Below are 125,129 nucleotides of genomic sequence, written 5' to 3' on the forward strand. Positions count from 1 at the left end.
TTTTTCTAGTGTGAACCCCAAACTACTATCCCTGTTCCTCAAGGATCCCAAACTGACCTGGGAAATCTTTTCTGGCCCTTGTACACCAACGCAGTTCCAGCTGATAGGATCTGGGAAATTGAATAGGGCCAAAAGCCTCTTTAATGCCCCCACGCCAGAAAATCTATCAAAGCCCTCAAGACAAGGAGTCTCCCTCTAATGAGCCATTAAAGTGATCTTCCTTATTCCCTAAGCCTCCTGCTTTGGAACGAAAGCTCTGGTGAGTGCTGCCATGCTCCTGCTGACAACTTATCTGTAACTTGTATAAAATAAGGTCTTCCTCACTCAGTTCCCTTAATCACAGCCCTTTGATTTTCCTGCTTCTAGGATAGCAGAGCAGTGACCTTGCCCTTTTGCAAAGGAACACTGGGTGGAGGGACGGACCGCTCAGAGCCTATGGTTAGCTCTGACTTTTAAGTCAGTGTTTCTCATCAGTTCATCCAAGGGTCAAAAATCACATTGATTCACAGTCAGATTTTGTTTCACACTCCTGTTGCAATCTTCACCTGCTTGCTAGTTCCAAGATGAAATGGGCGGTCTTCTTCCTAAGTTCTAGGAAGAACGTTTAATTTTATTTTTATTCAGTTTTCTTTATTTTTTAAAATTTTTTGATTGGGCGATTGATTTGGTCCTAACTCTTTCATCCATTCACATGATAACCTCACAAGATAAAGCATATTACCAACTTGGTATATGTCCATTCATATTTTTCTCCCTAATCACAGCCTATTACAGATTACATGAGCGATGGTGCATGTGTGTGTCCATACATATGCAGAATTTTAAGAAATCATTGTTCATCTTTGAAGTTAGGATCATATCATGGGCACTTTTCTATGCCAGTCTTTTTTTTTTTTCTCTTTCTAATACTGTATGGGGTATTTTTCTAAGCCATCTGTTACAGCTCTAATTCACACTTTTTGGTACCTGCAAAACATCTCACGGAAGGGATGGAATAATTTTCCAGTTCTCTAACAAAGAGCATCCATTCTACCCTCAGTTTTTTGCCACTTTGAACAACACAGAAATAAACTTCTTTATGCAATATATAGAAACATGCTTGTATTTTTATTTCTGTAAGATAGATACCCATGAATAAAATTGCTACATCAAACAGTATATATCTTTTTTCTTTAATAAGAAAACCTGGGGACACTTTATCATCAACATTATCATCACGATTTAAATTAACAGATGATAAATTCACAAAAGGAAATGTTTTTTCTTTCTTTTTTTTTTTTAAGATTTTATTTATTTATTTGACAGAGAGAGAGACAGCCAGAGAGAGAGGGAACACAAGCAGGGGGAGTGGGAGAGGAAGAAGCAGGCTCCCAGCGGAGGAGCCTAATGTGGGGCTCGATCCCAGGACTCTGGGATCAGCCCTGAGCCAAAGGCAGACGCTTAACGACTGAGCCACCCAGGCGCCCCCAGGAAATGTTTTATATAATTTTACGTCACTGATCCAGGACCCAGAGATATGTAACACAGAAGACACATGAAAAATATGTCTTGGGAAATGAACACAACACTCCTGTGGATATGAAAGTTAACATATTGAATACTTCTTAAGTTTGTAGCAGAAAGTGCAATGGACCGTCTCAGCCTAACTTAGCAGTGCCTGGCAAGGTGTCTCTCTTGAGACGTTAGCTTCAGAATGTGCACACTACAGAGGCTGCAGCTTCGGAGTGTTCCGCGGGAGCACTGGGGATCTGGTCAGAATTTTCAAAGGCCATTGTCATTTCATACAAACCCTCCAGCCATTAAGAATTGCCAGACAGGACAACAGAGCGTCACAAAAGTTATCCATCCCATCTCTTGTAAGTCAATTAGAAGACAAAACCAAAACCTAAACATCTTCAAACTACAGAGCACATCATCTTTTCCCCTAGAAAGGGTTAGGGAGGTTGATGGGATCAGATATGCATCATTTTTACCAAATGGCAGATGCAGATTTGATCTGCAAATCTAGTGGAGTAGACACTGCTCTCACTACCCCTGCTGACCTGCAGCAAGTTACAGCTACCGGCGAGCCAGCCACGCCAGTCTGCACTCTCTCCACAGCACCATTGCAGAAGACTTGAACACATGAATACGTAAGCCACAGTATTTTTCAACAGTGCACTCTAGCGTCATCACCCAAGTAACAATGTGCAACCTCACTCAGTAGGAAAAGTGTGTAGAATAACTTCACACAATCTGACATGCTTACACAATCCTACCTGCTCTCAGCAAACGAGATGTTTTAGCTTGGATCTGTTTCATCCTGCTCTTGGCTACTACTCCAAGACTTCCTACATCAAAACAACAAAGCATAATATGATGACCTCTGAGCCAATGCTTATTCTGGATTCTAGTAGCAGGCCTTTTAAAATTAACATGAATTGGAGATCAGCCCATTGAGCATAACTTAATTATTATTGGCCAAACAGAATTGATCTACATTTTCTTCTTATCCTGGTGATTATATCACTTACAAGCGTAACTGAATGTAATCTTCTTAAATTATGAGTCGTTATAGTGTATTTATTACTCTTTCAAACCAGAAACGGAGACAAATTTCTCCCTGGGACCATCAGGGAAGGAGCCCTCAGCTCCACCATCAGCACCCAGGGCTGAAATTCTACTTAAACTCTTCCTTATATTGTTATAGGTAAATAAGAATCCCTTATTGTCATATGCTAACTCAATATTGAGGAAAAAAAATAAAAAATTAACCCACTATGTACATCATGCATTATGTGATCCACTACATACTATTTTATTAGTATATATTCGTTTAATTATACATAATACTATACACAGTTGTACATTAAACTATTTGCCCCGTTCACATAAGCATGTACATTAAACTATTCATCTTACTTAATACATATGATGGTGTATTACACATAAAACCCAGACCACATGAATAGTATATTCCACATATCACCATTAATATCACATAGGACATCACATTACTGATTATCCATAGCACAAGTTGGTCAAATTAATCCTTGTCACTATGTTTATCATAGCCATTATCTTTCCTTAATCACCAAGCTTTGAGAAACTAGCAACCTTCTCAGGTTATACACTTCTTTCCTCTCCGCCCCATAATATGTGGGGGGTTTTAATGAGAAACTATACCTGGCATCCGGTTCTTACTTCAGGACCATCCCACCTAAAATTGTCCATCTATTCCCTTAAATAAGACATTCCAATGGACTCATGACTAATCAGCTCATGGTCACACATAACTGTGGTGCCACACATGTGGTATTATTTAATTTGGGGGGATGCTGTCACCACCAAAGGCCTTAACATAGTCAAGCGACTTGTAGCTGAGCTTAAACTGAATATTATTTACCAACATTATAAGCATAAGGTATTAATTGGTCAATGCTCGTAGGACATATAAAAACTTTATTATAAATCTGTACACATATTATCATCAAACAAAATTAGCTTAGCAAACCTCCTCACCTCCCAATAGACTTTTAGCTAGTGTATAATATATATTTATCTTGCCAACCCTCCAAGATAAGACTCTATAACAACATACAAGACCTAAAAAATCCTAATTATATCATAGTTTATATATTTTCTCCCATTACAGTTTCAACCAAAACATATTCTAGCCCAAATTCTAATTAAATAAAATTTAAAAGAACTAATTTTTTTTCCAAATACCAGGCTTAGTGGGCTAGAAATTTTTTTACTCTTTATTAAGTTTAATTTCACCCCTTTCAAAACTGACATAGCACTTAATATTTGGAGATTTTTATGGAAAGGAATTTCTCTAGATCTGATTTAGTTAATGTAGCTTAACAATTAAAGCAAAGCACTGAAAATGCCTAGATGAGTTTACAAAACTCCATAGACTCATAGGCTTGGTCCCACTCCTTCTATTAATTTTGTATCAAATTACACGTGCAAGGGGCGCCTGGGTGGCACAGTGGATAAGCGTCTGCCTTCGGCTCAGGGCGTGATCCTGGCGTTATGGGATCGAGCCCCACATCAGGCTCCTCTGCTATGAGCCTGCTTCTTCCTCTCCCACTCCCCCTGCTTGTGTTCCCTCTCTCGCTGGCTGTCTCTATCTCTGTCAAATAAATAAATAAAATCTTAAAAAAAAAAATTACACATGCAAGTATATGCATCCCAATGAGAACACCTTCTCCATCAGTCAAGATAAAAGGAGCAGGTCTCAAACTCAATACGAAGTACTTCATTATGCCTTGCCACTCCCTCACAGGAGACAGCAGTGATAGAAATGGTTCTAAATGAAAGTTTGACTAAGGTATACTAACTTATTATTAGAGTTAGTAAATTTTGCACCAGCTGCCGCAGTCATGCAGTTAACCCAAATTAATAAAATTTTGGTGTAAAGCAAGTTTAAGATAATTTAATAATAAAGTTAATTTTTAATTAAACTAGAAGAAGCTAACTAAAACCAAAACAACCTACAAAAGTGACTTTAATATTTCTGGTTACACACTAACTAAGAGCCAACCTGGGGTTAGATACCCCATTATGTTCAACCCTACACCCAGATAATTAATATAACAAATTATTTGCCAGAGTACTACAAGCAATAGCTTAAAACTCAAACCTCTAGGCAGCCTGTTCTAGGATTGATACTCCTACCTCTTGCTAATCTGGACTATCTACCACCATCTTCAGCAAACCCTAAAAGGGAATTATAACAAGCATAAAGATCAGCATAAAAATATTAGGTCAAGGTATAGCTTATGAGATGGAAAGAAATGGGCCACTTATTCTACTTTGAGAACATAAATATCATGCAAAAGCCTTCATGAAACTGAAGACTAAGGAAGAGTTAGTAGTAATTTAGGAACAGAGAGCTTCATTTCATTAGGCTGAGGCACACACACACTGTCCATCACCCTTCTCAAATATTAACTTCATATTTAAGACTACTTATAATTACAATTATCTAACACGTGAGAGGAGACAAGTGTGCCTGGACAAACCAAGGTGTAAATAAAGCACCTCATTTACATTCCGGAGACTTCGTCTTAAATGATCTTAAAATGACCACTTTTTTTTTTTAAGACTTATTTATTTATTTATTTATTTGAGAGAGAGAGCACACAAGCAAGGGGAGGGACAGAGGGGGAGGGAGAGAGAGAATCTCAAGCAGACTCTGCACCGAGCTCAGAGCCTGAGGCGGGGCGCCATCTCCTAATCCTGAGATCATGACCTGAACCAAAACCAAGAGTCAGACGCCCAACCCACTGAGCCACCCAGGCGTCCCCCAAAGTGACTACTTTGAACTAAAGCCAGCCAAAACTTAACTACACCTAACAATTATATTAAATGAAATAAGACCTTTATTTACAAAGACGAATATAGGGGGTAGAAATCTTAATGAGTGCTATGGAGAAAATACTGCAAGAGAATGGTGAAATAAGTATTTAAAGGACAAAGTTTACCCTTTTACCTTTTGCATGATGAATTAACTAGAACAATTTCACAAAGAGAACTCAAGTCAAATATCCCAAAACCAGATAAGTTATTTTCAGACACGTTAAGGAACAAATTCATGTATTTGGAAAAATAGTGAGAAGGTCTATAAATACAGGTGAAAACCTGATGAGCTGGGGGATAGCTGACTCTCCAGGAGAGACTTTCAGTTCAACTTTAAAATTAACTAAAAAGGATCCCATTCTAGAGTTCATATCAACAATAAGGTTTATAAAACCTCAATGTTGGATCAGGACATCCCAATGTTGTAACCACTATTAGTGGTCCTTTCATTCAATGATTAAAGTTTTACATGATCTGAGTTCAGACTAGAGTGATCCAGGTCAATTTCTCTTTTCTATTTTCCCCATAGGAAAAAAAAAAAAAGAGAAAATTGCCTTACCTAAAACATGATATAATTTTAATCTAATTAATTTCTATCAGCCCAGACCAAGACCAGGGATCGTTTAAGTGGAAGTCCAGTAACTGCATAAAACTTGAAACTTTATAAGTAAGGGTTCAAATCCTCTTCTTAACACTATATTCATAATTAATCTTCTGTTAATTATTCTTACTTTACTCGTTGTATCACTTCTTGTATTATTTGAATGAAAAGTACTAGGTTGTATAGAACTTCATAAAGGACCAAATATTTAACCATCACCAATGCCCTCAAATTCTTTATCAAAAAATCTTTACAATCATTAACATCATCAATATCTATATCATAGCATCAGTCCTAGCCCTTACACTAGTCTTAACAATATGTATTTCACTATCCACACTATATCCACTAGTCAACATAAATCTAGGTGTACTATTCATATCAGCTGTAGCAAGTTTAGCTGTTTATTCTATTCCCTGATCAGAATGAGCTTCAAATTCAAAATATGCCCTAATTGATGTATGCCAAGCCATAGCACAATTTCATAGAAGTAACATAGCAATTATTCTATTATCAGTACTACTAGTAAATGGATCATTTACATAATCAACCCTAATTACTACTTGAGTATTTATGATCAATTTTTTCATCATGACCACTAGCCATAATATGATTCATTTCAACCGCAGCAGAAACCGACTGAGCCCCTTTTGACTTAACAGCCGGAGAATCGGAATTTGTCTCTGGTGTTAGTGTCAAATACGCTGCAGGCCCATTTGCTCTATCTTTTTCTAGCAGAAAGTTGCCAACACTATCATAACAAATATTTTAACAATTCTTTTCCTAGAATCTCACAATACTTACCTACCAGAAATGTATACAGTTAACTTCATGATTAAAACCCTTCTTTTATTTTCTTTTTATGAACCCAAGCATCATATCCGCAATGCTGATATGACCATTTTACACATCGCTTATGAAAAAATTTATCACTAATGCTAACATTATGTATATGATATGTATCAATTCCCGTTACTAAAGCAAGTATCCTGCCACAAACATTAAAACTATATCTGATAAAAGAATTACTTTGATAGAATAAATAACAGAGGCTTAAGCCCTCTTATTTCTAGAATTATAGGGATTAAACCTAATCCTAAGAATTCAAAAATCTCCATGTTACCATATCACACCATGGTAAGGTCAGCTAAATAAACTATTGGGCCAATACCCCTAAAATGGTATTATTCTTCCCATACTAATAAATCCTCTTATCTTCATTATTATGTCACTTACCATTATTACAAGCACCATAATCATTACGTTAAACTCACACTAATTAATAATCTGAATTGGTTTCAAGATAAATATAATAAACCATATTCTAGTTCTAATTAAAAATTGTAATCCATGACCCATAGAAGTATCCATTAAATGTTTCTCCACTACATCTGTACTTTTAATAACAGCTGTCATTTTTAAATTAATATATTCTGGTCAATGAACAATAACTAAAATTTTTAATCCAACAACACCCTTTATTATTATGGTAGCTTTTATTATAAAACCTGAATTTTCCCCATTTTATTTTTGAGTACCAGAAGTTATACAAGTTGTTCCATTAATGATCAGAGAGTTTTACTGACATGACAAAAACTTACATATCATTTTTATATCAAATTTCACCATCAGTTTTATATCAAATTTTAACATTAGTTTTATATCGTTTCACCATCAGTTAACCTAAATATATTAATTATTGCTATAGTATCAGTTATAGGTAGGAGAATGAGGAGGGCTTAACCAAACACAACTATAAAAATTCTAGCCTAGGGGCGCCTGGGTGGCACAGCTGTTAAGCGTCTGCCTTCGGCTCAGGGCGTGATCCCGGCGTTATGGGATCGAGCCCCACATCAGGCTCCTCCGCTAGGAGCCTGCTTCTTCCTCTCCCACTCCTCCTGCTTGTGTTCCCTCTCTCGCTGGCTGTCTCTATCTCTGTCGAATAAATAAATAAAATCTTTAAAAAAAAAATTCTAGCCTATTCATCAATTGCCCATTTAGGCTGACTAGAGCTATCGTGATTTATAAACCAAGCATCATAGCTCTAAATCTATTCATTTACATTATATTAATATTTACTACGGTTGTACTATTTATTTACAGTCATCCACCACAAGACTTCCACACACATGAAATAGGATACCTTTAATTACTACTATGATTTTTCTGACTATATTATCCCTAGGAAGCCCACCACTCACAGGTTTGTTTCTGTTTTTTTTTTTAAGTGAATAGTTTTCCAAAACTAGCAACATTATTATACCAACATTAAAAGCTATCCCAGCCCTACTTAATCTATAGTTCCACATACAATTAAGTTATTCTACCTCACTACCATTTCCATCAATAAATAACAGAAATACAATAACAATTTGCAAACATAAGCCAAGTAATTTTTTTACGTCCATTCATTATTGTATCAACATCAGTCCTTCCCCTAACACCCAAAGTATCAGTGCTGGACTAGGAATTTAAGTTAACTTAGACAAAACACCTTTAGAGCTCTATGCATGTATTATCTTTGTTCCTGAAATACAGATTGCGGACTATCTTACAACTAAATGCAAATCAAACACTTGAATAAGCTAAATCCTCACTAACTATTCCAGTCAACTGGCTTTGGTCTTCTCCAGGGCTTAGGGGAGAAAGATGGGGCTAGCCTAAGACAATCAAAGCTCTTTTTTTGAATTTGCAGTTCAATCTGTTATTCACCACAGGGTTTGGTAAACACAGGGTTCAAACTCCGTCTTTAGGTTGAGTCTAATGCTTACTCAGCCGCTTTACCTATTTTCATAAAACCACCTACTATTAACAAACCATAAAGATATTGGGACACCATGTTTATGGTTTGATGCTTGAACCAGAATTGTAGGAACCTCCTTAAGTCTTCTTATTCATGCTGAATTAGGTCAACCTGGAACTTTATTAAGAAATGATAAAATTTACTCAAAGAAATAAATAAAATCTCTTTTAAAAAAAGAAATGGTAAAATTTATAACATAATCGTTACTGTTCACATGTTCATAATAATCTTTCCAATAGTAATATCTGTTATAAATCAGGGCTTTGGCAATTGAGTCATAACATTAATAACTATAACCTCTGATACAGCATTTCTTCAAATACGCAATATAAACTTTTACTTCTTCTACCATCATTCTTATGTCTACTTGCCTCATCAATAATTGAAGAGGTGCTGGAACAGAATCAAGAGTGTGTCTGCCCTTAGCCAGTAATTTAGCCCACACGGAGCTTCTGTATATTTGACTTTCTTTTCATTACATTTAGCAGGTGCCTCATTGATTTTAGGTGCAATCAATTTTATTACTACAATTATCAATATAAAACCACCAACTATGTCTCAATACCAAACACCACTATTTGTCTGATGTGTTCTAATTACAAAGGTAATATTATTACTTACATTCCCAGTATTAGCAACTAGTATTGCTATATTATTAACAGATCATAAGTAGCACTTCCTTTGATCCTGAAGGCGGGGACGACCATCTGTTCTGATTCTTCAGCCACACAGAAGAATATATTCTTATTTATGGGTTTGGAATAATTTCATATATTGTTTTATATTATTTATATTATATTATTCAGGAAAAAAGGCTTTTAGATATATAGGAATAATATAAGTCATATTATATTGGAGAGTTAAAAATTACTCACAGATTTTCAACTGCACAAGGGGTCATCGCCTCTGACCCCCACAATGTTCAAAAGTTAACTATACTTGCAACACTGGTGTTACACCTGGTGTATTTTTTTTTTTAAAGATTTTATTTATTTATTTGACAGAGATAGAAACATCCAGTGAGAGAGGGAACACAAGCAGGGGGAGTGGGAGAGGAAGAAGCAGGCTCCTAGCGGAGGAGCCTGATGTGGGGCTCGATCCCGTAACGCTGGAATCACGCCCTGAGCCGAAGGCAGACGCTCAACCGCTGTGCCACCCAGGCGCCCTACACCTGGTGTATTTTAACCAGAACAGTACACTCAAGTATCACACACAAATTAACCAACATGTAGACATTTTATTCAGCAGTATTAATTCCCAAGAACTTTGCCCTTTGCTCATTTTATGTTTCTGTTTCATTTACATCTAGCTCCAAATCCTTGATGTTTCTTCTGTTGGGACCCCCTTCCTGCCTTTTGGATTGGTGGCTCATCTTGGCTTTGTTGTATTCGTCTTTATTAATTCTCTTCACCTCTTGACACATCAAGTAGGATACTCTTCCTTGGTTCCGACCTCTTGTGACTGCAAACCCATTTGGGCCAAGTGCTAGGCATACGCCACCGTGGTTTCTTCCTCAGATAACTTACTGTCTGTGAGATGTGCTTTTCTGTGTAGGTAAAGTGTCAAACATTTACCTATTTAAGAAAAAAAATTTTCCGCATTTATTTTCAACAACACTCCGACTCCAACTCTAAACATATCTGGAGACATAAAGTTTCCTTTCTTCTTCAATTAATTCACATTTTTTAAAAGTTTTTATACATTTATTTGAGAGCGAGCAAGCTAGCACGAGTGGGGGGAGGGGCAGAGGGAGAAGCAGAATTCCCACTGAGCAGGGAGCCTGACTGGGCTCAGTTCCAGGACCCCAAGATCATGACCTGAGCCAAAGAAAGGTACTTAACAGACTGAGACACCCAGGCGCCCCTAATTCACACATGTTTAAATAAGAATACCTAGTGTTAGAAATCAACGATCTCTTGTGAAGTAGGATTCAGTTTTCTTGAAACGATTTGATATAGCAGTGGGACTTGTTAGTTAAGGACTTGTTTGACTTGGACTTGTCTTTATTCTGTTGGACTTTTAAACTTTGATTTTACATCATTCTTCGTCATCGTTGCACCTCATTGGGATGATCTCTGCATGCGAGCAGATAAGAAAACAGATGGAACTGATAACTGATAAGCTTTTTATTAAGATCACCTCACAGAAGCCCTGCAGTACTCGCCACAATGGTTCACTAGAACAATGTAATTTCTCCAAAGTAGGGGTAAACCTGTGGCCAAATCTGGTCCCATTTGTTTTTGTATGACTTACGAGCCAAGAATGGTTTTTACAGTTTCAAATGGTTTGGGGGGGAAAAAATCAAAAGAAGATTAATATTTCATAACATGTGAAAATTATATGAAATTCAAATTTCAGGGTCTCTAAATAAGGTTCATTAGAACACATCCTTGCCCATTGATTTACGTATTGTCTACAGCTGTTTTCAGCTACAGTGGCAGAGTGAAGTAGTTGCAACAGAGATTGTGTGGTACACAAAGCTGAAATACCAGCTAGCTGGCCCTTTGCAGAAGAAGTTTGTCAACTCCAACTCTAGGCTTATTCGAGAGGAGAGGAGGCACCAGGCATCGAATCTCTCTGGGTACATACAAAATGATGCTGTCTTTACAAGCTTGTGTGGGTACCTCTTCTCTGCAGTTATGGGGACTGAACAAGTCAAGGGATAGAGAAAAAAGAGAGTGGGCTGGTACAGTCTCGGTGCTTAACTCAAACATTCCTTCAGGAAGTCTCAGTTGTCAGTCCTCTTCACTGAAGCACTCACATTCACACTGCTGCTGGGAAACTTGAAGCTGCAGGGTGTAGAACAGCAGTCAAAGATAGGGCGTGAGGAATGTGGCCAAAAATTAAGAGGAAGCTTGGGACCCACCTGATCTGCCTCCGAGGAGCGCCATACTCTTTGATCTAAACTGCTGTACCAGATGTTCTCTCTAACTGGCCCCAATCCAGAGAACAGGAAGGAAACTGCATAAAAGGTTTGGAAAAGAGGGGGCAATGAAGCAGGGAGTGGCCACTGCCCCAACCAAGTCTGGGCAGTTGAGATTCTGAAGATGAAAGTTACAGCAAGCAAAAACTAGGCCGAGATGCCCAAGAGAGAGACTGGGGTCAGTAAATGTGTCCACCACAGATGGAATATACTTCTGAAAAGGGCAAAGGGGTTCACCCGCTGGAAAGAGAAAACAACATCAGAGGCCAAAATGGAATTGGGTGTGTCCTGCCCCTCCTTACATGAACAAGGCTACAGGAATGTTCCTGAGGAAGAGATCCTCAGGATTAGCATTAAAACTAAAAAGAGCTCTATGAAAAATGAGAGGATATAAAATCATGTGGTCTGAATTGGAGCCCTAGAAAATTTAGTGAACCCTGTGATTTAAAAAAAAAAAAAAAACGAACTTACCTACACCCCGTGTTTACCATTTGGTAATTGCTACCTGCGTGCCATGTGTGTATAGATGTATAAATATAAGCATACATATACACATACATATCCTATAATCCTTGCCATAACTGAACAAGACAGATGGTAGTAGCGTAGTATCCCTATTTCATTAATGAAGGAACCAAGAATTGGAGAGGATAAATGACTTGCTCAAGGCCAAGCAGCTGACAAAATGAAGATCTGAAGTCTGTCTGTTCACTTAACTACATTTAGTTTACAGAGGAGTACTACCATCTTCAAAAGACATAAAAAAGCAGTTCTTCAAAAATTAAATATATGCCGGTTTAAGCTAAGTATCACCTGCTTAATGAAGGGATTAACTGGGTAGAATAATTGAGGTGTCATAATTTTAAGTGATGTAAGAATATGCTTGATAGGGAATCGATTTTTCGAAATTTCACTGTATTTCAGGAGTGGGAGTTAGATGCAGCTTGTTTAGTCTTATCACGAGCATAATTTTACCTGGTACTAATGGATCCATTTATTAAATTTGATCTTTTCCGTGATGGCACACTGTCCCCAAAATCAAAGAAATACCAATTTGAGAAATCCAGGACTTTGACCAAAAAGTCAAAAGAGAGGACAGGAGGAAGGAACATAGAAAACCCATTTTCACTGCTGGAATATGTCAATTAATCAATTAGGTTTCTACAGTATTAGGGGGGCTACTAGGAGATACCTTCCCCCAAAGAATTAGGACTGAGTAAAATAAGGTAAACTTCAAAATAACACACGATAAAATAGAGCAGAAAATCAAAGTCATCTGGGAAAAACTGCCTGACTCCCAGGCCAAGTATCCAGAAGTGTAACCAGTGCATCATGTTTACCTAGACTAAAGGGAAAGCAGGCACCAGGTAGCCAGGAGACTGGGCAGAGCCCAGCCTATCTGGGGAACTGGTGGTGTGGGCTCACTTGTGAGACCAGGAAGTGAGTTCCCCTTTAAAAGCAGTTCCTCCCCCAAAATAAAAAAAATTAATAAGTAAAAGCAGTTCCTCCCATTTTCCAAAAGTTTCCATGGAGTGTTTGTTCAGGGAAAACATTTTTCCTTCCCAACTGCCCAAACGACTTGGACAGGACTTAAACATACAGAAGAGAAGATATAGAAAAAGGTAGAAAAGGGGGAAAGGATCATATTACAATGGGTTGGGGGGAATGGGTAAATGGAAGGGAATCTATAGTTCATACCAAATGTGGTCAGAATGACAATGACATATAATTCAGGTAGATTTTTTTTTCCTGAGAAGTAAGATCTAATTTTTTAAAAAGAGAATGGAGGTGGGGTAGCAGCTAGTGGAAAGAAGTTTTTAGATAAGAGACCTGAGTTCTCTTTCTAATTAAGAAGGCGAAGAACATTGTAGGAGAGGAATGGGGTGATTGCCTGATATACTGAAATGTAGACATATCCTAACCTTGCTCCTCATTGAGTCTTATGTCAAAGAGAAAGAAGAAATAAATGTGTGTGTGCACATGCATATTTGTTTCTTCGTTCACACATACATATACATTTGTGGGTATTGGTGTGTGCATATGTGTTTTAGTTGTGAATCTCCTTTTCTTTCTCATGTTCACTCTCTCTGGTGGAAAAGCAACAGCAAAAGGCCAAAAGCAAAAAAGGTAAATACCTTAGCTAGACCATCAGTCTCTTAATTTGGGGGCTTGACTAAAAACAAAGTGCTTTTTTTTTTTTTAGGAACAAAACATTCTCTTTAGACATCAGAGAGAAATGCAAAATGTAGTTATATTAGTAAAAAGAATGCTGATCTATATTTTTAATATATTGCTTTCTTGGTGCAAAAATAAAGTTTTTTTTTAAATTTATTTATTTATGGGGGGGGACGAATTCCAGTGGGGGGAGGGGCAGAGGAAGAGGGAGAGAGAGAACCTCAAGCAAACTGCCCTCTGAGCACGGAGCTCAATCCCAAACCCAGGAGATCATGACCTGAGCCAAAATCACGAGCTGGACATTTAACCAACTGAGCCACCCAGGTGCCCCCAAAGTTTTAATTAAGCCAAAGAATGATACCAAAAAAAAAAAAATTTCAGCAATACCAGTGCTAGAAATGTTCTCTGGGCTTTTGCACAGGCAACCATGGGGAAGAGAGTGGCCATCGTTGGAGCTGGCATCAGTGGCTTGGCCTCCATCAGAAGCTGTCTGGAAGAGGGGCTGGAGCCCACCTGCTTTGAGAAGAGTGATGACATTGGGGGCCTTTGGAAATTCTCAGTGAGTGGGACATCACTGCTGCAGACCAGGAAGTGAGGTGTGAAGTATGTGAGAACACATTGCTGGAGCACAGCCTCCAAATCAGCTTCCATGAAGTTATAACCCCTCCTAGGATAGAATCTACAAAACACAGCATCGAGAGCAGGTTGGAAAGTAAGTTTCTTGCCCACTTCAGAAGTAAATGAGATAGTGGGCTAGCTTCGAAGGTCTCTGTGTACATAATTCACCCCTGGTAAACCATTAATAGTTAAGCCACTTCTGGGAACAAAGTCCAAGGGCAAGTATTGATTAGGTTCATGTAATGTAACTACATGAGTTACTCATTTAAAAAACAGGGTTGTTGGGGCGCCTGGGTGGCACAGTGGTTAAGCGTCTGCCTTCGGCTCAGGGCGTGATCCTGGCGTTGTGGGATCGAGCCCCACATCAGGCTCCTCTGCTATGAGCCTGCTTCTTCCTCTCCCACTCCCCCTGCTTGTGTTCCCTCTCTCGCTGGCTGTCTCTATCTCTGTCGAATAAATAAATAAAATCTTTAAAAAAAAAAAAAACCAGGGTTGTTCCCATTCTTTTGTTGAGGTTACCAAAGGTCTACTTAATGATTCAGACCACAGGTTTTAAGGCTTCAGGTGCTGTTTGGCCTTGGAAAAACCATATAATTAATGAGACCGCTACGGGAGGAACCAAGAACAAGGTGCACTAATTCAAAGTTCTTCAATGCCCTTTTGTCTCTGTGCATTCATAATAAGAACTCTGTCAGCAAACATGCCTCTATGCAACCACTAAATCACTTCCTCTGTTGCCTGACAACCACATCAGCAGCTGTGAGGGCTTTCCTGCACCCCAGCTGCCTCGTCGTCTCCAACCTTAGGAACACTGCATGGCTAAGCCCACTCCATCTGTCGTCGTCGTCTTCTTCTTCTTCCTCTTCCTCCTCCTCCTCTTCTTCTTCTTCTTCTTCTTCTTCTTCTTCTTCTTCTTCTTCTTCTTCTGATAGACCATTCATATATGCAAATTTAGAAGCAATAACCCTTTCTCAGCTACTATTTCCTCCTCAAGTGCAAAATTAGTATTAGGTTTTATACCCCAATAAAAAGATTGCATTTAAGGAGACAGTGTCTCTGGCAACTCTTTCAATATTATAAAGATATGAGAATTATTCTTATTAATATAGCTATTTTCTGGACTCCAAAGAATTCTTGAAATGCTCAGCATCTTGTATGATGTTACAGAGCCTAGAATACATTGCTGAAATGTGCTGACAGGGCTTCCGACGAGCACCCTGTTGATTCTTAGGGCTATTCTAGTGAGCACTTTCTATATACCTAACACTTTTTCCCATGTAATTAAATCTTTACAATAATCCTATAAGGTAGGTATGAGTTTTTCCCTTTTATAAATGAATCTGAAGCTTAAAAAGAAAAGGGAAAAATGGTAAATAGTTGGTAAATGATAAAGACAAGATCTTGATTCAAGCTGGCCTGTTTCTCCAGCCTGAATGCTTACCCGCTTGGTAAACTGCTGGGTGCCATTGCAATAAGTGGCTTATTGAACTGGCAGGATTTCCACAGGAATCTTAACCAGTCTTCGTATTCAAACTTACTTTACGAAACATTGCTGAAGATAGGCACTGCCAGTACAGCTTTGAGAACAGCTACATCCTTGCTGCTCAGGGAAGACTTTGACATTTGAACCTGGCATCATAGAATTGATGATGTCCTCACCTGCACACATATGCTTCTCTTCGAGAAAAAGATGGAATACTCCAGAGGATGGAACTGCAGGCCCAGAGGCTGAAGCCTTGAGATACAGAAGATTATTCCTAGGCCTGGAAACCTAATGATATTTACCCTACTGGATTTCAAAATTGGGACTGTTAACTCCTTTCTTCCTTCCATTCTCTCCCTTTTGGAATGGGAACATCTGTAACTGGTACCCAATGCCTGTCTCATTGCTGTACTTTAGTAGAAGAGAATTTGTTTTCTTCACAGGTCCACAGGTGGAGAGGCATTTTGGCCCAGACAGATCATACCTGGAGTCTCATCCGTACCTGATTTAGATCTTTAGGTGATACAATTTGGGACTTCTGAGATGATGATGTATAGATGAGATTCAGGACTTGATCTGATGCTGCAATGGATTGAGACTTTGGGGTGATGAGATGGGGTGAATGTATTTTGCATGTGGGAAAGATGTGAATACGGGCCAGTGACTGTGGTAGGCTGAACAATTGAACAATGGTCCCCCCAAAGGTACCAGGTCCTAATCCCTGGAACTTGCAAATGTTTCTAATAAGTAAGCTAAGATATGATTAAGTTAAGAATCTTGAGATGGTGAAATTATTCTGGATTATCTGGGTGGGCTAAAAATGCTATAGCATATATGCTTATAAGAAGGAAGCAAAGGGAGACTTGACACCCACAGATAGAAGGGGAAAGATAATGTGATCACTTCAGCAGAAAGAGAGATTCGAAGATGCTATGCTTTGACCTCCATCTTCAAGATGGAGGAAGAGGCCATTAGCCAAGGAATGCAGGTGGGCTCTGGGCACTGAAAAGGCCAAGGAATGCTGGCATCCACCAGAAGCTGGAAGGGACAGGAATGAATTTTCCCCTAGACCCTCTGGAATGAACACAGCCCTGAGAACACCTTGATTTCAGCCCAGTGATACTGATTTCCGACTACTGGCCTCTGGAATTCTTAGAGAATAGATTCCTGCTGTTTTAAGCCATCAAGTGTTGGTAACTTACTACAGTACACAGGAAACTAATACACTGGTTGGTTATTCAGAGTTTCCTAATTACCTTCCTCTGTGAGAGGGTCCACACTGCAGGTTGTGGCATCACTTCCTGTGTTTCTCAAATACTAGCAGGAACCTACCGCTGTGTGCCTAGAATTTACATTATAGGATTATATTATGAAATCCTGTTAATTTTGTATTTTCATTACCTTTGGTTTCAAAGGTCAGCATTTTACGTTCTCTCAGCATTTTCCACCTTTAAGAGGTTATCCAAACTTTTCTTAAGTATGAAAAAATAAAGGTGCAGCTCATTCAAGTTTTTGTGGCTGTTTCCTGTAGCACCTCCCTATGCCCTTCTAGTTCTCATTTGTAACACTGATCTGAAGCCAGAGTGATGTATTTCTCTCACCTGCCTTGATCACTGAGAAAATAAAGTATTTTAGGACTAGGTCACAGGCCAAAGAGAAATGTCTTTCTTTCTCAGGAGATCCCTGAACAATACATCAGTAAATTGTCTGGATTTGGGCCTGAAATTTCATGAATAAAGGCTCTTTTTTCTGGGCACACAACCCTTTGTTCACTTCCCCTGATTTTATTCCATTCTTTGGATCAATGTTTTTTAACGTGTAGTCCCTACCAACCTTTCTAACCTCACCAAAAGCTACAAATCACAAAATTACTAGACAAAAGTCAATCGTTTTTATATATTTTAGAGTTAGCAAACTGGCTCTTTTTATACTGCAGCTAATCTATTTTATCTATACAGTTTTTAAGATTTTAATCTAATATTTTAAAACGATGATATTTTACATAAAAATCTAGAGATCTGTCTTCTTTTGAAAAATCAGAAAATCAGGCAACACTGGATCTCCCCGTACAGTAATAACTGGCCTCTTTTAAACTAAATTTAAATTCCCTGTTTCACTGTATTCATTTTTGGCCTGCTTCACTCATTTCTTGTAACTTCCTCTGCACCTATAGAATTTGTTTTGACTGATGCTGTGTACAAACTGCAATCCCTTAAATTATATGGAACAAAAGTCACAACCATTTGCAAAATTTTTCATCTCCTTCTTCATATAGTTTTATGATCTTTTTTGTTTGAACAAACCTTCACATTTATATTATTATAACCAAGTAAATACTGGTCACTGCTGAGCCACTTAGTGGATTCGATTACATTTTCTTCCTTGAACAACTTTTGTTTTCACTGGAGTTAATAATTGCCTTGTATCCTTTGTTTAACCTTACAAATACTATCTCTAATTCATCCCCCAGGCTCTCCCACGGAATTATGATTCTCTTCTCAATATGTTTAAACATATTGGCTGGTCCATCAGCTTAATTCTTCTTTAAACTGTCTCTTAAAAATAGTTCTTCTGCTTGTCTTCCTTCTCTAGTCAAGGCTGCATCACTGTTGCCTGGATAACCCTGTTTTCTGGAGCCTTTATTGTCCTGCTGTTTAGTTTATTCTCTCCTTCTAGTAGTGTACCTCCTCCAGTGGTTCTCTGAGAAGTTATACATGTGAAATACAAGACTGTAGACCTTGAACATCTTGTGATATCATTATCGGATTCCCATTTGATTAGACTAAGGCTTAGCTTTGGGCTTTCTTAGGTCTGTTATGTTAGTTGTCAGTCATCTATGTTCAATCTTCTAATATGTTTTTTTGTTTATTTATTCTTACTTTTTCCTCTTTTTTTTTCCTTGTGGGTTCATACCTCTGATACTTTTACAGTCGTTTTAGTAACGTTTTGGGTGAAAAAGAGTTAAATGCGTCTACATAATTGGTCATATTTAATCAGAAGCTTGGATTACTTTTGTAATCAGAAAAGAATAAATCTACTTCCATAAATAAGCAGGGTTTGGCTCTTTGTTGACCACTCCCTCCAAAAAATTATATTTAAAATGCAAGTATTGACTCCATAGCCATGCTTTTATGAACTCTCTACCTGACCAACTTAGAAGAGTCAGTCTATAAACATAGCCTCTGAGATGCACTATATAACACTGAGTAGGAAGAGTAAGATGTCCCCGATTAAGTTTAAAAAAAAAAAAAAGAGCTGGTCACAAATGATGTATTTAATTATGCTGCAACTCCTTTCTCAGTAATCACGGCCTTTTGGGGGACTAAGAAAAACTGAAGACCAATCAGCTCAACATTTCTAGGGAGACTGATTATCCTGGAGCAGCCAAAGTTGCAAAACTACCTCAAACCTGTCTCAAAGGTTTGCATCATTTTTACTTTATGAAACTCCTCCCTTGGTGTAATATTACATAATTTTCCCCAACTTGGCTGCTCTAATACCTCACCTTTGCCCTTGTATTAGTTTTCTATTGCTGCGTAACTAATCACTGCAAACTTACCAACTCATAACCACACCCATTTATCATTCTCAGTCACGTAGGTCAGAAGCACAGCGTAGTTCAGTGGGTTTCTCTGCGTAGGGCCGGGCTCTTATCTAGAGGCCTTGGAGAAGAATCTGCTTCCAAGTTCATACAGGGTGGTGGCTGAATGCAGTTTCTTGCTGATGTTAGGCTAAGGTCTTTGTTTCCTTGCTGGCTATAAACTGGGGATTCCTGTCTCATCTTCTTTCATCTTCTCCTTAGGAGTTCTTGATATTTCATTATGCTTTTTATCCATAAATACATACTAGACTACTAATGCTCAGGTCAATCTTTTATGTCTAGCACAAATAGGACAACAGATAAATATCCAAAATTACATGGGGAGAAGCCTAAAAGCATTCCAAGACAAGAGAAGTACCCCCAGTTGGCACAGCTTAATCTCCAAGTCTCTTTTGGATCAATGCTCAGTCTTTCAGATCCCCCCAACCCCTGAATTTTTCCAAGATTGTATCTGAACTTATGGAGAAAAAGTACTGAAGTGACCTTAGAGTTTCTCAAATTCAAACACAGATCCTGGGAATGTTCTCTGGCACCTCTAGTCTTTTGGTGTCCCCGTTTTGTTTGGTTATCATTCATGCTCATCCTTTAGGAATCTTTTTTTAATATATTTAAATGTTTTTTAATTATATTATGTTAGTCACCATACAGTACATCCCTGGTTTCTGATGTAAAGTTCGATGATTCATTAGTTGCGTATAACACCCAGTGCACCATGCAATACGTGCCCTCCTTACTACCCATCACCGGTCTATCCCATTCCCCCAACCCCCTCCCCTCTGAAGCCCTCAGTTTGTTTCTCATAGTCCATAGTCTCTCATGCTTCATTCCCCCTTCTGATTACCCCCCCTTCTTTATCCCTTTCTTCCCCTACCGATCTTCCTAGTTCTTATGTTCCATAGATGAGAGAAATCATATGATAATTGTCTTTCTCTGCTTGACTTATTTCACTTAGCATTATCTCCTCCAGTGCCGTCTATGTTGCAGCAAATGTTGAGAACTCGTTCTTTCTGATAGCTGAGTAATATTCCATTGTATATATGGACCACAACTTCTTAATCCAGTCATCTGTTAAGGGCATCTCGGTTCCTTTCATGATTTAGCTATTGTGGACAATGCTGCTATGAACATTGGGGTGCATATGGCCCTTCTCTTCACTATGTCTGTATCTTTGGGGTAAATACCCAGTAGTGCAATGGCTGGGTCATAGGGTAGCTCAATTTTTAACTTTTTAAGGGACCTCCACACTGTTTTCCAGAGTGGCTGTACCAACTTGCATTCCCACCAACAATGTAGGAGGGATCCCCTTTCTCCACATCCTCTCCAACAATTGTTGTTTCTTGCCTTGTCTATTTTTGCCATTCTAACTGGCGTTAAGGTGGTATCTCAGTGTGGTTTTGATTTGAATTTCCTTGATGGCTAATGATTTTGAACATTTTTTCATGTGTCTGTTAGCCATTTGTATGTCTTCATTGGAAAAGTGTCTGTTCATATCTTCTGCCCATTTTTTGATTTGTTTATTTGTTTCTCGTGTATTGAGTTTGAGAAGTTCTTTGTAGATCTTGGATACCAGTTCTTTATCTGTAGTGTCATTTGCAAATATCTTCTCCCATTCCGTGGGCTGCCTCTTAGTTTTTTTGGCTGTTTCCTTGGCTGTGCAGAAACTTTTAATCTTGATGAAGTCCCATAAATTCATTTTATCTTTTGTTTCTCTTGCCTTTGGAGATGTGTCATGAAAAAGGTTGCTTTGGCCGATGTCGTAGAGGTTGCTGCCTATGTTCTCCTCTAGGATTTTGATGGATTCCTGTCTCACATCGAGGTCTTTCATCCATTTGGAGTTTATCTTTGTGTATGGTGTGAGAGAGTGGTCAAGTTTCATTCTTTTGCATGTAGCTGTCCAATTTTCCCAGCACCATTTATTGAAGAGACTGTCTTTTTCCCACCGGATGTTTTTTCCTGCTTTATCAAAGATTAGTTGCCCAAAGAGCCGAGGGTCCATTTCTGGGTTCTCTATTCTGTTCCATTGGTCTATGTGCCTGTTTTTGTGCCAGTACCATGCTGTCTTTGTGATCACAGCTTTGTAGTACAGCTCGAAATCCGGCATTGTGATGCCCCCAGCTTTGTTTTCCCTTTTCAACAGTTTTCCGATCCATGAGCATGGAATATTTTTCCATCTTTTTGTGTCTTCCTCAATGTCTTTCGAGAGTGATTCATAGTTTCTAGAATATAGATCCTTTAGGAATCTTAAATTGAAGACAGCAATTGATGAACTTGGAGACTGTCCTCTCTTAGCTTAGTTAAAGGCCAATGGACCTTGACAGTTAGACCCCATTTGCCTCCCATGAGCATATCAGATGAACCTCCCCAAGATCCAGTTTTCCCATGGAGTTCCTGAACCAAGTAGCCTACTTCACAGCTCTCTCCTAAAATGCCTCTTAGCCCCCTCCATGGCAACTCTCTGGTAGACTACCTGCTATGAGTCTCAGATAATTTCTGCATCCCTGTTGGGAGCAAATGGGAACTCCTTGCTTTGCTCAAGCTGAATGGGTTCAAGAGAGCTAAACTAAGATCCTACTTCTTCCTAATCACTGTTACTTGACTTTTCTGTGTCAGCCTCCCCTACCTAGTTTGGTCCACCGGGAGTCTTTCAGGTAAGTGATATCTTACCAAAATCTCAAATGTAAAAAAGAAGCCCCTCTGCCCTCAGTGTTCCCCTCAATTTTACATGAGGTATGTTAATCTTGAAATTCCAGCCCAAAGAATAAGCTTTAAGACGTAGATGATTTACCACCACCCTCTTTCCTCCCTCTATTCCCCTTTCTCCTACCCAACACTCCAAACTTCAACCTTCCATTTCCTTTAAACCACTGCATTTCAGACTAAAAATTGTGACCTATTAGTGTGCTATGAAATAAATTAATGAATCAATCTGCATTTTTAAATGGAATGGATAGAAAATATCAGAATGCAACTCAAGTAGTTAGATATGATTTATTCATAATACTTTTGTTGTGTGTGTGTGTACTGTGTTACAATATAAAATATATTACTAGCTATAGGTTGTGGTCAAAACTTTTGAAAAACACTATTATAAACATAATCTAAGTTGTCTCTGCTTTAAGTACATAAGAAAATATTATGGTCTAATTCACCAGAACTACCTCATGATGTGTTAAAGGAGTTTTTTTTTTTTTTATTGTGGTAAATACACCACAGTAAATGTTTACACCACAGTAAAACACTATTATAAACATAATCTAAGTTGTCTCTGCTTTAAGTACATAAGAAAATATTATGGTCTAATTCACCAGAACTACCTCATGATGTGTTAAAGGAGTTTTTTTTTTTTTTATTGTGGTAAATACACCACAGTAAACATTTACCATTTAACCTTCTTAAAGTGTACAGTTCTGTGGCATTAAGTTTATGCACATTGTTGTACAATTATACCATCATCCATGGTCAGAACATTTTTCAATCTTCCCAAACTAAAACTCTGCCAATTAGACAATAACTCCCCTTCCTCCTTCTTCTCAGCCCCAGGCAACCACCATTCTTTCTGTCTCTATGAATTTGATAACTCTGGGTTTCTCATATAAGTGGAATCATACAGTATTTGTCCTTTTGTGACTGGCTCATTTCACTTAGCATAATGTCCTAAAAGTTAATCCATATCATAAAGAAGGAATTTTCTTTCTTTAATTCTATTTATATATTCCTAAAAAGGCATGATGAAATTCAAAATTTGTTTCCCTTAGAAACGATGTTAAGGAAGATACATTCTTCCATGTTCTAAGTTCCTTTGATCAGCATCAAATTGTTTAATTAAAGTTAATTTATTCTTCATCTTACTGAATTTCCTTATGGATAAAGGTGAGTGATAATTATTTGGAACTGGCACTGACCATGGTAAGTGTACCCATTTACAAACTTTCTTCCACTTGAAATTGTAAATTTACAGGACCATGCAGAGGAAGGCAGAGCTAGCATTTACCAGTCTGTCTTTACCAACTCTTCCAAAGAGATGATGTGTTTCCCAGACTTCCCATATCCTGATGACTTCCCCAATTTTATGCACAACAGCAAGCTCCAGGAATATATCACTGTATTTTCCAAAGAAAAGAAGCTCCTGAAATACATACAATTTAAGGTAAGATGCTATCAAAAGATTAGTTTTAGGCATAACTGTGAGGAATTTTATATTTATTAGCAAATTCTTATTTGTTCCTTTCAGTATTTCTTCTTTATTTGTCAACATTTTTAACAGTGTGGTCTCCCTGACCCTAGATTTAGAGAATACGTTGGAAATTTACAAAATACCACCTACAGTTCTTTGACCAAAATGCCACTAACTTAGAAATCAATAAAAAATAAATAAATGTAAAACAGCCATAAATTCAAAACTCTTTTTTTCTGAGCAATTTATGGCTCAAAGAAGAAATTGCAATGGAAATTTCGATATTTAGATCTGAATGATAACTTAAATTCTACATATCAATACTTGTGGGAAGCATAAAGACCAAAATTTTCATGAAAATTATAAGCTTAAATACTTATTTAGAAAAATAAGAGAGTTTCAAAAACTAATAAGATAAAGAAATTAGGAAAAGAAAAGCAGAATAAACCTAAGGAACATAGAATGAACCAGAAACCCAAAGAACATAGAATGAACAAGATAATAAAAAGAAATTAGAAATAAAAAAAATCATATTAAGAAGATAGAAAGTTCATCCTTTGAAAAGGAAAAATTAGGCAAATAGCTGAAAGTTTGAGGAAAAAGGAACAAAGATACAAATAAATAATATTAGAAATGAAAAAATGGATAAAACTTATGTGGATGAAACAGGAAATGTAACAAGAATGCTATAAAACTGTTTGCCAAATAATATTTAAATTGGTTAAATTTAAAATCTTTTTTTAAACTTGCCAAAATTCACACAAAAAGAAGTAAAATGCCTGAATAGTCCTTTGATAACTTAGAGTTCTTTTGACTCGGAAACTAAAATTTTTCCCATTAAGAAAAGATCCCATAGGGGCGCCTGGGTGGCACAGTGGTTAAGCATCTGCCTTCGGCTCAGGGCATGATCCTGGCATTATGGGATCGAGCCCCACATCAGGCTCCTCTGCTATGAGCCTGCTTCTTCCTCTCCCACTCCCCCTGCTTGTGTTCCCTCTCTCGCTGGCTGTCTCTATCTCTGTCAAATAAATAAATAAAATCTTTAATAAAAAAGAAAAGAAAAGATCCCAAAGGTAATTCCAAATTTGCAAAAAACAAATTATTTCAATATTTTATAAACTCCAGATACTAAAAAATAAAGTATGACTTCCAAACTTATTTTATGACATTATAACCTTGACATCAAAAGCAAGCAAAAATAATAGGAAATAGGAAAATTACAGACATATTTCCCTCATGAAAATTAGTGAGAAAAACTTCAAAAATAAATCCAACAAAATATTTTTAAAAATTAACTATCTTCATTGAGGCTAAGGATACAGAATATCTCAATATTATGAATTATAAATATGTAAGTCAGTGCAAAACCCTGTCACAGGAAGCAAACAATACATTTACCAAATTCTGAAAAGGCATTAAATAAAATTTAACATCCATTTCTACCTAAAAGAAAGACAAAAGAAAAGAAAAAAAGAAAATAAATTCTCAAGAAAGGAATTTTCTTGATCTATAGAAACATATAAATATTATCTTAAATCTGCACTGCTCAATACGGTAGCCACTAGCCAAAAATTGAGATGTGCTGTAAGCATAAAGTATACACTGCATCTCAAAGTCTTATTATAAAAAAGAATATAGTATATTTATTAATAATTTTTATTTTGGTTACTTGTTAAAACAATGATATATCAGATACATTATGTTAAATTATACTTCTTTTTCTATTTTTATTTTTATTTTTTTTTTTAAGATTTTATTTATTTGACAGAGATAGAGACAGCCAGCGAGAGAGGGAACACAAGCAGGGGGAGTGGGAGAGGAAGAAGCAGGCTCATAGCTGAAGAGCCTGATGTGGGCCCGATCCCAGAACGCCGGGATCACGCCCCTGAGCCAAAGGCAGGCGCTAACCGCTTACCACCCAGGGCCCCCTCTTTTTCTATTTTTAATGTGACTACTAGAAAATTTTAAATTATATATGTCGCCTCTATTATATTGTTATGATAGTACTGCACTAAAGGTGCAGAGTTAGAGTCATTTCCTTTAAAATCCAGAACAAGACAAGGATTCCTATTATTACTGCTTCTTTTCAATAATCTCAAGACATTTAAGAGACAGGATGGTAAGTAAAGAAAAATAAATAAAAGGAATGAAAACAAACAAACAAAAGTAACATTCATCACAGAATATGACTTCTACATGGAAAACCCAAAAGAATCTAGAGACAAATTAACTAGATTTAATAACAACATAAAAACATTAGGACAAGGTGGTGGTATATAAGATCAAGATATAAAAATCCAAATGCATTTCTGTAAGCCAGCAGCAAAAACAGAAACTATAGCTCAAAAGGAACCACTTACCATAGCATAAATAAATGAATAATCCCAGAGTTATTCTAAATAAATGATATGCAAGATTATGGATTCATCAGTGCTTGTTTTACTATATTTCATAAGTAACAGGCATTATACAGATATGTGTACATGTATTGTTTAATAAGTATGAAATGCTATTCGTAATAAAGTTTATAAGAACAATTCTTACCAGATAGAGGTCCTCTTCCCAACACAATCAGAAAAATTGAAAAAATATTTTTGATGAGGGAGCATACCAATCAACAGGCAGCTGTTTGGCTGTGAATAAATACTTATTGATAATCTAATCCAGTGCTACTCAGCATATGGGCCAAATAGCATCAATATCTCCTGGGAGCTCATTAGAAATTCAGATTTTCATGTCCTATGCCAGATCTACTGACTCAACATCTGGGACTGTGGCCTGGGAATCTATACTTCTACAGGCTTTCCAGGTAATCCTTATGCACACTAAATTTGAGAACTCATTCTCTGAATACAGACAATATCTTTCATTTTAAGACAATAATATTAAAAAATAAAATAGCTAAAAAGATACGTTAGCAAGTAGTTATTACTACAAAAATGATATGCCACCAGATTACTTAGTAGATGTGGTATATGCCGCCTGTAAGCTATGCTTGAATTCCGTGAGCTGAAGGCAGATGCTTAAGTGACTGAGCCACCCAGGTGCCCTCATTATATGTAGCTTAATCATGGACTAAGTATTTTTCCTAAGCCACTGTTAGGGATTTTTTCCTGTACTATTTGATCAAGTTGGTGCCAAATCTACCTGTTAGCATAAAAAAGGCTATCATTCTGTGTTTCTTTTAGACACTTGTATCTGGTATAAATAAACGTCCTGATTTCTCAGTCACCAGCCAATGGGATGTTACCATTGAAAGGGATGGTAAAAAAGAATCAGTTGTTTTCGATGCTGTATTGATTTGTTCTGGACACCACGTATACCCCAACCTACCAAAAGAGTCTTTTCCAGGTAAGGCTGAAATTTAGTCTGCTATCCACACATCTGGCATGAATGAATATCTTGATAATGTCTTTTTTAATATATATAAAAGTACAGATTGAATTAAAATATGCTTCTATCATATATAATATATGTGGAGTATTAAAGTTCCATGTTATTGTGACTGCATTCACCCACAAGTCTTTTACAGCAGTTTTTTAAAATGGAAACCAAATGATTCCTATGTTTTCCACTCTTCGCTCAGGACTAAAACTATTTAAAGGTAAATGCTTCCACAGCCGGGAGTATAAGGAACCAGGAATATTCAAGGGGAAGCGAGTCCTGGTGATTGGTCTGGGGAATTCAGGCTGTGATATTGCCACAGAATTCAGCCACACAGCTGAACAGGTACCGTGTCTCGGGTACTCAGGAACTACCTTTAAAGGAACAGAGACAGTTACCATTTGAAAGGTGTGGTAAGAAACTAGGGAGGGGGTAATGGTGCACAGGGTTCTTGATGGGAAGACTAAGCAGTGTTTCATACATTTCAGGTTCTCTCCACAGCAGGTAAGAATTTTTTCTTTTTATATTTGTTTATTTGCGAGGGAGTGAGGGGAGGGGCAGAGGGAGAGGTAGAGAATATCAAGCAGAATCCCTGCTGAGCGGGTGCCGCACATGGGGCTGGATCCCACAACCCTGAGATCATGACCTGAGCCAAAATCAAGAGTCCAACTGGCTGAACCACCCAGGCACCCCAAAAGGTGAGGTTTTAAATAGTTTGGTATGACAAAGGCGGAATATCAGCAAGGAGTGATGTCAATCTTTTTCAGGACATTTGGTGTCTAATGTGTCTGATCAATTCCTCCGAAACTAGTGTGGATTTAGGGTTAAGATTATGACTCTGGCACTCTTGAGTTGAATCTGTTAATCCCTCTGAATGTCAGTTTTCTCATAACGATAAATAAAACAGTCAAAAATAGAACCTACTTTTTGAGCTTGGTAAGGAGTCAAAGCATTTAAATATGATTTCAGCAACATAGAGTTTTATATTCACTCATTCATCCATTTGGTCATCCCATAGTTATTTGTTGAGAGTCTATTATGTGCCAAGCACTGGCTTGGGTGCTGGAGAGAAAGTGGAGAACAAAACAGACATGATGTCCACCCCGAATCCAGAGTCTAGTGTAGCAAATGGGTATCAAATAAGTCAATGAACAAATAAAATTGAAAATTGTGGAAAGTGCTAGTGAAAAAAAAGAAAAAGCATGCTGTAAGAGTAGATAATAAGAGTGACCTGCCTCAGACAAGGAAGTGGGGAAGGCCCTTTCCAGCTGATGACATTTAAGCTGAGAGCTTCAAGTTGAGAAAAGGGTTCAGTGTCAGAAGAGGACTCCAGGAAGAAGGTCTTGAAGCAGGAAGAAGCTGAGGGTCTCAAGAAACTGAGAAAAGACCGCTTTGCTGCAACACATTGGGTCTGAAAAAGAATGGTATGAGGAGGGATTGGAGAGGAAATGGAGAAGAGGTGAAACAGGGCCCATAAGGAGATGGGAAGGAGTTTGAACAAACATTACCTACTAGCTTTGGAAGATTCCTTAGGGACTGACTGCCCAGAAGCCCACAGACAGGAATTGTATCTCTAGAGGCTATGCCTACTGATGTCGCACTGGGCATCCCCAGTATAGGTCCATTTTAAGTGATGGTTTTACAATCAGTGAAGCAAGGAGATCATGAAAGGACAAATGGCATAAAAATACAGTCCTGTTTACCTGTTCACAGCACTATACTAGACAGCATGGAGACACAACTCAACTCTGTGCCCCCCCCTTCAAGGAATTTAAAATCTACTTGGGAAAATAACACATTGATATGATATAAATTAAACATAACCTCCAGAGCTAAGTACAAAGTCTAACAATAGTACAAGAGCTGCCATCGGCACAAAGGATGCACAGGTGATTCGGGAACTAATGTCTGATGATGAAACTGCGGGCCTCACAAAGGGGTAGACCTGAACCAGTCCTTGAAGGATATTTATGAATCATATGGTGAAGAGAATGGCATACACGAAGGTGCGGAGACAGGAGTGAGAACGGCATATTCACTATTGTGGTTCATCTTGCTGGCACAGAGATATGTAACAATAACGGTTTGTGTAACGCATTATGGTACTCCGGTGCCTGCATGTAAATGTGCTCCTTTGAAGGTGGAAAGAAAGTAGACTGGGTTTTATTATGCCCATTTTACGGAAAAGATAACTGGGGACTAGAGATGTCAATTGTCTTCTTGAAAGTCATAGAGGAAATTAATGGAGTGTTAGAGATCTGGTTCCAAGGAACAGAGTAACTATAGGAATTGAGAGAGGAAAGAAAGATTGGAATCAGGTTATGTCATATCCTTTAAGGAATTGAACGACAGGCTAAAGAATTTGAATTTCTTTATAAATACTGGTAAACCATTTCAGCTTCTTGAGCGAACGAAAGATATGATGAAGCCACAGTTTTTAAGAGATTCATCCATTAGTTGTATATATGATAAATTAGAGGAAAGAAAGACCAATTTCAGAGGCTCTCAACAGATTGATCCTCCAGTCTCTCCTTCTTTGCTTGGCTTCCCTTATAAAACATGCTTTGAAATGGCATTATATATAAAAATTATTTTTAAAAAGTTCCTGAAAACCTATACCATTAGGGAGTATCATGATAGAAAGGGAGGAAAGGAACACATTCTCCATGACAGGCAATGGTGGTCCTACTGCATCGTAAGTACACTGCATTAAATCTCACACAGATTTGAAGTGGCGGGTACGTATTATCTCCATCTTACCAATAAGGGAATTGAATATTAGAGAAGTTAAAAGAATTTTCCTTAAATCACATAATTAGTAAGTAGCAGAGCCAGGATTTGAAACTATGGTTCTCTGATGCCAAATTTCTTGCCTTCTTTTGGGATGGGGAAAGGCATTTTAAGTCAAAATGCCTTTTTGGGGGGTCATAATTGCTTGATGATAAACAATGATCATTACATTAGCACTAGAGGAAATGTGATGAGACTTCAGTTATTGGTCACCTCCACCAGAGAAGATGACAGGATGGTTGGTCCTAAGATGCAGACTGGGGTGCAGGAAGTTTATTTGGGAGTGCTCTCTGGATGAATACCTCTGAGGCAAGGGAAGGAAGTTTCCCTCTACTCTACTCTGAAGCTATCCTTCTGGATTGTCCCAAGGTGGAGTGAGAGATCGGACCTTAATATCCCTGCATCAAACAGACCCTGAAAACAGGGAATCCAGAAAGAGAAAAAGACTTGGGGTAAGACGCCCCCTTTCAACCAAAGCAACTCTCAAAGAGGGCTAACAGCTGGGGGCTGCCTTCTGGCAACACTCCCAGTAGCCGGTGTAATCCATTCCAAAAGTCAGATCTGAAGGACATACCACAGCCCCCACTACAAATGGTCACTACTTTAATGGTTAAATTGATTTTTTTTTTTAAGGTCATCATCAGTTCCAGAAGTGGCTCCTGGGTGATGAGCAGGGTCTGGGATGATGGCTATCCATGGGACATGGTGTTTGTCACTCGATTTGAATCCTTCCTCAAGAACAACTTGCCGACAGCCACCTCTGACTGGTGATACATGAAACAAATGAATAAAGGTTCAAACATGAGAACTATGGCTTGATGCCTTTAAATGGGTAATGCAGAGTTCAATATGATATGCCTGCTAGCTTTGGTTTCAGTGTCAACAACTCACAATGTGTGTTGTAACTCCCAAACCATCTGAAATAATATTAGTGAAATAACCACACCTCACATTTCAGAGGATGAAGAGCTGCCAAAAATCAGAGTGATTTCCTGTTTCACAAGACTCTTTACCAGATTGTACAGCTGGAAAGTCATATAATAAATCAGAAATTAGTCCCTCAAGCAAAGATAATAATAGGTAACATGTTTTAAGCACTTAGTGTGACTCGGCAAGGCTCTGAAATGCATCATCTCATTTTATCTTCACAACAACTATGAGGAGGTCTCTATTCTAATCCCCATTTTAAAGATGAGAAAACTGAGATTCAATGTAGTGAATAACTTTACCAAAGTCCCATAGCCAGAAAGTAGAAGCAATATTCAAAATGAGCCCGGATCTTCTGACTCCAGAGCCCCCCACTCTTAACCACTTTGCTCTACTGCCTCTCATTCCATGGCAAAGTTCAGTTAAGGAAAACAGGACTTGCCCCGTGCTACGTTCTCATCACCCGCCATTAACCGAAATGTGGCCACCTGCATCTTCAGCCGCCTCCTCACTCTCTGTTATAATATCCCCCTAGACGTATCCCTCAGACACATAACAAATTACTTTGACGTGTGGTGAAAAATCCAAATTATAAACGTTTACATCAAAGTTAACTTATTCAACAAATATTCATGAAGCATTATTATGTGTTAGGTCCTATGTTAAGCCCCGTGAATACAGTTGTGAAGAAAACACACAAAATCCCTGTCCTCATGAGCTTACTTTCTAGTAGTGGAAACAGGAGACAAATGGCAGAAGATCATTTGCTGATGTGTACAATGGAGAAAAGAACAAAGCAGACAGAGGTAATGGGGAGTGCTGCTAGCATCCCCAGAGGAGGCCTTACTGAGAGGGAGACTTTTAAGCAAATTCCTAAAGGAGCTGAGGAAATGAGCCAGGAAGATGTCTGGGGGAAAGTATCCAAGAGGAAACATTAGGACATTGCCTCTTCAGGGCTATGACTGGAATGTTCAATGGCCTTCTCTCCCTGGAGAAAAGGGGTTGGAGAGAATAGCAGGAGATGAAACAAAAAGACATTAAAATGGCCAGATGGCATTGAGCCTTGTAAGCCATCGTAAGGACTCTGACTTCTACTTTGAATGCAATGGGAAGCCAGAGTAAGCATCTGAGCAAGCCAGGGACAAGATCCAAGTTAATCTGAAGAAATCACTCTGGCACTGTGGTCATCATTCAGTGTATAGGTCAAGGAAGGAAGTGAAAAGACTAGTTAAGGGGCTATTGTCAAAAACCCAGATGACAGAAGTTGGTGGCCTGGACTAGGATTTGTTAGCAGCAAGTGCTCAGAAGTGGTCAGATTTGGAATATATTTTAAAGGTAAACCCAAATAGGATTTTCTGTTAGATTGGATAACAGATGTGAGAACAAGAAAGAAGTCAGAGATGCCTTCCAGAATTTTGATGTGAGCAAGGTTGCAAGGATGGAGGTGACAGTTACTGGGATGTGGAAGACCACAGGAGGAGCGAAGTTTAGTTTTAAATATATCAAAGTTGAAATACCAATTAGTCATCACTGTAGAAGAATGTTGAGCAGCCCAAGGATACACAAGACAGAAGGGAGATTGAAACCATAGGTTAAAAATATGGATTCACCAGAATGTAGGTAATACTTTAACAAATGAAACCAGATGACCTCTCTTAAAGAATGAATGTAGATGAAAACAAAGGTCTGAGGGCTGAAGTCCTGGGGTATGTCATTGTTCAGACGTCAGGAAGAGGAGGAGAATTCAGCAGGAGACACTGAAAAAGAATAGCAGGTGGGTAGGAAAGGAATCCAGAGAGAGAGAGGTGATGACCTGGAAGCAAAATGAAGACGATATTTTAAGAAGGAGGAAACCATCAACTGTGTTAAACACTGCTGGTTAGTTGAGTAAAATGAGAAGTGACAGTGGATCATTGGATCTGGCAATTTGTGGATCCTGGTGGCCTTAACAAGAGCAGTTTCAAGGTGGCAGTGGGGCCAAAAGCCTAATGGCAGAGGGTTTAAGATAAATGGCAGGTAATTCTCACAGTTGAATCCAGACATTTTCCAACCAGGATTCCAACCCATCTCATTGTCTGACTCGGTTTCATCCCTGGTAGATTCTCCCTGTGGCTTTCGCTCACAGCTCCCATAAGGAACATAAGAGCAAAGCCTTTTCCTTCAGTGTTATTCACATTCACCCCAAAGTTCAGATTTATCTGCGCTCACTAGGGATACTGCTGAACAAAAAATAATCAAAAGCTCTGCTTTTCAGACTTGCACCAACTGAAGATTCAAACTGGCCGCGCCTCCGACTTCTGGCCTGTATAAATTCCTGGCACTCCCTCCCTCACCTGACTTGTGCCTTTGTCTGCAAGGGGCTCACACCCCACCCCTATCAGAGAGCTCAACCCAGTATTACTTCGGTCTCCCAATGACCCAAGAAGGGCATAACAGTTATTGTCACTCCAGATGAGAAAGATGATGCAAGAGAAATTAAGAAATCTTAATTTAATCAAGGTTCACAGTTAATAAGAATTGAAGGGAAAAAAAAATCCAAATGCCCAGGTACTCTGATTTAGGATCTTTTCTGATACAGCTTTAACAAGGGATAGGGTCTGGGTGCTGATTCTGGGATTTGGAGCTCTGTGAAAGAGAAGAGAAAGATCACAGGAAATAGAGAAAGCATCAGCAAAAGGCAACTTGTCTGACTTCACAATATCACCTTACTTCAGTTTTGTTCTTCAACCATATTGGTGACACTCCATGGCACAAGTGAAAAAGCTTGGGTAGTTTTCTCCTTCCTTATTAATTGGTTATTAATTAATTATTATGGAGCAATAAAACAAAGAGGAAATATTACTGTTCTAGTAGTTGTCTCTATTTTCCATACAGAGCCCTGAGGAAAGAACCTGTGTTTAATGATGAACTCCCAGCTTGCATTCTATGTGGCATCGTGTCCATTAGGCCTAATGTGAGAGAATTCACTGAGACTTCAGCCATTTTTGAGGATGGGACGGTGTTTGAGGCCATCGATTATGTCATTTTTGCAACAGTCTATAGTTATGACTACCCCTTCCTTGATGAGTCCATCATTAAGAACAAAAACAATGAGGTCACCTTGTTTAAAGGCATTTTCCCTCCCAAACTGGAGAAGCCAACCATGGCAGTGATTGGTTTTGTCCAGTCCCTTGGGGCTGCCATTCCCACAGCTGACCTGCAAGCCCGCTGGGCAGTACAAGTAATAAAAGGTAAGCAGACTGAGAAGGTCATTGAAGGGGTAGAGGGATGCCAATAAGAATGCCTTTGAGTCTTTGTGAAAACGATAATCCTAATAACGAGGGGAAAATCCTAGGTCCCATCCAGTTTTGAATCTATGACTCTGTATTTTTGGCACTATTTTTTATAAGCATTTAAACATATCATGTTGGATTGTCATATGCAATAGCACAAGATATTATTCAAGAAGTATTTTGTGATTTATCACTCCTTAGAGCTGTCAACTTTTATTAAACTTGAGAACACTACAGCTTCTGGTCTTAAATGCATGACAATTTTAGAAAAGTATGATTTCAAAACTCAGTAGAATGACTTTGTTTGAAAGGTTAAGAAGAGAGTATGTTTCCGACCCAATATCCAGCCAACTTTAAATATTCAGTCATGGAAAAAAATTATGATTGCTGGAAAGGCAGTGTCATTTCTGTTCTATCTTCTTCCCTGTCATGTGTCAGATAAGAACAAGCAGTGGATTATTAGAAGCAGAATGTACTAGGAGTAGTAGATGATCAGTCTTTAAGGTAAAAGAATACTGAGTTCCTGTATGAAAAATAAATAACAACAACAACAAACTCGATTGGGGTCAGGCGAGGAAAATGGGCAGCATCCTCCAACAGAAGTTATGAGGCTCAGATTCATATTAAGGTTCGAACGCAGTTGTGTGAAGTTTCAGATCATAAGACCAAAAGTCCATGGTTATAGAAAAAAAAAAAAGGTGTCAAAGTTTAATGTGCAAAGTTTGTTTGGTCCTAGTGGTATAAAACTTCTGGAAAAGGGAGCTTAGCAGGTCTACTTCCTTTGAAGACATATGTAAGGCTTCCCCCGTCCTACCTGACTTACTGGGATTTAAATGTTCTTTTATATGGGAGGTTGGAAACTGCCACTATGTATACTGAGATACCTTTCATCACCAGGCTGTCATCAGCATCATGACAGTAGCATACATCAGTGATCCCTTTCAATCTCCTTCACTCTTTCTTCCAACACAGAGATGTGTTGCACCATGGAGCAACAGCCAGGCAGATGGTGGCATGAAACCACTCAGAAAGAAGTGAACTTAGGTTTCAGGCTCAGGGACACTGGCATTAGAGGGTCGCACACCTACTCTGTTAGGATAAGTTGTAACCTGGGCTCTGACTATAGGAAACAATGCAGAGACCCAATCAATAGAGAATTGATAGGCAAGGCAAAGACTCAGCCTTAGGGGAAATGAGTGATAAGGCAAATAATCCAATTTGGGGAATCCAAATACCAGGACAGAGGGGCCAGTTACAGGCAATCCAATGGTAGTAGCTGGTGGACTAGTGAGCATAATCACGTCCTTCTTGATCTCTCTTTCTGCCCAGGGACAGGGCAAGTTCCAAGGCTTAGAACAAGGCCATGACTACAAAGGTTGTTCAAGTGACCCTGCCTGCAAAGATTGCAGGAACAAGGAGTTAGGCAATCATTGTATGTCTTGAGCAATCGGATCTGGGATTTCTAGTCTTGTTCAAGGTGATCCCAAAATTGCCAAAGAAACCACCCTAAATGTTAAGTATCTCTGGGCTCAAAGGCATGTTTGGCATGGATTTCAGAGAAGTCTGTAAATCTATTCCAGAATGAGCCTGCAATCCTGGACAGTCCCAACCTGGATCTGGTCTCTTGGAGCTCCCCCGAGTCCTCAGTGACCTGTTCATGGTTCATATTTTCAGTCCCATCCAGAAAATGTTGGCTCTTCAGAGAGAAAATTGGGACTTTAGACTAGACTCTACAGCTTACGCATTGGAAATTCCTTTTCCTGACAAAGCAGGATAATTTAATATGAAGGTTTTTTCCTTAAATCTAAAAAAAGAGATGCTGATGTACCTTTGGCTATAAACTATTAGATAACATTTTAAAAACATAGCTGAGAGACTAGAATATAATCCTTAAAACTGATTTTAAACATTCGCTAACTGATTTAAGAGCAAAGATACAAATATAAAGAGCTATTTGCTTCCTGGTTTTTAATTATGTCGCATTTCAATTCTGAGAAAACTGGAAATGACTTGTACGTCTGTCTCAATATGATCACCTGTAGATTTGCTCAAGATTTTACTTTGCTAGGCAATGACCCGAAAAAAATGGAAATACTAATGTGATACATAAATAGTTATTAAGAAGGAAAAATTGCAGGCTGATCTTATGCCAGACTAATTTAACTATTATCATGTCTTCCCTCCCACCCTCCTTTTTTTTTTAGGAACTTGCACTTTGCCTTCTGTAACAGACATGATGAATGACATTGATAAGAAAAGGGGGAAAAAGCTCAAATGGTAAGAGCACCTATTGTAAAGAGGGTCTAGGGTTTCCATAGAAAAATCAGAATCCGTGAATACTTGTACTATTTTAGTCTTAAATGGTCCAGAGTGGGGTCATTAGGGTGACAGCTATGAGCTAAATTCATCCATTCAACAAGTATTTGTGGAGGATTTACTTTGCATCTGACACAGCGCTCAGTCCTGTTTCACCCCCCATGGCTCCTGCAATGTAATACAGAAAGAAGACCCACGAAGGACTGGAAATCAGAGGAGTTTGGCAGTGCATGAATGGGGACTTCTATTTTCCAGCCCATAAATCCTCTAAGATACAGACGATGCCTGCAAACATGCTCCAACGAGCATGACTCAGCAAATGAGAATGGTCAGAACAGAGCTCTAGTCCTACCTCTGTCACTGATTAGCTCAGTGGCCATGAACAAACTTCTTGAGTAAGAGACAATTTCCACCTGTGAATGGGGTTGCAAATGCCTTACTCAGCTGCCATGCAGTATTGGGGAATGTCCAGATGAGATCAGTATGCAGGTCTCTTGGAAAAAGCTACAAAGTGCAGAATACATAGTCCCTTACCAACACAAGGGATTGGCGTTGATTCCCTCTGATAAAAAGCTGTGAGGCATTTTCCCTGTTCTTGTTCCTGTAAGACATGTGCACAGAGCTTCGGTATCCACAGTGCTGTTTCCTCTCCCAACTCTAGGTTTGGCACCAGCGAGACCGTACAGACGGATTATATTACTTATATGAATGAACTTGCCTCCTTCATTGGGGCAAAGCCCAACATCCCATGGCTGTTTCTCACAGATCCCAAATTGGCTGTGGAGGTTTTCTTTGGCCCTTGCAGCCCATATCAGTTTAGGCTGGTGGGCCCAGGGAAGTGGCCAGGAGCCAGAAATGCCATCCTGACCCAGTGGGACCGGACCCTGAAACCCATGAAGACAAGAGCTGTCGGGAACCCTCAGAAGCCTTGCTTGCTTTGCGGTTGGGTCAGGCTGTTCATTCTCCCTGTTCTGTTCATTGCTGTTTTCTTTGCATTGATCTAATTATCATTCTCCCCAGGCTTCTGAAAGTTACTGACAATACCCAGGAAGGAACTTTTCTATTTAAAAATTAAGAATCTCACACCTCCTACTTTCCAATTCAGCAGGCATTAGTCAGTAAAACTACTATTCCCAGGCTTTTAAATAAGCCTTTTTAAGAATCATGTGATGATCTGAAGAGAGCACTAATCATTTCTCTTTAGGTTTCCACTAACATTTCATCATCAGAATTATGCTCTTCACTTCCAACCTCAATTGTCTCCTAAAACATTTTGACATGATTCCTTTCTCCTTCAGTCAAGGTTTGAAATACATACTTCAAATCTAAAGAAAGAGCAAATTCAACAGAATAGTTATATATTCTCTGGCCACCTCTCCAAACCTTTTGCAGGAGGATCAAGTAGAGAATTTGGCTATTAAATCTATTTTTGTTTTATACCAAATCCTCCAGGCAATGAGTCCTGATCCCTGGCCAAAAAAGTCTAGCATGGAGTCCTGGTCTATAAGGAAAGTTAACAGGAAGTAACTCATCGTATCTATATTCTCAATAAGGACACAAACTTTTCAACATGTAGTAGCAAAATAATGTCAACAACGATGAGTAGAACACTAAATATACATTTTAGCTGAACGGAATGTCTTTAAAAAAATAAACATTTAACCAAAGCCAGGACCAAAATCGAATGTTACCTTTATTACATGAACTTCTGGGGTACCAGCATAAATCTAAAGTTTTATTTTTGAAAGTATTATCACATTGTATAGTTAAAATTTTGATAGTTACCATTTTTAAAGTTTGGCATTATAGAGCAGATAAAATAATCTGTCCATGTCATCAGTCATCAGAGGGCTCTATAGGTGGTTACTTCATGTATTTCTTATTACACCAGCAAGATACATATATGGGAAGGGGCAGAAGATGACATTTTTCTGTAATACTTTCTTCTTCTTCTTTTTAATTCTCTTTATATTTTTGTCTTTGGAGCTAAGATCTACCATGGATGTTGTTGTACACAATTTTAAATATTTCCCTTTCCCTAATTGTTTAATGTAGCAAAGTAACATTCTGCTTCTAAGGTCTTCTCACAGGATGTGAAATATTCCCAAATGTTCTCAAGTGAAACAGAATTTTTCTTGAAACTCCGTGTCCTCGATGGAATCAAATAATGAAAAATTAGTGACGGCCCATAGAGTTTATTGTTTGATGTTATCAATCCTAGTACATGAAATAAACTGCAGATAAAATTGATATAATCCGATTTCTGTTGTTTTTCCTCATATGATTATTTAAGTTTTTGTAACATTAATCCTAAATGATATCATATTCTTCCTAAACTAATGTAGTTAACACATTCTCTTAATGGTCCTATTAATGTCAATCTATTTCCATGCTAAATTGAACTATTGCCAATGTCTTAATTACTCCTGCACATAGCAGGAATGATTTTCAAACATTCATTTTTGCATGTTTTGCTGGTAAAATTAAATGTATATTTATACCTCAACAGACATATAATTTGAACATATGAAGCACAGAATATCTTTTCACTCCCAATTTCATCTCATAATTCTTATCAGGACTTAAAAGTATATAGTCAGATATTAAAAATACAACCAAATAAAAATTGTCGTGCTCGCTTCGGCAGCACATATACTAAAATTGGAACAATACAGAGAAGATTAGCATGGCCCCTGCGCAAGGATGACACGCAAATTCGTGAAGCGTTCCATACTTTTGGAACGGGATAGGCTGGTGATGGGTAGTAGGGTGGGCGCGTGTTGCATGGTGCACTGAGTGCTATGTGCAAGTAATGAGTCAGGGAACTTTACATCAAGAACTAGGGATGTACTGTATGGTGACTAACATAATATAATAAAAAATATTATTATTAAAAAAATTGTCTTTGTGCAGTGGACACAGCTACGCTGATTAGATCCAAAGCAGACCTGCATGCACGGAGTTGTTGACTGCACCCTGTTTCCAGGATGGGAAGCAGGAGCTTGAAGCAGGAAGTGAGAGACTCTAAGTTCCTTCGTTGAACTTTTGTTCATCCTGGTAATGAGACTTCTAAATGTACAGTTGCTCAAGCCGGACACCCAGGCATAATCCTTGATCTCTTTCTTTGCCTCGTGTGTTAGTTTGCCAGCAGTGCTGTAACGGAATACCCCAGCCTGAGCGCCCTCAACAACAGAAAAGTATTTTCTCACAATTCTGGAGGCTGCAGGCCCAGTATGTAGGTGTGAGCAGGGTTGTTTTCTTCTTGTCAATGATGACTTTTTCCTCCCTGTGTCTTCACATGGTCCTTCCTCTGTGTGTGGCTGTGTTCAAATTCCCTCTCCTTATAAGGACACCAGTCCTATTCGACTGGGCCTACCCTAAGACCTCATTTTAATGTAATCATCTCTTTGAAGGCCTGATTTCCAAATACAGTCACAATATGAGGTATGGGGCTTAGAACGTCAACATTGGAAACCGGGGAGGACACAGTGCAGCCCCTGACACCTCACCGCCTGCCTCTCCAGAATGTCCGCGAAGGTTTTCACTTCCCTCTACCTCCACAGCCTCTACCCTGGTCCAGGCACCATGAATTCCCCACCGTGGTTCTCAGAGCCTCCTGTGTCCAGTCTCTGCTTCGGTTCCTGCATCTTCTACTTTCTATGCAGCAGCAGGAGTGATCTTTCTCAAGCATGAACGGGATCTTGTCCCTGCCAGGCCTCAACCCTTACAATGGTTAACCATTGCAATTAATATGAACCCCAAGTCCCATCATGACCGCCAAGATCCCACTCTACCTTCAACCACATTTGATACCTTTCTCCTCCTTTTCTATATTCCCATGAGACTGGCCTTCTTTCACACCGCGGTCATTCCCAGTTGAGAGCATTCGTTCTCTCTCTCTGCCTGAAATGCTTTATCCCGAGATCTCTGCATAACTAGCACTTTTTTATATCCAGATTTCAATTCGCATAGGATAATCCCAAAAATGAGATGCCTTCCCTGGCCACCCGGTTTGCATCAGCACAACCCTCTTTCAAATCATCCTATTTTGTGTCCTTCTTGGCACTTTTATTTCTGAAATCATCTCATTCGTTTTTTTTTTTTTTTTTACTTGTTTGGTTTTTTCCTCTTTTTTAAATTTAAATTCAATTAATTAACATACAGTGTATCATTACTTTCAGAGGTAGAGTTCAATGATTCATCATTTGTATATAATACCCAGTGCTCATTACATCACGTGCCCTCCTTAATGCCCATCACCCAGTTACCCCATCCCCCCACCCACCTCCCCTCCAGCAACCCTCAGTTTGTTTCCTATAGTTAAGAATCTCTTACGGTTCGTCCCCCTCTCTGGTTTTGTCTTGTTTTATTTTTCCTTCCCTTCCCCTATGATCCCCTGTTTTGCTTCTTAAAATCCACGTATGAGTGAGACCATATGATAACTGTCTTTCTCTGATTGACTTATTTTGCTTAGCATAACTATCTATCATTCCCTTTCTCACTTGCAACTAGGATCTAAACATAAATATCGCTGGCTCTATTCTTCGCAATATCCTCAGTGCCTTCAATGTGCCTTGCAGGTAGTAGACAGTGAATAATTATTAAAGTAATCAATAAATCTGCATATACATTGACTACACACATTTAATGTACATTCATAATACATATTAATTTAAATAAAATTATTTAATATGTTCCTTTTAAAGTCATTTTTATTTGGTAAAATAAATAATATTGTTCATTACTTAGCCTCAAATTGTCATATATTCATTACATAAAATGATACATCCATTGACATTTGGGTAATACAGTATAAATTTACATTTATTGCTCCTAAGTATTACAGTTGTCTTTCTTCAAGGAGACTAGTATCAAAATCAACCCATCATAACAAATTATGTCAATAATTAATATTAAATCAATAAATCTTATGCATTTTTTTAAGTATCTTCTCCTAATATCCAATCTACTATCCTTGAAAAGAGGTTTGAAACATGTAAAGTGATAGACCAGGCTGAAGTCAAATTTGCACTCTGTTTGATACGCTCACATTTATAAAAGTAATTGGGAATACTTAAAAGACGTAAGAAATTATATTCTTGAAAATAGTCCCTTTTCTTTACAGTTATTCCAACTGAAGACATTACTCATTTTTGAAACTATTTGAGGGTTAAAAGTCCACTAATGAAAAGAAACCCATGTTACTAAGTCATGTGGCAGGTCGGCTTGCTGCATGAAGTCCAGAGCTACGTGGTTAACCTGCTTCACTATTCGCACCATCGCTAACAGATAACATTACCGTTCTCCAAGTGCCTTCATGTTGACTGTTGTCTTTTTTTAACAAGAGAATGTGAGCTGGCCAGGACATGCTCCCTACCCATATCACAGATGAGGAAATACCGACACAAAGAGGTAGTGGTATAACCAGGGATCTTCCAGTCCCCTGGTAAGCTGCAGGCTAATCCTTATGACAAAGCATAGGAGGGAAGGACCTATAATCTAGAAAACCATCTATCTGTTGACAGTTTCCTCGGGTTGAGATCACACTGTTTAAGGGTGCCCGGGTGGCTCAGTCAGTTAAGCCTGCGCCTTCAGCTCAGGTCATGATCTCAGGGTCCTGGCATCGAGCCCCACATCGGGCTCCCTGCTCAGCGGGGAGTCTGCTCCTCCCTCTCCCTCTGCCTTTCCCCCATTTGCGCTCTTTCTCTCTCTCTCAAATAAATTTTTTAAATCTTTTTAAAAAAAAGACAACATTCTTTAATAAAGAAAATTATGACTATAATTTCTAATCCTTAGATGGGGCCTACACTGCTCAAACCTTTTCCTATGCACTTTTGTTTCTCCTCTATTCACAACTTCTCACAGACTCAGTTATCAGTTTAAGTATGGTTGAAGCCCTGAAGATAAAGAGCTTGCTAAATTGGAAACATAAGCTGGTCAGGATAATCGCCCATTTCGGACTGCCAGAAGGATTAAGCTGTAATACTATAACCCGTGCAGAAATCTATAGCCTCCTGCATGTTGTGTAACCAGGTGGGTGTCTGACAAATGGAGATTTCAATTCTGGTTGAGTCCACAACACAGGTATGTGGAAAGCCCACAGCACCCCCCGACATTGGAAAAAACTATGGCGGTAATGAGGCTTTACTTTGAAGTTACTGGCTTGCCCTTTGCCTTTTGGGCTGCTTAGAATATTTTCCGTGTCACTCAAATATCCACTGCTTTCATATTTCTTCTGCTTTCACATTAATCCCAATAAATATCTGTAATTCACTTTTAATAAGGATTGTTGAAAACATAACCCGTCCTAGGGAGAGTATATTTCAAAATCACTTTTAGGTTATTGGTACTCTAACACAGGAAGCTAGGACATCAGCTATAGGCTGGTGTGAAGGGAACAAAGCACCAAAGCACGCAGGCTGCAGGCTTATGTAACTAACCTGCTCGTTCTAGGACTAACACCACAGAAATGTGGCCAGAGGCAAAAATTCCAGTTTCCAACTTAGATCAACTCATAGTTGATATCCAAGAGGAGGACAAGTTGATTTTTTGGTCTTAGCAATAACAATGACAAGATGGTGAATTTCCAGGTGGTAGCAATAGTCAAATTCTTGCAGATAGTTCTGGAAGAGCATTGTGATTCTAGATGGCCCACCCATTTAAATAAGAGTCCCACCAGAAGCAAATGGCACATAGGAAAGATTCAGCATCTAATTGAAGAGGAGAGAATATTGCTAAGAACCAGACAATATCAGAGTCCCGATCAAGTAGCCTAGGGATCAGAATAGAAGTTCAGTTCTGATTTAAAAGACAAAGAGAGTAAAAGTCCAGTCATAGAGAATGAGGGTGTTAGTCCAGGGTTCTTCCAGAAGGATATGTCAAGAAGGACAAACAGGGCCAGGATTTTATTAGGAGAAAGCTGTGAGAGGTAACGGGGAGAGAGCAGGGAGACAGGAACAGCTGTCAGATAGGGAGGTAGGTCTGAACAAAGCAAAGAGGGGAGGAAAGCTGGGTGAAGAGTCCTAGACTGCTGAACAGTCTAAGAACGGTGTGTCAAGGCCAGGCCCTAGGAGAACTGCAGATCCAAAGTTGGGCATCAGACGAGTCCTGTGTCTATAAGGAATAGACCTGCTTAGTGTCCCTGCCGCTCTCAATCACCAGCTGGGAGCAGCCCAGACGAGCATGGATGACCTCAGTTTAAAGGCAATGAGCAGTGAGCAGCTTGGGTCCTCGGTCAGTTATGATTCCTGTAGTTGGAAAACCATGCCTTCTCATGGCTGCCAGAGAGGCCAGTGCAATAGGATGTATCAAAAGGTTTGGTGAGGGGACAAGTGAAGAGCTTCTATCAGATACTAACATTACTAAAGCGAGACTCATCCCAGACCCTGTGCTGGCCAGTGTGCCCTTTCCACCCAGAGGGTAGATTGGCTCGAGGATTGGCTCAAAGACTGGCAGCAAAGTCAACAGGTTGAAACTTCTCTGTGTACAGGTGAACAGGTGCCTCTCCGTGAAGACATACTGGAAATTATTAATCCTCCTTTCCCAAATGTATATAAATTAAGGAGAGGCTCTAAGCTATCAATTTAAGACCTAGAGCTTTCAAATAAGAAAACTATAACTTCTTCAAAATTGTCCAACAAGATAATGGCAAACTCCTATCTCAACATCACTGTGCCACTTGCATCCTCAGATAACGCTATTCCTATGCAGTGTTTCATGTTATTCCCCTGACCTCTTCTCAATCGGTCTTCCTCCTGCAGAACAATCAACAGGTAATACTGGAGGCAACATAATCTGCTTCTTTCTCAGACTGCTGTTCTGCTGCAAATAGCATTTCAATGCCAATGCTTCCAGCTCCAAAACCATTATCATGCTTTCCAGTCTAAAAGTTTCAGTAAAAATGATAACACTTAGGATAGGATTCATACTTTCTGTCAACAGTTATTAAATGTTTATTCCATGCTAGAGTCTATCCCAGCCCCTAGGGATCTACCAATGAATCAGATGGAAACGGTCCCTACTGTTAAAAAGCTTACATTCTATTGGGGGAAAACAATCAAATATACAAATTAATTTTTTAAATATCATAGAATAATAGAAAATAGAAAATAATACAATAATAGAAAATAATACAATAATTAAAATATTTTATCTTATTCTATCTCATGTTATTACACTTATCATAGTTATCATTATATATTACATTTAATATTCATTAGAGAACAAAAGAAAGACTAGAAAGAAAGAATAAAGGGCCAAAAAAGTGATCTGGTCCAGTCCTCTAGCTTTAGACCAAAGCGACCCAGGAAATATGCAACGTTCATGGTGACCAACCCCAACGACCCCGCCACAGTAATGCGTGTACTTGTCTCAATCTCCCCACTCCACCGCCATTCCCCTCTGCACGGACATGTCCATGAGAGATGATCCATGCATGCTGGAACAGGAGTGCCTCCTTTGTCTCCACATCTCCTGTGACTCCTCAATAGCTCATTATCAATTTATTCACACTGAACCCCCAGTGCCCACAACTGGACCTGGCACATAGTAGGCACATATATTTTAACAAATGACGAAATGAGTTTGTGAATGAATTTAACTGAATTGAATAGCAGTCTGGGGAAATGAGGCTTGGCTGACACCAGGGGTTTTCGAATATGGGAATGCCTTGTTGAAGTAGTAAGCCATCTTTGTGGAGTGACTCAAACTCAGGAAACTTCTCAGCATCTAACTCCTCGCCTTCCCCACTGCTCCCTCAACCATGTCAGAAGGAAGACGTTTGCCAAAACCCCATGGATGTAAGTGGATCCATAACCCGAAACTAGTTTCACATTGCATAACAAATGTAGTGAATGTGTTTTGCAACCAATTCTAATGACAAAAAAAATTTTATTTGGCATAGACTTGCCTGAAAAGATAAACATAGCATATTATATTCAAAACAAAGGAAGAACGGCCCCAAGCATTCCTGTGGAAAGACATAAGTCTGTTCCAAATCCTGTGGTACAGATAGTACCCCGGCAGATAAAGTTAATCACTGTTCTGTGTCACTAATAAGGAAACACTTAGAAAGGGGTCATCAGGTTAAATCCACATTCACTTATGGAACTCCTGTTGAATACCCAGCTCTCCACTAAGCGTTGAGGAAGATTAAAAGTATACATGAGAGGAAATACAAAATCTCTCTACAGAGGTCATTAACATTCATGAGACACTTAGCAGACAATCCCTGGAAGTCTGCAATGCTAAGTAGTGTGGGACACAGTGTTTGATCTCTGGGAGCTCAGCAGCAACGAGTGCAGGTGCTAGGAAGCCTTCTTGGGGACAGTGGAGTTCGTTCCGGGTCTTGACCCACCAATAGGACTTGTATGGACAAAATGAAAGTGGAAGGGCCTCCACCGCCAGCATCTGAAAGACAAGAAGGACTGTGGTATGCGTGGTGGGCATTCAGGTGCTAGACGTCCTGGCAGGCAGGGTATGTGCAGAGAAGTGATGAGAGCAGTGTGAATGCCAGTGGGGCACAGCTGTCGACCCCTAAAGAGGGTCTCAACATAACCGGTGGATTAGGAAGATTAATTTCCCTGACATGATTTTAAGTCCCAACTTGAGAAGAACAATCCCTGAGAAGGAGAAAGAAACTCATTGCTATGAGCGAAAGATCTCCACGACAAGAATCAAGTTGAGCTTAAGTTCACCGGATGAGCAGCGTGGTATCAAGAAGAGGAAGTAGTCACTGGACAAAGGAAAAGGGGTCCTGCCCTTCTGGCCCTTAAGCCTTCCTCCCGTGGCCCAGGGGATCATCCTGGCCAACACGAGAGGTCACTGCAAGGTGATGCACCGCCATATCTGGTTATTGAAGGAAACTTCAAGAAAGGGAAGGCTAAATCTTTGTCTCTGTCTCCATCCTTCTATCCTTGGGATAAGACAGAACCAATGAGGCATGGGCCCAGACAAGGGTGTGCAGGAGTATGTCTGTGGTAAGAACAGTTCTGGAGATGTGATAGAATGAAGCCAGGCATCCAGAAATCATAAGAAATCAAGATCCCTGCATACAGTTGTAGATCCTCGAAAACTCCCTTAGATTCAGCAAAATACAATAATGAGAATAACAAGGTATAACATGATCTGGAAAATCTCCCCAGATCCTCACGCATTCTGCAATAATCAGCTTGTCTGGCGAGCACCAGGCTTCCCACACTTTACCATGAGGTCCAAAGTAAATTCCCTCATGTCCTCCAAACTCTTCGTCTGTTACCCGGGGAAGCCAAATAACAGGCACACTGTGTAAACCACTCCTGCTCAGTCTGGTATTCAAACCACAAACTACTTATGGAATTTGAAAACTGGGGAACCAAAGTCTATAAAAAAATCCAAGAGCCTGGCCAGGTAGTTGCTGCTGTCCCATCATCTTGTAACACACGTAGTCACTTTGAAGGGAGGGACGGATTTTACAACCCTCTTAAAGTCCTTGCAGCCCCTTCAAGAGATGGAACTCTGTATTTCCAAAACACACTATAATCCCTGAGTAGCTGAACAATCATTTAATAAAAACATACTTACTGAACACCTGCTATGTGCTTAGCGGTGCCCTAGGTAGAGGGATAGGAAGATGAGTAAGGCATGGTTTTTGAGGTAAAGAAGCTCACCACCTAATGGTTCAAATAGTGCACAGGTGAAGAGTAGTTTAGAAAGAAAACATACAAAGACCAACAGTTACTGGAAAGATGCTCAACATTACCAGTCATCGAAGAAATGCAAATCAAAACCACAGTAAGACTCATCTCACACCTGTCAGAATGGTTTATGAAAAAGACAAATAATAAGTATTGGCAAGGAATAGAGAAAAGGGAGCCCCTGGGCACTGTTGGTGGGCATGTAAATTGATATGGCCACTCTGGAAAACAGTATGGAGATTCCTCAAAAAATTAAAAATAGAACTACCATACGATCTAGCAATTGCACTTCTGGATATTTACCCAAGGAAAATAAAAACAATAATTCGAAAAGATATGCACCCCATGTTCATTGCAGCATTATTTACAATAGCCAAGGTATGCAAACAACCTAAGGCCCACTGATGAATGAATGGATAAAGAAAATGTGCCGTGTGTGTGTGTGTGTGTGTGTGTGTGTGTGTACACACACAATGGAATATTATTCAGCCATAAAAAAGAATGAAATTTTGCCATTTGTGAGAACTTGGATCAAACATGAGGGCATTATGCAAAGTGAAATAAGTCATATAGAGGAAGACCAATACCATGATCTCATTTATATGCGGAAACTTAAAGAACAAAAACAAACAACCAAACAAATTAAAAAAAAAAAAAAAACCCAAGCTCATAGACACAGAGAACAGATTGGTGGTTGCCAGAGGTGAGGAATAAGCAGCAGGGAAAATGGGTGAAGGGGTCAAAAGGTACAAATTTCCAGTTATAAGATAAATAAGCTGTAAGTATGTAATACACAGCATGGTGACTTTGGCTAATAATACTATATCGTATATGTGAAAATTGCCGAGAGTAAATCTTAAAAGCTCTCATTATAAGAAAAGATTTTTGAAACTATGTGTGGTGACAGATGTTAACTAGACTTACTGTGGTGATCATTTTGCAATATACAAAAATATTAAATCATATCTATACCTGAAGCCAATATGTTATACTTCAATTATGCATCAATTAAAAAAATGTATACTTCTTACAGTAAAATAATAATAATAATTTAGAATGCTGTCAAACTGACTAGAAAAAGATTCAGAGGTCAGAAAAGAGAGAGCCTGGCGGAACCTGGAATTTTGGGGAAAACTACTCACAGTACGTCAGCACCCACATGAGTGCAAAACCCCTAAACACGCTGGGAAACAAGCCCGACTGGAAACATTTGCTCTGAGTCAGAGCCTTGGGGAAACAATTAAGGAAAGGTGTGTTTGCATCATTGAAGAAAATGGTTCTCCTTGGTAGACTTGTCTTCTTATAACGGAGAACAACTCAATAAGTAAAAATGAGTCTTACAGAAGATTATTTTGCACTTATACTATAAGAAGTTTCCAGGAAACAGACTCTACTCCAGGACAGTAGCCACCAGAAAGCGAGTCAGCAGTGTCTGTAGAGGCCTCTGGGATGAAACCTGAACTAGGGTAAGAGCATCTCTTATAATAAGTAAGGTGGCCGTACCATTTTTCAATTAAACCAGACCACGTTTGTGAGTGAGAGCATGAGAGAGGGCACTGTTAATAAGGATGCCAGCACAGCAGTTCCAAGACTTTGTGGAGTAAACCAGGATGCATGGCCACCCTGCTTATGGAAAAGTACCCTCTCCACCAACCTGACCTTTCTCTAATGCTCAAAGTTCCATTAGAAAGACATTCCTTTTGGTTTAAGACATTGCTGTCTCTTAAAAGTCTCCCTTTCATGAGTTGCCATATTAACCCTTTCTTAGTCATTCACCACTTAGTGTGACTCTTATTCAGATCCCTTGCAAAGAGACATCATTACCTGGAGAGAAGCTTTGAAAGGTTCCAGTGGGAGAGACACCTCCCTCTGACTCACACATTCCTGGGCACTCTCCCAGGTGGGTGCACTGCTCCTGTGGTCCCCAAGGCTGACAGGGCTTTTCCTCTCTCTCTCACTACATTTTTTTTTCCTCGCCCTTCAAGACTTAACTCAAACATTGATGCAACTGCAAATCTTTCTCTAGTCCCTTCCCACGGGGTAAACTCTTTACCTTTCTGAGTTCGGAAGACCCTTGCACAAGCCTCTGTTATTGTGCTGGCCATCATCAAACTTGTATCGGCAACAGCAATGTGTGTGGTTTAGTCCCATCTTTATGTTCTACCACAGTCCCTGGCACCCAATACACAGTCCGTGCGCGTTCATTCCTTCCCCCCACCTTTGTTCCCCTTGAGGGGAGCCGGCAAAGCGTCACAGCCCCGTCGCCTGTCAGCTATGCGACCCTGTGCAGCTTAACCTCTCTAAATCTCCATTTTTCCTCTAAAAATGGAGACAGTAATATACCTGACTCCCCAAGTCCTTAAAAAATAAATGACATAATGTATCTAAAATGCTTAGCTCACTGCCTGGTACACAGTGAGTGAACAGTCAACACAAACAATAGTGGTTATTATTAGTGGCAAACCCCAATGCCACCCCGTCATTTCCTGAGGGCCAGGCACAGTGGGAAACATTTTATGCGCTGTATCCTGGAGTCTGCAACAGAACAATGCATTCCCAGGGGCCGGTACTCTGTCCTCTTTTTGTGGTTGTTGCATCGCAATGCCTCAAACAGTGCCTGGCACGTTGTAAGTGCTCAATTAATATTTGTCCGACAACCCTCTGAAGTGTTACCTTTTCCGTGCTTTCTAAAGTAGTTATTCTCATTCCACTCATTTCATAAGCTATTGGAAAAGACACACCATAAAGTCATAAACCTTTGCTGGTTTAATTAACTTGAACAGCTCAGTTTCTTCATTAGCAAATTGAGAATCATGGTAATAATTATCTTACAAGGAAGGGTGTTCCGAGATAACAAATGGAAAGAAAACACTTTCTAAATAGTTGCTAGTATTCCACAAGTACTCCTTAATCTCAGTCTGATCTTCATCCTGATCTTGGAAATCTAGTGTGAACCTCGGGGTCCTGTCAGCCTCAGTGGTTTGAGCTACAGAAAAAGAGCGGGGTACTTTGAGGACAGGGAGAGCTGGGATCAACCAGGAGACAGACTCCCCACTCACGGGGAGGTAGAGGAGCCCTGGAATACCTTCTCCCTGGTCTTAACACTTTTCTGCTTCCTGGTCCTCCATAGTGCCCAGGGTCAGAGCTCAAGAGGCATTTCCAGGGCACTTTGAAAAATGCGCTCCCGTTGCTTCTCAGTCCTGCTCAACTTAATCTATTAGGTAACTCTGGGGACATTATCACTCATCTCATTAAACCTGGAGTACCCCTACTTATGTCCCTAAAGATGCTGTCAAACTGCGGGAGCTTAGAGGGGAAAGATCCCCAAGCTCACGACTTCCCTGATCAGTTTTGGGCAATAGACATTTCTTCAGTCTTGTTAAGTCACAACCACACTCTTAATTCAGAAAATGGAAGATCCAGTCTCTCCTGTAATAATCGAAAACTTGGACTTCATTTAAAGTGCTAATGCTTTCTCTAGTACCTCCACCTGGCCCTGCTGCCGGAGAAAACCAAGGTTCTGGAAGAGGGCACGAAGCTTTTCTTTACCACTTTATGCTTCCACTCTTCCTCCCCATGACGCCGATGGGGAGATTTCTGAGGCTTCCAGAAAGGCCCGGAAGGGAGTAGAAGGAGGGAAGGGAAAGAGAGGTTAATAAAGGCCAAGCAGGGGGCAGGGTGGGGTGGGGTGGAGCTCTAGATTCATTGGTATTATCATATTGCCGTTACCAGGTCTCTGGGCAGGTCGATGTTTAAAACTAGTTCTTACTTGCATGGATGTCTTGGCTTATACTTCAGGGGCCCCCAAACAAGGATGACCTCTCCCCAGTAGTTCTCTTGACGGGGAAGAATGGACCCTATCCTGGCAGACACTTCTGTAGCCCTATTAGACAGGACCTAATATGGCCCCATATTTGCTCTTTCTTGGTGAATCACATTTGGCCCCCAGGAAACCCTTATACATGCTTTGTCTCGATAAACTCTGGGAGTGCTGGCCCAACACAACATAAACGCAACTCCCTGCTGCAGTTAGCCAGCCCAAATCCCATCCTCTCGATTTCCCAGGCAAGATCAGGTAGACGAAAATTCCACGGAGCCCCAAAACTGCTCTCCAAGTGTTGGGATTGAGCTCCTCGCCTTCTGTTTGTCTCAACAAGCAGGTCTTTTGATTCCACTTCTTCGATGGGAAAAGGACACACCGCACACCGACAGCTCTTTCCAAAGAGATCTACTCCAAAGATTCTCTCTCATGCTCCCCATTTTTGACTCTCTTATACTCTCAGTTCTATTAGCTGAAACTTCCTATTGAACGAGTGGCTCTCAGCAGCAAATCAAATCAACTTTTGGACAATTGGATATGTCAAACCAGAAAGGTCCTCTTTAGCGATTTAAATGCATTTGTGTCATCTTTGGCTTATATTTTCTATTTTTGAAAAGGTTTACTGAAGCTTATTCAGTAAATTAAAAGATTTGTGGAATGTTGAAAAGACTTTAGTAATTATCTAGTTCAATTTGTTTATCTTACAGAGGAGAGATCAGAAGGCCGGTAAGAATGATCACAAAATATACAACCAAAAGAATAAATCACTGAGGATTTATTATATTACTATTAGAGAAGAACAGAGTAGATTGAAGTATTCTAAGAATACGGGAATGGCTTCCATTTAATACACATAACCCACTGGGCTAGACATTGCCTAGTGACACCCGGCACATCGTCCCTGCCCCCCTTGGGTTCCCTCTTCCATCACAAGGACTGAAAGGCTAAAAACTATATTTCTAAGACTTCCTTGCAGTTAGGGCTTGGATGCAATTTAGGTTTTTCCAGTGAGATAATAGCCACGTGGGCTTGGAAGCAGAGGCTGAGTTTCTGTGACTGTGTTGATCTGTAATCATTTTCCAACAGGTGTGTTTACATCAGCCAAACTCCATATCCCACCCTCTGGAGATGTCTGTAGTGACAACAGCAAGGCCTGTCCATGGGATGGCAGCTCTAGAGGTGTGATCTTACAAGGCCTACGGCAAGCAGACCCCTTGTTTCTGCTCCTCATCAGTCTTTCGGTCCGTTACACCTAACTCCTGTACTAAGTCCCTTTCTTTGTGGTTACTGCTTTCTGCACTAAATCAAGAGCAAATATGCATATAAATCACAACATGAAACCTCAAAGATCGAAGGACCTTCTTTGAGGCATCAAGTCTATAATCAGTCAACAGGTTCCCAAACAGCTACTTCCTAAATATCTCTTATGTCTCTCTATTCTCCATTCCCCTGACACTGCTCTACTTTAGGCCTCAGCATCTCCGTTCTAGACTATTGAAATTACCTCCTGGTACCCCTGATTCTAACCACTTTCCATATGAATCTAGCTGTTTAGCTAGATATCTGTTCTTTCTAGCTTCCATATGAATCTGATCTTTTCTGATCTTGTCACTTCCTTGCTCAGAATTCTTGAATGGGCCATGATAACCTAGCAGATGGCATGCAATCCATTGAGTGCAGCACTTCAATATCCTTCAGAATCTGGGCCCTGCATGTCCAGTTTACCTTCTGCTATCCCCATTACCTGTGGCTTCAGCAACACAGAACTAATTGTAGCTCGCTCTATCAAGTTCTCCTACTTCTCCGTGCATTTGCACATACTTTTCTCTCTGCTTGTTGTGTTGCTCCTTGACTACCTGGCAGGCATCTATTCTTCCTTCAAGACTCAGTTCTCTTCTCACTTCCTCTTGAAACCTCTCATTCTTCTCTTAGGTGCACTCATGTTCCTGCCTGAGTGCTGGCACTCACTGAATCAAACTTCCATTGCGACATCGATCATCTCTCTCCATTAGACTCTTTGCTTCTGGATGGACAGCACTGAGTCTTTTCATCTTTGAATCCTCAAGAGACTACTATAACACATGACATGTGGTAAGTACTGAGACGGAAGGAAGGGCAGGAGGGAGGAAGAGGGAGAAGGAAATGGAGAGACGCAGGAAAAGGGGGAAGAAGTGAGAGGGAGCCAGAGACAAGTTTCAGTGACTTCACAGTTCACTAGTTTTACAAACTCAACATCTCCAAGTGTTAGCTCAGCTCCTCACATCATGCACTCCTAAGTTTCCAGAAAATTGAGGGTTCTTTTCACTATTAGCCTAACAAACAGTCCAGGTGCACAGCCTTTGTTTATATATTCTATAGTTCCAAACCAAAAATAAAGAACCATTGTTCCTTTAATCTCCCAGAGGTTTCACCTTACAGCTTCAGTGAACAATATCAGTTACTCTCATTTTTTGGAACCAGGACCAGGGACCTCATTCTTGCCCTTCCCCTGTCCCCTTCCTCCTCTGCTTCCCCATCCCTTCCCCTGTTCTGCTATCCCTACCACACTCAGTCCTTCTCTTCCAGGTTTTACCAGGGCTCTACACCATGAAATATACAAGGAAAGAGGAATTTTTACTTTAAGACTAATAACTCCTCCCCCTTCCTCCGTTTTTACATCAAAAGACATTGTCAAACGCCATCTTCTTCTACATTTAAAGAACTGCTGGTTCTCTGGGGGAAAGGAAGGCAGTTCATTGAGACTAAGACCCCATAGAGCCAAGAATTCAAAGTGAGTAGGGATTATTTGGAACAGCGGATTTCATGCAGAAGCCCTGAGTCCTGGTTCCAACTTCTTTACTTGTCAGCTGTGAGATGTAGAAGAAGTCATTTCTAAGCTTCTTGGGGTGACTATTATTACATTTGTTATTGAGAACATTAGATTGATGAACTTCAAGGTCCTTCCTGCTCCAATAGTCACTGACTCTGCTATTTTGGGTGTCTTGAATAACCAGGAGAAGAAGCCAGATTTATTATCTTACTATAGCAAAAGTGGTAAAAATAATAAGCATAACTTGCTAATGTGCATCTATGTCTTCTTGTATTAAGGTGAGGAACCGACGCACAAACCTGGGTTGATTCTTCTTACTGAAAAATCCCAAGTATTCAGGGACACTCTTCTGAAGGAGCTCTCTGCAGACCTTCTTTCTGGCGACCATGGGGAAGAGAGTGGCCATTGTCGGAGCTGGTGTCAGCGGCTTGGCCTCCATCCGATGCTGCCTGGAAGAGGGGCTGGAGCCCACCTGCTTTGAGAGGAGCAATGATGTTGGAGGCCTCTGGAAATTCTCGGTGAGTGGGACGTTATTGGGATACAAACAGAAGGGAGATGGGTTGCTCTGTAAATCAAGTCTGATCAGTTCTCTTCAGACTGGGGAGGTAGGTCACCAAAGCTCCAGGTCTGGAAAGTAAAATTCGATCTCTCCCATCATGCTATTGTCCAGTCACTCAAAACTACTTCACACCAGCTCATGAAACACTGTTACCTGCGTAACAGAGCCCAGATCTTGAGGCTATAAAGGGTGCTAATGTCAGGAATTTATAACAAAAACAAAAACGTATCACTGCCTTCCCCCTGTAACTGAAAGGATTCTATCCCCATTCACTATGGCTCAGAAAACCTAGCAACATGGGGGGGAGGAGAAAGAGAAAAAATTAGACCAAAGTCAGAAGCTCTGAGTTATAGTCTCAACCTTAGGTTTCCTGGGAAAATTAATTTTAGGCAAGTCATTTTTTTCTTTCTGGACTTCAAATGCTCATTTGTCAAATGCCTAGGTTGGAGATTAGGTTTCCTCTAATACGCCTTCCAAATGTAATGGGATGTGATGCTATAATTCACTCATGTCTATTGCAAAGACATTGTAAGTTATGATAAATGATGATTGTGCATGTTGTGTGTGTGGTTATTGAATACTCTGCGAACTCCAAAACCAGAGAGAAAAATGATTGTCCTTACCATTCAGACTCATTGTTGGACAAATGATATAATCAGAAACTATTCACTATAAAACAATTTTTAAATTTTGAAAGCCAGGTTGGGGAAACTTCTATTTTTTCTGTCCTGAATTTCCCAGCCATTGTGATTGGATGTAAATGATACATATTTGACGTGAAGACATTATATCCACACCATTTGCCTTGTAACCAAATTCTGTCTTGGGCTCAGTGCTTGCCCAGACCTCAACAACACGCTGCTCTAATAGAATATATCAGTACTAACTTAAGACGTATTTGTATTCATCTCAAGAGGCTTTTTTTTTTAAGTGAGAGGTCCTATCATCCTGAATGTATCATACGAGATATAAGATCATTTCCATTAGGAAATAATCAAGAGCTATTTTTTTAAGGATGCGATTTTCTTTATTTACATTTGTTCAGGGAGATGTAGCCAGCTTAGGCTAAATCATGAAATGGTTCTCTATGATCTTATCAGCAACAATTAAATGCTGCCTGAACATCTATTTTGGCAGAGTTTTGTGCCAGGTCCTGAGATGAAAAATATGTGACATAATTACTCTACAGAAACGTTTTCAAATCCACTTGGTGAAGTAAGCCATAATACAGGTTCACAATCCTTTGATGGAAAATGGGCAAAAATTCGTTTGATGTCTAAATCTTTCCCGAAGTCATATGGTTAGAAAACATGAGTTGAATTTGACATTAGGCTACTTATAATCTTTATTTGTGCCAGTTTGTGTTTCACTGCAGAAATTTTCTTGTATTTGATTATAGGGTGCTGTCCCAGATCTCACTAGAAGCGTTATGGAGAAAAATCCAAAAATCTACAAATTCCAAAATATATCTAGCCCTAAGAATTTCAAATAAGAGGTTATAAAACTGTGCAACAGTGAGATAGCCCTTGGTGATTGTCAACTTAATGAATGAGTGCCTGGAGATTTAGAAGGGGGTGAGGGGAGGGGGGCTGCTACTAAAATGTTAGCAGGTGAAGGGAAATTTCCTGCAAGGAGAGCTCTTAGCTGAGACTCAAAGGGTGTTCTCAGACAACAAAAGTAAAGGATTATTACGTGACACAGCTCCAGAGAGTGACATTCCCACTGTAGTCTGTGAATGACACCCCATAGATAGTCACCCACAGCGTGCAGGACCAGGTGGGAGAGGTTTCTAGGTAGGAATGACCAGCATGAAAGGCACAGAGGAGGCAGTAAACAGGGAATACCCAGGGATCTTTAAGTTAACTCATGCAGCCAGATCACGGAGTTTATTGAAGGAGGCAAGAGATGACAGATCAATAAAATGCAAAGGCAGGTCTGGGTTATCCACAAGACGGGGTATCTCTTCCCCATAAGGTCACTGGTTATAAGCAGAATCTTACTTCACAGCCCTATGGGCATGTAAGCACATAAAAACACCCTAAACTTTAGTCCCTTCCATACACTGTACCGCTTTCTTCTTTTCTAAGGAAAGTTGCTTGGTGCATACAATCCATTCTCAGAAAGGGATTTTTGAAAAACGTGTTACATAAGCTTTTATCTTGCAAGTCCTGTTAGGCAGAAAGTATCCCGAAAGAAAGAAACCTGATAATTCTGAACTTTTGACCGTGAGATTGTTCTGCAAAATGGAAACCAAATGAGGTTTAAACACTAGCAGGCTGAATGTGAGCATGTTTTAAGTTTCCTATCCTCCAGCATGAAGGCCTCATCTCCTCAAAAGGCTTTCATGCTTCTGCTACACAAAAGGGCAGAACAATGGAACCAGAACTATCTGGCCCTTTGTTCCACTCACCCATTCATTTACTCACTCCACAAATACACTGGGAGTACACTACGCATAGGAGACAATGTAAGGGTGTGGCTGCAGATAAGATAGGGCGGGCAGCCAGCGTTTTAAAATCAGAGAAAACAAGTCTTAGACTAACTATAATACAAGTGAGTATGGGATTAGGGCAGTAAAGACAATCAGGGCTTGGTGGAGGTAGAGACAGGATGACTTCCGGTTGGTAAGAAAGAGGCAAGGAAAGGCGTGACAGAGGGGGCAACTTTTGAGCTGGTCCTTGAGGGTATATTTGGACAAGTAGAAATGGGATTGACAAGCAGAGATGGAATCTGGAAGAAGATCAAGGCAGACTGCTGACATGCAGGCACAACATTCTCGAATTAGCCTCTGACCTCGCCCTCCGGTTGCTGACGTTCTAGTGGGGAAGATGAGACATGAACACAGCGATAACCCAAGACAGGCCACGATAATGTGACCGCGACTGCTTGGATCTCTGGGTCTAGGGCAAGAGCTCTCAGCCAGAGGCAGAGTCTGAGCTGAACTTCCTCCTTACCCATTCAAGCCACACCACATGCTGAAATTGAAAATATGAGCTCTCTGAAGTAATGGCCTGTTGTTATATAACACATCTGTTTTCCTTTGTGTGTCGAACAGCCCTTTAGGGAAAATTCCAAGGAGCTATAGGGTACATATTCTTCCTCCTCCTGTTATAATTGGCTGGGGTCAAGAGGCAGAAGAGCCGAGATTCATTCATGATGGAAATAATCCAAGGCCTTACCCTCTCTGTTTCCCGGAGCAGTCTTACATTTCTTTAACCAGTCCCCTGGCTGAAGCTCAGGCCTCCCTCCCTTCAGTGCACCGCTGAGAGCCCTCCCTCCCACTTCTCCTTCTCACAAACACCCACCAAAGGTATGGCTTTGAGCGAATGGGAAAGACTCAAGTCTGAAAATCTGCCCGGCACGAGCCATCACCCTTTTTCTCACCTTAGCAGAAATTTCAAAGTGAGGCTTACAAAAGTTAAAATCTCTGAGCCTGGCTAATTATGAGAAACACAGCAACCGTGACTAGAGGAAGTTTTGTTTTCAAACGGAGGCCTCAAGCCTCCCCACCCCAGGCGCAAGCCTGTCGGTCCTTTCCGGCACCTTTGTCTGACCTCTTGCCGAGGTCAGTATGGGGCTGGAGGGAGATAGATATCTTGAAACCAGCAGGAACATGTCATTCCAACCCTTCCCCGCGTTTCAAAGAGGTTCTTTTGGGTTTGGGGGAAACAGAGGCTGCCAGCTTTTTAATGTACTTTCAAGGCAGCACATTATGTGAACTTTCATCCTGTCCTTAAAACAGAAAGGAGATGTTTGGTTTCCATTGAGCCTTCAACTACTTCTCGAAAAGAGGCCAAAATGACACAGTGGCTTCATGATGGAGTAGCAAGGTTTAAGACAAGTTCCGAGGCTTCTGGTGTCCTGTGTCTGTTTGGTGAGGGGTGAGTACCCCTAACTGGCGACGGAGGAACTCCTCAAGCACAGAGTTCGTTTCGAATAGAGCAGTGGCTCTGAAAGCGCAGCTCCTGGACCAGCAGCATCAGCACTGCCTGGAACTGTGGGAAATGCAGATTCTCAGGCCCCAGCCTAGAACACTGAATCAGAAATTCTGCAGGTGGGGCCTATGCATCTGTGCTCTAAGGGGCCCTGCAGCTGATTCTCACTAGACCAAATAAACAAACCCTCCACTTCAAGAGAAGGTTCTGTTGCTGGTGAGTGTTCACTGAATGCCATAGAGCTGAGCAAATAGACTAAAAATGCTGCCTCCTTTGGACCATTTAGGTTTTTGTGTTGTTGTTTTTATTTTTAACATGAGCCTGACATCAGAACAGTTGCTGTGATTGGAAAAAGAAAGAAAACTCTATGGGACTATGAACACAGAGCTAACATGGGGGTAATTCAAGTAAGAGAACCCCAGCTCTGTGCCAGGTGCTGTGCTAAGGGCTTTCTTTTCCACATCTTACAGAGAGCTCTGAATTGTTTTAATGTCTTTTTTTTTTTTTTTTTTTTTTTTTTTTTTTTTTTTTTTTTACGTATTAGAAAGGTTTCGGTCAAACTAAAATTGAATACTCACTGAGGGGAACGTCATTCTTGGCTTCCTTTTTAAGCTTTATTCTTCTTCCTAGAACCATGCAGAAGAAGGCAGAGCCAGCATTTACCAGTCTGTATTCACCAACTCTTCCAAAGAGATGATGTGCTTTCCAGACTTCCCTTATCCTGATGATTACCCCAACTATATGCACCACAGCAAACTCCAGGAATACATAAGGACATTTGCTCAAAAGAAGAATCTTTTAAGATACATACAGTTTGAGGTAAGGGCCTTATAACTGGTGCTGTTGATCTCAGTATGTTTATCGATTGGGGGTGAAGCAAGGATATAGTATTATTCTGTTCTAGAAATGAGAGCCAAATATTTGGAGACCTCACCAATCAAATGTTGGTTTGGTTTATAACGTATTCATGTATTGGGGTTTTTTTTCTCCCTAAACATGTTCTCCACTAGTCTCTGAGAGCTTTTAGCATACAATAGAAAATATTAGAAAAGACTCTACCATCATAGTACATTCCACCCTCATACTGTTGTGTTTTAGAGACATTCCCAAATTGTCTAGTCCATAATTAGACTTCTTGGGTTCAATGCCAATGAACTGTGGTTCAAGAAGCCATGGCATTCTTTAGAAGTTGTGCCATTATGAGGAGAGTAAACATTGAAATGAATGACGAACATAGTCATTGCTCTCATCCTTCACCCACTTAGTTCCTTAGACTAGCTGTTTATAACAGAGATGCCTTGGCTCCTTAAGTAACAATAATACTTTGCATTTGTTTAGAATTCTTAATCTCAATTCATTACTGTTAAATGCAAAGCATATATATGTAGTGAGAAAAATAATCAACAAAGTTATGAATTGGGATTATATTTAATATAATTTCATTTATTTATTATTTTATTTTTATATTTAATATAATTTTACATATATTTACATAATAGTCATGCTATGGAAGTGACTAATATTTCCAAGTGACTAATATTCCAAGTGACTAATAATACAGAGAGTATCTGTACATTGCAAAGGAGAAATAAGGACTGATAACCCTGAGACATCCCCATATTTATGGAATTGATAGAAAATGTGGTCAGAGAGAAAGAAGCCACGAATGTCGGTTGAGGGTGGCAGTAAGCAAATGACATGGCATCTTTCACAAGAATATTCAGTGTAATTTACCCCAGATCTACTAACTAGATGTCAAAAAAGTAAATATGCTCCACTGAGTAATTTTCCTTGGGAGATTTGAAGAATCACTATGACTCCTTATTTTAATGGTTTCCCTTATATTTCTCAATGATCAGGTGAGCTCATGACAATTATTTCCTCTACAGAAACACTGTGAGAAAATTAAAACCCATAGAATTGTAAATAGAAGGAATTTCTTTCTGTTTTCTTTAAGACCCTGGTTTCTAGTATAAAGAAATGTCCCAACTTCTTAGTCACTGGACAATGGGAAGTTGTTTCAGAAAAGGATGGGAAAGAGGAATCTGCTATTTTTGATGCTGTAATGATTTGTTCAGGACATCATGTATACCCCAATCTACCAATTGATTCCTTTCCTGGTAAGTGTGGAAAATATACAATAGTCTGGGGACTTATACACAAACATCAAGGGTTGAGAGAGATCTTTCCATAGATTGTATGTAATAATTATCCTTAAGTTTCCAAAAATTTCAAAACAAAATTTTAAAGTGTGATGATATGTGAAATACAGTAATAATTGGCCTCCTAAACCCTTATGCTAAAATTTTGAATCAAGGACCTGCAAGTCAGAGATCAGATGAAGACCTGCAGAGGAAGTGCTTGTATAGAGGAAGGGCTGTTAGTAGTCATCTATAGGCACGTTTTGCAAATTTCGGTGTGTGTGTGTGTGTGTGTGTGTGTGTGTGTGTGTGTGTGTGTGTAGTGGCATACTCCATTACTATACAAAAGCGCCAGAGGTCAAGTAAATACAATACACGAGCAAACTTCCTGTCCCCTTCCTTCCTTCCTTCCTTCTTTCCTTGCAACAGGAACACATGTCCACTGTAAAATCTGCAGGCATGCTGTTCATAGGCCAAGATAATTAAAAGAGTAAGACTCAGGAAGAAGAGAAGATTAAAAGCATGAAGGTCAAGAGGCAGTATATTTGGGGGCTCTGAGTGTAGCCTTAGAACACTCGGCCTCAACCTCTTATTCCACTAGTTCCTTACCGTGTGACCTAAGATGAGTCAGCTTAATTTCTTTGTCTTGATTTCCTTGTCTTTTAAAATGGAGATACTAGTATCAGCCACTCAGAGATGTTATCAAGATTAAATGGTTAAACTGTAAATCCTTTAGCAGAGGGCCTAGCCCACAGTAAGTACTCAATAAATATTAGCTATTATTACTATCAAACTGTAAGTTCCCATACTGTAAGTTTTTTAAAGCACTGTAAATACTTAGTTTGGGGGTTAGTGTCAAAAAAACCCAGAACATGTCCATTGTGTAAATAGACAAAGGATAAGTGTATTCCAACCAGGAAACTTTTTTAAAAATTAAGACTGATAATAGGAATTTTTTTAAAAATGAGAACAGTGAGTCTTCATCATTTCTTCTGAAAATCAACTCAAACCACTCCTCATGTTCCACTTAGGCCTACAGCAGTTTCAAGGCCACTACCTCCACAGCAGGGACTATAAGGACCCGGAAGCCTTCAAGGGGAAAAGGGTCCTTGTGATCGGCCTGGGGAACTCAGGATCTGACATTGCGGTGGAGCTCAGTCGTCTGGCTGCACAGGTACACTTTGAGAAACAAACCTGGGGTACAGCTGTGCTCTTAAATCAAAGCTTAGGCACCGAGGCTCACGTTAGCCATGTCGTTCAACAAGGGATCCACCTATTGCATGTGCCCATTGAATCAAGGAGGACTTGAGACATTCTCCCTGTGAAGCAAGGTAATGTGGCCCAGGCTAGCAAGGAAGTCCATTCTGCCGGACCCAGAGGTAAGTCTACGTGTGTATATATGTATATATAAGAGTGCATTTTTTTATTTAATTTTGTGTCCTGATCACCTCTAAGCAAACTGTTGCTAGTCAGGATCCACCTTTATTTATTTAAGACTATGTCTTATCACCTACCATACAAAAGGCATTGTGCTTATCATTCTGAAGGTCTGGAAGACACGTACAATTTGGTTCTTACTGTCATTTATCCACTCAACAGCCAGCGCTAAACAAACACTGGGCACATGTTATATGCCAGAACTACGTGTCAGACTAGAAATAAACACAGAAATAAGTCAGACTACTTCTTGACTTCCAGGAGCAGTCAGTGGGTGGAGGTGAGATGACAGGCACTAAAGAAGGTAATAAAATTTCAGTGACATTAGGTGTGGCAATGGCAGCACCATAAAAAGAGAACCTAGCTTAGCATGGATTAAGTCGAGGAAGGCTTCCCGAAAGACTCTAAGCTAAATCATCCATGACCAACAGACCTTGAAGAACCTAACCTATTTTTAAGGAAACATGTGCTCAATAAACAAATTGTTAAGTGTATGTAAATAAAACCTAAGGAATTCTTTGAAGTTCAATTCCCTTGGGTTGTCACAGAAGTGGCATTATAGACAAGCAGCTGGGCTTGTCTCAGAGCCCAGACAGCTGCCATGATTTGGGTGCCTAGCAGAGGTTGCAGAGTGGGTGTGAAAGAAGGACTGGAAGAGGAGACTTTAGACTGAGAACTGAATTAACTCTTTGGCATCTCTCCAGCCTAATTTCAGATAGAGATTTAGCTACATTTCTCCCACCCAATCCGGCAACTACCACCACCCGCCACCACTGAGGCTCTGGACCGGCTGGTCCCCACCAGTCCTACCATAGATGTCTCTGACTCTGAAGATTAGGCCCGTCACAATTGAATACACAGCCCTCTTGTTCCAAGATGACAAGTTCTCATTATTTCAACAACTGTGCACTAGCACTCTGGGGTATAGAGAGGCAGAGTAGTTCTGTCTCTACCTAGTTTCAATCATGGATTATTCATCTTGACCCAACTCTTTAAAAATGCTCCTGCCTGGATATTGAGGGAAATGTATGGAGATGTCGCCAGAACATGTCCATCGTGTAATATCTACTTCTTTCTTACAGAGTGACATTGAAATCCATGTTGCCTTCCCCAACAGGTCATTATCAGCAGCAGAAGTGGTTCCTGGGTCATGAGCCGGGTTTGGAATGATGGCTATCCTTGGGACATGGTATACGTGACCCGTTTTGCAACCTTCCTCCGGAATGCCCTTCCTTCATTTGTCTCTGACTGGTTGTATGTCAAGAAGATGAACACGTGGTTTAAGCATGAGAACTACGGCCTGATGCCTTTAAATGGGTACTACGAGTAACTCCTGTTGTATCATCCAAAAAAGTGGGGCACTAGCTTCATTTGAAGTTGTTCTCTCTAGGTCTAACTTTAGTCATCTCGCTGAGGTTATTGGGATTAAACTGAGGACTGCATAAGTGACACAGCATACTCGGAGATCATGCATGGGGTGAAAATCTTACTGAAATGACTCTAGTGGGGAAAGGTATTTGGGAAGATACAAAATGGCAGAGGAGCAGGCAGCTAGCTAGATCCCCTGACACGCAAGATTCATTTGTGGTAGCTACGAGCTATAGCATAGACTTTTGAGGGCTGAACCGATTCATGAATTGTCTTTTTGAGGAGTATCTTACCCATGCTATGGATGAATGGGGATAACAATGATAATATCTATCCTGGAGACTGTTGTGGTATGCGGTAAGATAAAAAATCAAGGCACTTTATAAACTATAAAGCTTTACAAATATTGGTTCTTATGAATCTCAAATTTTCCAATATGCTTCTAAAGAGCAATGAACAAAGCAGTGTTAATCACATGTCTCAGAAAGCAGAAAATCTCAAAATGAAAGTGCTCACTTCCTCGACCACAGAGTCTGGGATTGCAGCAGGACAATCGGGACGCATGGAACGTGTAAAACAGTGCAGATTCACAAAACTGATGTAGCCTGTAAAATTAATATTTGTTTATATACTTCTCTATAGAGGCAGAGCCCAACAACTACTGATGAGAAAGGCATTCTAGGGGCACCGGGGTGGCTCAGTCGGTAGAGCATGCAACTCTTGATCTCAGGGTTATGAGTTCAAGCCCCATGTTGGGTGTAGAGGTTATGTAAAAATAAAATCTTTTAAAAAATGTTCATTGTGTTTAGAGAATCAGACAAGGAAAAGTAAGAGGAAACTGTAAATTGAAATAGCAAATGCCAGGTTCAGGAGCCCCTCACCCCACGACATTTATCCTACCTAGTCTGGCGGACGGTTACATCCCTAAAGAAAAAAAGATATTGATTTCATGCATTTAAAATTATGTTTAATATAACAGAAGCTCCAAAGCCTGAGCTAATTAAGATTTTTGTCTTCTAAGAGCAACTGCAAATCATATTTGGCTTTGCCCTTTAGACAGTTGAAACATAGATTTGGAAATCCATTCATTCCAAGAATGAAGCTCCCTCTTAGAAAAGGTTCCAGTTACCTTAAGGTATTGATGCCACCTTCTCACTCCTCCCTTGGGTAGGGGGCAGGGGGAAAAAACAGGTTTTACTGTGACCTACTTCTTGTCACCTTATAAGGCAAAAGAAGAGGTTGCAGAATGATTGATGTCGAGCATGGTGTGGAAGCATCTAGACAGATTCTAAGATTTATAAAATTTCTGAGTGTTTGAGATACTTGGAGTAAATTCCAAAATCCCTGAATCCTAGAATGTTGGCAACCAACGTAAAGCAGGCAATGGCAATAAAGCAGCTCACCAAGCAAATCTGATTTTCTGATAGAAGGCCTCATTTATAATACTAGTTCACTTATAACAATGATGCTTGCAAGTGGCAGGCACTGTTTTAAATCCTTTACAGGTAATGTTCATTTAATTCTCACAACAGTATGAGGTAGATTCTATCACTATCCCCATCTCCCACACAAGGAAACGAATACAGAGAAGTAGCCACTCGTGAGAAACAGAGGTAGATTATAAACCTGGGCCATCTGGTTCCAGCTTCTTCACCCTAAAGCACTGCTTATGGCTAGGAACTAGTTTTATTCTCACCTATTCGGTGAATCACCAAATCATATAAGCACCCAGAAGGAAATCCAAGCTTCAAAGGGCCAGAAGACGCAGCTCAGACAGAAATTCTTTTTTTTTTTTTTAAGATTTTATTTACTTATTTGAGAGAGAGAGCATGAGCAGGGGGAAGGGCAGAGGGAGAAGCTAACTCCCTGCTGTGCAAGGAGCCTGGTGCGGGACTCGATCCCAGGACCCCAGGATCGTGACCTGAGCTGAAGTCAGACGTCCCTCAGACAGAATTTCTTAAGGATTGTTGCAGGCAATAGGAAAAAAACTGCCACAAAAGGAGAGCTCAGCTGTTCTCATGCTCAAGTTTAACCCCTCAGATTTGGTTCCAGTGCTATGAACTGTTGCAGATATTTCTTGGACTTGAGGTATGTTACAGCAAGAGCCTTTGTCTCTTGTTTCTGAACAGCCCCCTGAGGAAAGAGCCTGTGTTCAATGACGAGCTCCCATCCCGCATCTTGTGTGGCACTGTGTCCATCAAGCCCAGCGTGAAGGAGTTTACGGAGACCTCGGCTGTGTTTGAGGATGGCACCGTGTTTGAGGCCATCGACTCCATCATCTTCGCAACGGGCTATGGTTACGCCTACCCCTTCCTTGATGACTCCATCATCAAAAGCAGAAACCATGAGGTCACCTTGTTTAAAGGCATCTTCCCCCCCAAAATGGAGAAGCCAACCTTGGCTGTGATTGGCCTTGTCCAGTCCCTTGGGGCTGCCATCCCCACAGCTGACCTGCAGGCTCGCTGGGCTGCTAAAGTGTTTGCAAGTAGGTGGACCATTCTGTCTTTTATCCATTTAGTCAATGAACATTTATTGAGTACCTACTATATGCCAAGTACTGGGCTAGGTGCTAGGAATACAAAAGGAACAAGACATACTCCTTGACGTTACACAGTCTAAAATAGAGCCAGGGGCATGTTACAATAGGGGAAGTCTTAGGGTGTTCTGTAAGGGAATATAAAACAGAGGCAAGAAGCATAAGAAATAGAGAAAGGGACTAAAGTATGGAGGGCCTTAGGAGCTGTGTTGTAGAGCTTCGATGTCTCATAGGGAAATTGGAGGGACTCTGCAAGGCTTTAAGCAAGAGAAAGACAGCAGTAGGTAAAGGCAATGTCAAGATACATTGTGAAGGTTAGAAGGGCCCTGGAGGGGGGGCGCCTGGGTGGCACAGCGGTTAAGGGTCTGCCTTCGGCTCAGGGCGTGATCCCGGCGTTATGGGATCGAGCCCCACATCAGGCTCCTCCGCTAGGAGCCTGCTTCTTCCTCTCCCACTCCCCCTGCTTGTGTTCCCTCTCTCGCTGGCTGTCTCTTTCTCTGTCAAATAAATAAATATAATCTTTAAAAAAAAAAAAAAAAAAAAAAAAAGAAGGGCCCTGGAGGATGTTGCGGACAATGCTAGGGATCTTACTGGCGTCCAACAGCCAGAATAACGAAGTCGGGCCACACCTACTCTATTGACCATCTTCTCCTCCTCCCTCCACCCTAGACCCCATGGTCTCCAGTGGCTACAAGTGTACTTTTGTGAGGAAATCAAGAATATGAGGATTGCCTGAAGAAAGGCAATGTTTTAAATATATTGATTTAATTTACATCAATCATACTGATCAACATTATTACTTAAAGTGTCTTTTTATTCAAGGGTTCAAAAACCTTGGTCAATATAGGTATACCTCACCTAACATACTGTCCATAAAAACTTAGACTATAGGGGCGCCTGGGTGGCTCAGTCGTTAAGCGTCTGCCTTCAGCTCAGGGCATGATCCCAGCATTCTGGGATTGAGCCCCGCATCAGGCTCCTCTGCTGGGAGCCTGCTTCGTCCTCTCTCACTCCTCCTGCTTGTGCTCCCTCTCTCGCTGGCTGTTTCTGTGTCAAATAAATAAATAAAAATCTAAAAAAATTAAATAAATAAAAACTTAGACTCTAGGTAATGAAGAAAATGTTACAATCATAGACTGTATGCTTTCTCAAAATGTCGTGGATAAATAAGCTATTTCAAGTGTACCACGAAGGATCATTATTTAAATAAACCCTGGCATGAAATCTTTTATAAGGGTGCTTTCCGTAAAATAGTTCCATTGCGTTTTTCTCTTAAAGGCACAACAGTGCCAAACACCTGGGGTTTTACAAAAAAGTTGGCTACAGTTCATAAACCCAAGAAATTTACATGAAACAAAATGTATCACTTAGTCATTCAGCAAATATTTATGGAGCACTACTATGTACCACACTCTGTCTTGGCACTTGGGACACAACATCAAAGGAAGCAGACAAAAATTCTAGCGCACATCTGACCACAAGGTACTAGCAGGCTAGGTAATATTCTGACTAGGACGTTTCTCCACCATGAATGTCATAACAGCTTTCTGCCACTGTTACAAAAGCAAAAGGGCTACCCTCAGCAACCAGATGACCCCCCACTGATAAGGTATTGCAAAACACTAAAAATTTTCCAATGCCCCTTAATATCCCCTCTGGCTGCAAGCTGATGCTGGCAAGCCCATGCTTCCTTCCATTGTTCCATTTTAATTGCCATGTACCTCAGAGTGAACTGTTTTAGCAGATTATTTCTTGAAAGAATTATTAATAAGAGGATGCAAATAAGAAATACAAAGAAACTGTTAAGCTATTATGTGTATAAGGTATATCTCAGGCATGTTGAGGATTAGGCCTTATATGACGTCACAGCAATATGAGATTGGGTGATTTGAAGCCATAAACTTCTCTGCTCTCACTATCTCACTGCCGGCCAACTTTGCTATTCACAGAGGGGGTTCATTGCCATCCCAAGTCTTAATTTCTGTAAATTGTTATTCTACCAAAGATACCAAAGATAGCTCCTCTTGATACAAAATCTTTTAGGGACATAGTTCATAAGTACTAAGAAAAACTCACCATGTGTCATTATATATTTCTGATTTTTTCATCTTTTTCAATATTTCTTTCTCATTTCTTTTCTAGAATCATGTACCTTGCCAACCACAAGTGAAATGATGGATGATATTGATGAGAAAATGGGGAAGAAACTCAAGTGGTAAGAGATTACACTTGCTAATGAAACAAATCCTAAGTTTTTCCTTTATATGTAGGAAAATATTTATCTATTTTATAATATGTTTAGTAGTCAAAGTTCACGTTTTTGGAACACTTGCTATGATCAAGCAGTATTCGATAGGAAAATTATAGTCATTACACGTCACCTGTCGTGTTAAAGCACACTACACTCCAGAGTATGGTTTCTCAAATGGGGGTGATTTCGATCCCCAGGGGACATTTGGCAAATTCCAGAGACATTTTTGGTTATTGAAGTATAGAGGGTATACTATTGGCATCTAATGTGTAGAAAGTGAGGATACTGCTAAAGACCCTACATTGCAGAGGACAGGCCCCCTAAACAAAGAATTATCCAGCTCAAACATCTCCAGGAAGTCCTTTCCATCAGCCACATGTCCGCCAGCAAGCTAACTAGTGGGGAACTGAGCACTGTAATAGGAAAACCAAATGAAGAACTAAACTGAATTCACCTGCCCTGGTATTTTTTTCTAAAAGAATATTCATTTCTGATTCATCCAAACATAGGTTCTCAAGTACACCATAAATGGGATTTGTAGAAAGTCATTTAAGTGGCTGGACATCAGATATTGAAATGTAATTTTTATGTTAATTCCTTCTATATAAGTATATCCTTTTCAAATTATATATTAAAACCTGTTGAAAGAATAATTAAATAATGAATCCCACCAAATGAAGAGCTGACTGTAGAAGAAGTTTCTTTCCTCTTTCAAGCTCTAACACATCATTCACTGGGTGCTGCCAGGTAGTTGCTGGTGAAGGTTCTAGAGAAGAGAAGACCTGGAACCTTCCGACTTAACAAAATCTCTCCTGCATCTCATCCAGTTCACAGGACAGCTCTGAGAAGCGGGCACCCCTGTGTGCTAGCAGTTCACGCAACTCTCTACTTACCACCCTTTATAATACAGGCCACTAGGAATAAGGAGGAGGAAGAAGAGAAGCCCCAAAGTCAACCTCATTTCTTAAATGGTAGCCCGTTCTTCAGGGCTTGTAAAAGTAAATGAGACCATGCCCCAAAATCTAACATTGGGGCAGATCGCAAACGATGTTATGTAAAGAATAACCATGTGTTAAAGAGTAAACTAAGTTAATCAGTCATCTGGACACACGAAGGTCAGTTCGCTCCAGGCCAGAGGCAGAAGACCGAAATAACATCAAACTTAGAGATTAGGAAGGAGAAAAGAAAATCAATTCATTTATAGCCAAAGAACAAATGATAAAGTCAATGCTGTGGAGAAAGAGGAGTAGGATAACCCTGGAGGTGCTAACTCAAATGCTACTTTTCGGAGGTAGTAAGAAATCAGTGCTTGGTTTACAACTGTGCTCATTCCACTATGTTCTTTTCTTTCCTCAGGTTTGGCCAGAGCCAGACTTTGCAGACAGATTACATCACATACATGGACGAGCTGTGCTCCTTCATAGGGGCCAAGCCTAACATACCGTGGCTTTTCCTGACTGATCCCCAGCTGGCTCTGGAGGTGTTCTTTGGTCCTTGCAGCCCATACCAGTTTCGACTGATGGGACCAGGGAAGTGGGATGGGGCCAGAAATGCCATCCTGACCCAGTGGGACAGGACAGTAAAGCCAACCAGGACAAGAGCTGTCAGTGAAGCTCAGAGACCCCAACACTTTCACAATTTGCTCAAAATGCTTTCATGCCCACTGCTTTTGCTGGCTGTTTGGCTTACGTTTTATTAATGAGGAAGTCCCTTAGGTCTCAGAGTTTGGTCTAGAAGTTTTATTGTGGATATGTAGGTAGTTAAATTCTAGATAAATACACATACCCATACATAAAATCTCCTAGCTACTCTTTCCCTTCCTGCAGATGTAAAAATGAATTCTGGCGTATTTAACTCAAAGTCTAAATAAAATGGAAAATACTCGGCCTTTCCCTTTCTGATGAGAATCTATACTCTAAAAAGACTTCTCACTTCCTGAATTGGCAAGGTTGGAGGTGCTTGAGATAAGGATGAAGGAGGATGAGCACAAATTTTCAGGATGAACAAAGTTTAGTAAATTTCTTAAGGGTGTTTTATCATGGGGAGAAATGACATCAGAACTATGCTGAATCTTCCAACCCATGACATGAACTCATTTACTTAGATCTTTAATTGCTCTCGGCAGTGTTTTGTAGTTTTCCGTGTAGAGTTCTTACCCATCTTCTGTCAGATTTATTCTATGTCATACTTTTTAACTACAAATGGTAGTTAAACATTTTTTAATTTCCTATTGTTTACTGCTAATATTTAGAAATTCAGTCATTTGTTCTAGTAACTTTTTTGTAAATTCCATAACACTTTCTACATAAATAATCATGTTGTCTAAAATAAAGATAGCTTTACTTCGATTTCGATTTGAATGTCTTTTATCTCTTTTTCTTGCCTTATTGCATTGAAACTCTAGTATAACGTTGAATAGAAGTGGTGACATCAGATTTCCTTGCCTTGTTCCTAATCTTAGGAATAAAGCATTGAGTCTTTTACCAGTAAGAATGCTGTTACCTATAGATATTTCATAAATACGCTTTATCAAGTTGAGGACGTTTTCTTCTATTCCTAGTGAGCTGACAGTTTTGATCAGGAATGGAGGTTGGCTTTTGTCAGATGGTTTGTTTTTTTTTTTGTTTTTTTTTTGCAACTATTGAGATGATCATATAGTTTGGGTTAAAATATGGTGAATTACATTGACTATAAACCCAGCTTTGCACAGTTGATATAAACCCCATCTGGTCATGACATTATTACCTGTTTTATACTCTGTAGGATTATATTTGTTACCATTTGTTAAGGATTTTTGCATGTATGTTTATGATGGATATTGATCAGTATTTTTTTGTGTGTGTGATATTTTGTCTTTGTTTTGGTATCAATGTAACAATGGTCCCATAGAATGAGTTAGAGAGTATTCTGTCCTTTTAAATTTTCCGGAAGAGCTTGTCTGTAATTGGCATTATTGTTTCCTTAAATGTTTGGTAGAATTCATCAGTGATACCATTTTGGTCTCTAGTTCTTTATGGAAAAGTTTTTAAACTACAAATTCAAGTTCTTTAAAAGATACAGGACTACTTAGGTTACGTGTTTCTTCGAGAGAGTTTTGGCAGTATGTATTTTTTAAGCAATTCGTTCGCTTTACCTAAGGGAATTCAGTGGCGCTATGACAGTCTTTTCAATAAATGGTACTAGAGCAATTGGATATTTACATGATATGAAGAAAACTCAATGAATACTTTGCACCATATACAAAAATTAGCTCAAAATGGATCATAGAACTAAATGTAAAAACTGAGTATAAAACTTCTAGAAGAAAACATAAAAGAAAGTCTTTCAATCAGGCAAAGATGTCTTAGATATAATGTCAAATGCACAATCCATAAAAAAATTTATAAATTAGGCTTTATCAAAATTAAGAACCTCCACTCTTGAAAAGACAATGTTAAGAGAATGAAAAGATAGACTACAGATGGGGAGAAAACATTTGCAAATAATATATCTCATAGAGGATGTGTATTCAGAATATATAAAGAAAGCTCAAAATTCAATAATAAGACACACAACCCAATTTAAAAATGGGTAGGATTGAAACAGATCCTTAACCAAAGAAGATATACAGGTGTTAAATAATCATATGAAAAGATATTAAACATCAAGTCACTAAGAAAATGTAAAATAAAATGTTAATACACAGCTTCCCTGACCATACCAAGTGTTATCTAAGAAGTGAAGTAACTAGAGCGCATATGCTGCTGATGGAAATGTGAAATGGTATAACCACTTTAGAAAACAGTGTATTTGCCTTAAAAGTTAAACATATATCTTTCATATGATTTAATAATTCAACTCAGATATTTATTAACCCAGGAAAAATAAAAATATATGTCTATGTAAAAATTGGTACATAGGGGTGCCTGGGTGGCTCAGTCGTTAAGCGTCTGCCTTCGGCTCAGGGCGTGATCGCGGCGTTCTGGGATTGAGCCCCACATCAGGCTCCTCTGCTGGGAGCCTGCTTCTTCCTCTCCCACTCCCCCTGCTTGTGTTCCTTCTCTTGCTGGCTGTCTCTATCTTTATCAAATAAATAAATAAAATATTTTTTTTAAAAACTGGTACATAAATATTCACAGCAGCTCTGGTTGCAGTATCCAAAAGCTATACACAAGCTAATGTAATCAAAACGTTAATAGATAGGGGTACCTGCGTGCCTCAGTTGGTTGAGCAAATGACTCTTGACTTCAGCTCAGGTCATGATCTCAGGGTCCCCAGATCAAGTCCCTGAGCTGGGCTCCCCACTCAGCGGGGAGTCTGCTTGTCTCCCTCTTTCTCTGCTCTTCCCCCTGCTTGCCTGTGCACATGCATTGTCTGTCTCTAGAAGAAATAAATCTTTAAAAAAATGTTAATGGATCAAGTGTGGAACATTCACACAATGTAATACTACTCAGCAATAAAAATGAAAGAACTGCTGTTACCCACAGCAATGTAAATGAACCTCAAAATCACCATACTGAGGGAAAAAGCCAGTTAAAAATAAATACATAATGTATTCTAATTATATAAGATTCTAGAAAGTTCAAATCAATCTAGAGTGAAAGAAATCAAATCAGTGCTTTCCTAGGGATGGTGGGAAGCTGGGAGCTAGGGAAATGTAGGCAGGGGGGATTACCAAGGGGTAGAGGAAATTCTGAGGGGTGATGGATACATTTGTTATATTGATTGTGGTGATAGTTTCACAGATGTATGCACATGCCAAAACTTATCTAATTGTACATTTAAATTTACATAGCTTACTACATGTCTATTGTACCTCAATAAAGCTCTTTTAAAAATATAATGGATACTGGGGGTGGGAGGGATGGGGTGGCTGGTGATGGACATTGGGGAGGGGATGTGCTATGGTGAGCGCCGTGAGTTGTGTAAGACTGATGAATCACAGACCTGTACCCCTGAAACAAATAATACATTATATGTTAATAAAAATAAAATAAAATTTAATTAATCAAATAAGTATAATGGATACTTGCTTTGGAAGACATAAACACAGAGGATTATATGATATTGCTTATATTTCTTGGCTGCCTTTTCATTGTGTACAGCTCTTCAGAGCTCTTTTCTATCTGCTAGATGGGATGCTGCCCAATTCATGAATCATTAAATAAAACCAATTAGATCTTTAACAGATTAAATGGACTACATTACTTTTCATTAACTAAATTTGATGGAATGTTACTTACAAATGCTATATACTTGGTCTTATGTAATAAATACACATACATAAGTCCCTTCCCATCATCTTTACTAATTATGCAAAATTAAATGGGCAAGCCATCTGGTTGGCTCAGTCCATTGAGTATCCACCTCTTGATTTTGGCTAAGTTCATGATCTCCAGGTTTTGGGATTGAGCCCCACATCAAGCTCCATGTTCAGTGGGAGGTCTGCTTGAGGATTCTCTCTCTCCCTTTGCCCCTCCCTCTCTTTGTTCCTCCCTCCTCTCTCTCTCTCTCTCTCTCTCTCTCTCGCTTGCTCTAAAATAAATAAATAAATCTTTTTTTTTTTTTCAAAATGGGTAACAAAGGACTAGGGAGCATGCTGACTCAAAGGGCACTTGATTTTTCTGAATGGGACTTAGCCAGATCATCCTTAAAATTTCTCTGTGTGTGTGTGTGTGTGTGTGTGTGTGTGTGTGTGTGTGTGTTAAGGTGTATATGTGGGTGTGTTTGTAATTGAATCTAGTGTAAGGACTATAGCAGGCAAACTTATTAACAAATTGAATAAATAAAACCTTTTTTTTACCAGTTCATTATCAATGATCATCACTGATTTTTAAACCAGACTGATAGAAAGATTAAGAGACAGCTCTGTTTCATGCCATCAGACACAAAAGAAACTATATATTTAACATTCTACTTAGCCTCTAAAATTCTAGCATAGAGTAATAAACTAAATGCAGTAATATATTTAGCACCGTGATTACAAGAACTCATCAACATTGATTCTCTTCTCTCATGTTTGTCTATTGTGTCATATCTGAATCTTTTAGAAACTTTATTAATATTTGTGACATTTCCTCTAATTATTAACATCAACTTGCCCTATTTTACAATAAGGAAAAAGAAAAAAAAACAAGAAATAGAAACTTTGAGGTAACATGGGGATTAAGAGCAAAACTAAGCCTCTTATTCCCCAATCCAGAGTTCTCTCTAAGATCTATTTGACCAGTTCCTACCATTTCTTCTAAACAGCACATGAGGGCATCAAGAACAGAAAGGACATATTTATATTACCACCCATGAAGTAGTCTTCATATATGGGGATACTCCTCAGAAATATGATTAAATGCATTGTTCATTTTATATGAGTGTGTAATGCATACAAGTATACATAAATACATATGTATACGTGCATATATACAATGTGTACATGCATACATACGTGTGTGTATACAGGCACAGTGCATTTGGTCATATTTCTGAAGACTACTACCTACTTTATACGTGACATGTGTCTATAGAGAGAGAGGGGGGTGCATATATGTGTACACGGTAAGATATGATCAAGATAATAAAGAAATAGAGATATGAAGGGACTATGGGGATATGGGGAAGAGAAATTTTTCTGGGGCATTTTTAGAAAAGTTTCTCCGAGGAAGTGTCATTTGATGTGGACTATATTCTTCATGTCACAGGAGGGAATAAAAGGAACCATTCCTACTGAGAGACCCCCCTCTGCAAAGTTTGGGAGATACAAAGAAGCAGGGCACATTTGAAGAAACGCTGGAAATTCTTCATGACTTCAGGAAGAGTTGGAGGGGGAAAGACAAAGGATGAGCCTAGGGAAGAAAACAGGACCCAGCAGTGGAAGGGAGATTCTCTTTCTGAAGACTTAGCAAGTATCTGGGCTTTGAGTAGAAGATCTAGAACAAAGAGACCAAGTTACCAGGCTGCTATGGGGATCAAAGACAGCCCCTTGGGCATAACACCTGGGCTGTGTCTACCAATTTCTTTAAAGAGATAAGACCACAACCTGGTAATATAATACCTCGATAATCAACAAAGATGTATCTGGATGCGTATTCAAATATGGCTTTTAGTAAAAAAATAGTTGGAGGCAAAATGAATACTAGGGGGAAAGTTTTTTAAAGCCACAAGGAAGTGATAACTGAAATTCCTGTGCAATTTAAATATTTACATCTTACATTATGAGCTCATTCAATGGTCCTCTGCTTAGATTTAATAAGGTTTAGCTTCACTGACTACCTTTTCTTATCTTATATAAAAGAAGTGTAACCAGAGCCTTAATGTCTATGCTTGTTAATCACTCCTACCTGCAGGGGGGAAAAAAAAAGTCATCTTCAGGCATTTGAAGCATTAATTCACGGCAGGGCCTTCACTAAACCACACTGCTAAGTATCTGATGAGTTTCGTACCTAAGGGACTGACTCATACTACAAACCTGCCTTAATGCATTACAGAAACCCTTAAACATCCCAGCCTGGATGCCTTCAGGGACTAGACTCATAAATAAATGAGTGAAGCAGGCAAATTGCATATCAATCATTCTACAGGCAAAGTAAACATAGGGAAGTTAATGTCCTGCCACCCCGTCTACCATCCACACAGATGCAAGTGTGGTATGGCGAGTCCATCCTCAAAACCCTTCCCAACACCTTCAAAAGCTTCCCATCACCCTTTGGACAATGTCCAAGCTCGAGCGCATACAAGGGCCTCCATGAACTGGCCTTCATCTCTCTCATTCTTATTTCTCCCTGCTTCCCTCTTTATACTCACGGTATCAGCCTAGTCCTATTTCTTAAACTCATACCATTATAATTCTCTCTTCCCTGCTTTGGCCCATGCTGTTCCCTTTGTCACAGATATCCTTCACCCCACACACATCTCCACTACCACCTCCTTGGATAACTCCTGCTTTTTTGTTATTTATTCTTTCTCCACAGTGACTTTCTCTGAAGGCCATCATCCTCACTCCTTTTTCCATAGACTCCCATAGACATACGCCTCCTTAGAAAAAACCTGCTTTCAAGAAAACAGATCTGACAAATTAATTTACACTCAGTTTTTTTTAAGATATATATTTATTTATTTATTTATTTATTTATTTATTTATTTGAGAGAGAGCATAAGCAGGGTGGGGTGGAGAGGGAGAAGCAGACTCCCTGCTGAGCAGGGAGCCTGGTGCACGGCTCGATCCCAGGCCCCTGGGATTGTGACCTGAGCCAAAGGCAGATGCTTCACCGTCTGAGCCACCCAGGTGCCCCTACACTCGGTTTTAAATGACTAATGACCTTTTCCAGACAAAGTTGCCAGACTTAGCAAATATAAATACAGGACAACCAACCAATTTTAAAATTCAGATAAACAATAAATAATGTTTTAGGGGCGCCTGGGTGGCACAGCGGTTAAGCGTCTGCCTTTGGCTCAGGGCGTGATCCCGGCATTATGGGATCGAGCCCACATCAGGCTCCTCTGCTATGAGCCTGCTTCTTCCTCTCCCACTCCCCCTGCTTGTGTTCCCTCTCTCGCTGGCTGTCTCTCTGTCGAATAAATAAATAAAATCTTAAAAAAAAAAAAAAACAATAAATAATGTTTTAGAGTAAGTGCAGCCTGTGCAGCATTTGTATTTTATCTGGCATCCCTAACCCCTGGGTTTCTGGATTTTATCAGGATTTAGCAACAAGCCTGTGAGGCCCTGTGCTTATGCCACCGGAGGGACAGAAGTATCAAAGTGTCAGCTAAATGAAACGGATAAAGACTCCAACATGGGACTTCACATACCAGTCAGCAGATGGAGAAGCATTTGTCTGGCCAGAGCTTCCCACCGCTCCTGAATCACGTTCTGCAAGAAGGACCTTCTCCTACACCTGACCTCCATCTGTTCAAATGTTCATTCTGCTGTGAGCATCTTCTCTCTGCCATAACTCTCAGCTCTGTTCTTATGGCCCCACATCTAGTCTTTAGTCCTTGCTCTCACTATTGCTTAGATCCAGCCCTCATATTCTGCTGCCTCGGGTGTCCTCGCACCACTTCTAAGACTGGATTCCAAATAGGCCGTTCCAAGAAGGCTCTTGTTCCTGGTACAGGATGGTCCATAAAGCTTAACATCTTACAAATAATCTGTATTATCTCTGTCTCCTTAGCTATTTGCAGCTATGAAGTCACCAAGTTCTGAAAACAGAAACATCCAGAGGAATCGGAGAAAGAAGATCAAGCCACAGAATACCCATGTTCATCCTGCACGCGTCCCTCCACGCACGTACGCAAATCTGAACGTGAGTACATCGTACGGCCTTAAAGGAAATAAATTAATTCTCTGTTCTTGTTCCCACTATTCCTTAAAAATAAATCTAATTCTCTGAAGTGTTAGCCAAATAATTCAGATGTTTCTGTGGGAAGACAAAGAAATATTCTTGACACTGTAAGGCGAAACTTAATTAAAAATCTGCATTAGACATCTCTGTTTTCTCTCAAAGTTCCTCTTTGATGACATGTCACCCTCACCCTCTTCTCAACTCTTCCCACAGCTGCTCCATCCCCTGGTTCCAAACTAACTGCCTCCCTTGTCTTCTCCCCACCAACTTTCTACTCTTGATTATTAGAACAATTCTATTCTCTCTGGCTTCTCCAGCCCAGCATCCTCACACCTATCATCTCGGTCAACAAATAAAGGATCCTCCACTGAAAACAACTACCTTCATGTGTCATAACTGTGCCCTGCCAGGGGAAATCAAAGGCAACCTCGAAAGGTTAAAGGAGCCCCAGAGCAGCATTTCGCAACTAAGAGGAATAGCACAGCAAAGAGGAAATCATAGTCCCTTTGCTTTCTCCAGAACTCACTGTCGGGAAGGCTGTCGTTCAACGCTTGGGTTTTGTTCTGAAATTTAGGGATTTTCTCCCCATTTCTTTTCTGGATATGTTATAATTCTGGCCTCTATTTATTTTAAAACTCAACTTATGCAGGTGTTTGCAGTCCTTTTAAATATCTGGTAGTGACAGAGCTTATTGTTGATTGGATCTCACTGTTTCACTTACATATATTGTAACATTCTTTAGTTCTGTGAATATGTTACACTCGACAAAATGTGATTGATCTAAAAAGAATTTTAACATCATTAGGTTTTGATGTCGTGTTCCGTGATTCATTGTTTGCGTATAACACCCTGTGCGCCATGCACTACGTGCCCTCCTTAATACCCATCACCTGGCTACTGTATGATGACTAACATAACATGATTAAAAAAAAAAAAAAAGCAGCAGCAGAAACACTCAGCCAAGCCAAACTTGTTGTAAAAACCTAGTATCATACTTGTGAGCATAATAAATGTTTAATGTAAAAAATAATAATAATAAAGATTTTAACAAATATTGAAAGACTCAAAAAAACTTAATAGAAAACTAATGGGGAGTTTTAAGCAGGGAAGTGGTATAAATTAAATTAACAATATAAGAAAATAATCTGGCTTCAGGGTGGAGAACTTACTCTAAGTGGGCAACAGTAGAAACAAGTAGGTCAGTCAGAAGCCCATTGCAATAATCTAGGCCTTATTTTCAACCGTTCAGAAGTTGTGATTATTCCAAAAATAAATAAAAAATAAAGTCCCTTTATTTTATCTATAAAAACAGAATTCCATGAACTTTGATACTGTAAACAAAATCTAAGAGACAGCTTTAACTATTAGAAAATACAAAATATTTTTAAATATTTTGGAAGCAATCATGTTCCCATGACAACGTGCTAGTTACAAACAATTACTTATTTTTTAAAGGACATTCTTGACAGACTTTGCGCAACAATTTGTCCGGGAGTACAAGTTTGTGCAACACCTGGCACACACTATGTACTGAATAAATATTTCCGAAGTAGTCCTATTCATCAACTTTTTAAAAAATAGCCCCTCATTCAGGGGCACCTGGTTAGTTCAGTTGGTTAAGCAACCGACTTGATTTCTGCTCAGGTCATGATGAAGTCCCGCAACGGGCTCTGCACTCAGTAGGGAATCTGCTTGAGATGCTCTCTCTTCCTCTCCCTCTGCCCCTCTCCCCTCTCTCTCAAATAAATAAACAAATCTTTTTAAAAAATGAAATTACAGAGAACTAAAAATAAAATTAAAATAGCCCTTCATTCAGATGTTATACTCGTTGACTGACTTTAGCCCCCCATCTTAATTTCTATGAATTAAGTCTTCTACGCAGGAAATATTCTCATAGAATAAAGTACGATCCCAGCATGTATTTTAGAATATTTAAGAATAGACCAAAAATTACCTTTGACTTATAAAGTTAAACTATATAATTTTAAATTACACAAAGTATAGTAGGATTAGAGGTTACGGATGTGTCTGCAGAGAAGCTAACCACTAAAATTCAAGTTGTTTGTTTTCCTGTTAGAGGTATTGTGGTTAACGCAAAGAATTCAGTTAAACATAAGGAAGAACTTCCTGATAGTGAGCACGGCCAAAAGAAGAATGAGCACCAAGGAGAATTCTGCATCTGCTGCTCTGAGAGGCTTCATAAAGACAATAGTGCTCCATAAGTCTCACTAAATCTCCACATAAAATGCGCAATGTCATGGAGAGCACGAGCTAACATTGACTTTTCCCAACCATGACTTTTGTTTTTAAGTTTGAAAAGCAAATGAATCAAGCGAACACTATTTCAATGAGGGTTACTTAACCTAATTAAGAAAACGAACTAACCAGTTGCTATTGCAACATAAAACCACAAAAAATAAGAAGTATAGCGATTATAAATGATGATTTCTTTGCAAAGAAATACCTCCACGTATGAAAGTAATCATACTGCATTTATTTAAAAATTAATCGTTATTCTAACTTTTCATTAGTTTTCACTGATACTACTGAAAGGTAAATACTAGTCAGTCTCTTTGCCTTAAATTTAAAACTAGGAGGAATATAACAATAATCCTCAAGGCATCTTAGTAGGTAAGGGACCATTTCATTGACCCTGAATAAGAGAATCATTTAGCAACGAGTACACGCAAAGCATTGTGCTAGTAGGGAAAAAATAACTAGATCCTCTCTCCCCAGAACTTATTATCTAAATGAATATATATACACCGGCACAATATAAGCAAAACTTCTGGAGTAGCTGAACAGAGTGATGCTTGTATAGTGACCCATCCCCCAGGATCTCGTCATCAAATGATTTGAAACAACTAGAAAGAAAAAGTAATTTCTACACCAAAATATGCCCTCAATATAACTTAAAGACAGAGAGTGTCAAAACTGCAAAATAACTGGAGTTAAAGAGAAAAGTCACCGAATTACAGGGTAAGGTCTCTCACTTTTCCAACCCCCCCCCCATATTCCTATTGCAAGGCTGTGTAGAGGCAGACCAAGAAAAACCACATGGAAGAAAGGAGAGGGAAACTAGTGAAAGGGCCTACATACACTAGAAAATACTAAAAAAGCATCTAGGCAGTTCAGAGCACAGACTACTGGGAAGAATTTCAAATCTAGGAGTTTGAAGAACTAGATACCGTTTAAAGGGATTGATACAATCTGAATGGACAGCCTGGTGTAAACATAGACTGCATTTAATGAGACAGTATTTGAAATGCATAGCTCTAGGAGGAGAAAAGAAAGACACAAGAAAAGAAGATAGGCCCTTTGGAAATTTGTTGGTAAGCAAAAAAGAAGGAAAAAAGAAAAGGAAAAGTGTAGAGTCCTGCAAGACAAAAAGAACCACAAAATTTGGAGAATTCCTAACCCCTCCACCATAATTAAACAAACTGCTAAATACATAAACTTTCTATTCTTTCAGAAGAAGACACCATTAATTGAGGAATCTAATAAAACATCCTAATATCACAAAAATAAAGATGAAGGTTATGTTATGTCTTGATAAATGTATGGGTAGATAGCTAGATAGGAAGGAAGGAAGGAAGGAAGGAAGGAAGGGAGGGAGGGAGGGAGGGAGGAAGGAAGGAAGGAAGGAAGGAAGGAAGGAAGGAAGGAAGGAAGGAAGGGTGTGGGAGGGAAGAAGGAGAGAAAAAAGGAAGGGAGGGACAAAGGAAAGGCAACCAAATCCTTTCCCAGAGATCCACTGGAAGAGTTCTATTTATGTTTCCTTGGCCAGAACTGAAATTGTGTGGTGACTTCTAAGTGAGAGGGCATCTGAAATAATCAACTAGGAAGCTCTCGGATAACCAATGAACAGTGTATGTCACATCTCTCATATGTCTATCTTCACACTTGATCAGTAAGTAGTTCAGCTATATCTAAAATTATAAGCTAAAAATCAAATAATCTTAGACTTGAAGTCATTGTCTCATTACCTTCCAGCATCCATGTTACCGAAAGTCCATTGTCATGTCCATTCTCTGTCCTTTATACATGACTTGTATTTCTTTTTCTGGAAGGTCACAGTACTTTCTTTTTATCCCTGCAGTAAATTTCATGGTGAAGTGCCTTGGTTTGGAGTCTCTTCAAATCTCTAGATCTGGAACTTCATCAATTCAATTTCTACAAAGATCAAACCTCCAGTATTCATCCGGGATGGAAGAAGGTCCCTCTCGCGGTTGGGCAGGATGGAGGTGAGAAATACCTGTTCCTTAAACAAACTTTCAACCACTCATGTTGTGTTTTTTTACTAACGCCTTTGCAGCTCTCAATGCCTCCAACCCCTGAGGCCCCCAACTTCATAAATTCACCGTTAGGTGCTAGCATCCGCCTTGCAGGCCCTCAGAGTTAGCTCTCTCATTTCTGATGGCTCATCAACTCACTTCCCATCTTCAGAAAATGTGTTGACATTTCCATTTCTTGTTTTTGGTATCCTTTAGGCTTATGGCTTTTTCTCATCTTAGTGGGAATACAGAGGGAAGCAGAGAGAAATATATGTTCAGTCCTGGAGTCTAACCTGGAGTCTTCTCAATTACACCTACAGTGTGAAGAATGAATGGGGAGAGGGGGGTTGCTAAGTTGGTTGATAGTGATGGGCTACCACTGAGAGTAGGGAGACAAGAGAGACTTCCGGTTCAAAGAAATGATGATCCTACCTATGATGGTAGCAGGAATAAGGAAGAGGACAAGTCTGAGAGAAACTAAATTGACAGAAAGAGCCACAGTGATTAGTTGTAAAGGAGAGGTCTAATACGTACTGTATATCAGATTGTGCAAGTTACAATTCAACAGTAGCAAGTGTAAGTTCTAACTTCTTGCTGGGGAGATCAGCAAAGACCCCCACAGACAGGTAGGAGTTTCATAGGCGGAGGTGGAGGCAAGACATTCTAAACAAGGTGACTAATCATTACCATTTATTTTTAACAAGTGTTCTGCAAAGACTAGACCTTAGAATATTTTGAAACTGAGAAAACTGCCGTTTTGACAGATACAATCATTTTCTATCTTGCTGAACTGGGACTTATCATTTGCCTCTTAAAGCAGACCTTCTCACTGTTCCCTTTGTCCTTTAGTTCATAGCCCTAGCCTTTCATTTATTTATTTCTTGAGAGACAGAGAGAGAGGGAACAAGTGGGGAGAGGGACAGAGGGAGAGAGAGAATCTTCAGCAGGCTCCACGCTCAGCGGGGGAGCGCCACACCCACTGTATCTCACAACCCTGAGATCCTGACCTAAGCGAAATCAAGAGTTGCCTGCTAGACCAAGTGAGCCCCCGAGGCATCCCCATTGTCCTGTCGTTTCAGCAATGGCAATGCAGGACAAGTGTTCACACCTCTCTTAGGCAAGCCTGCAGGAAGTAACCCAGATGAAGATGTTGTTTTGATCATGGACTAATAATAAGTGTTAAGCTTATGTGTGTGCTTGTTTTGTTATAATAATTACATATTTTCATGATTCAAAAACTCTAAAATAAAGGTGAAAAATCCTACTTTCACTCCTGACCTCTATCTGCCCAGGTCCTGATCCCCTTCTTTTTAGTCCCCACCCTCTCTCTGGTCCCCTCAGGTATTCACTTTTATTAATGTCCCGAATAATTGTTCAGAGTTTACTTATGCAAATATGAGAAAATTAAAATGTACTTTTATTTCCCCTTGTCTTACACAAAGTACAGCAAAATATATACACTGTTCCATACCTTGCTTTTTTTATTTAATAATATACCTTGGCCATAAGCGTACAGAGAACTTTCCCATTCTTTTAAAAGCTGCGTATGATTCAACTGCGTTCAGGCACTGTGATTTATTAAATCGGTCTCCTAATGACGGACATTTTGTTGTTTCCAGCGTTCTGGCATTTTTCTTCAATGAATAATCTGTACACAGATCAGTTCTCATACTATTCAACTCTCTTTGTAGGATTAAATGTTTTGTTTAGAGATAGAAATTAGGTGTTTTAGCAAAGCTATGATCCTTCAGAGCTAGTGAAATGTTTGGCCTTGGTTTTTTTGCTTTGTTTTGATTTTTCATAAATCTGGAGCTAGACCAACCCAGGCTTAACACCAGTTGTTGCGAGATGTATGTGAGCTTCTGCTTATTTATGACTTGGCTTCCAGCATACAAAAGTAGAAATGAGAACATAGCGAAAAGGACATTCAGGCAGTCCTTCCCTGAGACGATAAAGTGAGATAGAAGACTATCCAACTGTCGGGGCTGCCCACGTGGCGTTGACGCTCCATAACTCCAGCTTGAGGTAGATTTACTGTCATTCTAACAGTATGTCATTATTCGGTCATACTCTCATTCTAGAATTGTGGTTTGTCCAGATCGTGGAGATAGAAGGTCATGAATCTTCCCTGAAGAATATGAAGTTCTTATTGTCAATTATACTGAGAATGGGGTAATTCTCAGGAAGAAACTGAGGTGGGCAATGGCGATGTTTCTCTCTGGGTTTTGAAGCAGCTGGGCTTGGACTCTGAGGTTAGCCTCTGCCAGAAGCCAAGCAAAAAGTCAACCTGGTGAGGAACTCTGAGATCTGATTTGGGCAAATGGGTTCTAAGAGAAAATAACTCTAGTATCAGCTATAACTTATTCTTTATACTATACTATAAATATAAAGGGGACAGTGAGGCATGTATCCTGGAGAAATTCTGACACAGGTGCACAAGTGAACAAGCAAAAGAATATTTAGGGTACCATTGTTTGTCATAGAAAAAAAACTGAAAGAATATAAATATTCATCCGTGGAGAACTAAATGAATTGCAGTATATTTATATAAAGGAACTCTCCACATAACGAAAATAAATGAAATTAAGTTGCTTATATTTAGAAAATGTGGATTTCACAAAGATGACATTGAGCAAAAATGCAACTTGCACAAGAGTGTATATGGCTTGACCATTTTTCTGATAATGTACAATGTTTGAGTCATGCATATGTAGCAAAAGTATAAAGAAACGCACAAAAAAAGAAACAATAAGTTCAAATGCTGGGTACATTTGACAGGCGCGGAAAGGGATAAAATCAGGGAGGGTACAAGGAGGGCCTTAACGGGGAAGTACATGAGTGTACTCATAGTATACCTTTTATGTATCTTAAATATTTTGTAATGTATTTATCAGTGTTAAAAAAAATTACATCTCCATCTTTGTAGTGCAATAAGGATTTACAGAGAAGTGGTCTTAGAGTGAGGGTTTACACAAAGTTGAACAATGAGGAAGAGCTATGCCAAGAAGACACTGTCTCACAAGCCCTTCAGCAATAGAATGTCGGCAAGATGAAAAGAGCAGAAGAAACAGAATGATTTTTATTCTGGATTTGTATGAGATAGAAATCTGGGAAACTATTAGAAAGAGCTGAAAAAAAATGAAGTCTTCCAGCTATGACTGGTTAGCTTATATTAGGCCAGCCCGTCCACTGACAATTACTAGAAAAACAGTATAAAACATTTTTTAATAATTTGTTTAAAGTATCAGGCAGTTACCAAGGCAGCAAGAACCAAGATCTAGAAAGAAGGAAAGCTCACTGAGGGTGAGCCAGTCAGCTTCAAGGTTTGTTTGAGGCGTGTACATTTAGAAAGCAGAAACTGAGAAGCTGGGTTTTTTAAAACCCTGAGGAACTCAGGAGGTAAAAATTGAAGTTCCAAAGGAAAGGGAGCCTGGAAAATACCCCAGGTTTTTGTCTGGGACTCATCAAAAGCTTTTAGTCAGCGAAACCAGCCGAACTGCTTTCTACAGCACCCCCGGAGAGATCGTCCACAGACCTGGCAGTAAAACTGTTGAAAACCAAATACAAAGAGAATATTTTAAGATCTTCAACGGGAGAATCAAAAGGAAACTTCTCCATCAAAATTATGGAATTCAGAAAGCAATAGAATAATTTTTTCTAAGTGCTGGGACGGTGGGTGTACTGCCAATCCAGAATTCTATGCCTTTTGAAAATGTCCCTCAAAAATGAAAGTAAAATAACTGATTTAAAAAAAAAAAAAAAAAAGGAAAGAAACTAAGATAGTTACCAGCGGACCCACACTGAAGGAAAATCAAAGTTCTCTGGGCAAATGAAAATGATCCCAAATGGAAGCATGGAAATACTAAAGAATGAATAGGTAAATATGTGTGTAGGAATATTGATGGCATGAAGCAAAAACCTAATGTTTAATAAGGTAGTAAACCTATGAAGAAGCAAATATACATGTCAACGGTCCCAAAAAAGGTATGAGGGAAGTAAATAAATTCAAAGTATCATATAGAGCTTTTATTGTCTTGGAAATGTAAGAATGCAAATATATTTTAGACTTTAAGAATTCAAAGATGCATACTGTGATCCCTAAAGAAACTCCTAAGAATAGTAAAAGACAACAAATGAGTTAATGGAGGAGGAGGGATGTATTTCATTAATTCAAGAGTAAGCACAGGAAAAAAGAAAAGTAGAACAGGTGAGACAGATAGATATAAATGGTAAAATTGTGGGCAGGGAGTTTAAATGAAAGGGATAAAGTATTCCAACTAAAGACAAAAATTGTCAGTCCACATTTTTCAAACAGGACTCACCAAAAGGAGTTTGAGGAAATGGCAAAAAGTTATTTGGGGGGGCACCTGGGCGGCTCAGTCGTTAAGCGTCTGCCTTCGGCTCAGGGAGTGATCCCAGAGTCCTGGGATCGAGCCCCACATCAGGCTCCTCCGCTATGAGCCTGCTTCTTCCTCTCCCACTCCCCCTGCTTGTGTTCCCTCTCTCACTGGCTGTCTCTTTCTCCGTCAAATAAATAAATAAAATCTTTTTTTTTAAAGTTATTTGGGAATGAAGTCTAGGAAGAATGCTGGGATATGATAGACTGTGAGAATAAAAATACTCTTCTAAAGACTTTGAAGTTTGTTCTGTCAATTAGAATTAATCCTGGAGCAAATACTGCTGGTCCCAGTCTCTGTGCTGGAAGGTGATGGGTAGAAACCTGAAGAACCAGCTCAGGTGTTACGCAGGTTCTCATTTAATTAATTACCTTGATCAATGTCCCACAATCTCCCCCACACCTGCCACAATGGAGTTTAGGGCTTGTAGTTTGGTGCAGTGATTAAAAGTGGACTTAGTTGGCCTGGATTCAGAGCCCTCCTTGTTATGTGATTTGCAGCATTTCAGTTAATTCTGTGTATTGGCTTTCTCTCTCAAAATGCAGGTAACAAGATTTATTCTCTCATAGGATTGTTGTAACAATGAAGCATTGCTTGACAATGCTTGGTAATTAATAAGCACTGCATAAATAATAGGTATGATGCTGCCTGTCATAGCCTTCATTGCTAAGGATACCTCCCATCCCTGTTCCACCCTTCTCCCATATGTCTGGGCTTCTGCACTTTTTTGTTGAAATGATCCCATCCTAATTCCACCTTCCAGAAGTTTCATCAAAATCTGGTCCGGAGATAGGCAAAGTCTTGCACACGAATACATACAGCAGCATTATTCATGATAGCCAACACGTAAAAACAACCTAAATGTCCATCAACTGGTGAATGGAGTATCTATAAAATGAAGTATTATTCACCAATAAAAGGAAATACGGGCACATGTTATAAATGGATAAACCTTGAAAACATTGTGCTAAGCGAAAAAAGAGCCAGTCTCTCTCTCACACACACACACACACACACACACACAAAACATATATTATATGATTCCATTTTTATGGAATGTTCAGAGTTGGAAAATCTATAGCAACAGAAAGTGAAAACAGAAATTAGTGGTTGTCTGTGATGGGTGATGGTAAATGGGTACAGGAGTTCTTTTAGGGGTGATAAAAATGTTCTAAAATTATTTGTGGTAATGGTTATACAACTCTATGAATACACTAAAAACCATCAAATTGCATATTTTAAATGGGTGAATTATATAGTATATGAATTATATCTCAATGAAACTGTTTTTTAAAAATCTGGTCCATAGAACATTTCCTTATCTGAACTGCATCAGAAAATAGCACATAGAAGTGATGGGACTGTATACATCACACAGGAGATGCAGGTGAATTCATTCAAACAGAAAAAAACGGAGTCACGATGGAGGGACAATAAAACCTATTTACCTTGTCATTTGCCTAAGGTCCAAAGCAACTTAATGAGAGAACTTGTCCTCCCAGCTCAGTAATTCCTGTCCTTAGGAAGTGAGACATGGTTTGGTGTTTGGTTTTGCTTAATGAGTTAAAATAGAACATAACATAAAACTTACCATCTTGGCCATTTTTAAGTGTAGGGTTCAGTGGTATTAAATACATTCATGCTGTTGTGCTGCCATCACTACGATCCATCCCCATAACGCTTTTCACTTTGTAAATCTGAAATTCTCTCTCTATTAGATAATAACTCTCCATTCTCCCCTCCCCCCAGCCCTTAGCAGCCACCATTTAATTTTTGTCTTTACTATTCTAAGTACCTCATGTAAGTGGAGTCATTTAATACGTGTCTATTTCACTTAGTATAACGTCCTCAAGGTTCATCTATATTGTAGCATGTTGCAAAACTTCTTTCCTATTAAGCCTGAATGATACTCCATTGTGTGTGTGTGTGTGTGTGTGTGTGTGTGTGTGTGTGTGTGTGTAATGCATACTGGATATATATATACGGATATATATATAAAATTCTGGATCCTAATCCTTTATCAGATACAGGATTCACAAATATTTTCTCAGTCTGTGGGTTGCCTTTTTACTCTGTGGACAGTGTCTCTTGATATGCAAAATTTTTAATTTTTATGAGGTCCAATTTGTCTATTTTTTTCATTGCCTGTGTCATATCCAAGAAATCATTGCCAAAGCCAATGTCTTGAAGCTTTTGCCTTATGTTTTCATCTGAGAGTTTCATTGTTTTATTTTTATTTATTTATTTTTAAAGCCTTTATTTATTTGACAGAGAGAGAGACACAGCGAGAGAGGAAACACAAGCAGGGGGAGTGGGAGAGGGAGAAGCCGGCCTCCTGCTGAGCAGGGAACCCGATGCGAGGCTAATCCCCACCCTGGGATCATGACCTGAGCTGAAGACAGACACTTAACGACTGATCCACCCAGGCGCCCCAAATGTTTTAGATCTTACATGTAAGTCCTTGATCCATTTTGAGGTAATTGTTGTATATGGTGTTAGGTAAAGATCTACCTTTGCTTTTTTGCATGTGGATATCAAGGCTTCCCAACACCATTTGTTGAAAAGACTTTCCTTTCCCCGCTGAATGGATTTGTTCTTGTCAGAATTCATTTGATTATATATTCAATGGTATATTTCTGGACTCTCTCTTCTATTCCATTGGTCTATATGTCTGTCTTCATTCCAATACCATGCTGTTTTCATTACAGTAGCTTTGTAGTAGGTTTTTAAATCAGGACACGTAAGTCCTCCAGTTTTATTCTTTTTCAAGATTGTTTTGGCTACTCAGGGTCCCTTGAATATTCCGTATGAATATGCAATATGGAATATGGGTTTTCTATTTCTGCAAAAAATGTTTATTGGGATTTTGATAGGAATTGCAGTGAATCTGCAATATTGCTTTGGTAATATTGGAATTTAACAATCTAAATCCTCCCAATCCATGAACATGGGATTTGTTTCCATTTATGTCCTCTTTAATTTCTTTTAGCAATGTTTTATAGTTTTCATTGTAGAAGTTTTTCATCTCCTTGGTTAATTTGTAAGTATTTTATTATTTTCGATGCTATTATAAATGAAATTGTTTTTGTCATTTCCTTTCCAGATGGCTCATGGAAGTGCAACTGATTTTTGTGTGTTGACTTTGTATCCTGCTACTTCCTGAATTCATTTATCAGTTCTAACAGCTTCTTTGTTGACTCTCTAGGATTTTTTTTATGTAAGATCATATCATCTACAAACAGAAATAATTTTACTTCTTTCCTATTCAGATGTCTTTTTTTTTCCTTTTCTTGACTAATTGCCCAGGCTAGAACTTCCAGTACTATGTTAAATAGAAGTAATGAAAACAGGCATCCTTGCCTTGTTCCTGATCTTAGAAGAAAAACTTTTGGTCTTCCACAGGTGAGTATTATGTTTGCTACAGGTTTTTCATATATGGCTTTTATCATGTGGAGATAGTTTCCTTTTGTTCCTATGTTTTTGAGTGTTTTTGTCATGAAAGTGTGTGGAATTTTGTCAAATATTTTTTTCTGCATCAACTGAGATGATCATATGTTTTCTTTCCTTCGTTTTTTTTTATGTGATCTATTACACTGATCAATTTGCATATGTTGTACCATACTTGCATTTTGGGAATAAATCCCATCATGGAGTATAATCCTTTTAATATGCTGCTGAATTCTGTTTGCTAGTATTTTATTGAGGATTTTTGCATCAATGTTCATAAAAGATACTGTTCTGTAGTTTTCTTTTTTTGTAGTGTCTTTGTCTGGCTTTGGTATCAGGGTAATTCTGACCTCATAGAATGAGCTATGAAGTGTTCCCTCCTCTTCAGTTTCTTGGGAAAGTTGGAGAAGGATTGGATTCATTCTTTAAGTGGTTGGTAGAATTCACCAGTGAAGCCATCAAGTCCTAGGCTTTTCTTTGTCAGGACATTTTCAATTTCTGATTCAATCTCTTTACCAGTTATTAATCTATTTAGATTGTCTATTTCTTTGTGATTTAGTCTTGGTAGCTTTTTGTTTCTGGGAATGTGTCCATTTCATCTAGGTTATCCAATTTTTTTCGACACAATTGTTCATAGTACTATCTTACAGTTTTTCTTATTTCAGTAGAATATTTAGTAATGCCTCAGTTTCATTTCTAATTTTAGTAATTTGATTCTTCTCCCTTCTTGTCTTTTGTTTTCTCTCTTAGTCGATCGAGCTAAATGTCTGTCAATTTTGTTGATCTTCTCAAAGAACCAACTTTTGTTTTCATTGATTTTCTCTATTGTTTTTATTCTCTTATTTCATATATATTTCCTTTATCTCTGCTCTAATCTTTATTATTTCCTTCCTTCTGCTGGCTGGGTTTAGTTTCTTCTCTTTTCTACTCCCTTAAGTTATAAAGTGAGGTTGTTGATTTGAGATCTTTCTCATTTTTTAATGTGAGCATCGACGGCTATAAATTTCCCCCTTAACGCCACTTTGTTGTGTCTCTTAAGTTTTGGTATGTTGTTTTTATTTTCATTTGTCTCTAAGTATTTTCTAATTTCCCTTGTGATTTCTTCTTTGAGCCATTGGTTGTTTAAAGTGTGTTGATTTCCATAATTTTGTGAATTTTTCAGTTTTATCTATGTTATTGATTTCTAAATTCACCCTATTGTGGTTAGAGAAAATATTTTGTATCATATCTATCTTCTTAAATCTATTGAAACTTAATGTATGCCTAACATATATTCTATTCTGGAAAATGTCCCATGTACACTTGGGAAGAGCATTTATGCTCTTTTCGTTGGATGGAGTGTTTTATACATGTCTGTTAGGTCTGGGTGGCTTACTGTGTTGTTTAAGAGATATGGTCTTAAGAAAAAATTTTCTTTTGAAACAAATAATAGAATGTTAAAATTGAAGGAGTAAGAGATACCACAGTTGATATATACATTGTTCTTACAGGAGTAGCCATAATTAAGGGAGCTTAGACACTTCCAGAAACGGCTCAGGGAAGTGACTGCAGGGCCCATATCACATAGATGGGTGAATAGTGCCAACAGTTTCAAGTATAATTGCAAGTCCAATCTAAAGTTTTTTCAGCAACTTCATAGCTATAATAGAATTGCAACTGATAAAGATAAAATCTCAGGTTTCAGACACTAGAATGTTATACTTAATGATCACTTTATTTCAGTATCATACCTTGCCTGGGTGAATCCTCCTATTATCCTATAACAACTGTTATCTAACTTCTGTTTGAATACTTACAGTGATAGGGAATTCACTACTTTACAAAACAGTCTATTCCATATTTATAAACCGTTATTAGCCAGAAGTTCTTCCTTATATTGAAACAAACTCACCTTTTCTGTAATATTCACATAGTTGGTCCTAGACAGACTTTTATGTCCACCCAAAATAAACTTACACAAACATTTCCATATAACAGCCTTTTGAAGACTGTTATCATGTACATATATTCTCTAGGCTAAACATCAAAAGTTTCTTCGGTGGCTCCTTATGTGACAAGGTTTTATGCTCATTTTATCATCCTGGTTATTCTTAAACTTCCTAGTAGCCCAGCCAAGCCTGTTCCCATATCCATAAAACAAGGATGGATGATAATACCTATGATCCTTTTTTTTTTAAAAAAAAAGATTTTATTTTTTCCTCCTGAACACCTACCACGGCTACTCTACTTGTTTATTTTGTTTTATTAACTGCTTGTCTGACTCCCTCCATCAGAAAGCAAGCTGATGAGGGCAGGGAGTATTATCTCTTTTTGTTCATTGCTGTGTCTGTAGCATTTAGAAAACGTCTGATACCTAGGACATGTTCAATAAATATTTGTTGAATGAATTTATGTTAAAAAAAAATCTCAGGGTCCTTAGACCCACTGGTCTTGTTGAAGAACAGAGTCCTTTATCTTCACCATTTAGACAATATCCAAGGTACACAAAGGTTTTCCAGCCCCTTGATTTAGGCTTCTTAATTAATGTTAGTGCTAATAACTGAGGTTGTAAGCAAAAGGAAGTTATCCAAAATTTTTAAAAAGTTTTAATTATGAAAAATAAGTTAGTCATTTGGCACCCTTAAGTGTCATTCCATTTCTGTTCAGGTGTGAATATGTGTATATACAAATATCTGGAAAGATATACCAAAATGTCCATATTGGTTATAATTATCTCTGTACAGTGGGGTTGGGGATAATTTTAACTTCTTTATATTTATTCATATTTGCAGCTTTGTTGATGAACATTGGTCACATCTGTTATAAAAAGGTTTTTTATACTATGTGTAGGATGTGTGTGAGTGTATAATGGTTTTACTGTAAAGATCATTACCCGGGACCCCAGAATATAAGCCTCTTGCTTAATTTCAGAGCTCCTAAGCAAGGCCCGGGAGTTTCAGGTTGCAAAATGCGGAAGGAGTGGGAAGCTCCTCCCATTTCTCGCAGCCTCCTCCAACGTTTAAAGCACTTCTTACTGCTTCCAAGCCCACACCCAACAGAGAAAACTATTGTGTCAAAGGGACAGCACGAAAAGGCAAAAGGAAGGTAAGGATAATAGCCGGGGATAGCAGCTGAAAAGGAAAAGCTCAGCACTCCAAAAAAATGCGATGAGATGTGGCTCATTTGACACTATGTTATTAAAGGGTTTGGCATTGTTAAATGGGCTGGTTTTAAATGCTAAACCAAGACAACATAAACAAAGTCTGCAGCCAAGTCCGTGAAACAACTTGGCCTCTTCCAAGGAAAGGGATGAGGAGTCTGTGACTTGACTAGTGAGGTGTTTTATTAAGTTAGTGCTGCTTCTCATATTGCCACTGCTACGGTGCTTCAAGCTGATTACTGACCACACCGTGAGGGCTTTCCTGCCTCTTGTCCCAGTGAAGCAGTATTGATTGATCGACTCCTTGACAGAAGACCATGGCAAAGAAGGTGGCGGTGATCGGAGCTGGGGTCAGTGGCCTGGTCTCTCTGAAGTGCTGTGTGGATGAGGGACTGGAGCCCACTTGCTTTGAGCGGACAGAAGATATTGGAGGGCTGTGGAGGTTCAAAGTAAGTAAGATCTTCCTGTTTCTTGAACAGATTGTGCCTACAGATGGGCCTTACTGGGGGATTTCTTAAGCAACTTTGATCAGACTTATCTCATGCAGCCCTACAGGAACTAAAGAAATAGGCTGTCATCTCTCCCAGATCATTACTATCCTAACCCAGATCGCCAACCCGGGCATGCAAAGGACTTTTTCTTATGGATCCTGCAAGTGTCTTGCAGCCCACATTCTTGTGATTCTCAAAGCAAAATACTAATATTGGAGAACACATTACAAAGCAGAAGTGCCAGGAATTCCTTTCAAGATGCCACTTCTATTCCCATCACTGAGCAGATGCTTTTTCAGAGAGTGTATTTTTATTACTACTGACTTCATTTTTCTTTGACAAATAAACCATGTTTGTTTGCTTAGTTTTATTGATGACCCTCTAGGGTAACTGCTGGGAAACTCTTTGAAGATATTATTGGGGTGCCTGTGTGCAGTCCGTTGTGTCCAACTCTGTTTCAGCTCGAGTTGTGATTTCAGGGCTCTGAGATGAAGCCCCATGTCGGGCTCCACACTCAGTGTGGGGTCTGCTTGAGATTCTCTCTTCCTCTGCCCTTCCTGCTTGTGCTCTCTCTCAGATAAATAAGTAAATCATTAAGAAAAATAAAATAAAAAGATATTATTAGATACATTCATTCAATTCATTCTGTTAGCCAAATCTAAATATTGATAATGCTATCCATTCATCAGATTTTGCATAAAAATTAGAAAGATGTGTAGATAGACAGCTGTATAGATTCATAATTATTCTTTCCCACACTCTTTTAAGTACTAGCTTGCCACTCTCTCAATGTGAGGTCTTGGGCTAACTTATCTACACCCCTGTGTCTTAGTCTTCTAAGCGTAACCGGGAAAATAATAGAACGGTACAATTATTTCACAGTGCTGTTTTGAAGATTAAGGGAGATAATTCATGTAAAAAACTTAGAATGCAATAAATGTTAGTTACAATAACCATATTTATATTTTATAGACAAGCAAACAGAAACTGAGGGAAGTTAAGTAACTTGATCATGGTCACACAACTAGAGGAATTGGCATTCAAACCCAGGTCTCTGTGACTTCTGAACAGCTCACCCCCTACTGATAACCATACCCAACTTGCATTTTTGCTCAAAAAGTTTAAACGAAAGTTCCAGCCCAGATCTCCAGAGCTATAACTTTAGGATTGTGTATCAGATTCATCTAAGTGAGGGATCGAACAGGGGAGAACACTCTAGACAAAAGCAAAAGGTTTGAATATGCTAAAAGCAGATTCTGACATCAGCAGAGACCATCCAAAGGGCTCTACGTACAAGCCGACCAATTAGGGGGAAGGACATGTGCTTTGCGAGTTTGAACTGAATTTTATGCCAAAACAGGTTTTTTAAACCTTAGGTTTCTCAAATGTATATGACCATAAGACACACCCAGAGGGTTTTTTAAAGATACTTAACACCAAATTAATTAATTAATTTAAAAAAAAATACTTAACACCAGACCAGACTTACTGAATCAAAATCTTCTGAGGAGAGGAATCTATTTTTAACAGGAGTCCCAAATGAATCCTACGATGAGACAAGTTTGGCAAACAAATTGCACAAAGACCGAATAAAAAATCTATTCATTCAACTACACAAACACAGTCAGAACTAATGATGGAGATGTTGATCCTTATACAGGACAGGTAACTTGCAGAGAGGAAACAAGAAAAACAGCTTGAAGCACATTCATTGCTTACTAACAACTGATCATTGGAAACACTGTAGCTTTTCCGGAGAGGGTAATATAATGAGGTGATCATCCCTGTCTTAACCAAAGATGTATTCTTTGTTGTTGTTCACTCTAGGTTCACAGACAGATTCCATTGGGGTTATTTCCCCCCAGGTAGATTTTTTAACCCAAGGAAGAAATGTGAAGTTATAACAAATTAATATTGAATAATAAATTTGTCACTGTTTTATTACCTGATTTGGGACTTAATATCAACAAGCCAAATGCCCCTTACTTGATTATCATCAACTTGGCAACAGAAGAGGTGAGAGTTATGTTGAATGGTCTGTTAAAAATATGATTTGATGAATTCCAGGAAGATTTCTTTCTACCCTGAAATATTTTTCCTACAATCCTATTCCCAGTTCCCAGTGTCTAATATTTCAGAATTAGAGACACCTTCCTGTGGGTTAGAAAAGAGAAGTTAGATTACAATTTGAATTAATTAAATCTTACTAGATATAAAAAGCTTAAGTATATAATTTCCTGAAACCTGTAACAGTATCACATTTCAAACCTCTCAAAACTGTATATAATAAACATACAATTTTCTCAACCCAAACAAGACAGATAATCTCCCTGCGATGTGGAACATACAGGATGCAAAATTTCGCAGGTGGCCAGTGGAGCCATGTGAAGGTCTTGATTACCAACAGCCTGGGTTGCCAAAGGGAGAAGGTCCTGAAAAGGCCGCTGGGAGCCACCATGCCCACTCCCCTGGGAAGCTTTGCCTCTTCACTACTCTACCATCCAGAATCAATTTTGAAAATAGGTCATCCTTTAATGTCTATATTTACACACAACCTTCTAAGGTCACTTAACCTATTTAGTGCCAACAAGTTAAAACAAAATTTAAAAATCCTTGCCCCATGCCCAGCTCCGAGTGCTGAGTTCTTCCAAAAGGTTCTCCAGCAGCACCTAGTGGCAGCTTTGAAACATGGGCAGGTGGGTAATTAACATATTTTTAGCATTTTTCCAGCAATGGAAAAATACTTGCCATGCATCATCTTCTTTCTTCTTCACAATACTCCTAAAAAGTAGTGTCGGGGAGCAAGAACTCCTGCCCCCTCAAAAGTCCTTCCAGCTGGACTAAGAGTCAAATTAACCTAAGACAGATTAACAGGAGAAAATCAAATTTAGTATGTGTACGCACAGGGAATCCACATAGACGTGTGAATTCCAAAGACAGGCAAAATGAGGTACGTGTGTGATTCTGAACTAAGGAGAAGGGGGCTATGGGACTTCAGAGGGAAGGAATGCACTTCACAGGGCCATAAGAAGAGGAAACACTTGGTAATTAGATACTTGCCCTACCATTCAGATGGGTCACTCGACAAAATTCATCTCTGTTAATAACACTTACTCTGGGAAATACCCCCAATTTAGATTCTTCTGTGTGGTTAAGGGAGTACAAACGTTTCTTTTGAGCCCATAGGGTCTCAAGTGCTTCAGCTCGAAATAATCCACATGCCGAAGTGGCATGTTGGTGAGGAGGGGCCTGCCCTGAACCTTCAGTAGTTACGGTCATCCTCATGGACACATGAAGAGGAAGCTGAGATTTGGAATGAACTTGTCCAGGGGAACACAGGTGGTGGGAAAGCACAAAAATGAAGGTCTGTACGATTCCTGAGCCCGCGTAGTGGATGATCTTACTGAGGTGTTAAGAGAGGAAAGCGTGATCTTCCTTTAGCCACTAAACTTCTCTGCCTTTTTCATTGTTCCTGACACCTGGGTTCACAGGCAAGTTACTGATATACATTGATTTTTTGTTTGATTTTTACATCTGGATATAAATATATCTTTTCCTAGCTACATTTACTCAATTATTTTAATTAATCTTCCTATAATAGTCTCTAAATGTCTCTCCATCTTGATTTCCTTCCTCTAGATTCAATCTGAAATTTCACTTTCTCTCTTAAAATGTGACTCCCACAAGATCCAATATTCCAAACCAACTTATTTTTATAATATACGTATTTTTCAGAACCAAAGAGGTTCTTGGCATTGCTTCAGACAATGGGGAATGAATCAGACACAATTACTGCCCTCAAAGAATTTATAATCAATTGGTCTAACAATTCACTTGGCCTAGATGGTCAAACTTTACTAAAACAAATTGAATGTTGCATTAGCTTTTTCTGCATTTGCAAAATTAAAACTATCATTCATATTATTTTTACATGAATTATCTCATTTTATACTCACAATACTCTCTTACATTATTTACTATTAATTTCAGCATAAGTATAAGAAAACCAAGGTAAGTGGCTTACTCATAGTGACTAATAAATGATAGTTGATAGGTCTTAGAACTAGCCACAATATTGAGATTAAGCATACATAGGTTCTCCATCATGCTTTGTCTCACATAACTCCAATCATTTATACTGAGTTTAGGATCAATTAAAAGTTCTGGATCTTTTTTATTTGAACCACTGATGATCCAGGTCACTATTATTCTATCCTTGTAAAACTGGATTTTTAATCCTCTTTATAGGAAATCACATTTGTGAATGTTAAACAGTATTTAGTTGGTTTTATCCTTGGTCAAGAAATGTTTATTTGAAATTTCAGGTCTGTCCATTCTATTTCAATTCTTTCAATTCTATGCTTTGGGTACAAATTCGATCACCTGTATTTGTCTCCATCAATGTTATTGACTTAAATGTTGAAAATAGGAAGATAAAAATGTGAAACAGACACCTGGAGTATCACCAAATGGAACTTCCCACGTGACACCGTCTCTGCACTGACCTGAACATGGACTCCTGTCTAGCTTTCCCGTGGCTCACGGTCGTCTCTCTTTTGTTTCAGCACCTTCTGTTCCCTTAAAGTTCAACATTATACAGGACTAGTGTAGGGGCAGAAAATTTTTCTCTGGGGCGCCTGGGTGGCACAGCGGTTAAGCGTCTGCCTTCGGCTCAGGGCGTGATCCCAGCGTTCTGGGATCGAGCCCCACATCAGGCTCCTCTGCTATGAGCCTGCTTCTTCCTCTCCCACTCCCCCTGCTTGTGTTCCCTCTCTCGCTGGCTGTCTGTCTCTGTCAAATAAATAAATAAAATCTTTAAAAAAAAAAAAAAAGAAAATTTTTCTCTTCTTCCCTTCTTCAGTTTCTTTGTCTGGTCTAATAATCAAATTGATATAAGACAAAGTAACAGAAGGAAAAGAAACAAACTTTTAATAACATGGATATCTCTTCTGTACATGGGAGAGACCCAGGAAAACTGAGCAACTCCCTGAAGTGTCCATCACCTTAGACGCCATTTTCAGCTAAAGACAAGAGAAGATGTTGAGGGTGGGGAGTCAGTTACAGAAGGTGACCAGGAAAAGCAGTAAGTAAGGGTAAGGTTATTGTGCAGATTTAAGTCATTGCCTTCTCCTTTGGTAAGAGTTTCTAGATATTGACTCATCCCCTTCATCCTGGTACCTCAAGGGAGACATCCTTACAAGTGGAGATTTCCCTTCTACATGTAAATTATCTCTTACAGAAGGGTAACTTCTACTCAGTTTTCAGAATTTCCCCTGTGTCTGCTGTTTCTTAAAAATAACCAATTTAAAGTAATCCCCATGCCAAAAGGGCATATTCTCGGGTGGCAAATTCTGCTCCTCTTCACTGTTTCAGAACAAACAACCATTTGCTCTCCAGAAGAGATAACCGCCTTTCCCTTGTTTTACTTTCAGGCATCCCCTTAGGTAAATTTATCCCAAGAATCTATCACAGCAAATTCAATATAACTTGGGTTTTTGTACCTTGCTGGCCATTTAATGGAACCGAATTTAAGATGTTAGATATTTGTAACTCTTCAAGCAATGAAATATAAAATACTATGCATGGTCCTTAATTAAGCCTGTTCACCAGTAGTTTAAGATGTACATTGGTTAACTTGCCATAATATTTTTTAAAAAGTAACGTTTGTGTGCAAAGGAGAGAAAGAAGTTTATAGCATACTACTAGCAAAACATTTACTTATTCCCACTATGCTACTGAATGTCCATTTTAGTATCGTTAAGCCCTATTTGCAGGAATGAAAAATTGCTTCTTAACATTACATATTCTCTCATTCTTTCAACATATTAAGTGATTTTGTACAATATCCCTGGCATATACTAGGTACTGTTAACCTTAAAAATAAAAACTGCCTGTTATTTTACCAACAAAAGATGGGTTTGCTCAGGAATAAAAGAGAATTGCCATATGGGACAAACAAGCTATGGCAAAACCATAAAAAAAATCCAGGGAACAAGGTAAAGAGATTTTTTTTTTTAAGGAGAAAAGGGGTAAGTTGGGAAGATTGTTATAAACTAAAAGTCCATTGGAGTAAACTGGGAGTTTGAGGTATGGGGGCTTCTCATTGGCTGAGAAGGGGGATGAAGAAAGCATCTCTTCCTCCAGATGGAAGAGGAGAGTAGTATCCATGTGCAAGATAAGTCCATCTCTTCCTGCTGCGTCTGCAACTGACTGGAAGTGTTGGGGCCAAAACCTCCCAACTCCATTTTAGTGAGGTTTTCTGTTACTAAATTTCATAGTACTAAAAATGCAGAACAGCCCCTGTAGTTTCAGGGCTTCTAGTTCAGGAGGTGAAATAATAAAGAAAATCCATATCAGAGCAATTTTATGAGTGTTATGAAAAGCACAGAATCTCAGGTCATACAGAATAGGGCAAGCTTCCTAGAGGGTGTGATGATTTCATTTGTCTTGACAATAAACAGAGATTAGGCATGTGAATATGGAGAAAGAGTGTTCTAGGCAGAGAGAGTGGCATGTGCAAAAGTACAGAATCTTGAGAAACCTGACACGCTTAGAGAAGTTAGTCACGTGATACAGCTAGACTGAAGGATGTAGGCTCGTGAGTGGTAACTGATGAGGCTAGAGAAGATAGCCAGCGTCTCATCATAAGAAATGTGTGTCCCATGCCAAGGGGTATACTCTTTACCCTGAGCAGTAAAGAAAGTGGGCAATACTGGGGTCAGTGAGTTTAATTGGGGATCCAAGCCAGAGATCTAGAGAGATACCAGCCTAATGGAGAGAGAGCAGAATGCAGTGACGGTCTAATGAACATGTTGGTTCCCTGTGTTCGTGTGCGTAAAAATCAGCAGGGAAGCACTTCTAAAATACAGATGGCTGAGTCCAAACCAGACCTACTTGCACTTTATATTTTTTCAGAGCTCCCCTGAATTCTTATAATGCAACTAGTCCACTGAATTGCATTTAGGATCCAAAATTTTGTCCCAGACTGTAGGACAAGAACATAAAAATTGTTTCAGTCTTACTCATTTCAAGCAATGGAGCAGAAAGAGTGAAAATTTGGAATGATAGAATATTTTTAAAGAAATGCAATTTTATTATTTCCAACTGCTTAGAGTAGCCATGGGAACAAAATATTGATTGGTAGAGGTCAATATAATAATTCTTCACAATGAAAATGACTAATTTGAAAGTTTTTATAATTCACATTTGTATTAAGTTGATCTATTTTCACTATATAAGCTTGCTCTCTCTGGTAGATTAAATATTACCCTTATAATCTTTCTTAAACTTAGATTAGTCTTTACAACCTTTTTATTTTCATAGTCAACGATAAACTTCAGTTCAACCTTTGATCAAAAGGTCATAAATTCTAAAGCAGTGCTGTCTGAGCTAATTTGATTTTGCTATATAGTCTTCTGACATTCAGAAAATTCCATATTAGGAAAATACTTTATCATATGATCATTTATTTTAAACAGTTAAATTGCAGTATATTCTGTCTGCTAGGAAATTCAGACTATTTATCAGTATGTGTGCTTAAATATCATTTTTGGGCACTGCTTTTATATATATACATAGAGATAGATAGATGATAGATAGATAGATAGATAGATAGATAGATAGATAGATGATAGATAGATTTTTTTTTTTTAAGTCAGCTCCATGCTGGGTGTGGAGCTCAAGGCAATGTTTGAACTCAAGACCCTGAGATCAAGATCTGAGCTGAAATCAAGATTCAGACACTAAACGAAAAAAAAAAAAAAAAGAGTCAGACACTGAGCCACTTAGTGTAGCTTTTTCAAATCTATGACTGATTCCATAAGATTAACCCTCATGACCTATAATCCTAGCGACAGAGGCAAGCATGTGTTGGGCACTTAAGTCAGGCTTTGTGCTAAGCACCTTATCTGATCTCAGCCTGATAACAATTGTTCAATGTTGTAATTATTAATGAACCCCACTTTACAGGAGAAACTGAGGAAATTGATTGGAGTGACTTGCCCATGGCCATAAAGCCATTAAAAGTGGTAGAATCAGGATATCAATCCCGTCTGACTCCAGGGCTCTCATGTTTAACCCTGCTCCGTACTACTTACAAAATTAACTGGTCTTGAGAAAAAAATTAGTATTTCTTTGCCTCATGAAACACAGATGATCCTTGGACATCACAGGGGTTGGGGTGCTGACCCCCACACAGTTGAAAATCTACATATAACTTTTGGCTCCCCCAGAACATAACTACTAAGAGCCTACTATTGACCAGAAGCCCTACCCATAACATAAATAGTCAATTAACACATACCTTGTATGTTATATGTATTATACACTGTATTCTTACACTAAAGCAAGCTAGAGAAAAGAACTGTTATTAGAAAATCCTAAGTACTGTAAAACACCCGAGTATAAGTGGACCCACGCAGTTCAAAACCATCTTGTTCAAGGGTCAACTGTATTTCCAAGTTTGAGAGTTTGGTTGGATTGGAAAGTCAGACACTTAGTCTTACCAAGGACATTGTATTTGACCTTGTTGAAACATCCAGAATTAGCTTACATATCAGTATGACTCTAGTATTATCAATTGCAATCTCCTCCCTTACACATTCCTTCTATCTCTCTTTTCATTCATTCATCACTCATCCATTCATTCTGCCTACCATAGGCCACGAGCCAAATGCGTTTGTGAGCGTGAACAGGAACTATGCATTTAACTTTACTAGTCCAGAATCAAGGCTCAGATGATACAGATGTTACAGTTTCAGGAGAATCCTTATAAACAAAGACTTATTTAGCACGTACTCTACATACCGCTCTTAAATGACATAATCTGAGCACAACATTGTTTTAGCTTTGGTAACTCATATCGGTACTAAAAATCCTGAACTTCGGACACAGTGGGATCCAATGCATATAAAAAGCTTTGCTGATAGAAGAGGGGGAGATCCCACGGTTTACTCTTTTTTAAGTCTTTGAGATGAGGGTCAGCAAGCTTTCTAGGTGATTAGAGTTCAGTGTGGTGTTAGCTGTTTAAGTGTTTGAATGCTAAGGGAGTTTGCGTTAGAATTTGAAGGGGTTTCCCTCTCTTACACAAGGATACAATGACCCTGAACTCTGGATGAATAAATCATGGTATTCTAATTTTCAAACACAAGCCTCAAATTGCTCAGAAGCATTTATTGAGGACTTCTTGGGTGACGTTATTTAAATTTTCTTATGCAAGCCTCTTTGATAACCTGCTGATTTCAGAAATTTTGAATCACCATACTTGGCTGTTATATAATTTAACATAAAGAATGTTATCTGAATGCAGAGTGCTTAGAGGAAATTATAAACTCAGCCGTATTATGAGCTACCTCCAGTTTTACCAAAGCATACTCGCCAACATTTATATTCAAGTTTAAGATTTGATTGGTACTAATGCTGTTCACTTTTATCACTTGAGGAAGGTTGATTTGCATAAAGCATAAAATGAAGGTGGGGCATTCCAATTAAGATGTGAGAACTACCTGCCCCCAGAGGTATTCTTTTTTTTTTTTTTTTAAGATTTTATTTATTTACTTGAGAGGGAAAGAGACAGAGCATAAGCATGAGCAGGGGGGAGGAGGCAGAAGGAGAAGCAGACTCCCCGCTGAGCAGGAACTCCCCCGCCCCACGCAGGGCTCCATCCCAGGATCCTGAGATCATGACCGAAGGCAGCCGCTTAACTGACTGAGCGAACAAGGCACCCCAGAAGTATTCATTTTAATTGAAATTCTCCATTATGTTTTCTGACCAGTGTCCCAAAGTTTATTGGTTCCTGATGGAAGGTGGGTATAGCCTCCCCAGGGGGATTTTCAGAATGGGCCTAATTGTCACAAAGCCTGGCATTATATAGGTAGAGACCTGGGACACTAAACACCCTGCAATATGCCAAAAGGAGGATTGTCCCCACTCCCAATCCCACCAATGGTAATAGTCCCTCCAGTGAGCAACACTGGAGAGCCCCAGCTGGGCCCTGTCTCATGGGATGATGGAGCACACATGCTGTACCCCATCACCCAGACACTGCCATCGCTCTGCAACAATGAAAGAGGATCACATCTCCCAAGGGTTAGATTTGGAAGAAGTGTAAAACACTAAGGGACTGTTTTAAATGCAACATGATTATCACTCTTTTTTATTTGATTCTTCAGGAAAATGTTGAAGATGGCCGAGCGAGTATCTATCAGTCTGTCATCACCAACACCAGCAAAGAAATGTCTTGTTTCAGTGACTTCCCAATGCCTGAAGACTTTCCAAACTTCCTGCACAATTCTAAGCTCCTGGAATATTTCAGGATTTTTGCCAGAAAGTTCGATCTTCTAAAATATATTCAGTTCCAGGTATTATATTTTGGGGAGAATGGTTTTCTCTACATGGGTTCAGCTCACATTTAAATGGAGAAGTTACTCTGGTAATGAAAGAAATTGTGAATAAAACAAAGTATTCCAATCCAATTCTTTCCTGGAAGAGAAGAGCATGATAGAAGACCTAAAAGATAGTGACGTTATAGTTTACGTACACATTAGCAGGAGAGGAAAATCACCTGTTAAAACTAAGGGTTTGAATAATGATGATATTGATGATGAAACTGCAGTTAAGCTAATATCTAAAACCACTGCAGACTCCTAGCCTCACTTCCCTTGAAAGGACAGAAGAAAAAAATCAAACTACTATTTCATTTTCTGATCATCTCTGTAGAAATGGAATTTCTAAGAGAAAAAAAATGTACTAAATAAGCTCACAGTCCTCCATTCATTTCATAAGTCTATAGAAACTATTTTTGGTATGGAGGGGGCGTGGTGCACTCCTAGCAACATAAGGAGGGATAGATCATTTTGAAATACAATTAGAACTACCTTTCCTATGCTCTCTCAAAAACAAATAATCAACAAGAAGAAAACAATATTCTCACTAAACATGCTGAATTTTTATCAATAACCTACACTCTAAAAACTAGTAACTGTGCTGAGTTAATAAAACTAAATTATATCTCTGAATAAATAACTGTTAGTGAGATAAATTTATTTTCTTTTTTTAATTTCAACTTAGTCCAGGGGTAGAATTTAGTGATTCATCAGTTGCATGTAACACCCAGTGCTCATTACATCAAGTGCCCTCCTTAATTCCCATCACCCTATTACCCCATATCCCTACCCACCTTCCCTCCAGTAACCTTCAGTTTGTTCCGTATGGTTAAGAGTCTCTTATGGTTTGCCTCCCTCTCTGTTTTTATCTTATTTTATTTTTCCTTCCCTCCCTCAATGTTCATCTGTTTTGTTTCTTAAACTCCACATATGAATGAAATCATATGGTATTTGTCTTTCTCGGACTGATTTATTTCACTTAGCATAATACCCTCTAGTTCCATCCATGTCAGTGCAAAAGGCAAGATTTCATTCTTTTTGATGGCTGAGTAATATTCCATTATATGTACATAACTACATCTTCTTTATCCATTCATCTGTCGATGGACATCTGGGCTCTTTCCACAGTTTGGGTATTGTGGACACTGATGCTATAAACATTGGGGTGCATGTGCTCCTTCAAATCACTATGTTTGTATCCCTTGGGTAAATACCTAGTAGTGCAATTGCTGGGTCATAGGGTAGTTCTATTTTTAACTTTTGAGGAAACTCCATACTGTTTTCCAGAGTGGCTGCACCAGCTTGCATTCCCACCAACAGTGTAAGAGGATTCCCCTTTCTCCACATCCTCTCCAACATCTGTTGTTTCCTGAGTTGTTAATTTTAGCCATTCTGACCCCTGTGAGGTGGTATCTCACTGTGGTTTTGATTTTTATTTCCCTGATGATGAGTGATGTTGAGCATTTTTTCATGTGTCTATTGGTCATTGTGTGTCTTCTTGGAAAAATGTCTGTTCATGTCTTCTGCCCATTTCTTGACTGGAGTTTTTGGGTTTTGGGTGTTGAGTTTGATAAGTTCTTTATAGATTTTGGATACTAGCCCTTTGTGTCATTTGCAAATAACTTCTCCCATTCTATTGGTTACCGTTTAGTTTTGTTGATTATTGCCTTTGCTGTACAAAAGCTTTTTACTCTGATGAAGTCCTAATAGTTCATTTTTGCTTTTGTTTCCCTTGCCTCTGGAGACATGTCTAGCAAGAAATTGCTGTGGCCAAGGTTAAAGAGATTATTGCCTGAGTTCTCCTCTAAGATTTTGATGGATTCCTGTCTCACATGTAGATCTTTCAGTGAACTAATTTTTTTGTAACACTTCTCATTTTCTCAGTAATTTCAGTTTTATTCCAGGTTCATATTATATTAATTTACAAGAGCTGATTGTGGTGGAAATCTATATTTGTAAATGCCATTAAAATGTATCTATTGTACTACATTAGAAAACTATTACCCATTTCCTGGTGGACCCATCCTATGAATAACAAATTTTTTTATACCAGAAGCTTTTATAGGTCTTTGTCCATTTGACTATGAATTTATTTAACAGCTATATTGCCCTTTTATGGTATGTACTTTTTATTATCTTTTCTTTGAAAGATCAGGTTAAAGTTGCAAGAGAGCTATTTCTCTTATTTATTGTATTACTGCTGTTGGGTTTCCTGTAGGTTAGAGAGGGGTTAGGGACACATTTCCATTATTGGTCTCTAAGTTGGTATAAGTCATAAGATGTTAGGCTGTAAAAGGCTCTGTTGCATTTCTAATAACTCATGAGTGAATACTGAAGATGTTGGGTCTCAAACCACATTTTGAATAGCAATAATCCATAGTTAACTTTAGCTAATCTACTACCCTAAACTGCAAATCTGAAATCTTTAATCTCAGCCAAAAATGCCCAGACATTTTATAGTCCTTTGCAAGCTTTATGCTAATAGTCTCTATATAGTTTTTAATTGAAACAGCTTCAAAAATTGCCAGCCCAGCACTTTTTTAAATATCTGAAAATTGAAAAGCATGTATATGGGACTCAAAAACTTATAAGCAAGAGAAGTGAGAAAAACTTTGCTTCCACTCGACATTGTCTCTTAAGTATCAAAGACGTAAAACCTTTATGGACACTTTTTAAAAAATTCATAGACTTCCAGACACTGAACTACATAAAAAAATTAATGAACATAAATTATTTCATCCAAATGAGATCATGAACTATATTGCTAACATGATATACTCTGTTTGAAAAATAATAATATGAACAACTATCATTCACAGGATGCTGACAATGTGCCAGACATGATGCAAGGTGCTTCCCATGAAATATCTTCTCTAATATAGAGTCTGCACAGAATTGGACACATAAAAGACTCTTAATAAATACTGACTGTGTGATCATTTAAATGATGGACATGTGTTCTATATCTTGCCCAGACTTTGTGTTTCTTTTATGTCTGTCTCTCAAGTCCTTATTCAGTCCTTAAGAGACTGGTTCTCGTGGCTGAGTCTTGCACCAAGTACCATATCCTTGGTAGCTCCCTGCCCAAGAAGAATGAGAAGGGGACACTTAGCAATCTTTGCTTTAAGTGGTTTGAACTGGATTCAAATGGAACCTAAATGGATTCACACATTGTGCTATACCCATTCCCACTCCCAGGGTGCTGTGTGAAGCCTCTGTTATGCCAGAGTAATGTTCAATGATGCCTTCTCTATTTATTCAAGACAACTGTCCTCAGTGTGAAAAAACGCTTGGATTTCTCATCCTCTGGCCAATGGGAGGTTGTTACTGAGAGCAACAACAAGAAGCAAAGTGCTGTCTTTGATGCAGTTATGGTTTGCAGTGGCCATCACATCCTCCCTCACATCCCACTGGAGTCATTTCCAGGTGAGGCCTGCATGGATTCCCAGCTTTTCAGAGAGGGTGTCGTTGGGGAGGAATAATTTTTCCTTACCTTTCAACATTCCTTGGGCTTAGTTTAAGGGTTAAATTGACATGAGACAGATTAATAGGGAAAAAATAAAATGTGATTATGCATATAGAGACTCCATAAGAATATGAGGTCCACAGGCAGTCGGGCAATTGTGGCTTATGTACCATTCTGAGCTAAAGAGAAGGCTGTGGGAGCTGGGGACCATAAGGGGAAGGACAACAATTCACAGGAACATGAAAAAGGACAAATGTTTGGTAAACTGTTTGCTGCTCAGAAACAGTGGGACACAGAGAGGAATGTCTTGAGAGACAGACACCTCACCTAGTTCATATTATACTATAATTATTTTTGGTGACAGCTCCCTTCCTGGAGCAGGTCCTCTATCCAAATTCTATTAGGCAGTTGGGGAGGGAAGTCAAATGTTTTTCTAAGCCTTCTGTTTCTTAAAAATTATTAGCCTAAAATAATCCACATGCCAAGGAGACACATTTTGAGGTGACAGATTTTGCTCCCCTACAGTGTCCAGGTATTTTATATGGAGGTTGGATTGACAAGCAGAATTAGCTACTGCCATATTGGGCGTAATATTAAGATCTGAATAGAGCTAGAAAGATGAAAGCCTCCACATACCATCTTTGTTTCTATTGGCCTCTTTGGGTCTTCATGACACAAGGACTTTAGCAACTTCCTCCAAAGTCAATAAGTCTTCCCCAGAATTTCAGAGAATTTTCACCCAAGTTGGTTCTCTGTTGGAGAGGCCCTTAGAGCCATGTGCCTACCTTGGCCTTTATCTATCCTGCCAAACACTGTGACTTTTTTTATGTCCTGTCCTTGGAGACTTTTCCTCAGAGTCGTGCCTTCAGACAGGGTTATTAAGGAGATTCGCTGGAAACAAGTGCTCCTACAGGACAGTGATGGGCACAAAGAGAGTGAAGGAGAGGAGTACAGACAATGGAACCCCGCAGCCATCTGTCGTGGTACCTCCCAGGTCCTTCCCTCAGAGAGCGTACTTCCTTCTGAAGGCCCTCGGGAAACATCTAATACAGTGGTTCATAGTCCAGGCTTCACATTCAAACCATCTGTGGAACTTCTAACATCCTTATGACCTCCAAAGTTCAATTAGTATAGGGTAGGCTTAGATCAATTAAGGGTTACTTAAGTGCTTTTAATATGCAGCCAGGCGAGGGGCACCTGGGTGACACAGTTGGTTAAGCCTCTGACTCTTGGTTTCAGCTCAGGTCACGATCTCAGGGTCATGAGTTCGAGCCCCATCCCCACCCCCTGCTCCCCAATGGGGCTCCATGCTCAGTGCAGAGCCTGCTTGAGAATTTTGCTCCCTTTCCCTCTGCCCCTCCCCCAAGCACCACACCCACTCATGCTCTCTCTCAAATAAATAGAACTTTTTAAAAAAAATATGCAGCTAAGTGTGAGATCTTCTACCCTAAAGCATTGATTCTCAAAAAGAATCACCTAAAGGGCTTTTAAAGATTTTCTTTATTTATTTGACAAAGAGACACAGCAAGAGAGGGAACACAGCAAAGGAGTGTGAGAGGAGGAAGCAGGCTTCCCGCCAAGCAGGGAGCCTGATGCGGGGCTCAATCCCAGGACCCTGGGATCATGACCTGAGCCGAAGGCAGACGCTTAAATGCTGAGTCACCCAGACACCCCTGAAGGGCTTTTAAAAACAATTTGCAAGGCTCCACCTCTGGCATTTCCAACTCAGTGGATATAGCATCATTAAGGGGAGGCTTTGCGTTTCCAACAAGTTCCCAGGTTCCAGCTAATAATGCTAGTCAAAGGACCACACTTTGAGAACTAATGATCTAAAGGTTCTTTCAAGAAACCCACCATCCAAGATAAGTATTTAACAAAGTCATATTTTCCTGGGAAAGATACAGAGAGCCTTGTCTTCAAAATGGCTTATCCAGTAAGTTACTGACTTATACTGCAATGTGGAAACCATTCTTCAATTTCTATGTGCCTGGTTTTTAGTTTATTTTAGTTTTTGTTTGCTTTTGCAAAATAAGAATGATAAATATTATCCTAATTATTACACAAACACAATAATAGCACTTCATAATATGTTCAAAGACATATTTATGAGCATATTAAAAGAATACATTTGCTATGTGATATTAAAGTATTACTGTACAGTCCAAAATAAGATAATGGGTAGTCAGAAGTCAGCATCTGACTCTACTCTATTCATCAAAACCATTTGTTTATTCTCTAATAAATACGTAAGCTGCAGCCTCTGAAATCAACTCTTTTGGTCCTGTTCCATATGCATAAGCTAACATCTCTCATATACTTTATGCTTTGAGTTTGCCAGTCGGCCTTGCCATTGTAACTCCTCTAAGAAGTGAGGAGGCAAAACAAATAATTGACTCCAGAAAAGAAAATCTGACAGTGCACTTTTATTGAAATTGACATAATTCATGGACATGTCTCCTCTTCCCCCTGAAGGTATCGAGAGGTTCAAAGGCCAGTATTTCCATAGCCGCCAATACAAGCACCCAGAGGGACTTGAAGGGAAACATATCCTGGTGATTGGACTAGGAAACTCGGCCTCAGATATTGCCGTTGAGCTGAGTAAGAAGGCTGCTCAGGTATGATGCTCTCTACTTATCTTGTACCGTGGAGGAGAGAAAGGAGGAAGGGCATATTGGAAAACCCCAACCATATAACCAAAGCTCCATTAATCATTAATTAGTTGGTTGGTTGATGGGTTGGTTGGTCGGTTGGTTACTACCGTGTGGTTTCATAAAAAATCTGTAAGTCAGGAAGCCAAGGTTTACCTCCCAGCCCTGCCACTAATCATCCACGTCATGCAGACCCAGTCTTTTACTTCTCTGAGCCATACATGTAATATATCAACTACACAGTAGATTCCTTCCAGCAGGGACAATGCTCTGATTTAAACAGCATTCCTTTTTGCTTGCCAGGTATTTATCAGCACCAGACACGGTTCCTGGGTCATGGGCCGTATCTCTGAAGATGGCTATCCCTGGGACATGGTGTTCCATACGCGGTTTAGGTCCATGCTCCGAAATGTCCTGCCACAAGTGATTCGAAAATGGATGATGGAACAGCAGATGAACCAGTGGTTCAACCACGAAAATTATGGCCTTGAGCCTCAAAACAAGTAGAGTTATTTTGCTTTTTAATGGTATATTCATTGGTAAGCACGGTTGTCAGAGGCACCTCTTTATAAAGAGTCAAATTGCTAATGTGGTATTTCAAACTACAGCCTAAGAGTATGAGTATCATAGACACCCTGGCATTGAATTCCAAATTTGTTCTCTATACCTTTGAAAAAGTAAATACTTAAGAAGATGAAGTAGAGATATTATGAACTTTTTTATGGCTGAGTAATATTCCATTGTGTATATACACCACCTCTTTTGTATCCATCCATCAATGGAAAATTAGGTTGCTTCCATAGTTTGACTATTGTAAATAATGCTGCAATGAACATGGAGGTGCATATGTCTTTTCAAATACCCAGTAGTGGAACTAATGGGTCATATAATTCTATTTTTAATTTTTTGAGGAACCTGCACATTGTTTCCCACAGTGGCTGACCAATTTGCATTCCCACAAGCAGGGCATTAGGGTTCCTTTTTCTCCACATCCTCACCAACAATTGTTATTTCTTATGTTTTGGCTTTAGCCATTCTGACAGGTGTAAAATGGATATCTCATTGTGCATTTAATTTGTCTTTCCCTGATGATTAATGATGTTAAGCATCTTTTCATGTGTCTGTTGGCCATCTATAAGCTTTTCTTTGGAAAAAAAACATCTCTTCAGGTCTTCTGCCCATTTTTAATTGGATTATTCAGTCATTAAAAGAATGAAATCTTCTCATCTGCAAAAACATGAATGGACCTAGAGGGGATAATGCTAGGTGAAATAAGTCAGTCAGAAAAAGACAAATACCATATGATTTGACTCATGTGTGGAACTTAAAACACAAAAGAAACAAAAAAAAACAGATTCTTGAATACAGAGAACAAACTGGTAGTTCCAGAGAGGAGATGAGTGGGGGGATAGATGTAATAGACAAAAGGAATTAAGAGTACACTTATCTTGATGAGCACTGAGAAATGCATAGAATTCTTGAATCATTACATAATACATTTGAAACTAATATAACACTCTATGTTAATTATACATGAATAAAAAATAAATTAAAAAAAATATTATGAGCTGCTCTAGAAAACAGAATTAGAATCATGGGAAGAATTTCTTAATGCCCAAAGCTGTCCAGTATTGGAAAAGGCTGCTTTAAGAGATCGTGGCCTTCCTTTCAGAGGGGTGTGGTGGGAAATGTGTCCCAAATTCTCCATGTGATAACTCATGCTTTGCTAATTCTGTACACCATAAGGTTTCTTCCCATGAGCAGCTTTCGAGAACATACTCACCATCTCTTTGCCAAAAAATAAATCTCTACTGAGCTCAAAGTTATATATCACTGATCTTATAAACACAAGCAAACAGTATGAATGTTTATTTTTCTTTAGTTGATAATAGGCTCCTTCCCTTTAAAAAAAGTACAGAAACAGAAGAACTTTCAACAAATGCCATGTGACTGCTCAGTTCTGAGATCTGATACATGTGGCATGTATTGTCTAATTTAAAAAAAAAAAAAACATGGTTCTCTAATCTACAAAAAGGGAAACTCGAGAAATACAACCCGACTTTATCACTTTATCACTTTATCATACAGAGACTCCATGGATATTTGGGATCAACAAATATCCCCAGACTTCATTTTATACATTAGTTTTTGTGCTGATCTCTTAATAAAAGTTTCAAAACTAGAGGGGATTTAACAAAATTTTCCTTTCTTACTTATGATCAGAGAGAGATTAAATAGACCAGCAAGATAATTAAAGGTAGATATCATAAAACAATATCAAGACATCGATGGGGTAACAATGACTGGAATATTCAGGGGTTGACCATAGGCACTGGTATGTTGTTTAAGCCCTTGGGGATGCCTCCTTTTCTGAAATGTCTTTTACCCACATCACCTACAGGTTTCTCTACTTTGTTGAGGGGAGAGATTTGTGACATGAGAATGAAGTCAAGTAGTAAGGTTTAGGGTAGGCCGACTAGTCAAGTTAGGAAGTTTGATGGATATTTGAGAAACCTTTTTATTCGAAGAGCCAGCCCCATAAAATATCAATATGAGAGTTTCAAGACTCATCATTAAATATTCCTTCTAAGTGTTTTCTTCCTGGTGTTTCAGATATCTTATGAAAGAGCCTGTACTAAATGATGATCTTCCAAGTCGTATACTCTACGGAGCCATCAAGGTGAAACCGAGAGTGAAAGAGCTCACAGAAACTTCTGCCATCTTTGAAGACGGAACAGTGGAGGAGAAGATTGATGTCATTGTCTTTGCAACAGGATATACTTTCTCTTTTCCATTTCTTGAAGATTCACTTATTAAAGTAGAGGATAAGATGGTCTCACTGTATAAATACATGTTCCCTCCTCACCTGGAGAAGTCCACTCTGGCGTGCATTGGTCTCATCCAGCCCCTAGGTTCCATTTTCCCAACTGTCGAACTTCAAGCTCGTTGGGCAACCAGGGTTTTCAAAGGTATGTGAGTGGGAAAGTGAGGGGCTGAGGGTTCTATACCTGATGGATTTTGCTCAATAACAAGTTTAGATAAGGAGGTTGCCAGGAAGAAGTTGGCCAACCTTAGGCAGCTCTCACGACATGAACATCTTAAAAAGTTAGTGGAGAATTTGCAAAATAACAAATACAGAGATAAAATAATAATCATAAAGATCTGTAATCATCCCTTTAAAATATTAGAAATTCCAGAGAATTTCAATTTTCATAAAGCTAAGTACATATTATCCTTTCCTGGAATAGTGAAAGAAAAGTTGAAAAGGAAAAGATCTCTGAGTCCTGGTGTTGCCTATATGATGTTTGTAATTTCGTCTGAATATGTACAAATCCAGAGACCCAGGGCCTCTACATTAACTCCAGATTAGCTCTTAATACAGTAAGAAGCTCAACCTCACAGATCCTTACAAAGTTATAAAGTTACTGAAAGGTTTCTGTCTAAGTACCTGTATAACACTTCACATTCCTCAGGAGGCTCTTATCTCCCTGACCCCAGGGCTCAATTCTGCTCAACCAAACTCACTGAATATCTAGCCTTCTGCTAGAACCTGGTGGGATGGAGAGCAACTTAAACAGATCATTTCCACATACTAAGATAAATGCTTTGGTAGAGGGATGCATGGAGTGCATGGGAAGAAGAGAAAGGGTGCTTTGCAGCATGTTGGGGTAAAGGAGGGCATGTGGTCAAGGAAAACTTGCTAGGTGACCAAGTTTCTCAGGTGCAGAAAGGGGAATCACTTAGGCCAAAGCACAGAGGCATGATGAATATGAAAAATTACAAGCTTTTGACGTTCCTAGAACATGACAGGTAAGGCAGAGAGGGGTGAGAGATTATTAAAGAATAAGCTTTCAGAAGAAGGGCCAGGACACAAGAGCCTTGTAAGTCATACTAAAAGGCTTTCAATATAAAATGTAGATCAGTTCTTTCCCAATCTAGCCACACATAAAAATCATCTGGATCCTTAGGGACCCTGATTAAGTCTGACCTGAGGAGCTAGAACTCCATTTTAGAAAGCTCTTCAGTCAGAAAACCCAATGAAAGGTCATAAGCAAGGAATAGACATTACCAGACTTACATTTTCAATAGATTATTTCAGCATTAGTGTGGAAGATAGATTTGAAAGGAGAAAAGAATGGGGTCTTTGAGACCAGCGAGAAAGCCACTGCAAGTCTCTGCTGAAACATGATGTAGCTGAGCCAAGTGGAGAAGACAATAGAAATGTGAGAAATCGTTAGGGGTAAAATCCACAGGACATAATGATCAGCTGAATGTGGAAAATCAGAGAGAGAGAGAGAGGAACCACAGATGACTTGCAGATCTCTGGCCATGGGAACTGGAGGGACAGCAGGGCTAACAGTAGAGAGAAGACATGTGGAAGGAGATGCAAGTCTGACCAGGAGGGCTTCAATGATGGGCTCCGTTTTGGACTCATTGACTGATATTTCTGATGACTGGCTATATCCAGGGGAAACCGACCATTTCACCATGTCTGAGAACACCCGTACACAGGGATGGAATCACAAGCACACAGTGATAACTCCTGCATCAATCTACCTTCTCTGTCCCCACTGCTCAACTTTACTCCCACCAAGTTTACTTCAACAGCCTCTCTACTGATCTTGCTAGCTTTAGACTCACTTTCCTTGAGCCCATTTCCCAAAATTCACCAGCTAGGAGGATCTTTCTAAGAGGTAAATCTGATCTTGTCGCCACCTGCCGAAAACCCTCCCATGGCTTCCCTTCACCTTCAAAATAGGGCTCAAGCCACCTGATATGATTTCTGGCTCTTCAGGCTCACCTTCCTTCTCCAGCCTCTTCTTCTTCTTACACGTTCCACCTCAGAGTTCACACTGTAACCTGTGCTCCCCTTAAGGAGCATAAAATTCAACCCACCCAGGAGTTCAACAACACAGCAGCCCTGATTGGCATGACATGGGTAAATGGCCAAGTTTAATGGAAGGAATCTACTACTAGATAAAGCAATGATATTGAATCAAACCCACTACTCAGACTAGCCTTTTATTTCTAGGCTTGTGTACCTTGCCCTCGGAGAGGACTATGGTGGCAGACATTATCAAGAGGAATGAAGAAAGAATAGATCTGTAAGAATGTTTTTTAAATTCTTTACATAAAGCAATGTTTCTCAGGATATAGTGACCTAACTACCCACAAGAACCACCTACCTGTTTCTTAAAAATGCAAATTCCTGGGTCACAACCCAGACCAACTGAATTGGAACCGCAAGATGAAACTGGAAATTTGTATTTTTAGAAAATACAAATGATTCTTATACATACTAGTTTAAGAACCAACTACATGGGGCACCTGGGTGGCTCAGTTGGTTAAGCATCTGCCTTCAGCTCAGGTCATGATTCCCACATCGGGCTCCCTGCTCAGCAAGGAGTCTGCTTCTCCCTCTTTCTCTACCCCTCCCCTTGCTCCTGCTCTCTCTCACTTTCTTTCTCAAATAAATAAATAAAATCTTTAAAAAAAAAAAAAGAACCAACTACATAAAGATAGAAATTTAACCAAATCAGGACATTTTTCCTGGACTTAATTTTATTTCAATTTTGTATGATGTCCGTGTTAGAGTCCTTATCTTCTCAGGCTGCCCACTCTCTGTGGTGAGAGAGGAAATGAGATGGGAGCAGCAGTAGTGACAGTGGCCAGGTGTCTCTGAAAAGTTAGCTGGGGAATGTCCTATCAAAGTAAATTAGAAGGAGTTGGTGTGAAGTGAAAGTAGTTGTATGCTTTGTGATAGGGTAAAGTGGGGTTTGACAGTGATCAAGCACCTTGGAGAGGAGACTTGGGGGCTGACATCACATGTAGGGGTTGTCTCATGGTCAAATTCTAATTAATCTAACATTTATTGAGTACCTATTATATGCTAGCCAGAGTACCAACTACTTTAATAATTTAACAAGCAAATATTAAGCATCTCCTCTGCGCAAGACACTGAGCTAGGCTTTCATCTGTGTTAGCTCATGACTCTTTGCGGCAATCCTGACTAATCTGTATTTGCCTGGAGAACTGAAGCCACTTACTAAATATCAAATAGTAATCATGGTTATAAACCTTGTCACATTCCTAAAACTTCCATGAATTCGGGGCTATTGATTTTACAGCCTACTCTCAATCTGAGATCTGGGCCTTCTGCGGGGATAAGCTCATACCTTCCACCAGAGATTCACTCAAACCTCACTTACTCACTCACTCATCCCTATTTTGTGCATCTGCCCTTTTTTACTTTCTTCATGAAGGTTTGGAAAGAGCCAGAGCCAAACGCTGCAGTCCAATTACATCGACTACTTGGACGAGCTCGCCTTAGAGATAGGTGCGAAGCCAGACATCCTGTCTCTCTTGCTGAAAGACCCCAAACTGGCTGTGAAGCTCTATTTCGGACCCTGCAACTCCTACCAGTACCGCCTCACTGGGCCCGGGCAGTGGAAGGGAGCCAAGAATGCCATCCTCACCCAGAAACAACGGATACTGAAGCCTTTGAAGACACGGGTACTAAAAGCTTCATCTGATTTCCCAGTTTCCTTCCTGTTGAAAATCCTAGGGCTTCTTGCTCTTGCTGTGGCCCTTTTTTTTCAGCTTCAGTGGTTCTAATCTGTCAGCATAAAGCTTTTGACTTTAGTGTCAGTTCCTCTTAAAAAAAAAAAAAGAAAAAATATGAAATCTAGATTCTATATTTCAGGGTTGAAAGGAACAGAGAGAGGTGGTCGCAGAGAAGAGCAGAATTAGGTCCATGTAAAAACACCAAAATGGTGTCATGAAATTTCTTTGCCACTCCACCCTTCCCTCAAGTCCTTCAGACTCTCCAAAAGGACAACTAAATAGCACTGGCTAAATAGTGCTGCAGGCCCCACAGAAGAGGGTTGTGTGGAAAAAACGGAAATACACAGAATGACAAGCAAGCCCCAGGGTTTAAAACATTGGAAAATGTCAATGGTGGGTAAATATTTAAATGCCTGCACGATGTTCTCGATAGGCTTCTTATCCGGACTGTATTTGGTAACAAAGTTCTCAAGTGTTACGTCATGCTTCATTTGCTTGGCAGGGAATCACTCAAAAATCCTGGAGGAAAAAATGAGAGGCTAGACTCAGAAAGCAATGGCGATGATCAGACAGACTCCTTGGGCCTCGTGGTGAAAGCAAAGCCAATAGGCACATTTCTTACATTTTGACAGAAACACCGTTGTAAAAATAAAAATAAACCTGCAGTAACAGCTATATACACATTCAGTGCTTATCATAGACCAGACATTGTGCTCAGGGCACATCGTACATATAACTTCATTGAAATTTCACAACAAATCTGTGAGATGGATGCGGCCATTCTACCCATTCTACAGATGATGAAACGGAGACTCAGAGCAGTTGGGTAACATACCCAAGACCATACAGCTGGTCTTGTCGTGGAGCCGGGATTGGAACCCAGTTTTGCTGGATTCTGGAACTGTGGATCATAACCTTTCCCCAGAATATCCTTACTTACAAAACCCCCATTGCTGACAAAGTGCTTGCTAACAGTTTATGCTATTTATAATCATATATATGTTGCTTTTGGAGGAACTTAACACAGGTGACAGCACTCTTCTTGCAAATATGATCAATTAATTTTATTCATAATATTTAGTGTATAGTCCAGCCAGATCTAAAGAGCATTTGAAGGAATTTACAATGAAAGACACCTATACAAGAATATTTAAGGTAATCATTGACATTTTGAAAAAGCAAGCACTGTGGCACAAGTATATGTCCCAAGTAGATGGAAAGCATTATAATGATTGAGCCTTGTATTTAGCTCTAAACTTAGAGGTAAACGAAGCAAAAAGTGAAACACTATGTAATCTCTGTCATCTGATAAAAGGAAGCATACCAGTTGGTTAGGAGGCACATTTTCTTGGAACTGAAATCCAAAAAAAACATACAAGCAATTCAATGTCAAAAGATATTGAGCAACAGAATAAACATCTGGTTTATTAATCCATTACAGCCATTCTCTCCATGAACTGTGCTTTGGGAGATAAGCTATGCCCTAAGCCCAGACCAAGGCCTATTGAAGAGGGAAAAGGTCAAAGATTAAAGATTTAGGCAAATTTCTCCTCTTACTCTTCCAAAGTCTGTGTGGACACTGATCTTCACTTTGGCCTGGATTTGTCCCTGAAGCACCCAGAGCAATGCAATGGCGATCTCTGTCAGTGGAAGCTTTATTTCTTTAAAGTCCATTGAAATGACACCAGCGTTTAAATGCAATGTATTTTTTTCATTGTTCCTATGAGTGGTTTCCCTTGAAAAAAAAATTCAGATGGTATATATACTTCTTGATTAAAAACTGATTACTTTGCTAATTATTAAAGATTGTTTGCAAAGCATTATATTATTATTAATCATAGTAGAGTTTATCAAGCCTGTATGGCAAGAATAGGTGAACTATTGCCTGCGGGTTAGAGAACATTTTATTGGAACACAGCCACAACACACATTTATGGTCTATGGCTGCCTGCGAGCTATAATGGCAGAGTTGAGTAGTTGCAACAGAAGCAGTATGACTCACAAAGCCTAAAATATTTACTCTCTGACCCTTTACGGAGAAAGTCTACCAATCCCTGCTTTGTAATATCCAAAGCATTGTCCTAATTATTTTTCATAACTTGCTTCCTTCATCATTACCACTACCCTAGGAAGTAACTATGGTCCTTATCCCACTTCTCCAGTGGACTAGATCAGGAAACAAGTGTCAGATTGATACTGAATCAGTGGGGGAAAAGTAGCTCCATTAGGACAGAATTATTATTGAATGTATGACCTTGAAAATCTTCGGAAGAACTTGATCTCTTGAAATCTTTCCAAATATTCTGCTATCTTTTTAAAAACATAAATAGTTCATTTCCAGAGTCTGAGATTGCCTAAGGAAGTCTCACCCAAGTTTATTCTTCTGCCTCGATACACCCTGAAACAGGAAACTATCCCGGACAAAGCACCTGGGATAGTTGGTTCCAAACGACATCCCACAAGCTACCTGCGTCCGAATATCTCAGGGAGCCTACAGAAGTGCAGATTTTTTAATACAAATACAGTAATAATTCAGACCTGCTGAATGAGAGTCTGTGCTGGAATCTCCAGTCTTGACAAGCTCTCTAGAAGATTCCTCTGCACATTAAATTTAAAAACCATTGGTTTGAGGGGCCTCTAAAAAAGCTGCTTTCAGAGATTGGTCTGTGCCTTTCTCCACTCCTCAGGGCCAAATTCCCCCTTTGGTTCAGCCTCGATGTTTCTTGCTGCAGTTTACAACGTTCTTCTTCTGTAAAGGATGTTAACCGGTTATCACCCTCTTCCCAAGTATCTCCCTGTGAGGTTCCCTTTACTAACCTTTTATAGTAACTACCCTTCTCTCTATGATAGCTACTCAGTTTTTCTTACCAAAAGCTAAATGGGTCCCATTCGCTCTTTGCAGAAAAATTAAGATATTTTAAAAATAAAACTCTTGGACTGCGACACGTAACAAAATTTCTAATAATAAAGGTTTCAAAAGCTTAACCCGGAAAGAATCCAGTGTTCCTATTACAGTGAGGATGGTGAAGGAAGGTCCTTCCTTATAATTGGTCCTTCGTCCTGGGAGACGCTGCTGCTGACACACAGCCCCGGGTGCAGAGCTCTTGGCCATTTCTTGAGGGAGATTGTGTTTGCACAGAACATAACTCACTTTCTTGTCCGGTCTGCCTTATGACCAAATTATGGATCAACGAGGCTTAAAAAAAAAGTCTCCTGGGATTAGATTCTTGTAATCCAGGTCAGATGCCAAAATGAGATTGAACATGCAAGGCTTTATTAAGGAAAATGCCTGTATGAGGGGGAAATAGGGAAAGTGCAGGAAGAGGCCAGAAGAGTTGTCAGAGAGCAGTGCAAGTCCGCCTCTGAATGAAGGAGAGACAGAAGAAGGTTTGGGTAGAAACATCCCGGACAGCTGTGCAGGCCAAGGAAGGTGCAGCAGAGCCACTGGGGAGTCCTCAGGCCATCAAGGAACCCTGACTCTCCCGTGTGATGGGCTTCAGCCTCCCTGCCATACTCAATCTGGCCGGCGGCAGCTCCTGGGAAGGGGACCTGAGCACAAGCACAGCAATGTATCTCGGGCACAACAGCTAAAGCCGCTGGTCAATGATGCAACCTGTGGTTAGCGATCCAAGAAGCACATTCTCAGGCTTGTAACGTCATTTTTGTACTTTTTAACTAATTGAATTACAGGTTTTAAATTAATTTACCTACTTAGTCATCCATTGCTTCCACAGCTAATTCTAAGACAGAGGCGTGCCTTCCCCTCAATCCAAAGCTTCCAGTTCCCTAGAAGCCCAGACCTGACGGTGTTTGAGAAGGCACTGACAAAGAGGTGCTGCGGGGTCTTCTTTTCCCTCTCCTTTTCTCGGAAACTTTCAGCGGCTCCTCATCACCGCCTTTGTCATTGAGGATTCTCCACACTAGCTGTAACCTTCCTTTCCAGCCCTACCTCCTGCCATTTTGCCCCCATACCTGCCCACTGCCTCACCATTCTAAAAAGTGGGGCACTTAGGCTTGCTTCACGCTACGTACTATGGCCTCCCAGCCCCCAGTGGCTGAGATCCGTCGGTTCCTGCAATGCTAGGTCACAGGGTATTCTCCAGTCCCTCCTCAGTCCCTCCAGCCAAAAGTCCTCTCCTCTGCCTCTCTATTACCAAACCACGTTGTCTTCATTCTGCAATAATGTTTACACTCTTGTCTTTTTGCTGGCACTAACAGCAAAAATGACAGTTTTGTGCCTCGGAGCCACCAAATCCAACTTCTAGAAAATAGAGCTTAAGACACTTTGTCACTCTTCAGGGTCATGCAATAATAGGATTTACACTTTGGAACCAAAGGGTCACTGCAAGTTCCTGGGTCATTTTAGAGATGGAAGAGATAAGCAGAATGCTCCCAGATAAGAAAACTAGGCACTGTTCAGGGCCACATACCCAGTCATGTCCCTGATGTTTCTTCCACTAACAGGACAAACACACCGTGGTAAGAACTGGCTGCTTTTCACCCTTGTGGAGGGGTATCTAAAACATGTTTTCTTACACCTAGCTGTCCATCTATATGTGCAACATACTCTGGAAGAGGGATTTTAATTACAGCTATTAAAAGGAGTTTTATTGCTAGACATTCCTATACTATGTGTTGCTGGACAGTAGAAAGTAATTGATGTCAATTTCTCTTGGTGTTGAACTACTTCTAATAACCCAAGTAACCTGGATAAAATAATAAAAAGCCATCACTTACTCATCATTTATTATGTTGTAGATGCTATAAAGAATTCAATTTCATTTCTTTAATCTTCAAACCCATTTTACACATCAGGAGATTGAGACTCAGAGAGGTTAAATACCTTCCCAAGTTATGTGGTCTGTAAGTGGGTCCAGCTGGGTTTTCCTGCCACCCCTGCCTCTACATCCTATGCTATGTGACAGTGTATCAGGTAATGAATCGGGGGGGGGGGGGGGCAGCCGTTTTTCAGTGTCTGTCTTATATCCAAGATAAAATTTTAATTTTAATCAATTTTGTTCCTTCTCTACACACCAAAAATAGAACTGATTCCCAGGAACACTAAAAACTACAAGTCATCAAAGAAGATTCACAAATGCTCGTAATATGTCTAATAAGATGATATAAAAGTATATTAATGTCTGTATTAATAAATATTATATTAATTTAGGTATTAAAGTATCTAAATAAGAATAGAAACTGCATTTGTTTAAAAAATAGATATATCTTCACAAGTGCCTGGGGAAAAAAGAAAGACTTCAGATTAGGGCAGAATGGGGTTCTTCAGGAGAAAAGAGAAATGTTCAAGTTATTTAAAAGGGGACTGAAGGAAGGAAAAAAAGAACAAGATGCTTGGGTGACTTAGTCAGTTAAGCATGGGCCTCTTGATTTTGGCTCAGGTCATGATCTCAGGATCATGAGATCAAGCCTCAAGTCAAGGTCCACATTCAGCAGGGAGTCTGCTTGAAATTCTTTCTCTCCCTCTCCTTCTGCCTCTCTTCACTCTCTCTCTAAAATAAATAAATAAATAAATAAATAAATAAATAAATAAATTATTTTTAAAAAATTTATGAGATGCATTTTTTTTTAAAAAAAAGAAAGAAATAGGGGCACCTGGGTGGCTCAGTTGGTTAAGCATCGGCCTTCAGTTCAGGTCATGATCTCAAGGTCCTGGGATCAAGTCCCGCATCGGGCTCCCTGCTCAGTGGGGAGCCTACTTCTCCCTCTTCCTCTGCCCCTCCTCCTGCTTGTGCTCCCTCCCCTTCTCTCTCTCTCAAATAAAAATTTTTTTTAAAAAAAAAGAAAGAAAGAAAATAAATAAGAACAAAAGGGAAGAATAGAGCCAATGAGATAGCAGAATGTGACGGGAGCAATGCAACCTCTCCCTTAAGTTTCAGTAAAGTTATTAAATACAACAATATCTGGTGGAGGTGCACTTTTTATGGAATACAGAAGGACCTAAGCTCTGTACTTATGTTGGGATAGGGCAAAACATTAACAGCGTGGTCAGGGTTGATGCAGACAGAGAAGGCAGGGAAGAAGCAGAAGTCTGGGGAGGATCACGACATTGGGACCATGTGCCTAGGAATAGGGTGACCCCCATCTGCTATGCAAATTACATATATTATACTTCAGATAAGTTCTCAGGTTGCCTAAGCCTTAGAACTATTTTGTGTAAATACAAAAGACCTGCTTGGAGTCCTTACTCCCACAACACTCATAACATTGTGGTCAAAACTGGATATTCCCCTCAAGCAAAGAGATCACTAAACCAGCCCTGCAAAAAATATCAAGAGGGATCCTGTAAGTGAAGACAGAGCCCAAAAGTAACATAGACCAGAAAGGAACAGAGACAATCTACAGAAACAGTGACTTTACAGATAATACAATGGCACTAAATTCATATCTTTCAGTAGTTAATCTGAATGTAAATGGGCTAAATGCCCCAATCCAAAGAAACAGGATATCAGATTGGATAAAAAAGCAAGACCCACTGATATGCTGAGACTCATTTTAGACGCAAAGACACCTCCTGATTGAAAATGAGGGGGTGGAAAATAATTTATCATGCTAATGTACATCAAAAGAAAGCTGGGGTGGCAATCCTTATATCAGACAAATTAGATTTTATTTTATTTTTTTAAAGATTTTATTTATTTATTTGACAGAGATAGAGACAGCCAGCGAGAGAGGGAACACAAGCAGGGGAGAGGGGGAGAGGAAGAAGCAGGCTCATAGCTGAGGAGCCTGATGTGGGGCTCGATCCCATAACACCGGGATCACGCCCTGAGCCGAAGGCAGGCGCTTAACCGCTGTGCCACCCAGGCGCCCCTGACAAATTAGATTTTAAAACAAACTATGATAAAAGATGAGGGAGGACACAATATCATAATTAAAGAGTCTATCCAACAAGATCTAACAACTTAAACATTTATGCCCCTGACATGGGAGCAGCCAATTATATAAACCAAATAATAACAAAATTAAAGAAACAAATCAATAATAATACAATAATAGCAAGGGACTTTAATATCCCCCTCACTGTAATGGACAGATCATCTAAGCAGAAGATCAACAAGAAAACAAGGGCTTTGAATGATATACTGGACCGGATGGACTTCACAGATATATTCAGAGCATTCCATCCTAAAGCAACAAAATACACATTCTTCTTGAGTGCACATGGAACATTCTCCAGAATAGCTCACATACTGGGTCACGAATCAGATCTCAACTGGTACTAAAAGATTGAGATCATTCCCTGCATATTTTCAGACTGCAATGCTTTGAAACTCGAATTCAATCACAAGAGGAAATATGGAAAAAGCTCAAATACATGGAGGCTAAAGAGTATCCTACTAAAGAATGAATGGGTCAACCAGGAAATTAAAGAAGAATTTTTAAAATTCATGGAAACAAATGAATATAAAAACACAACAGTTCAAAATCTTTAGGATATAGAAAAGGCCGTCCCAAGAGGGAAGAGTATAGCAGTACAAGTGTTTCTCAAGAAACAAGAAAGACCTCAAATACACAACCTAAATTAAACCTAGAGGAGCTGGAGAAAGAATAGCAAATAAAGCCTAAACCTAGCAGGAGAAGAGAAACAATAAAGGAGGTTAGAGCAGAAATCAATGAAATAGAAACCAAAGAACAGAACAGATCAACAAAACTAGGAGCTGGTTCTTTGACAGAATGAATAAGATTGATAAACCCCCGGGGCACCTGGGTGGCTCAGTCAATTAAGCGTCTGCCTCCAGCTCAGGTCATGATCCCGGGGTCCTGCTCAGTGGGGAGTCTGCTTCCCTCTTTCCCTCTGCCTCTCCTCCTTGCTCATGCTCTCTCTCTCTCAAATACATAAATAAAATTTAAAAAAAAAGATTGATAAACCCCTGGCCAGGCTTATCGAAAAGAAAAGAGAAAGGACCCAAATAAATAAAAGCATGAATGAAAGAGGAGCGATCACAACCAAGAAATACAAGCAATTATAAGAACAAATTATGAGCAACTATATGCCAAAAAACTAGGCAATCTGGAAGAAATAGATGCATTCCTAGAGATGTAAAAACTACCAAAACTGAAACAGAAAGAAATAGAAAACCTGAACAGATCCATAACCAACAAGAAAACTGAAGCAGTAATCAAAAATTTTCCAGCGCACCTGGGTGGCTCAGTCATCTGGGATCGAGTCCCACTTCGGGCTCCCTGCTCAGTGGGGAGTCTGGTTCTCCCTCTCTCCCTGCCCCCTGTTTGTGATCTCTCTCTCTTTCACTCTATCTCTTTCAAATAAATAAATAAAATCTTAAAAAAAAAAAATCCCAACAAATAGGAGTCCAGTGCTGGATGACTTCCCAGGGGAATTCTACCAAACATTTAAAGAAGAATTAATATCTATTCTTCTGAAGCTGTTTCAAAAAATAGAAATGTAAGGAAATTTTCCAAACTCTTTCTGAGGCCAGCATTACCTTGATCCCAAAACCAGACAAAGACCCCACCAAAAATTAGAATTACAGACCAATATCCCTGATGAACATGGATGCAAAACTCTCACCAAGATACTAGCCAATAGGATCCAATAGTACATTACAAGGATTATTCACCATGACCAAGTGGAATTTATTCCTGGGCTGCAAGGGTGGTTCAATATCCACAAATCAATCAGTGTGATACACTGCATTAATAAAAGGAAGGACAAGAACCACAGGATCCTCCCAATAGATGCAGAAAAAGCATTTAACACAATACAGCATCCTTTCTTGATTAAAACATTTCATAGTGTAGGGATAGAAGGAACATCTCATATCATAAAAGCCATATATGAAAAGCCCACAGCAAATACCATTCTCAATGGGGAAAAATTGAGAGCTGTTCCCCTGAGATTAGGAACATGGTGGGGATGTCCACTCTCACCACCGTTGTTCAACATAGTACTGGAAGTCCTAGCCTCAGCAATCAGACAATAATAAGAAATAAAAGGCATTCAAACTGGCACAAAGAAGTCAAATTTTCATTCTTCACAGACAACATGATACTCTATGTAGAAAACCCAAAAGACCCCCCCCCCC

General features: G+C 39.4%; 3 protein-coding genes and 1 non-coding gene across 8 annotated transcripts; all 4 read left to right on the plus strand.

Annotated features, from left to right (window-relative positions):
• Window positions 1–14,273: 14,273 nt before the first annotated feature.
• LOC103667822 (dimethylaniline monooxygenase [N-oxide-forming] 3-like) lies at window positions 14,274–37,417 on the plus strand. The gene is given in 9 exon segments (XM_008696043.1): window positions 14,274–14,407; window positions 23,509–23,697; window positions 26,913–27,075; window positions 27,311–27,453; window positions 30,532–30,685; window positions 30,688–30,730; window positions 33,700–34,055; window positions 36,302–36,374; window positions 37,075–37,417. Coding segments are annotated over 9 exon segments (1,596 nt in total). The 5' UTR covers window positions 14,274–14,275.
• A 1,627-nt stretch (window positions 37,418–39,044) lies between these two features.
• Window positions 39,045–39,151, plus strand: LOC121104111. Its single transcript, XR_005836482.1, has one exon. It is a non-coding gene; the product is annotated as a U6 spliceosomal RNA (small nuclear RNA).
• An 18,569-nt stretch (window positions 39,152–57,720) lies between these two features.
• LOC103667829 (putative dimethylaniline monooxygenase [N-oxide-forming] 6) lies at window positions 57,721–70,269 on the plus strand. Its single transcript, XM_008696054.2, has 8 exons — window positions 57,721–58,425; window positions 58,840–59,028; window positions 60,167–60,329; window positions 61,382–61,524; window positions 62,905–63,104; window positions 65,285–65,640; window positions 67,834–67,906; window positions 69,299–70,269. Exons 2-8 carry the CDS (start codon window positions 58,903–58,905, stop codon window positions 69,639–69,641), a joined length of 1,404 nt encoding a protein of 467 aa, XP_008694276.1. The 5' UTR covers window positions 57,721–58,425; window positions 58,840–58,902; the 3' UTR covers window positions 69,642–70,269.
• Window positions 70,270–89,291: 19,022 nt separating this feature from the next.
• Window positions 89,292–117,884, plus strand: FMO2 (flavin containing dimethylaniline monoxygenase 2). Of its 5 annotated transcripts, none has more exons than XM_008696087.2 (9): window positions 89,292–89,329; window positions 92,825–92,962; window positions 103,174–103,362; window positions 106,650–106,812; window positions 109,325–109,467; window positions 109,804–110,003; window positions 112,114–112,469; window positions 114,533–114,605; window positions 115,764–117,884. In XM_008696087.2, exons 2-9 carry the CDS (start codon window positions 92,831–92,833, stop codon window positions 116,113–116,115), a joined length of 1,608 nt encoding a protein of 535 aa, XP_008694309.1. In that variant the 5' UTR covers window positions 89,292–89,329; window positions 92,825–92,830; the 3' UTR covers window positions 116,116–117,884. The 5 variants fall into 5 exon arrangements, with proteins under 5 accessions (XP_008694309.1, XP_008694295.1, XP_008694305.1 ...); XM_008696073.2 differs by having other exon boundaries at window positions 89,302–89,329; window positions 92,792–92,962; XM_008696083.2 differs by lacking the exon at window positions 89,292–89,329 and adding an exon at window positions 92,355–92,458.
• The last annotated feature ends 7,245 nt before the right edge of the window (window positions 117,885–125,129 follow it).

The sequence above is a fragment of the Ursus maritimus genome, unplaced genomic scaffold, assembly GCF_017311325.1.
Source record: "Ursus maritimus isolate PB19 unplaced genomic scaffold, ASM1731132v1 scaffold_2, whole genome shotgun sequence".
NCBI lineage: Eukaryota > Metazoa > Chordata > Mammalia > Carnivora > Ursidae > Ursus > Ursus maritimus.

Bases quoted from the DNA above. Each gene is read 5' to 3' on its own strand.
- LOC103667829 (XM_008696054.2), top strand. From the start codon at position 58,903: ATGATGTGCTTTCCAGACTTCCCTTATCCTGATGATTACCCCAACTAT. The intron at 60,330-61,381 runs GTAAGTGTGGAA...TGTTCCACTTAG, and splicing joins ACCAATTGATTCCTTTCCTG to GCCTACAGCAGTTTCAAGGC. The intron at 65,641-67,833 runs GTAGGTGGACCA...TTTCTTTTCTAG, and splicing joins GGCTGCTAAAGTGTTTGCAA to AATCATGTACCTTGCCAACC.
- FMO2 (XM_008696087.2), top strand. From the start codon at position 92,831: ATGGCAAAGAAGGTGGCGGTGATCGGAGCTGGGGTCAGTGGCCTGGTC. The intron at 106,813-109,324 runs GTGAGGCCTGCA...TTCCCCCTGAAG, and splicing joins CCCACTGGAGTCATTTCCAG to GTATCGAGAGGTTCAAAGGC. The intron at 114,606-115,763 runs GTAAGAATGTTT...TTCTTCATGAAG, and splicing joins AATGAAGAAAGAATAGATCT to GTTTGGAAAGAGCCAGAGCC.